This window comes from Lemur catta, chromosome 16 (assembly GCF_020740605.2).
Source record: "Lemur catta isolate mLemCat1 chromosome 16, mLemCat1.pri, whole genome shotgun sequence".
Classification (NCBI taxonomy): domain Eukaryota; kingdom Metazoa; phylum Chordata; class Mammalia; order Primates; family Lemuridae; genus Lemur; species Lemur catta.
The window spans coordinates 691248-835426 of record NC_059143.1 but is presented as its reverse complement, the minus strand read 5'-3'; the positions used below and the strand labels follow the sequence as shown (position 1 = coordinate 835426).

The 144179-nt window shown below is 44.8% G+C and overlaps 2 protein-coding genes, 3 long non-coding RNA genes and 1 pseudogene across 15 annotated transcripts; 1 reads left to right on the top strand and 5 right to left on the bottom strand.

The window, feature by feature from the left end:
• Nucleotides 1-40855: 40855 nt before the first annotated feature.
• On the bottom strand, nucleotides 40856-45899 carry LOC123621579 (neuroblastoma breakpoint family member 4-like). Of its 6 annotated transcripts, XR_006729186.1 has the most exons (8): nucleotides 45740-45899; nucleotides 45073-45224; nucleotides 44788-44839; nucleotides 43783-43952; nucleotides 43137-43365; nucleotides 42278-42446; nucleotides 41984-42170; nucleotides 40879-40893 (listed from the first exon to the last, which is right to left on the bottom strand). XR_006729186.1 is itself a non-coding variant. In XM_045527420.1 (7 exons), exons 4-7 carry the CDS (start codon nucleotides 43789-43791, stop codon nucleotides 42035-42037), a joined length of 543 nt encoding a protein of 180 aa, XP_045383376.1. In that variant the 5' UTR covers nucleotides 43792-43952; nucleotides 44788-44839; nucleotides 45073-45224; nucleotides 45740-45899; the 3' UTR covers nucleotides 41281-42034. The 6 variants fall into 6 exon arrangements, 4 of the variants coding, with proteins under 4 accessions (XP_045383379.1, XP_045383376.1, XP_045383378.1 ...); XM_045527420.1 differs by lacking the exon at nucleotides 40879-40893 and having other exon boundaries at nucleotides 41281-42170; XR_006729187.1 differs by lacking the exon at nucleotides 40879-40893 and having other exon boundaries at nucleotides 41281-42446; nucleotides 43137-43376.
• A 787-nt stretch (nucleotides 45900-46686) lies between these two features.
• On the bottom strand, nucleotides 46687-50118 carry LOC123621634. Its single transcript, XR_006729210.1, has 3 exons — nucleotides 49582-50118; nucleotides 48623-48674; nucleotides 46687-47970 (listed from the first exon to the last, which is right to left on the bottom strand). It is a non-coding gene; the product is annotated as an uncharacterized LOC123621634 (long non-coding RNA).
• Nucleotides 50119-50408: 290 nt separating this feature from the next.
• Nucleotides 50409-53217, bottom strand: LOC123621924 (putative neuroblastoma breakpoint family member 5). The gene is made up of 3 exons (XM_045528004.1): nucleotides 52755-53217; nucleotides 50725-50827; nucleotides 50409-50412 (listed from the first exon to the last, which is right to left on the bottom strand). The coding sequence occupies exons 1-3, from the start codon at nucleotides 52930-52932 to the stop codon at nucleotides 50409-50411; spliced, it is 285 nt and encodes a 94-aa protein (XP_045383960.1). The 5' UTR covers nucleotides 52933-53217.
• Nucleotides 53218-55637: 2420 nt separating this feature from the next.
• Nucleotides 55638-64486, bottom strand: LOC123621632. 5 transcript variants are annotated; one of them, XR_006729207.1, is made up of 4 exons: nucleotides 64396-64486; nucleotides 62017-62186; nucleotides 56805-57851; nucleotides 55638-55918 (listed from the first exon to the last, which is right to left on the bottom strand). It is a non-coding gene; the product is annotated as an uncharacterized LOC123621632 (long non-coding RNA). The 5 variants fall into 5 exon arrangements; XR_006729203.1 differs by lacking the exon at nucleotides 55638-55918 and adding an exon at nucleotides 55929-56405; XR_006729206.1 differs by lacking the exon at nucleotides 55638-55918 and adding an exon at nucleotides 55929-56131.
• Nucleotides 64487-66084: 1598 nt separating this feature from the next.
• LOC123621633 lies at nucleotides 66085-99681 on the bottom strand. 2 transcript variants are annotated; one of them, XR_006729209.1, is made up of 5 exons: nucleotides 99451-99681; nucleotides 98329-98506; nucleotides 96957-97021; nucleotides 74790-74833; nucleotides 66085-66199 (listed from the first exon to the last, which is right to left on the bottom strand). It is a non-coding gene; the product is annotated as an uncharacterized LOC123621633 (long non-coding RNA). The 2 variants fall into 2 exon arrangements; XR_006729208.1 differs by lacking the exons at nucleotides 96957-97021; nucleotides 98329-98506; nucleotides 99451-99681 and adding an exon at nucleotides 94792-94833.
• A 24656-nt stretch (nucleotides 99682-124337) lies between these two features.
• On the top strand, nucleotides 124338-126054 carry LOC123621923 (annotated as a pseudogene).
• The last annotated feature ends 18125 nt before the right edge of the window (nucleotides 126055-144179 follow it).

The window sequence follows — 144179 nt, the reverse complement described above, 5'->3', positions numbered from 1 at the left end:
TCAAGGATGCTCAGGAGTCTGGGAATCTGTATCTCCGCCTCCTTTTCCTTTCTGGCACTGTTTTTGGAGTTCCATCCCACGCTACTGAACACAAGCAGGCTCGTCACTGCTTTTGACAACTAGCCCAGTATCCAGCGGATGATCGAAAAGAAGTGACATCCCACATCACTTTCAACCCATGTGGTTGGCCTTCTGTCCCCAGAACCCCACTGAGACATCAAGAACCACCCGGCCCATCTGACATTTTCCACTCAGATCTTACTCCCTCCCCTGCTCCAATGCTCCATACTGCAGGCCTCGGTCACCTCTTACCTGTACGTCTTCAGGGATCTCCAAAGTGACAATGTCTGACTCTAGTGTGGCTCTCCAATCCACTCTGCCCTCACCTCCCAGGCAGGTGTCCCTAAACCCCAAGGCAGCCAGTTTGCATTCCTGGCTCTAATCGCCTGAATAATCGCCCCCAGAGATTTCCAAGTCCTAAGCCCTGAAACCTGTGAATCTCACCGTATATGAAAACAGGGGCTTTGCAGATGCGATTAAGTGAGAATCTTGGGATAAGGAGATTATCTTGGATCATCCAGATGGGTCCTAAATACCGTCACAAGCGTCCTTAAGAGAGGGAGGCAGTGGGAGACCACGGTGATGGACAAGGGTAGGTGATGTGGCCGCAGAGGCAGAGACTGGAGTGACGCGGCCACAGCCAAGGCCACCGGAAGCCGAGAGAGGCAAGAAGCAGAGTCTTCCCTAGAGGGCCGGAGGGTGTGCAGCCCTGCTGACAGCTCAGACTTCTGGCCTCCGGAGTTGTGAGAGAATAAATTTCCCTCATTTTAAGTCACCCCATTTGTGATTTGGCACAGGAAACTCAGACACTGATCAAAACCCTGTCGCTCCAAATTGTAAAGCCCTAGTAGTCTGGAGCCTGAACACTCTTCAAACTCGTGTTTCTCGCTGCCTCTCGTTTCCGCCTGCCCCGCAGCCACGCACGCCGGCAGCGCTGCGGGAGCTCGGCCTCCTCTGCCCCAGCTCTGCTCGCCCGCCGGGCGGTCTGCGCACGGCTCCCGCCTGGCCGGGACGCCATCTCCGCCCTGAAGCCGGGACAGTCTGCACAGCAGTTCTGCAGACGCGGTGTGAGCCCCCCGTGCACCCTGCCCTTCAGTCCGCTTTTCTAGTCGGGCCTCGCTCTCCTACCTGACCCGACGGTCCTCGCGTGCAGGGACTGAGCTTCAATCACTTCTGGTCACCCCTGTTCTTGGCATAGTGTCTGCCACGTAGTGGAAGGCTGGTAAATGTTGTAATGTCTAATATTTAAGTAAAATTACTTCTGCACGACAATCTCATACTGATGCTCACTCTTCCTTCTTCAAATGTCCCTCTGCTGACTCTGCCACATCGCCCTCCCTTGGTCGACAGTGACCTCTGTGACTGCCTCTCCTCATTCTCGGCTCCCTAGCTTTTCACGCGCGAGCCACCTCATGCCAGCAGCCTTCAGTCTTCCTTCTCTTTTTTGCTCTCCTGCTTATGTCTTTCTGAGTGATTTTCACCATTATTCTGTGTTGTTGGCTTCTAAACATAGCTCCCCCCCACCTGCACTCTTTCCCACCCGCCCCCTGGAAACCTCCGCACGGCTGTCCCACAGACGCTCGGAGCCTAACACGTCAGAAAGAGTCCTCTTCTCTTCTTCCCTGCCTATTAATCTGGATGAGCAGAGCCCATGGGCTCAGGCTCTGGAAGCCAAAGTGCGACATAAGGAAGAGAAGGATGGGGCCAAGCAGGGGCTGGAGGCCTTGAAATCAAGGACATCCAGTGTCGATGTCCACGAGGACGTTGGAATGAAATTTCTCTTTGAAAGGCCCTGGCAGAGATGCCCAAACCAGGCACGAGGCCACAGCCAGGATGTCAAACCGGGCCAGCAGGGAGGGGCACCTGGGAAGAGGCCGTGCGCCGGCACGTTCTGCAGACACAGGAGCCCGGGACCCCTCAAGGGGCGCTCCGGGATGTCAGTCTGGGTAACACCCACCTCCACGTCTGCTTTCTCCTCTCACACAGCTGTCCACACTGGAATTCCCAAAGTCATTCTGGATCCTACCTCTCCTTTGACCCACCCCCGTCAGCAGGTGTTGTTGGAGGGGGCTCCTAGTGTCTGCCTTTGGACTCTTCCCACCCTCATTGCCTCTTGCCGTCTCCTGCCTGGGGCGCTTCAAAGACCTGCAAAGTCCCTGCCCCCTGCCTGTTCCTGCATCCGTCACTTCCAGCACTGCCAGGATTCAAGTGCAAGTTAAAATCGTTGGTGGCGTCCTGTTGCTTCTGGGATAAAATCCCAACTCCTAATTGAGGTCCCCAAACCCTTCACGCACACCACCCCTCTCCTCTCTTCGGCCTACTCTGCTGCCAGTCTCTGGCTGGCCCCGAACCCAGCCCTGTCCAGCAGCGCTCCGGCCCCAGTGTGCCCCGTTTCACACACCAGAGCACATGCCCCGCGCCTCTCCCACCGCACTTCCCCTCCAGCGCCGCTCGTCCTCACAGCCCTCCTGAGGGCCTCCTGGCGTGGCTCCATTTTCTGGGCTCCCGGGTCTGCAGTCACCCCCAGTCACTCACCGCACTCTTCAGGGACACTTCCTTCCACACCCACCTGCCCTATTAACCAGCGGGCTTCTGGAAAACAAGGATAGCTTCTTAGAAACTGTCAAATTCTTACTAATTAGCTTGGAACCTGGCACATGTGGATACATCAATAAATACTTGTTGAATGAATTAACAGGAGGTAAGAAACGACAACAACTAAGAACAGGAAAGAAAAAGGCACGCCATTATGAAGCAGGCCCCGGTGGCTCTGTGCCTTCCCGAGAGCTCCCATTCATGTCTGCACTCAGGTAGAAAAGTTTTCGTGCTAGCTCTCTGGGAGGCCGAGGCGGGAGAATCGTTTGAGCTCAGGAGTTCGAGACCAGCCTGAGCAAGAGTGAGACCCTGTCTCTATTAAAAATAGAAAGAAAATTAGCTGGCCAACTAAAAATATATATAGAAAAAATTAGCCGGGCATGGTGGCGCATGCCTGTAGTCCCAGCTACCGGGGAGGCTGAGGCAGGAGGATCGCTTGAGCCCAGGAGTGTGAGGTTGCTGTGAGCTAGGTTGACGCCACGGCACTCACTCTAGCCTGGGCAACAGAGTGAGACTCTGTCTCAAAATAAAAAACAAAAAAAACAAAACAAAAGAAGACTAAAATATTAAAAAAAAAAAACAAAAAACCGAAAAGTTTTCGTGACTTGTGAGGTCAGGGAGTGAATGACTCCCGCGATGTATCCAGAGCTGGACACCAGGGAGGGCGCCAGAGAGACTGGCCAAGGGTCAGCGGGGAACGTGCGTCTGGGTCTCAGCACATCACAGCCGGGAGAGTCTCAGCACTCACCCCGCCTAGCGTGCAGCAGAGGAGACAAGCTGCAGGGAGCCACGCAACTTGCCCTGCACGTGACAAGGCCAGTGGACAGAGCTAAGCAGGCAGCTGCTGGAGAGGGGAGTGGATGGAGGGATGGAGTCAAAAGGAAAACGAAGTGGATCTAAGCAAATCTGAAGCACCTGAGTCCTCTTTCCTCTCTTTGGTAGATACAGGTTCCTCATACACACATATATTAAATTGTGGGTCTGTGCTTCTTTACAGTTTTTCATACGTATATTCAGTAGACAAACGTTTATCTGTCTCTGACCAGATTAAGAGTTCCCGAGGAAGGTGGCTTCTCTGTTCCCTGGGTTCCCATCTCACTAATCTACCTGCCCCTGTGAGACGCATGTGGCCACACAGGCTCCCAATGTTGGGCCTGTTTTGGCAACTACAAACACAAGGTCGACTTAGGGATGACTGTCACTGCCAGCTTGGAGTAACTCGTCTAATCCTGCCTAGTCGCAGGAGTTTTATTCTGTTCCTCTTCTAACTCTGGCTCTGCTGTCCCGACTCGCCTAATCAGCTTGCTGCGGCCCCGCCCCCATTCCCTGGCTTCCGTTCTGAAGCAAGTTTCCTCTGACCCCACCCAGGTCTTCTGTCAAGTCTTCCAACGTTGCCTTAGAACAACGAAACTTTTCCAACTACTCTTCCAATAAAGGATGGCACCACCACTGCCTGGGCTTAGATAACCATTCTTGGGTTCCCAAATTTTCTTGTCCCCATTACTGGGGGGAACTGCTGCAGAACAGATAAGCTCTGCGGCCAACAGCTTGCACTGCACTGGCCTGGGGTGCATTTGTTTGCCTTTTGCTCTCAGATTCATTCCTCATCCTTCACCTGCCAGCTCCCCCTCTCAGGGAATTGAGCAGATAACTTAGAGGGTTTTTGTGTGTGTTTTGTTTTTTGTTTGTTTGTTTTGAGATAGAATCTTGCTGTCACCCAGGCTGGAATGCAGTAGTCTCGTCATAGGCCACTGCAACCTCAAATTCCTGGGCTCAAGCGATCCTCCTCCCTCAGCCTCCCAGAGTACTAAGATTACAGGCATGAGCCATTGCACCTGGCCTGTAGAAGTTTTTTTATGCCTACAGAGGACTTAGCACAACCTGGGCACTAAGCCTTCTTGGAAGATATTGAGAGCCATAAGCAGCTGTTTCATGGCTCATGGATGGGGTAAAACGTGTCTGAGGCCAATGTGCCCCCTAAGAAACCACCCAGCTTCTCCAGTCATGCAGCCTTCTGGGCCTCTGGACAGTCTGGAGACAGATGTCCTTTCTCTCCCCTACTCTAGACTGGAGAGACACAGATAGTGGCAACCTCCACAAACAGTGACCAGAGCCCCAGACCACACCCTGCCAGTGCAACTCTACGTGGATTCCAAGATCTTCATCACACAGGTGAGTTTCCTGGGGGATAACCACACCATCCGCATGGCTGGCACTAGTTACCTTCTGTGGACACCCAGCTGGAGCCACTCAGCGCCCCCTCATCAGACCTCTTCAGCACCCCTTTACAGGGGGAAAGCCAAAGGTCGCTCCCTGGACTGTGCCGGGACTCTAGATCAGCAATCAAGGTGAACAAGTACACACGCTGTGAGATTTATACCTGCCTAGCAGGTGTGAAGAGAGTCCCCTGCCCTTCCTTTGCCATTCTAGTCAACCTTTGCCCCAGCAGGAGGGGAAGCTCATGTCACCATGTTTTAAAAGAATTGGAAAATGGGGAAGGAGGATGTTGCCCCAGAGTATGGAAGCGGAGATTCCATCTTACATTTGTATAATACCGAATAGCTTACAGAGGGCTTGTGCACACATGATTTAACATAACCTTCCCAATAACCTGTGAATAAGCTAGGCCAGTCCTGTTACAACCACCGGATACGTAAGAATGCCAGAGCTCAGAGGAGTGTGCGGCTCGCTGAGGGCACTGCTCACTTCAGCAGCTCAGCAACCATGTGGCGAAGCCCCCTAAGTACAGCTGACCCTTGAACAACACAGGTTTGAACTGTGAGGGTCCACTTATATGCAGATTTTTCCCCATAAATATATTTTAAAAATTTGGGGGAGATTTTCAACAATTTGAAAAAAATTACAAGCAAACCGCATAGCCTAGAAATATTGAAAAAATTAAGAAAGTTAAGTATGTCATGAATGCATAAAAGATATGTGTTAATTGACTGTTTAAGCTATCTGCAAGGCTTCCAGTCAACAGTGGCTATTAGTAGTTAAGTGTTTGGGGAATCAAAAGTTATACTTAGGCTGGGCATGGTGGCTCACGCCTGTAATCCTAGCACTCTGGGAGGCCGAGGTGGGAGGATCGCTTGAGGTCAGGAATTTGACACCAGCCTGAGCAAGAGTGAGACCCCGTCTCTACTAAAAAAATAGAAAGAAATTAGCTGGACAACTAAAAATATATAGAAAAAATTAGCCGGGCATGGTGGCGCATGCCTGTGGTCCCAGCTACTCGGGAGGCTGAGGCAGAAGGATTACCTAAGCACAGGAATTTGAGGTTGGTGTGAGCTAGGCTGACGCCATGGCACTCTAGCCCTGGCAACAGAGCAAGACTCTGTCTCAAAAAAAAAAAAAAAAAAAAGTTATACTTAGATTTTCAACTGTGCAGAGGGTCGGCCTCCTAACCCCCACTTTTTTCAAGGGTTGACTGCACTCGAAGTACTGGGAGGCAAGGATGAATAAAACAAGGTCCCCTTGCCCCACTGGTATTTATAGTCCAGTCTGGAAGACACACAAGTAAATAGAGCATTTGGCTATTAGGCTGCAGGTGCTGGGGGAGAGGCCAAGTGGGTAGGGGGCCAAGGATCCTGCCTGGACAAGAGGACTCCAGGACCCAACCTAAAGGACCCAACCCAAAAACACCACGTGCAGGAGGCACAAAATCCAGACCGAGGGGATTGGAGAGGGCACTGCTGTGCCCTGTGGAATTGGGACCCTAAGCAGTTGTCTGTCCCCAGCACAGCGGAGTGCAGGGAGCAGCTGGAGAAGGCAAGTCAGCACAAGGCAGGGGACCTTAGAGGTCACGGTAAAATGTTTGCTGAGGAACAAATTTAAGGCTTTCAGCCAGGGAGTAACTTGGTAAATTTTATTTAGGATACAGCCACCATCACTCAGATAACTGTTTGGAAAATGGATTTTGAAAGAGAGCAAATCAAGAGATAGACTAGTTAGGAGGCAAGAAGGAGAGAGGGAGAGAGGGAGGCGGATAGTCAGAAGGTGAAGAGTGACCCTGAGGAGCAGGAACAGCGCATGGTCCAAGATGACCGCGTTTGTGATCTGGAGCTGCCTTTGACGGAAGGAGCGCGTCCTGGGAAAATGGTGGCTTGGCTTTTAAACACACTGCCTTCGCTGGGTCTGGGGGACGTGTAAGGGGTTCCGGACGACGCAGCAGAGGAAAGCACGAAACTCAGAGAAGAAACAGCACAGAAACCCAGAGGCGGGCAGTGAAACGGCACATGCGCACCGGCGCCCCGGGCGACGCGCCGAGAGCAGCGCACGGGCCACACCGGCGCCCGGGGAGAAGGGGCCGGGCGCAGCCGCAGGGCGGAGGGGCGGCGAGGCCGGGGGAGGAGGCAGGGCCGCCGGAGCGGAGGCCTGAGAGGCGGCCCGCGACTGGCCAGCAGGGAGGTCACTGGGGAGGTGGCACAAGCAGGGTCGGGGCGCTGGGCGAACTGCGCCTGGGGGCCGGGGGGCCCCGAGCTGAGGTGACGGAGAGGAGGGAGCAAGGGTGGCAGTTGTTCTCAAGGCCTGGTGGGAAAGGCGAGTCCACAGACGGAACAGGAGCAGCAGGGGCTCCTCTGTGCTGCCACTTGCAGGATAAGGGAAATCTGAGCGTGTCTGTACCGCGACAGGAGCTTTCGCAGCTAGAGCCAGGCATGAGGGGTAAGGTTAGGGCTGAAAACCCAAACCCGCGCTCCCCGACGTGTTTCCGGGACGGAGCAGCGCGCCGGGCGGGGGCGGGACGGGCACAGGCGGGCGGGCTCCCACCGGAAGGGGCGGGGGTGGGCTCCGACCGGAAGGGGCGGGGGCGGGCTCCCACCGGAAGGGGCGGGCGGGCTCTCACCGGAAGCAGGCTGCAGGGCCGTAGCCACATCCGGAGCAGAAGCGAGGCTGCGCGATGCTCTGGGAACGTTGACAGGGGTCTCGATCCGGGTTCTCAGAGTGGGTCGTGCCTAGCTCTGACAGAAGCCGAGTGCAGGCTGGTTTCTCGTGCCGGGATCGAGAACTCGCTGGCCTCGCCCCATGCCCACTCGCCGGTACAGAGCGCGACCTCCCGGCCACCCACCTGCCGGGGGGGTTGATCTGACTGTGTCAGAATGGGGGTAACTTTAAACAAGAGTTTTTTTCCCTGGTACTGATTGCCTTTCCTTCCACTGCCATCCCCTGTCCCTCACCCCCGGGGGCAATGCCTGCGTGTGGTGCCCTGAGAGGACAGGCAGTGCGGCGTGGTGTGAGCAGGGCGGGCGGGGGCGCAGGCAAAGCACTGAAGCCCCCTGTGCCCTCCCCGGGGACCGCTGGCACTGCCACATGGAGGGTACGTGGGACACTGTCCGTGTTAGGGCCCGTGGGAAGTGCCGTGTCCGTACTGGTCTGTCATCCTCTGGGTGTCATTCAGTCCCTGCCTGCCCCTCCAACCTACACGTGGTTAAAGGAGAAATCCGATGGCAATTTTCAACTCTGCTTTGATTTCCTAGTTACGGACATTGTTCTAGAACTGAGATGCTGGTGGGTGAAATATAACCAGACTCCTCCACAATTAGGCTCAATTATTATACCATTTTTCTGGGTAATGAAATTATTTTTTGTCCTTCTGGTTTTTACTGACAGCAGTTAAAAATTATCTTCGGACTTATTGGGAAAATTCTTGGAGTTTCATCATAGGAATAAAATTAATTCCCAAGACTAACGCAAATTAATTCATTATCTCAATACTTTACATGTTTTTATGCTGGGGGATATGAAATTATTGTTATTTGACCATTTCTGGCCTACAAAATGAATATTTCATGTGGTTCAAACTAGGATTTTGAAGCACTGATGGAACTCCTATTTATGCGGGCAGGGTAGAGGAAGCGAGTTATTTACTGTCTAAGGTAACAATAGAATTACTCTTGGGGAGGGAACTATTTTTTTCTTTAGGGAAACATCTTAGTGGGCATTTGGGTTTTGCAGAAGATTAAGATGAAACCAAGCTTATGTTCCCGAGACAGAAGCCAGCTTCCAGAGACGAGGAAGCTATATAATTACTCCCAGAATTCTTTCAGGTGGGGATATGTGTGTGGTGGGGGGAGAGAGAGGTTTTGGAAGGTCACCTCCATAGGAATAACGCTGTGTTGTGATTCATTTCGGGGCTTAGTGATGAATCAGCACTATGTTTTCCTCTTAGGAGAGACACTGTGTCATTAGGCAATTGTCTGATGACCCGCACCTACCTCCGAAACAGATACCCGCCACCACCATCAGCAGCACATAAACATTTAGATGTAGCGGGATTTCCCATGAGCAGGGAGATTAAGCAGGGTTGTTGGGGGATGGGCCACACCCTGTCAGAAGAAAAGGTGGACATAAAAAGTGTCTAATTCTCCTTTCTTCCCCTTCCGTGCTGCAGGAATCACAGCACAGAAGCACATGTAGAACTCGGCAGGGGCTGTCCCCAGGGTCCTCACTGTCACCCCATCAGGCTGCGCAGCTTCTCACCATGTGGCTGTGGTGGCGGTAGGAGGGCTCCATCTTACACAGCCTGCCCCTGCCCTGGTGGGGACATCCTGGGTGAGTGGACATTCTTAAAGAGTAGAGAAGCTCATTTGATCAGATTAGTTTATGCAGAAGAAAAGGGAGACTTTGGAGACCAGTAGGATTTCATTGAGACAAAGAGCCTTTTTCTTCTTTGTAATTTGACTCTATAGTTTGGTTATTATTTTTGTTTAATTCTACAAGCAGCTGGTGACAGAACTGACTCTACACAGGGCCATCTTGTCAATGTTAGCAACTCCCTTATTTATTGGCCTTGGAGAATCTTCCTCTCGTTTTGATATACACCATCAGAATCATGGCTTATGTTTGCCTGGCTGCTCCTTGAGACCTTACCGGTCAAAGAGGCACTTGTCCTGAGACCTCCTCAGGCAGGGTCTGCACCGTGAGTTGGGGACATCAGGGCACAGGACCAGGTTCCACATTAAGCAGGCACAGCTGTACTGGCATCGACCTGCCCTTCCCACCTTGCACTTTCTTCCCAGGACATCCTGAGTCCTGGACACCGGACGCTCACAGTCCCACCTGCTGTGTCATTTTTTAGCTGTTTCCTCCATCTGATCCCTCTGTGCGCACTTGAAACGCCCATGCAGCTGTATAAACAGACCTGCTTCCTCTCTGCTCGTTTTCTACTCTTCCTTATTCAGCTTGTCTGCTTCACTGTGCTTTTGGCTCCCATTTTGGTCTTGCTCCTTTGAGTGGGCCACCCGACCTGGACCTCAGTTCCCTGAGGACCCCAAACTTCCTTGGACACCTGTCAGTCCCTAACTTGACTCCATCCTGATCCTCTACCCATGGGCAGTGGGAGGGGATTTTTGAAACATGTAATTTAATCTAGTAATAGATTTTTCAGGCATTCAGGAAGAGGAAAATGTTCCATACTGAAGACATAGAACGAAGCACCAGGTTTTCCTTGAATGTGTATGAAAATGCAGATTCCTGGGCCACACGCCACCCTCCCTGAATCAGGGTCCCTTGGGAGTGAAGCCAGGGGGTCTGCATTTTATGACCTTCCCAAGTGTGTCTTATGCCTTCTCATGTTTGAGAACCACAACGTCTAGATTTTAGAGAAAGTGATTTCTCAATTTTATGTCACATAGGATTTATGTCATATACTTAAGAACCCCAGCAAAGCCTTGATCAAGCTTAGGACTGTCCTCACAACATTATTGCGGGGCCTGTCTCAAGTTATTTCTTTAAATAATGATGGATAATTTTTGAGCAGTTAACATGTCAGGTTAAATGCCAAATCTAATCTTCCCAACAACACTATGACATCAGTACAAGAAACTAAAGCTGCAAGGGGTTGAACGGCTTGCCCAAGCTCGCACAGCTAGTTAATCATTCAGTTAATATCAAAACTAGATGCTGCCACACACAAATACAGGAAGGGCGGATCAGGTGGGTAGCCTGGCTTAGGCTTACGCGACACAGACTTAGCACAGAATTCAAAGCCAGGGAGTGACAGAGAGGCAAAGGACAGCCTCAAAAGGATGCTCATTTGGACTCAAAGCCACTAAGCAGGCAGACACAGTGTGAGTTCTCAGATGAACAAAAAGGACTCAAGTCCATCTACACGTGGGCTAGATTCCGGCTGGGCTAGGGGCTAACTCCATGACCAACCTCTTAAATTGGACTAAAAGGCAGGGAGAAGTAGATGTCTGGCGATGTCTAGCAAATTTGATTAGGGTAGATACCAAAATCAGAAAATTCAATTCAAATAACTGCCCTTGCCATTAAAATATTACATATTTTGTACCCGAATGATTCAGTTATTCAAGTAGTCAGTCCACGGTATTTAATGACCTCAGTGTATATCACTTGGGCTCTCAATACACATCTAAGCCACTCTTTTCCAGTAACCCAGTGAAAAACAAAGTACACGGGAGAAGAAAAAGGTAGCTTCAAAGAAGTGCCCCAGGAAGCTGGAAGGAAAGTGTGAGCCAGCTTCTGTTTGGCCGTACACTTGACCGTCCCTGGGAGACCCATAGGTCTACTTTGTAATGTCACCAGCAGGTCTCCATTATGCATGTCCGATCTACATTTGGGACTGAGACATAGCTGCTATATGCACAGGGGAAAAAACTTTAATGTTATTTTAAGTTTTTTAATTTGTATTTTTATCAAAGCAATACACCTATAAAGGTTTTTACATTCAAATGTACCACAGATTCCTGGAAAGAAAAAAAGAAGTCTCTTGCCACCTTTTCTTCGATTCTGAGTCCCAACTCCCAGAGGCAACTCTTTTAGCTTTCCTTCTGGAAATTTCCTTTGTATTTTTGAATAATACACTTATATGGCTTTTTTTTATTTTACAATTTTAAACATCATCTACCGATTTCCTGTGACATGATATTAGAAGCTAGCTCTCTTATGCCAAAATAGCCCTCTCCCACCCCTAGACAGACTTTCTCTCCCCCATTCTTTTAATATAGCTATCTCATCATTTTTGGCCCAATCAGTATGTAATGTTTACATTATTAACAGCAATGTAAACAGCTCAAGGCTGAGCAGTATAATACACTGTGATTATATTTTGTTTCTAGTACAATGATGGTTTTCTGGAAATAATAAGTACATTCTCTTTATTTACATAGTTTTCTGTGTACCTATTACTTAGTCTAATTCTCCAAACAAAGCTACAAAACTCCTCTCAGTATAGACAAAGACATCAGGTATTGGACCAATATTTTTTCCTTGGAAATGCTCCTCCTGCAGGGGCAGTTCCCAGGCCTGTCCCACACGCCTGGCTCCTTCCGCCACAACCCAGGAGCCCCCTGTGACTCTCATCTGTGTGGGACCTGAATCCCAAATCATTTTTCTCAATCGACTACTTCTTTCAACTAAGTTTACTAAGAAAGGGCGCGTGGCAAATGCATGTTTTTGAGAGAATGCCCGTCTGCAACCGTCTTCATGATGCCATCTGACTGCACCCAGGTGCCTGCACATGGAGTCCTAGGATAGAAATCATTTTCTCTCAGGATTCTGAGAACTTGCTACTGAGTTTTCTAGCTTCCAACAGGACTGTCGAAAAGTTCAATAGCATTTGAATTTTCATTCTCTGTATGTGAGCTATTTCTCTCCTATAGAGTCTTTTTATCCCAGCCTCTGAAAACACATGCCCACAAACCCTGGGGAGGGGGGTTCTCATTTGTCACGTGTTGGCGCGAGGGAGGCCCCAGGGCCTCCTATCTTCTGGTTTTGAGATTTTCAGTTAAATGACACCTTTGACAAATTCCTCCCTCCATTGCTTTCATTCTCCCCTGGAATTCCTGTTAGTGAGATGTGGGGCCTTGTGGATGGATCATTTCATTTTCTTGTCCTTTTCTCATATTTTTAAAATTTCTTTGTATTTTTGTTCCAGTTCCTGGGAGGCTTTCTCATTTTTATCCTACAGTATTTCTTTCTCTCTCTCTCTCTTTCTTTCTTTCTTTCTTTTTTTTTTTTTTTTTTTTTTGAGACAGAGTCTCGCTCTGTTTCCCAGGCTAGAGTGAGTGCCGTGGCGTCAGCCTAGCTCACAGCAACCTCAAACTCCTGGGCTCAAGCGATTCTACTGCCTCAGCCTCCCGTGTAGCTGGGACTACAAGCATGCGCCACCATGCCCGGCTAATTTTTTCTATATATATTTTAGTTGGCCAGCTAATTTGTTTCTATTTTTAGTAGAGACAGGGTCTCACTCTTGCTCAGGCTGGTCTCGAACTCCTGACCTCGAGTGATCCTCCCGCCTTGGCCTCCCAGAGTGCTAGGATTACAGGCGTGAGCCACCGCGCCCGGCCTCTTTTTTCCCACATTAAATTTTGTTTTAATGGTCTTAAAATTCTGAGACCAATCTTTGGTCAAGTTGTTTCCATTTTAAAATATTAATTTTAAAATCTAAAAACTTAAAATTGCCAAAAAACTACTATTCCACTGAGCATTCTTTTCCTTTTGAAGCTTTTTTTAAAATTTCAGAATATTACGGGGGTACAAACATTTTGTTTACATAAGTTGCTTTTGTGCCCTTTGAGTCAAAGTTACAAGCGCGCCCATCCCCCAGACAGTGAGCGTTACACCCGCTGGATGTGAGTTTCCCGTCCGCGCCTCCCCCATCCTGCTCCGCCCGAGGAGCAGCGTTATTTCCGAGCGCGCACGAGCGCTGCTGGGCTAGTTCCGATGGAACAGGGCGGGGCGTTATTTCCGAGCGCACGAGCGCTGCTCGGCTAGTTCCGATGGAACAGTGCGCACGCGCGGTGTGCGCGGGCCTGCACCATGCATTGCTGTCAATAGCCAGTCTTCTCCTCTCGGGCACGGAGAACTCAGATGCTCTATCCGGCCGAACAGCGCCAAGTCAGTTCCACCGCAGACTGAAATTGGGGGGGGCGGGTGTGGGACAGAATATTCTTTTAGCCTCTGAGATTTCTGGACAGACATTTTGCCTTGCTGCCCTCGTTCGCCTTCTTGTGAACTGTCTTGCTGACTCTCACCTAGGGGACAGCAGAACCATCCCAGGTCTGAGAAGCTCTTGACCCCTGTGACCCCGCTAGGAACCACAGCAACTGCAGCATCAGAGCCAGATTCCCAGACTCAGCGCCTCTCCCCGCTTCTTGCCGGATCCGACTTCCCGCACGGGCGGGCGCGGCCTGGAGGGACCGGGCTTAGCGCCGGCGACAAACCGCAAGGCGTGTGGCGGGCGGTAGGGGGGGAGCCTTTCCTGCTGCGACGGCACCGCTGATGGGCAGGTTTCTGACGCTGAAGCTCTGTCGTAGGGCAGAACTGTTTTTAAGAGAAGCATTTCAACAGACGCTGCCTCGGTTGCTGTTTGGATTGGACAGAGGTGACCGCCAGGTCTGCTCTTAGAATCCCGGTCACCGCCTGACGCACAGGGACAGACCGGCAGCCCCGGAGGAGCCCGCACAGGCTCCGCCAGTCGTGCAGCCAGCAGCGCGGTCCCGCTCCGACCGCCGTCCCCACGAGCACGCGGCTCTTGCCCGCTGTCACCTGAAAGTGACGCAGATGCTAGTGTGTGGGTTTTGGCAACTTTTAAAAAATGTACGTGTGACTGCTTTAGTGACTTCCTCGTACCTCCCCTGACTCAGCAGAATCTGTGTTTTAACACTGACAATCAGTGTTGCGCAGCGCAGGGCGGAGGCGAGGAGCGCGCGAGCAGCCCGGCTGCGAATCCCGCAACGCGGCGGCCACTCGCGGGGAGCCCGCCTGACGCGTGGGAGCCATCACACTTGGGGTGAAGGCGAAGTCGCCTTTGGTATTTGGTTCTGAGGTGCGGTCGGCCAAATAGCCCCCAAAGATGTCCACACCCTGGCCCCTGGGACCTGTGAATATGTCACATTACACAGCAAAGGGACTTTGCAGATGCCATTAAGGTTATGAATCTTAAATTGGGGAGATTATCCTGAATTATCCAGGAGGGCACGATCTAAACAGTAGAGAACCCTGGCTGATGTCAGAGACATGAGATGGGAGAAGAGGCAGGAGAGATTCAAAGCAGAAAGGGACTCAATTCCTTTTTGCAGGCTTTGAAGATGGGGGAAGTAGCCAAAGTCAGGGATGGCCTCTAGAAGCTGGGAATGGTCCCCAACCAACAGCCAGCAAGGAAATAGCAACCTTGGTCCTACAATCACAAAGAACTGAATTCTGGCAACAACCTGAATGCTAAAAAACAAGCAAACACGAACAACAAAGGGATTCTACCCTCCACCTCTAGAAAGGAACGCAGTCCTGCTGACACCTTGATTTCAGCCCAGTGAGACCTGTGTAGAACACATTTAAGCTAACATACATTTGCAGCCGGGCACGTGGGCTCACACTTATAATCCCAGCTCCTCAGGCAACTGTGGGGGAGGATCACTGGAGCCCAGGAGTTCGAGTCCATCCTGGGCAACATAGCAAGACCCTGTCTATAAAAAAGGAAAAACTGTAAAAGATAATATGTCAGTGTTGGTCTGAGCCATGAAGTGTGGTAATTTCTTACACTAGTGATAGGAAACTGATACACGAGGCATCGGGGGCCGTCACGTAATGCTGACTGGTTTCAGACTCCCACAGGGAGCCATCTCTAGGGACCTACCTTCCTGCTTAGCCTTTAGTTTATCTGCAGCCCGACTTGCGTTTGAGAAGCTCTTTGCACATGAGCAGCCTTGCCGGGTCTTACTGGCTTGGAAACTGCACCGCAGGCCTGGCTTTTCCTCAGCAATGGGAGCGTGGGGGGCGCTGCGTGCCCCTTGCTTCTCGGCTGCGTCACACCAGTGCCAGGACTCTGGCTTCATCCAGCTCCCCTGGCTTCGCTGGCACGTCACGATGGGTGACCCCACTGGCTGGTGCTGGGGTGCAGGGGAGGGGCACACAGAAGGCAGGTGGGCCAGAGGCTCTTAGTTCTCCAAGACCCCCGGCGCCTCAGGGGGCAGGGTCCTCCCATCCCACATGCCTCCGTCACAGGTTGTTGTGAGGAAATGAAATGAAATAAGTTATGTGAACAGTGTCCCCCCCCCTCTCGCTCTCTCGTGTGTGGGGGGGGGGTTATTCCATTTTTATTCATTTGTTTAACTTTTTTATTGAAGTATGAATTATTTACAAAAAAATACACAACTTGTAATGACCTAATTCAAAGTGAGCAGACCCAGGGTCAGAAATAGAACAGTGCCAGCACCTCAAGTGTTCCCTTCGTGCCCCCCTATCGTGCCCCCAAATATAACCACTCTCTGGTCTTCTAACAGTGTAGATTAAATTTGCCTATTTTTAATTTAAGTAATTATTATATAAATAGAAAAATATAGTATATAATCTGTTGGGTCTAGATTCTTTTGCTCAACTTTGCATTTGTGAGATTCATCCATGTTGTCTATAGCTGTCATTCTGAATGTTTTAAAACTATAAAACAGTATATAAAATTGTTTTAGCCATACAGTTCAAATGCCATTTACAGCTATCATTTCTTCTACTTGTCTTAAAAGCTACCAGCAGGAGCAAGGAATTATTTGTATGTTAAACATATTCATGTAATGGGTCTAAAATCTCTCCTTTATGGAAAAGAAATGGCAAGGGAACCATGATTTGTCTATATCATCCCAGCCTGTCAAATGCTCCAGGTGCCTAATGGGTTTTGTTGGAATGTCTCTTGCCTGCTGCAGCCCCTCAAATCCTGGGGGCCCTCGCTAGAGGCAGCCCCTCCCCACAAAGAAACATCCTCTAACTGCCCTAAGAACAGACAAGAGACAGGACAAGATCCAATCTTAGATGCTGTTTTTTACCTATATTTACGTGTCTGTGTGAATTAGCAGGGCCAAGCTGTCCATCTCCAGGGGAAACAAAGATTAAACTGAATGAGATCAGTGGTAACTACCCGCTCACAGCAGAGTCTACCACCCAGTATAATTATGAGGTCACTAAAATTAATGAAACTTTTATTTAGCTAATGAAATAGCCTGTGGCAGATCAAATACCAACAAAATTCATTAACTTCTAATCTTGGGAGCAGGAGAAACAGATTGAATTTTATGTGCTAATGTTTTTGGAAACAAAACAAAATCAAACCACAGCAAAAGAAACGAGAGATATTTGGAAATTCATCAGCAGGTGGCCGATATTTCCTTTGTCTTTACCCTCGCGCCGTGTGCTGTTTCTGGCTCTGTACACAGTCATGTTCTCTGTTGGCAAAGGGCCCCCACAGACGTGACAGAAATCTCTGTAAAGGAGTGAGTGCCTGGAGCAGTGATACGGTTATTACCTAGACAGCAATTCATGGAAACGGCAGACAGTTTTCAGCAGAGCAGATCGATGACAGCTTGGATGAGCACAGTGCACGGGTTCTGTGTTGGGGTACCCAGGAGGGGAACAGAGGCAGCCACCACTGCCCCTAAGCACTGGTTACTTTATTACCCAATTTCTACTTGCCCTTAAACACATTTGCTCTAGAAGTCAATGTGCTCTTATGGCAATGAAGCCAACTCAATGGCTTTCTTTCATAAAACAAAACTTCCCATCAGGGGCAGTATGTGAGGAAATGAGAATGTGATGACACGGATTGCAGACCCGGCGCAGAGAGCACAGGACTCCCTCCCGGGGGCAGAGCGAGTGCCCGCTGGGGCGCTGGCCCCACAACCGGTAATTCAGCCCGGCAGAGGCAACAAGGCCATTGTCAACACCAAATTGCATGATCTTGGCTCCCAGCCCAGTCACTGATTTGTCAAAGGCAGAAGTAACCCCGTGAGCCATTCAAAGGTGCAGGTTACTTTGAGAGGAGAGGAAGTGGAAATAAAACCTATAAAGTGCTCCAGAAAAAAATCAGATGAGAAAGAAAGAAAATCAATATCCTGTAGTGGTTTATTTATAAACAAAACATCTCCCCCAATGCCTCTGGGGACTCACTTTCTCACGTGTCTCCACAGCAGACAGTGGACAGCAGATGAGTGCAGTTTGGAGTTGAAACTGACAACTTCCATCTTACACCTTTGAACTTCTTTTTATTGTTTTCCATTACAGAATGTTCAAGGTAATTTGAGTGAATGTGAGTTACATTGTTCAGATTACAATTTCTAACCCGTCCGCCATGATCCTTCCTGAGCTCTGTTATCAGATTCCTCTACCAAGAACGAGGAGCCCTGTGCCCAACACTTCCTCGTGGACTCGCTCCACACAGCAAAGTGCAAGCTCCTCTGCTGAGCACACGGGGCCCTTCGTGATCCGACACCCCATCTCCCACTCCTGTACCGGCCCAGTGCTTTCCAAAGTGAGCCCTCTGGTCCAGCCAGCCAGGCCCTTCCATGTCCCCTACAGGCCATGCTTGGTCCCAGGTTTATTCAGCTCTGCTCCCCCTACCTGCCTCAATTCTGTTGAATTCTGCTGATCTTCCTGTTGCATCTCAGAAGTTATTATCTCCTTCCAGTGCACTCTTCGAGCCAGGAAGATGTGGCAGAAACACAACACATGACTTTGTGTTCTGGGGCGTTCCAGGAACCAGACTGGATGAAGGGAAATGTTCGCCCAGGGGCAGAAAAGGAAATCCAAATGCAGCCAACGAGGAGCACAAGATCGTAGGAGCCTGAGGAGTGTCTCTAAGCTTCTGGTCCAGAGGGTGGATGAGGGCACTGTGACAAATAGCCTGGACGCATGTTGGAACATGCTGGTTAGGTGTGGCCACAAGCCAGTGAGACGAGAGTGGAAGTGATCATCCTGAATAAGTATTATTTCTCTCTACTGTTTTGCTTTGTTTGACAGAACATTGGCATAAACCATTTCACTTGATTTCCTTTCTCTCTCTAATTGCAATTGGTCAATTTATTTTGTATTTGGTCACCATGGCCACAAGCTATCACCAGTGAAATGCAGACTTTATTTTTGTAATCTCGTAATGAGATTGAGTGACAGTACATGGGAGGCAGAGTCTGGCGGGAGCCAGCAGCTCTGAGTTCTTGGGTCACTCATTTGGTGAGTGAAGTGGCATGCACCTCTTTTTTTTTTTTTTTTTTTTGAGGCAGTCTCGCTCTGTTGCCCGGGCTAGAGTGAGTGCCGTGGCGTCAGCCTAGCTCACAGCAACCTCAAACTCCTGGGCTCAAGCGATCCTTCTGCCTCAGCCTCCCGAGTAGCTGGGACTACAGGCATGTGCCACCATTCCTGGCTAATTTTTTTCCATATATATTTTTAGCTGTCCAGATAATTTCTTTCTATTTTTAGTAGAGATGGGGTCTCACTCTTGCTCAGGCTGCTCTCAAACTCCTGACCTTGAGCAATCCTCCCACCTCGGCCTCCCAGAGTGCTAGGATTACAGGCGTGAGCCACCGTGCCTGGCCATCTCTTTTTTATTTCTTAAGAATACTTTTGACTTACGGAGAAGTTTCAAGAACAGTACTTAGAGTTCCCACACACCCCTTTCCCAGTCCCTCTGCGGTCACATCTTACATTACCAGGCTACCTTTGTCATACTTAAGGGACCGATCTTACTTAGCATCACTATTAACTAAATTCCACACGTTATCTGAATGATTTCACTAGTTTTCACCTTATGTCCATTTTCTGTCCAGGATTCCACAGAGTCCCTTGCATATCACATTTGGCTCTTCTTAGCCTCTCTGTTCTGTGACAGTTTCTCAGGCTTTCCTTGTTTTTGGTGACCTAGGCAGCTTTGAGGCATCCCGGGTGAGCACGTTGTAGAACGTGCTCAGTCTGATGTCCCTGTGAGTAGACGAAGGCTGCGGGTCTGTGGGGGAGACCACAGAGGTCAGATGCCTTCTTGTCACGGCCTCTCGGGTCACACCCCCGACATAGCTGATCACTGACGCCTTCGCCTTGATCACTGGGTCAGTGTAGCATGTGCCCAGGTTCTCTGCTGCGGAGGGCTTCCATGCTCCTGGGAAGGAACATGGGAAGGGCATAGCAACTGTGAGGGCTGGGAGGTCAAGGCCGCCTCCTCACACGCACCGTCTGGACTGCGTCCACACAGGCAGGTGCCTCTTTCCCCTTGGGCCTCCCTGGGATGGAAGTTTCAAGTGCCCTGGAGGCTTTGCCAAGCTTTCTCTTCCCTGTGCCATGATGACTGTGAACAGTGGCTCCATGGCCAGGACCCAGAGGAAGGACAATGATGACATGGACATGTCATGTGAACAAGAAATGAAGCATCGTTGTTTTGAGCCATTGAGATTTGGGGGTGTTTGTTACTGCACATTACAGAGCCTATTCTTTCTCAGGGAAAGGATCGTTGTAAGAAGAGATGACAGCCAAATGTGATATGTGGGAACTCAAGGGCAGAAGTCAGCAGGGTTGGGGCCACAGAAGGCCCAGTGTGTCCATTAGTGGTTTACAACTCAGCCTGGGACACAGCCAGACATGGGAGGTCTGCTCTGATGTGATGTGGCCTCCGTGGCTTGATGGGGGGCCAGATATCATTAAATCCCCCTGTCACAGGGTGAAGCTCTCCCTTCTAGATCTCTCCTAATCACTGCAACACACATTGATTTTGTCATACATCTCATCTCAAATCAAATCATCACCTCCCCTCAACCATACCCAAGAACTACTCCCAACTTTGTATTTCTGACCCTGGTATAGTCCTCTTCTCTTTACCAACTCAGAATCTTAGTATTATTTTTGGACACAGCTTCTGCTGTGGTCAATCACTTGTAGAGGTTCTACCCACAATGTTACACTGACTTTCAACTTTTCAATTCTATGGCTCCCTGTCCACTTCAGAACCTCCTACCCTTCTGTCTGCACCATTATGACAGATGCTATTTAACTTCCTGCTCTCTCTTCACCCTTCCCTTCCTCCCTTCCTGGTGTCTGTCTCTAATCTAAAGACCTGATCAATTCTTTCTACTATGCGAACTCCCTTCGTGGTCGACCATTGGTCTTCCACAGTCCGGTTTCAATCTACCTGCCCAACTCATCTCCCGTTAGCCCTGCACCTCAAACTCACAGCCCAGACAGCCTGCTGGGCCCATTTTCCAAGTGCGTGTGGTTCTTTGTGAAAAGGTCACTCTTCCTCTTATGCTTTAACCTCTTTTCTCCTTCTCCAAGTGACAGATTCTGGCAACCCCTCAATGCTTGGCTCAAATGTCATCTCTTCTGTGAAATCTTGATTCTTTTCCTATTCTGGACAGAATTAATCATTCCTTTTTCCTTTTCCAGTTTGGAAAAATCACATTTGCTCTTTGGTGTTTGACTCAAGAATCACCTCTTATTTTCCTTCTTTCTGTATTAGTTTACTAGAGCTGCCATAATCAATATCATGGACCAAATGGATTAAACAACAAGAATTTATTGTATCACAGTACTGGAGGCCAGAAGTTTGAGATCAAGATGTTAGCAGGCTTGGTTTCTTCTGAGGTCTGTCTGTCTCCTTGGCCTGTAAATGTCCATCTTCCCTGTGTCTTCACATGGTCATCCCTCTGTGTGTGTCTGTGTCCGTCTGTGTTCTGATTGCCTTTTCCTATTAGGACATCAGTCATATTGGATTAGGGCCCACCTTTGTGACCTCTTTCATATTAATTACCTCTTTAAGGATTCTATTCCCAAATAGAGTCACATTCTGAGATACCTGGGGTTAGGAGATACCTGGGATTAGGACTTCAACATATGAATTTTGGGAATACACAATTTAGCAAATAACATCCTTCCTTCCTTCCTTTCTACTTCTCTCTCTCTTTCTCTGTCTCTTTCTTTCTTTTCTATGAAAAAGATAAGTTGAGCCCTGTACTTTCAGTAGGAATAAAGAGCAATGAATACATGGTCCTTGTCCTCAAGCAGAGTCTAGTCTCTTAAAGGGGACAAGCATGTAACCAAATAAGACCAAGCTCCCTTCAGAAGGTATCATCAGGCTCCTTTGGGGCTCTGTCAGAACTCTGTATACCAGGCTTCAGCTAAAGAACTCCCCACATTGTTCTAGAATGCCTTGTCTAGCTTCCCATTTCAGGAAGAAATAGTGAACTTCTTAAGGACAGGGCCACTTCAGTCATCTCTGAATTTACAGAGCCCAGAATTGTGCCTAATACATAATAAATGATCAACAAGTACTGGTTCAATTGAACCTAAATAAAGTGATGTTGTATTTTTATTCTTGAAGGGTTTCTTGCTATGGATGAACTTTTTCAAGACTTAAAAAAAGGACAAGCTTCCTGGTTAAAGTCATGTCAAAGGTGGGCAATTACATCATATTTTGCTTTCAAACTGATAAAAATATGGATTCATATCTAAAAGAAGCAATGTTTCTACAACATGGGAGGGATGACCTCAGAGTTTTCTTCTATTTAGAAATCTCAGCTGGGCACGGTGGCTCACGCCTGTAATCCTAGCACTCTGGGAGGCTGAGGCAGGTGGATTGCTCAAGGTCAGGAGTTCAAGACCAGCTGAGCAAGAGCGAGACCCAGTCTCTACTAAAAAAAATAGAAAGAAATTATCTGGCCTACTAAAAATATATATATAGAAAAAAATTAGCTGGGCATGGTGGCGCATGTCTGTAGTCCCAGCTACTCGGGAGGCTGAGGCAGGAGGATCGCTCGACCCCAGGAGTTTGAGGTTGCTGTGAGCTAGGCTCACGCCATGGCACTCTAGCCCAGGCAACAGAGTGAAACTCTGTCTCAAAAAAAAAAAAAAAAAAAGAAATCTCTCAGGTCTCTTCCATTGCAATGAGTTATGTATCTAAAAATGATAAGTGCAATGACAAATTAATATTAGTTACCTTTTGACATGAACCAAAAATAAAAATAAGCCTCATGCTCTGTGAAAATGACCAAGAAGTTAATCAGAATCTTACAACGACTTGAAAACATTTTGAGGAAATAAAAAAGTACAAAATTAGAAATGTCTGACTTAATTATTAAATAACTAAGCTTAAACAACTAATTTATAGCTTGAACAGTTGGGTCTAGTTTAAAGTTACTGGTGACAGTGTTTGTAACCGGCGGTTGCGTGGGATCGAGGGCACACTGTGATTGCCCGACACAGAGTCGCACTCTGTTTTTATTTAGAGACTGATGGTGATTTCCCCTCAGTCTCATCTCCGTCATCTGCCCAGGAGGCAGCTTCTGTGGGAGAATCCCGTGTGGCCGTCTGGGGCTACTTGCACCCCGTCGCGGCCCAGGTGGCGGAGCTGCAGCTGGCCCCACTGCACCGGCAGCCGGGCCTGGCAGATGGGCAGAAACTCGAGAGCCGGGCAGGCCACGCTCTGAAGCTCCTGCTTGGTCACCGCCTTTTCAGCAGTGTCCTGCCCTTCCTTTTCCATCTTTTCAGGGTCTTTGTAGAAGTAGAGACCAGATGTGACTTCCCACAGGGATGGGGTAGTGACAGCCAATACATACCACCCCTGGGAAGGGAAAGGCTGGGGGTGGCCGTGCTGTTGGCAAGTGCAGCGCAGCCACTGCTGGAGGAGTGACGCTTGACCTGCTGGAACTAGAACTGTGATGTGACAAGATGTCATCGAAGTAGAACAACGACAACAACAATAATACCAGCAGGCACTTACATAGCACTTGCTATAAGCCAGGCAGTGTTCCGCCACTTTTATATATGTGAACACACTGTACGTTATTTTTTGTTTAATATCACAAACACGTAATATGCAAAAGACTATTAACTCCTATGCATTTCTAGTGAGATGCCATTTCCCATTAAGTCTCTTAACAGATGACCAAAAAAAAAAAAAAAAAAAAAAAAAAAGCAAGCCTTACGTTATGAGAGGCTATCAGGGACCACCCAGCAAACCTTTTTAAAAAGCTACTTATGCCATGTAATTGAGCTCATAGAATTTCCTTTTAAGTATCGAATATATTATGTGACGAAAATCCAAAGTGATTCTTATGAACAAACAACACATAGCTAAACTGGAAAATTATTCTGGGACCTCACACTGTTACAAAGTTTTCCCTTCCACAGAAGCAGAATCTTCTTCCCCAGAACATCCTTCTTTATTCCTTATGAGATCTCTTAGTGCAGCTCAAAGCATGCTTGGTCCTCTGAGAAATGTCTGAGTAAACACAGCAGTCATTTGTCTTGGGTAGCGGCTTTCTTCCTTGCTAAACCTAATCAGTTCTTTTAGCTCTTCTTTATGTGAGATGTGGATAATGCATACGTGCGTATAAAAGATACATTTACAAAAATGTGTGCACCGTGTGGTTTAGCAGGGGATGCTCTCTGCATGGCTACGCGAGTACGTGATGCGTTGATAAATCATGCACACGAGTCCTTGTGGGGCGGGCCCTGGTCAGTGCAATGGGAACACACTGCGTAGCTGACCAGTGCAACACAAGCAGCCTGAACAGTGCAAGCCTGAACCGCGTGGCTCCGCTTCTACACAGATTCTTCTTGATAAAACTTACCCTGACTGCACCTGCCTCTCCTGCCTCTTCTTCCACCTCCACCTCTTCCACAGTGAATATATTTTCTCTTCCTTATCATTTTCTTAGTAACATTTTTTTTTAGAAATGAGTTATTGCTCTGTTGCCCAGGCTGGAGTGCAGTGGCACAGTCGTAGCTCACTGTAACCTCCGAACCCTGCGCTCAAGCGATCCTCCCGCCTCAGTCTCCTGAGTAGCTGGGACCACAGGTGCACAACACTGCACCAGGCTCTGACTCTCTTAATAATATTTTCTTTTCTCTAGCTTACTTTACTGTAAGAATACAGTATATAATGCATATAGCATACAAAATATGTGCTAATTGACTGTTTATGTCATTGGTTAGGCTTCCAGGCAACAGTAGGCTATTAGTAGTTAAATTCTGGGAGAGTCAAAAGTTATACGTGGACTTTCAACTGCATGGGGTCAGTACCCCCAACCCCCATGTTGTTCATGGGTCCACTGTACTGACACTGCCGGCCTCTCTTTTCCTTGGTGCGCAGTCAGCATGCATGTCAATTGCAGTTTTACTTTCTTTCTTCCTTTCTTTCTTTCTTTCTTTTTTTTTTTTTGGAGACAGAGTCTCACTCTATCACCCTGGGTAAACTGCAGTGGCATCATCACAGCTCACTGCAACCTCAAAATCCTGGGCTCAAGCGATCCTCCTCTCTGAGCCTCTCAAGTAGCTGGGGACTACAGGCATGTGCCACCATGCCTGGATAATTTTTTCTATTTTGGGTAAAGATGGGGTTTTGAACTCCTGACCTCAAGTGATCCTCCCATCTGGGTCTCCCAGAGTGCTAGGATTACAGGCATGAGCTACTACTCCTGGCCTGTAGTTTTACTTTCTCCTAAGCGTATTTCGTTGCTTCAGTGTTTTTGTCTTTGGATCAAATTTATTTATTGTTTTGGTCAGAATTTATGGACAATCTGCAAAGCAGTAGCCATAGGAGGGATTGCCATGTTCGCATTAGTCAGGGTCCCAGGGAAAGAGATGATGCACTCAAAGGGGTCACTGAAAAGACTTATCTAGAAAAGCCAGAACAGGATTAAGGAGACCAACAAGCTGTAGCAAAACCCCGGAGATCAGCGACAAGCAGAGGCCCTTATCACCTCTAAGCCTGTTGGGGACCGGGAGACGGGGACACTTACCGGAACTCAGGGCTCTGGCTGTGGAGAGGGGCTGCCGACAGAACCAGAGGCTCCAGAGGGGGAGCGAATGTCTCTGAGAGAGTGCACAGGCAGGAAAGCCCAGCCTCTCTCCACCCTGCTACGGACCAAGCCCAGTGAAAAGCAGAGACCCCAGAAGATGACAGGGGAAGAGGCTGGTCTTCTGGGCCACATAACAGGGTTGGTGGGCTCTGGAGGGACAAAGGAAAAATCCAGCCCTACACAAAAGGCAGGAAGAGAACGACAGGTTCCCAGAAGTCGGGGACTATGCACACGGCACCTTTCCATGACCACGTCCAGTGTCTCGTGCAGGGCTTGACACACACGTGCTCAACCAGGGTCTTAATGAACCCGTGAATAGATTAGAAGTCAGGTGCTCCTGAAATACAAGACATTGTAACTAATAGGAGAGTACTCATGAATTCTGGCTTTTTTAGACAACCAACATGCCACATATTACTATTATTTAAAATGTCCTCTTCTAAAACAATATCTTTCTTTTATTAATCAACAAATATTAAAGGAGAATCTGATAAGTCTGGCTTTTCAGATCATCCCTAACCTGTGCATGGAGGAATTGTCTTCAGAAGGGAGTTTCTGATGTCCTTAAGCACCTAAAATTTTTATAAGTAAATAAAAGTGCAAAGCTGTCCTGAAGAGAGAGCCAAGGCTGCAAGGCGCAGCAGCAGGAGGCGGACTACGGTTCAAACCCTCACTCCACAGCCGGTGTTTCCAGGGGTGGGTCACCCGCTCTCCGAATGCCTCAGTTTCTTCACCCATTCAATAGAATATTGACTGGCTTAAAAAATATACAAAATAAAATAAAAATAGGAGTAATAACAGTACTACCTCTTAGACACTCCTTGCTAGCAACTGTCCTACCTTCATCAAATGCCATCATATTGCACAGTGCATGTTCCGATCAGTCAATAACTTCTATTGCTTCCGACAACTCAAAATCTCTTCCTTTAATCTGTCATTGTTTGTTCTCTCCAGCTGACCCCATGGCTTGGTTACTGGACTCTGCCTTACTGTCTAGCTCATACATTAATAAATGGGCACCTTAGCTCTGCTCTGCAGCTCTGGAGACTGTGCTTAGAGTAGGGCTGCCAGAGAAGATGCAGACTTTCAAAATGTAAGTAAATACAGATGATGTTTAGATAAAATGCAAAGTAAAAAATTTGAATTTCAGACAGACAACCAATATTTTTTTAGTATAAGTATGTCACAAATATTGCACGACAACCCCAGATCGGAAGCCATCTTTCAAATCAACCTTGAGTTCTGAGGCGCTGAGAAGCACTGCTCAGCTCGTCCATTGTCACGTTGTCCCTCTTTCCCTGGGGCCTGAGCACTGTCAGGGGCGACCGTATCTCACTCTGGGGAGGAGCGTGCGGTGCGGCGGGACGAGCTCAGGGAGTGGACAGCTGCCGGGCAGCCACGCGAGCCCAGGCAGCCCCAGCCAGTCCAGCAACCCAGCTCTTCTGGGAAGGAGGTTTAAACAAATACCCTCCACTGGGAAGAAAGAGATCACGGTGTCTGTGGGTTCTCAGTATTGGGTGTGTATGTAAAGCTGTATGAAATCGTGTGAAGAGATTAAAATTTTAATGACCACCCTTTGCACTCTAAGGATCTATCAAAATTCCGCCTTGAGCTTCCTGAGAGAGAAACTTCCTTTCCCGTCTCGTTGATAAACCGACACGGGTTCTGTTTGCTCTGTAAATGTATGAAAAAAGGGCTGGCCTTTCAGTTCCTGGTTTGGTAAGGACTGTTGAGAATCTGGAAGTCCTTGGACAGGCTAATGAAATGGAATTCTGAAGACACTACCCGGAATCTTATCAAATTCAAAGTGAACTATAAATTTTTATCACTTTTTGAAACCCAAGTGCAAGCCCAACTAACCTGGAGGTAGAATTGGGCCTGTCCACCTGGATCGGGAATGGAGGCAGAGGCTGCAACGTGTCCCACGAGTCCGGTGGGGCAGATCCTGGCTGACGTACGAAGACTCATTGTTTTCATCTTCATTATCCGTAGAAATACACCCCAAGTGACTGCAGAAAGGTAATCGAACTGATCAGCAAATTCATATTAAATAAGGCATCTGGAGAAGATATTTTTGACACTCAAAGTTGTGTTTAAAGTTTTGGGTTCTAATTCTTGTCATTTTATTTATTACTGTTAACTCTGCAGATAATAATTTTACCAGTTTTATTTCAAAATGTAGTCCATCTTTTTTCTTTTAGAGCAATTGCTCTCACTCCCTCTCAACCATATACTTTTCCTCTGTGCTTACTTTCTGAATGTTAATATGAGTGGACTGTTCAGGTCAACATTCTGGAGGCAGCGGTTATGAACTGTCCTTCTACAGCCAGACGTTGTCCTGACCTCTGTCACATATTCACGTGATTAGTCCAAAAGCCTGTCTCCCCCTTCTCCTCCTACCTGCTCCCCCCCACTGTGACCAGGGCAAAATCCCTACATTCTCTAGGTAAGCTGAATGCGTGCCCTCTATTTTTGTAAGAATATAAGACAAGTTTCTACTCTACATGGACGATTGTGTCATTGCATACCTTCAAATCCCCTGGCTCTGCTATTTCTAGCCTTCGGTTGAACTTGGAAAAAGTAACTTAACCTCTTATGTTTTCTCACCTTTCAAATGTAGAAAATAAAAATTATCTCTGAAGTTGTCTTGAGGCTTAAAGAGAATCATTTTAAACACTGCTGAGCACGTGCTAGAGGCTGTGACAGAGTCATGGTCTTCACTACGGAGCTGTGAGCACGTGGAGCTCTCAGGTCTAAGACTCACCCAGTCAGGGGCGCCCTGTCTCCCTCTGGGGAGGAGCGTGCGGGGCGGCGGGACGGGCTCAGGGAGCGGACAGCTGCCGGGCAGCCACGCGAGCCGAGGCCACGCTCGTCCAGGCAGCCCCAGCCAGTCACCGAGCAGGGCAGGGTACTCAGGCCTGGCTACTCCTGCCCACCGTAGGGCTGCCTTGAAGGGCAGCTGGCTCTGGAGCTTCCCCTTGGATTGATAGAGTGTCCCATATGTGTCACCACCTGCGGTCACCCTATCCAGACTACTGTCTCCCCTTTATCTTCCCCACACGTTACTCCCACCATAAACCTTCCATTCTCTTTACCCCATCTCGCTGTGCACTTCCTGGAGAACTGACACAGCGAGGACAAGTCCCCCATACACACCACGCTCAAATACAAGTTCACACAGTGATGGCGCCTGGTACACCTGGAAGGGAATAAAGATGGTAGGATTGGATCGGATTATAGTTGACCCATGAACAACACAGGTCTGAACTGCAAGGAACCACTCACATGCAGATTTCCTTCCACCTCTGCCACCGCTGAGACAGCAAGATTCACCCTTGTCTTCCTCCTCCTCAGCCTGCTCAGTGTGAAGCCATGAGGATGCAGACCTTAGGATGATCCACTCCCACTGAATGAATACTAAATATATTTTCTCCTCCTTATGATTTTATTAATAACATTTTCTTTTCTCTAGCTTACTTAATTGTAAGAATACAGTATATAATACATATAACATACAAAATAGTTAATCACCTGTTATCAGTAAGGCTTCTAGTTAACAGTAGGCTATCAGTTGTTTGGGGGGCGTCAAAAGTTACACATGAATTTCTGACTGTGTGTGGGGAGTGCTGGTGCCCCTACCCCTAGCATTGTTCAAGGGTCAACTGTACTGTTAACAAGCAAAGACCTATATGTATGTGGGGAGAGAGAGAGAGGGAAGGAGACAAAGAGAAAGAGAGAGAGAGACCCGAGAAGGAAGCAATGTGGAGAAAAGGAGGTACCCCTGCTCCAGAATTCACCCCTTGAGCTCCTTACTGAAGAGCTCAGAGTCTCAGCCGAAGCAGTAGAACTTCACCTGTTGACTGTATCCCATGCCCGGCTAGAACTCTAAAACTGTGTTGAGCTGAACTCATGATCCCATACCTTAGCCAGCCCTGGGCCTCTGAATTCCCAGTATCTGGCGGGTTTTCAGAAGTCCTGGTAACCATAGCAACTATTAGCATGAGAGATTTTCTTATCTAGAACTCCTGCCTGGTTCCTTACTTTGTCTTATTCTCACAGTTGTCCTTTAAGGAAGGATTTTTTTTTTTTTCATTGAGGAAACTATAGCCTAGAGGAGTTGAGTAACCTGTCCTAGTTCTACCGCAATTAAGTAGCAGAGCCATGAGTTTGAGATTTTTCTGTCTGACCTCTGACCACTCTTACACTGTGTCCCTTTAGGGAGACTGTACTAGCAAAGGTATTTAGACCCGAACTAAATCTCTGATGCACAAAAAAGCAGGAACAAGGTTTATCCTTTACAGTTAAACCCAAACCAGTCTGAAAGTGAGCAATTTCAATGCAAAACTGTTTTATAGTGTCAATCTTGTTGACAAAGTCACAGGCTGTAGGTGGCCTATCATTCGGTGACTCTGCACCTGCTCCCCCCTTTGTCAGCTCTGCCCATCATCGGCTGCGTCCTGCGTGCCCCGTCTATGGATCACACAGGCAGAGAGTCTTCTGCTCTTGTAAACTTTTGGAGTCACAGATCTCCCACCTCCCACATCCCTCTCGAAAGTATCTGCAGATGCAAGTCCAGCCAGAATCATCTCATGATTAACAGGCCAGTGGAGACTGTCTTTGCTGTTGCTCATGTAGCCTGTTCAGCAGATTGTGCTAAAGGGTCAAGACCCACCTCCTGCGAGCTGCCCACTCTGCTGCCAGCCCCCAACCGTCACAAAATGTTCTGCTTCTGACAGTCCATTTCTCCACGACCACAGGAAGCTCGAACTGAGCTGCGCCGCAGTTGCATAATTAGTTCAGCTCTTGGAAAACTGTGCTTCCTGAATGTTTTGCCAGCTCTATATGGAACTGAAGCTGTGTTTTATTCTCAGCACAACCACAGCCTAATAGGTTACAAACCTTCAGGGTTTGCAAACGTATGGTCCCTCCATCCCAGTAAATGCATTCTCCCCTGCTCAGGGCCTCTGTGAAGCAGGGTCCAGAGAAAGCTTAGCCTCGTGAGATGGAGCCTGACAAAATCCACCTGCCTAAAGTTCATCCTGTCTATGCAGAAACTAGCCTTGACTTCAATTTTCTTATACTACTGGAAATAAGGAAATGGGGTCTGATAAAATGTCCTATGTTTGTCAATTGTTTGTACAATACGATTGACACTTACCAGGGATAGACAGGCCATGGGGGACCTTGGTCTTGTGAGCCCTGGGGGCATTGGAGATGGGGAGGAGGGCTGGCAAGAGTTGCTTGTGACAAAGTCACTTCATGGAACATGGAAAGGAAGTCATTTCTCCTCCAGGGATCCTGGCAAAATGTGGAGTGAAGAGGAGAGGCCAGAAAGCTGTGTAAAGGTCTTCCAGGAACAACCTCCAAGACCCAAGTGCAGATGCTGGAGCCTCCCCTTGGCCTGATGGCGTCTCCCGTGGCCACGGCCCACCTGCGCTAGGGCTCAGCGGGGTCCGGCTGTCTAGGGCCTCACCAACCCTGACTCTTCCCGGCTCCCCAAAACCTTGCACCAGACTGCAAGCCCAGGACATAGCCTTTTTGCTATAAAGGAAGGATCTTAATTTCCAAAGAAAGCACTTGAGGAACAGAAGAGCAGGTTTCTCCCCTATATAAGCAGAATAACTTTAAAACGGCACAAAAAGGAAGAATTTGAGAGAAATCATGGCAGACAGTCAGCAGGTTTTGCCTCTGGAATAAATACAAATGCCCTCATCTGTTTACCCGAGTACCTGGGACCGGCCGGTGGTGGGTGGGGCTGACTGGCTGGCTACATCCTTCTGGAGGGTCTTCCCATACAGGAGAGTCTGGAAGACTAAAAACTGCACTGCCTGGAGTCCCCTGCAGCTAGCACTCTCTAAGTTCCTGGGATTTTAGAGGCAGTTGAAGCGGAAGCAGCTTTAAGACTGTGTGTTCCAGTGTTAATTCTCCCACTTTGAGGAGTTGAGAGGCAGTTTGGGAGGTGGCAGCAAACTCCTGATTTGGGGATTAAAGTTCTGGCTCCAATGGCTGCCTAAAAGTGAGTCCATTCTGTGAAGTGCTGAGAGTCATTCCTGGAACCCTGGGCTGATGCTCACCCCTCCAAACCTCCTAACGATTGTGTGAGCGTGTAATTCCCTGTATTCAATCCCTTTCCGAGTAACAGACATAAAGGTGGCTTCTGTTCCCTACTGATACAAATCCTTAGTCAGAGACCCATCTGGTCCAAGCTTCATCTTTCCTTACTTATTCTATTCTTACTTCTCAAATTGTTTTTGAGGTTCTCTTCTTATCCAGCTTCACATTTTATTTACCCCTGGAAAAGGCATACATTTGAGAGTTCAGTAGATCTTGTTTTAGAATCTCACTCTCCCACTGATAATCCGCATCACCGTGGGTAAAGTTTTTAGTCTCCAGCCTCTGTTTTCTGGTCTCTAAAACATGCCCAGGAGCAGCAGTCGGGGTGCAGCTCAGGAGAGAAGTCCTGGAGGCCCCTAGCAGGACAGAGGGTAGCACTAAACCGGTCCTTCCCACAGTGAGCTCCACGGTCATCAGTTATCATTTCCAGTGTTGGAGACGGTCACTCCCCCACCAGGGATACGCAGCCCAAGCCCCTCTTCAGTAGTTGGGGTGAAAGAGAAGCTCGGTGTGGGCTCTTTCCTATCCCCATGTCCATGGGCTGGATGGCACACATCTCAGCGCCCACGTGATGTCCCCAGAGCTTCATGGTGACACAGCGTCTGCTCAGTGCCCTGCAAAGATGTGGACTCCTCACCCCTGGGGATCTGGTCTCTCAGGCCTCGTCTGAGTCTTGCTGGAGTCCACGTGTACGTTGTCCAGTTCGTTTCTGTTTCTTTTTCTCTCCTTATATGTCTCTCTCTCCTTCGCTCCCTCTTTCTCCATTTCTGCGTTTTCCCACTCCCCGCGTCTGCTCATCGTTCTCTTTCTCCTACGGGGTGTCCGGCCCCCGCTCTGTTGCAGTGTCTGTCCCACTTCCTGTCATTCCTTCTTCCCAAGTTTGAATTGTCCGCTAACTCCGTGTGTTTCTGCCTCTCTCTTCCCTGTCTCTGTCCCCCTGCGCTTTCCCTGTCCCGGTCCCTCTTCCCCTGCTCTGCCGTCCCCTGAACTCGGCCTCCCTCAGCCTGCTGAGCTCCTTGCCTGCTCTGGGTCCCCCTCTGCTCCTGTCACTCCTTCACCCCCACTCTCAGTCTGCAGCATCTCCCCGCGCGGACGACTTCTGCTTCTGGCGGCCGCAGCCCTCCCCGTCCCCGCCCTTCCTCTCTGCTCAGCTCCCTCTTCTCCCTTTGCTTTTCTCCTGCTTCTGGCACCGGGTCTGTCCTTCACTCCATTGTTTCTCCAAGTCCTCAGGCTCTGTCCCCTGCTGTGTGTCGCATTCTTCTCCCTCACAGGCGTTCTAGTTATCCCTCCCTTACTCTCTGTTTCTGTCCCCCACCCAGCCCAGCGCACATTCACGGGTGAGGATAAAAAAGATATTCGTTGCCTGGAAGAGCAGCTCAAGCACGCAAACACGCCACAGCGAGCACAGCCGGTGGGATGTGATTTGTGCAGAAGAAACACAGAGGGTCGCCAGACAGGCGCAGGTCACTTCCGCCAGCACGAGAGCCGAGGGCCTGCCGCGGTGGCGAGTGCCCTGGGGACAGCCAGGGGGCGCAGGGTTGGCCCGAGGGGTCACAGGAGGGGGAAGCGGAGAGAGGGGTGGGGTCTGCAGAATTCCAGGGTCAGAGAGGAGCCCCACAAAACACTTGAACCCACCGACCTACCCACATGGTTGTGTGGGGTGAGGGGGAGGAAGGGCGTCACCGAAGGGCGTTAAGCAGGAAAGTGACAACACAGCGGATGTCTACCTGGACCTACTGCAGACAAGCAGGGGCGGGGCGTCGGGGGTGGCCCTGACTCATCACGGAATGATTTTAACCCGGGATAAACGTGGATCTTAACCAGAGCAAACAGGACTCAGAAAAATCCTACGTGACACCAGGGCCGAAGGGGTTTTAACACACGGGGCAGCTGCTGACCCCTGGTTGTGACTGACCGGGGTCCTGGGTGACCCGGAGATCACACAGCTGACGGCTCAGCTCCGCCCTTGCTCTGCCAGGTGCCTGCTGCTCACCTCAGCCATGAACCTCTCCAGAGCAGGGGCGATAGGAAATCTGCAATCTTTGTCCCCAAGCTTCCCGTGGTATCTGGAATATAGTAAGGCTGCAACATGAAATAAAGCCATCTCCCCCAGCTCCTTTCCCTGTGGACAGACAGCCACTCGGAGCTTGTGGCCCCTGGGGACTCCGAGCCACACGCGCCTACAGGCTCACCGCTCCCTCCACGTCTTGTCTCCAGGACTGTGGCCCGACAGGGCTTTTCCACATGCAGCTTCTCCATGTCCGGATCCTGCCCCGCAACACCCCCGGCATCTCCTCTCCACACCGTCGTCAGCGGGCGCTTTGAAGCAAAAAGCGCTTGAAATCATCAACTGACTTCCATCTTAGGAAATAACCAAAAATGTGGACAGAAATGACTACAGAACAGTGTTAGATCCAATATTCAATGTCAAATTTTGTGCTTTATGGTTCTGAGATATAAACCCCCAGCTCGAGAAAATTTCTAGTACCTAGCTAACTTGTGTGAATATTGTTGGGTGTAGGGACAGAAAAGGAAAGATTACATAAGAGTTAATATGCTTTGGCAGCAAGTAACAGAAAGTTTGTCTCAAAAGGGCTTAAGCGATAAAGGACTTTGTTGGCTCACGGAAGTGAAGATGCAGAAGTTTGGGCTTTGCGATTCTCGCACTCTGTCCTCCTCCTTTGGAGACCTTTATTCTTACAGATGCAGGGAGCTGCCAACTGAGACAATAGTCACGACAAGTGGGAGAGAAAGTCTCTTATCTAACTGTGAAATTAAACTCCCCTCTTCATTCTGATTGGAATCATTTAGTATATGCACTTGTCCCTGAACTAGGAACTGTCACCAGGGAAATGCCACACACTGATTGGCTTAAACCTGGGTTCCTAAAATAATTCCTAGCAGAGGAATGGAATTATCTGACTGGCTTAGGCTGGATCTGGAGTCAATTCCCAAAACCACATTGTTCCTGCTCTAAAGAGGAATGAGGAGACAGATGTTCACACACAAAGAGAACTGCAGAGACACGTCTAGTCCCTCACTTGGATCAAAGTAGTGTGAAAGATTAAAAAACATTCACAAGACAAAAAGTTGAAACTGACATTTCAGTAGAAGTGAGAAGTCCAAGCCAGAAATCCTGAGGAGGTCCCTGAACTTCCCATAGGATGTAGGAAGAGAAGTTTTGAGTTGGTTTTATCAAAGTCACAAAGAGCAGGACAGAACGACCCAGCTTTATCTGAGTAACACACATAGAATAAGTAACAATGCCTAACAATAAGTAGGCGGGGGGGACAGTGAGGAGGAGGTATAATTGCACAAAAGCAAATGCTGGGGTGAAAATGCTGAAATATAATAGTCTCTGCCATTGGATAAGGGAACTGTGATTATTTTTCTCCTTTCTAGTTTTCCCAATATTCTTCTAATGAGAATATATTAATTTTACGATTAGAAAGTATAAAAATAAATGGCTGTTAATGGTGGTTTCCAGATGTAACTTACTCTGAGACGTGCCATTCCCATGACCCATTCTTTACTCGCCAGCCACAAAAGCCAAATGCACAGTAATAAATTTTCTGATACTTGTTATGCACTGAATTGTTAAGCTCTTGGGAGGCCTGGCAAGATAAAAGTCCCTAGTTAACAAGCACTCAAGGGCTGACACATCACCTGTTGAAACTGTGGTATATTTGTGGTTGAAGGCTATGCTTATGTTAAAAAGTTAATTGTTACTGAGTCAATAAGAGATAACTCTGGCTCCAGCAGAGAAACTGATTAAACTGGGAAGCCTCGGCAGAGGTCCCACTGCAAGGAGAAGCACATTCTTGTCTCTAGGTGACTTTCCAGGAGCAGCAGGGTGAGTCCCTGGGAGGCAAGAATTCTGTGCAGTGACCATCACATGCACACACAGCGGCATAATAAAATCTTTTCTTGATACAGATAAAAACCAACAAACTCTCGTGGCACAAACTCACTTTAATCAGCTTCATTATTTTCTCTGTTTTGTACTATTTGATCATCTTCATTTCTCTTCTCTCCTTTCTTTTTTAATTTCTTTTCCACATTAACAGGGTTTGGATTAGCAAGGATTTCACTCACTGAACTGCCCGTGTGTCAGGAAGTGAGAGGTTTTCTACCCTCCTGGAAACCCTTTATTTGCGATGGACTTGGCCTGCCACGCTCTTAGGCACCAGAGCTGCCTCTTCTTTCCTCGTCTCTGCGCGGACGCTGCTGACGGGCCGCTGGCCAGGAGGACATGGGCTCGCCCAGGTCGGGCCTCCAGACTCACGCCCAGCCCAGTGGTCTCAAGACATAACTTTCTTTATTGGAGTTTGGTGAGAACTATGAATTTCTTAACCTCGTATTGAATTTGGTTAAAATAAAAAATCCTAAGCCGGTAAAGGTCAACCAACAGTGAAGAGAATTTTGATTATCTTAAAATTATAGAGAAGAGACAGTAGAGATTTGTTGGTTTCAGCTCCTGGTGAGGATGAAAAAATTCAAAGCCAGAGAAATTAAACTCATCCTCTAAATGTACACAGCGGGTCCTGGCAAAGGCAGGGTGAGGATTCAGGGTTCCTGGGACCCTGGTGATGCCGGGCGGTCCTCTCTGCTCTGTGCCATGCAGCCCCTCCTGGTGACATTGCCAACACACGCTGCCCTAGAGCAACCACCCTTGCTGAAACCCCAGATGTGGGCATATCACAAATTGTATGCAAGAGAAAAGGAAATGTCTCAAAAGTATGGACAGACAGTGCATGTCAGAAGAACAATGGAAGTCAAAATCAGAGAGTGTCTTATGGGATCCTGGGGCACAACTACCCAGGAAAATGCCTTTGGGGAGGGAGAGGGACAGAGTGGGGAAAGAAATCACATTCTGGGAACCCATTCTGGTGCTTTGGGAAGTGGCTCAGAGGAGCTGCGGTTCTGCTGGAACACCGCTGCTGAGGGCCACGCTGATAATCGTGATAAATTTAACACAAGGTTTTAAAAATGGCCTCCTGTACCCTGTGCTCTACATTGTTCCCATTGTCCAAATGCAGCCTGAATTCTGTTAATTTTGCTAGAAAAGCGAACAGGGGGAAACAACATAAGTCTGCCATCAAAGGGACATCCAGCCTCTAGCTCAGCCGGCTGCCTCTGTGCATGAGCAGGCACCATTCCCCTCAGTGTAAGCGCCCTCTCTCCCCAGCGCAGCAAGACCCAGCGGAGAGTCTAGGCAACATCTTGCCTCACTCTGTGCATAGTCAGACACTGGCAAAAATAGTGTAGGTTACTGCCACTACTGTACGTTTTACCACCAGCATCCCTGGCTGCTAAACCGGTTGTGTTCTCCACCTACACAATAGTGTACGTGCTCCACCTCTCTTTACCCAAAATAGACACAAGCAATGGACTGTGTCAGCCCTAACAGCCCCCACCTCCCGGTCTCACATTAATCTAGTCGGCAGGCCCCAAGCAAACCACCTCCCCGTGCTCATGCACCTGTGCAACGCCTTCCCCACCCGCAAACATTGTCTCTGGGCTTGCTTTGCCCCACGGACATTGCCAAGTGGGATGCAAACAGAGGCTTGGGAAGCCCTCGCACACCGGAGCTGTCTCTCTTGGCACACTCCCCGGTGAGGTCTGGCTAGTCTCCACGCTGCAAGGAAAGTCAGCCTAGACTGCTGAAGATGGGGGTGCACAGGCACGGAGCCCCAGACAGGGAGATCTAAAGGTGGAAGCCTACAAAGGGTCCCCCAGAGTCAGACTCCCCGCTGCACATCCCTCAACCACACACATACACATGGGGCAAAAGAACTGCCTGGCAGAGCCTGGTCTACCCACAGGAGCACAAGAAGGAATAAATAGCTGCTGCTCGAAGCCACTACACGTTGGGGTGGCTTGTTATTCAGAAATAGGCAACTGAACCAGCACTAACCCCCTACTGGGGGTTGTAAGGGGCTCTTCTGTATCCTCTCCGTACAGGAGCAGAAAGGGAGAGGGGAAATTAAGGCTGAAAAAATATCCTCAAGGAGTAATGGTTCTGCCACCTCCTCAGGCAAAGTCCCTTAGCAAATTAGTCTCTTTGTTTCTCTCTCCACTATATAAGGATAATAGCAACCGATCCTATACATGCCCAGCATGTGTCCTGTGGGGTTAGAAGGGATGATGCATTCATTCATTCATTTATATCACAGCTTGGTTGAAAGAAGATTTAGGCAAGTTAGGGCAATAGATGAAATGTTTTTCATGCCCCATAAGCAAAGGTGGTTCATAAATTTCAGATAGTACAGTGTTTACCAAAATATTTTCTCCACCTATCAACTCGCTCTTTTCCCTAGTCTTCTCTACCAACATTTTCATAAGGAACATTTGTATTGTTTTACCTAAATAATTATTAGCCTAATTAATGATTGATCACCTTCAACTTTTTCCACTTTGAAATAGAAACACTTGGCTTTCAGCAGGACCTGATCAGTTTTGGGGGTGAAGGTCAGGAGATTTAGACAAGGGGCAAGGGTAAAGAAAGGGGGGCTGAATCGGAGATATGGGCCAATTAACCATGTGGCCAGGCCGCAGTGGACTGTCTAACTTTGGGTGGGCACTTGGGCACATGGGGCCCACCATAAAAATTATTCAGGGTTGTCACAAAAGTAAGAACTACTCACATAATGACCCTGCTCTCATTCCCACCCCTTAGACTGAAATAAAGTGACAAAGAAGGTAGGTTTTTTATTTGTTCAAAGTTATGGGGTACATGAGAAATTTTGTGACATGTACATAACATGTAATAGTCCAGTCAGGGTACTCAGGGTGTGTGTCATCCAAGGACAGTACACTTTTGTTGAGTACAGTCACCCTAATCTGCCATCAAACACTGAATTTATGCCTTCTATCTTACTGTACGTTAGTACCCTTTAACTCACTTCTCTTCATCCTTCCCCATCCCCCTCCAACGCTTGGAGTCTGTTATCTATTTTTCTACTCACTACCTCCAGGTATTCAAAATTTTTATCTCCCGCCTATAAGTGAGAACACATAATATTTGTCTTTTTGTGCCTGGCTTATTTCACTTAACATAATGACTTCCAGTTCCATCCATGTTGCTGCAAATGACATGATTTCCTTCTCTTTATGACAGAATAGTATTGTGTTGTGTACACACACACCACATTTTCTCCATCCACTCATTCACTGACGGACACTTAGGTTGGTTCCATGTCCTTGCTGCTGTGAACAGTGCTGCAATAAGCGTGCGCGAGCAGGCGTCCCTATGACACATTGATTCCTTTTCCTGTGGGGAGGTACCCAGTAGTGACATTGCTGGATCAAATGATAATTCCATTTTTAGTTTTTTGAGAAATCTCCATTGTGCTTTCCATAGTGGCTGTACTACTTTACATTCCCTCCACCAGTGTATACGGGTTTCCTTTACAAGGAGGTAAATTGTGTAGGTAAATTAAGCGCATTGAAAATCCACTTATCAGTGACTGTGTGTGGGTGTGTCTGGTTTTAGATCATTAATGTGCAATAATAACCCGTGTGCAGGCCTCCTGACTTTGTGCTCTGGCCTGACATTTCATTTCCGAATGACCATTGGGAGCCCAAGAGGATCCAAGAGAGGGGAGCGCACAGGGGAGGAGGATCAGAGTGGGAGGAAGAAGTTTGGAGACTCTGGATGACTTTGGGGGGAGGCGGTTCTGTTTGGTTTTTGGGTTTTTTTTTACCAATAACTTTTGATGAATAAATGAGTCAAGCCAATCTAACTATTGCAGTTGTTATTGCTGTGGTTGATGACATCACAGACATCACAGACTTCTAAGCTCCTACCGAGCACCTCTCCAGACACGTGAGCAGATGCAAAATGGAGCCCTGGACTGGCCAGCCGGGTTTTGTATAGTCTAAGTCCATGACAAATTGGAGAGCAAATGACAGTCAGCCTTTCTGATCTTCATGGTAAGATGTCAGTTTTTCTATTTGCTCCTGAAGCACGTGACTCTTTTCCACCAGCTACATAACAATTTGGTTCTTGTCTTGAAGCACAAACTATTATCCCGCATCTGTCAGAGAGATTGATGCACGTGATATCTCCAAAAGTTTGTGTACTAAGGGATATACTAGAATGTCCAAGTTCTATTTGTGCTTTAAGTTGGGACTATAAGAATACACATCCTCAGGGGAATACTTTTCATAGTGACAACCAGTGTATGCCGAATGGCTATTACACCTCTAGCTAATTGACAGGAAATGATTTTTTAAAAAAAGCCATATGGAAAATGTTTCTCCATCTTGTGCAAAGGCAGGCATTTTTGGTACCCAAATTCAAGGCAAGAAAACAGAATCCCCCTGCAGAGATTCCAGAAAGCAACACAGCACTGCTGACACTTTGATTTTAGTGCAGTGAGACCCATGTCAGATTTCTCATCTCCAGAATATAAACCAATACATCTGCGGCTGGAGTCAGGCTCAGCAGTGGGATGGCGTGACCTCAAGGGCTCCAGGCTGCATGTCCCTTTCATGAGGGACATTCTTGTGCTTTGGACTCTCCAGAACCACAAGGTAAGGGTGTGGCCAGTGGGGGTCTGGGGAGGTGGGTGGTGCAAAGGGACAGTTCTGTGCATCATGTAGAATGTGCCCTAAGCCTGGGGAGTCCCCATGGAAGAGTCCCCAGAATCAGGGAAAGGAGGCGGGGTGAGATGCTGCACTTGTGGGAAGACAGAGGCTGCAGGGGGAGGGACCAGGGTGAGCTGTGAGCAGAGAGTGGGATCCAGGGGTGACCTAGAGAGACGGGCTGCCATGCTGGGGCCAGGGAAGAGAATCACCTGTTGTTCAGCTCACATTCCCCTTCCTCCTCCTCCTCCCCCCTCCTAGGCCCAAACCCTCCCTGCCCATCCCCCTCTGGCTCCCCCTCCATCTCAGGATGCCACACGGGGGTGCTATGGTCAGAAGGCCCAGGTCCCCCCATTTCTTACATTGAAATCCTAACCTGCAGTGTCATGGTAATATCAATAGAAGATGGGACCTTTAGGGAATGATTCGTTCCTAAGGGCAGAGCCCTCTTGAATGGGATGAGGGCCCACATAGAAGACCCCAGAGAGCTGCCTTCTAGCACGTGGGGACACAAAGAGAAAGGGCCATGGACGAATCAGGAAAGGGGTCCTCGTCAGACAGCGAGCCTGCTGGTGCCCCTTGGACCTGTCAGCCTCCGACCTGGGAGAGAATGAATTTCATTTGCTCATAAGCCCCCGGTTCATGGGTTTTGTCGCAGCAGCTGGAATAAGCTAGGACGGGGGTGACAGGGACTAGCACAATAGGCTCACGAGCACATTTTAATTTATTTTAAATAACTTTATTTGAGGTCAAAGAAGATATTTTAACATAAAATATTATGCTTTCTCTTTATGATAAATACAGGGTAAAATATGGGAAAGGGTACTGTACAGAAATAAATAGGGAAATTAAAATATTTATTCTGAATATTATCCATGTCAACTGTTATAGTTTTTTTTTTTTTCAGGTAGAAATGGTACTTTTTCTGAAACACTTTTAGTTTTTTCATAGTTCCAGCAGTACTTGGTATCTGCAAAAAGAAAAAAAAATCCAGTGAGAGTCTGTGAGGCCTGCTGGTGGCTGAGTCGGGAGGGGTGGCTGAGGGGGACGGACCCAGGGCCACACTGGGCTCCTGCAAGAGGCTGGGCTGAAGTGGACAGTGACAGCCACAGGGGAGAAGGAAACCTCCCTGAACTTAAGGTCACCCTGAGGGGCAGGATATAGGGACCCTGTCCCTGCCCAACCAGGACCTGGTTCTATCAGCCACTTTCTTCCCTTGTTTGCAGAAAAGTGATGGCTTTTCACGCCTCCTGGTGGGGGACACGCTCAGTGTCCCCCACCAGACTCAGAGACAGACACTGCAGGGGGAGGGGCCCTGGCAGAGTAACAGGCCCTCTTATAACCCCAGGTCCCAGACTTTCAGGGAGGGGGGGGCGGCTGTGGGAAGAGCCCGGCTGTGAGAGCCAGCAGGGACCTCGGACTCCTCCACGTCCCGTCCCCCTTGGACTGACGAGGAGAGCGTGGTGCCGAAGGGCTGAGACTCCACTAAAGCCACGTGACCTGTTGCTGACAACCCCGGAACTAGAACCCCGGCCTGAGGCCCTTTCCACACTGTTTGGAAGGAGGAGAGAAAGGGTCCAATGGAGAAATGAACAAGCCACTGCAGGCTGTGGGTCACGCTGGGTGGGACAGGGATCAGGATTTAGAAACAGCAAAAGTATTTTCCTAGAGAGGGTCGGCAAAGAAAGGAAGAAGGAGAGATTCCAAATGGAATTGCACAGAGAGAGCAGGGACGCTTGCCTGGACTTGTGGAGGTAGAAACGGGAAGGAAATGGACAGAGAGCAGATGTCTAAGGACCCCATGGTCTATGAGGATTGATGTCCCGCCCTGTGCAACTACTTCTGCACTGACGTCACTTTAGGGTCCCTTCAGTGTCCTTCAGCTAATGTCAGCTCAAATGAGTCCACAGTGCCTGGACACTGAGTCCCTGCAAACGCCACCCTCGTCACACAGCCCTGCACCTCTGGGGCTGAACACAAAGCTGACAAGGCCACTGCAGGTCTCCTGCCTGGGACCAGGTTCTAAGTTACTTTTTGCCATGAGCAATAAATGTGCTCACTTTTAACTGTTCTCATTCAGAGGTTGGAGGGAGTCACAGCAGAGGCTGCTCCTAGGGAGCTACAGGTCGCCAAGGATGGAAAAGAAGGAAAACTCTTGAGTCCTGGCAGGCGCATTCCAGGGACCTGGCTGGCCTTGCAAAGTCAATGATCAACTTGACCATCGAGACCAGACGGAGGTTACAGCGGCTGTTGGAGGGAACACACGTGGCAGAGAAAGAGCAGCGGGAGAGGAGCTGTCCGCTTGCACAGAGAGCAGCAGGAGTGTGTGTGTGTGAGACCGCAGGTGGGGTTACCTCTGCACCCACAGCTGCAGGCCTGAGAAACTGCACGTGACTCTCCACTTGCTGAACAGCAACTTTCTCTCGCTCATCCTCGGTTTCAGGGCACTCGGGCCAGCGAGCAGGGGAGAGACCGTCTGGGCCAGTGCGGGGAGTCTTGGCTGGGCTCCTGGGAATCCAAGAACTAGAAGACAGACCAGAGGGAAGGGCAGAGGCTCAGATGATACAAGTTACCAGGACAGGGGTCTGGGATTCGCATCCTGTGAGCACTGGGCACTTCCCAGGAGCCCTCCCCATGGGGCCAGCCTGGGGCTCCTGACCTCTCGTGACTCTCGTCTCATCCTGGGTACCTGGGGCTTGTCACCTCTCAGATGACGGCATGGCCTGACAGAGGAGGCCCAGGCCACAGGCTCCAGGAGGAGATAGAGGGCACAGAGAGCAAGGAGGGGCAGGACAGGATGTGGGGCCTGGGAGGGCTGTGTTAAGATAGTCTGAGCAAAGTGGGTCCTTCTGAGAAGGAAACTGAGGACATGGCCCTGCCATGCCTGCAGGTGATGAACTAGAGGGGCAGTCACAGGGGAGACTGATTTGGACAGTTTCTAAAAAAAGGTTGTGCTTTGCTTCAAAAAGAAGATTAAAGAAACGGAATAAAACCTGGATATGTGAGGAAATTGACCTGTGGGCCCAGGATCAACACTGTTAAAAAAAATCCATGTGAAATCACTATGTAAGTGATAAATCACCGAAAGATATAAGGACTAGACATGACATGGTCACAGCTTTCATTGAACAATTGGGCCCCAAAGTCCTCTCCACCCCTGCACGGTGACAGCAACCCCAACATCAGAGCCTCCTGCTCCCCTGTCCTGCCCACCTGGGAGGAGCAGCCACTGGTGCCCAGAGTCAGCGCTGGCTGCGAGGATCCAGGGGTCGCAGGGGAGGCTCCATGTGGCAAAGCCACAGCCACGACCCCACTGCTGGTCCAGCTGGAGCTGCAGACAGTCAGTCACCAGGGCGCTTGGCTGCAGCTGTGTGTTTGCAGCTTGCACCTGTGACACGCAGGGGCTCAAGTCTCCACTCCAAGGCCCTTGGGGACAGGCCTCCTGCGTGGGGGCTGAAAGGAGAAGAGGCTTCAGTGGGAACAATCCTAGTGCTCTCTCTGCTACATCCTCCCAGAACACCCATTTCTGATGTCCCTGTGGGTCAGTGAGACCACCCAGTGACTCTGGCAACACATTGAGTATATGAAGGAGATGTCACCAGTCAGGTGTGAGCCTGGGGAAGCAAAGATCCCAGGTGCCCAGGCTGGTGGAGACACGGCCAGGCACTGGGCAGATGGCAAAGCTCCCAGACCCACCTCCCCTCTGTTCAGAAAATTCTGCCCAAGCACCCGACAGGAACCAACGATGTCTCCAGGGTCAGCCTGCAGGGACATCACTCAGCCCAGGCAGAGGACTGAGCAGAGCGAGGCCACCTGGGACGCCAGTGAGACTGACCAGCTTTCTCACGGGAGGACTCACCCGCTCCATCCAGAACAGACTCGGCCTCAGGCTCGGCAGACAGGGAGGTGGCGCTTCTGATCAGCTCTCAGCAGTCAGACAGGTCAGCACCACCAGGAGGGAAACCCTACTCCGTCAGTGCCTGTGACAGCCCTGCAGTCCCTGCATCCTCCTGCAGCTCACTGGGCCCACTGGGGAGAGGAAGAACCAAAGATGAAGGCAGGAGGGGTGAGACCCCTGAGCACCCCGCGGGGCCTGATGGGAAGCACAAGGGGGCGTTCAATGGCGTGTGGCCTCCCTTCGCAAAGGAGGCAGGACACCCCCTCCTCGGCCTTGGGCACAGCTCGGCTGCCTTGGCCATGGGGGCGAGAAACAGAGACAGAGAGACAGAGAGAAAGAGAGAAAGAGACAGAGACCACATGGCAGTGCAAAGTGCACTGACAAGATGAGGAGCTAAGGAGGAAGAGACCCCAGATGCCCTGTCAGGTGCAGGCAGGACCCACAGCACACAGGCACCCATAACCTTGGGTCAACCCTGGGGACAGATGACGGTGAATTTCACATGCAGCAGTGCAGGGAACACGGGGCCTGAGGCCCTATAGACTCTCTGAGATCTTGTGTGTTCTAGGTCTGCTGTTCCAAACTTGTGCCATGGGGAGACTGTTTGCGAGGACATTCCTGTCAATGACCCAAGGCCACAGTGTGGACAGCAGACAGGCACACCCTGCTGGTCTCAGCCTCACGCAGTAGACCACGTGATCTATCCAAGACACCCTGAGACTGGTCAGTTCCCTTGGTCAGACTCACGCTACTAGGGCCACGAAGGAGACGGACCATGGGGGAGGTGACACCCTTGCTGCAAGGCTCTGCCACCTCCGGGGCAGTGAAGGCATCAGTACAACCAGTGGGCTGGGTTTGCCTCGAGCGTGAAATCTTGGTGACTTTGGCCTCACATTCTGTCCTTAGACACCACCCTGCCCTGGCATGTCGTACTCTTGCTTCTAGCCCCTGATAATTCATTGTCACCTGGAGGCCAGTGATTCTAGATCTTCTTCGTCTTCCTCCTCTTCATAGTTCTCTGCAAACAAATTGAGAAATGTCCAGACATTAAATAGTGCCATTCCTACCGTGACACACGCTGGGCCCATCTGTGCCTGGAGACAGATGACCCGTGTGACCTCGGACACCCTTAGAGAGCTGTGCCCATCTCGTCTGCAGACGTTGATGAAGTAGGGAGGGACCACGTGTTGATCCATCTTGTAAAATGCCCCCAACATGGCGGATCGTTGTCATGGTGAGCTCTGAACTTACTGGGAAAAGTTATATTTCGGTCTCAAGGTCACAGGACACTTGCACGGGTTTTTTCTGGATTTCTCCAGCTATGTGTCCCGTCTCTCTTGATATCAAGGACAACTCCACATGTGGCCATGACAGGTGTATTTCCTCTGGTATTCCGACACACCCTGGGCAAGGAGCAGTTGAATTAGAGTGGACAGAGAGATTGTGCCTGGAATCCAGGAAGTACGGTACCATTTGCACAGACACAGGCAAGACACCAACCTACTGGGACAGTCACTGGTGCTTTTGTAACAATTATCAGACCCTGCAGGACAGGTCCCAAGTCCCAACATGAAAGAACGGGCTCGTGCAGACCCCTGCCGTGCATGGCCATCAGCGGTGGCTGAGAGTCGGTGACAGTTTCTGCAGTCTCCCCACTCTGCCTAGCTCTGTGGTGCCCACTGTGACCTTGTCGTTGTGTCTCCTGGGTAAGTGTTTGGCCTGGGATTTGGGAGTCACCTGGCTGCCTGACACCCCTGACGTCTGTGCCTAACGCTCAGGCGGCCACCCTCATCCACATCAGTGTGTTTCCAGAGTCTGCTGGCATCTCTCTACCTGGTGACAGGTGCGGGGCACAGAGAACGTGGAGGCTCCCTGGGAGGACACTGGGACTCATCTACTTTATACCAGACACACTCACCAGCTGGACCCGGGCAGGCGCAGTCATCTCCTGCATCGGGCAGCAGGGCAGCGGGAAGGGCAGCGGGACTCAGAGAGGTCCTGGCCACTGGAGAGGGTGACACGCTGCTCATGCAGTGAGGTCTGCTGGGTGGGATTCACCTCCTCCTCCTCCCCACTGAGCCTGGGGGTGCACAGGAGAGTAGGTTAAGCTGAGAGAGATCGGGCACCGCGGCATCCCCGGCTGGTCCTGATCAGGGGACACAGGCAGAGGTCCCAGAGGCGGCGAGGCCACCCCTGAAACAGGAAGACAGCCCTCCTCGGACTGCGGCTCAGGGCGGCTGCCGTGGGGTCTGAGGTAGTGGCAGGCGCTCAGTGCACCGGCCACAGGGCACAGTGATGAGAACAGACACCGCCCTCCCCTGCACGGGGCAATCAGGACACGCAGCGCAGCGACCCGCAGCACTTGCCGCAGCTGCTGTGCGTTTGAGTCCCGCTCTCCCTGCCCAGCTGCAGGGAATAGACGCACCTGAGGCAGCGTGGCCTTTAGGAGATCTCGGGCCTTCTAGGCCTTGTTCTCTCAGTACTGGGAAATGATGTGACATTTTTCTTTTTCTTTCTTGTCTCCGTATACTACCTGCTGTGGAATCCCTGCCAACAACCTAAGGCCACCCTTGCAGAGAGAAGCTGCGCCTGTCCTCCTGGTCACCTCCCATGGGAGAGGGAGGTGGTCACCCTGAGTGCAGGGACACCTGAGACTGCTTAGCTCACCTCGGGTCACAGGACTCCAGCTTATTAAACTGGAGAAATTGGTGGGAAGTAGAAACCAGTGTAAGAACCACCAGGTCGACAGACGCATCTTGCCAGGCAGGCCGGGTGAGGGGATCTAGGCTGCACCCTCTGCTGCTCCCTGGAGCGAGATCTCCAGGGGGTGCTGTGGCGCTCATGGCTCATGACTGTCACACTCACCCAGTCTCCATGGGCTCTTGTCCTTCCTGTGTGTTGCTGTCACCTCGAGTTGCTGCAAATACAGTCAGACAGGACCAGTCACCACAGGTACTTGCCTCATGGTCAACACAAACCCAGGGGCCTGTGTAATGCATGGAGGAAAGTACTGCTGGTGTGAGATCAGTTTTCCCTGGAGAATATTCCAGAAGGCCTCAGGCTATGTCTTCTGAGAAGCGGCTAGGCTTCCTGTTCTGAGTCCCTGGGCAGACTGTCCCTGAATTGGTCCATTAGTGTCACACTGTCCTCTGTCCTGTGTCTGGGCAAACAATGAAACATATTTTCCCAGTGAACAGGAAGAGCTTGCCTAGTGGCTCTAGACATGTGGCTACAAGATGCCGTCTTTAGTCCATCAGCTGCTGTGGTTGCTATGGGTACAGATGGGATGATCCACTGAGATCAGATGGTGGGTGCAATCTCCATACCCTCAAATAGGAAAGATCTTTGCTGCTACTTAGAGAACAGGATACTTTTCATTCAAGGATACGGAGGGTGTCAAGGGCCCTGCCCTGTTTTCAGGGATAATTCCAGACTCATTCAAGAGGTGTTTGTATTCTGGTGGATAGACGGCCATTTATCAAGGACAGGTCAACATAGAGAAGAGAGAGACCGTGGTCTAGAGTTGAGGAGTCAACACTATCTCCAAAGACATAGGCAAGAATATCCACCCAGTCAGACAGTCACTAATGCTCAGAGTACGCTGTTCGGATCAGCATTTAGAAAGGACATTGCAGGAGACAACAGACATCCCATCTGCAAAGAATGGACTCCTGCAGACACCTGTGTGCACATGCGTCAGTGGTGGCTGTGGTTTGTCACAATTTCTTCAGTCTCCCTACTCTGTGAGCCCTGTGTTCACCACCCTGAACCTGCCATGGAGCCCAGCAGGCACGGAGCCTACCCACAGGACAATGTGGAGTCGTTCCCTTATAACAGAGCACTCACTAGCTGCATCCAGTGCCCTGGAGACTCCCTGCTCATCAAACAGGATGGCACCGGTGCAGGGAGGCTGGTCGGTGTCACACAGGTCACGGTGACTGGCAGAAGTCAGGTGGCCTTCACCCAACTGGCTCTGCAGGACTCCATTCACCTTCTCCTCCTGCTCCACACTGCTCAACCTCGTGGGATAAAGAATAGGACCAAACCAAGAGGGACTGGACACCAGATCCAAGGCGGTGCTGATGACAGGCATGAAGGACTGGCCACAGAGTGCAAGGGGCTTTCATTTTGAAGAGAAAGAAAGCTATCCTGTTATGATAAAGGAAGAATGTGGGAGCCTCGAGGGCAGGAGTGAGAGAGGAGCAAGTGCTCTGTGCACTGGCCACTTAAGGAGATGGTGAGGAAAGGGACACTGTCCCCTTGGTACCGTGTTGGCAGGCAGCACACACAGAGAACCACGCAGTGGCTCAGCCTCCTGCGTGGACCATGTTGACTGTTCCCGCAGCAGCACAGTGGGCACAGGCTCCTGACAGTGTAGGTCAGGAGCTCTTGTGCCTTCTAGGACCCTGTCTAGCAATATGGTGACATGGTGCAAATATTTCAGTCTGCTCATATCCCCTGCTACGGAGTCACTTCCAACATTTGAAGGCCAACCACACAGAAAGCAGATGGGCATCTCATACTGAGTTCAGCCATGGGAGGGAGAACAGGTAGAATCTGTGATTGTAGAAATCCTTAAGACTGACTTTTTCTCCTAGTTAATGGGAAATGCCTTGAAGACAGTGAACAACCTTGTTAATGGAAGGAATTTTTCACTGGTTGTGAGAATGTCATCAAAGAACAAACAGTTTTCACACACCTTTGCTGTGAAATTTGTGGCTACTTTGACACCTTGACCAGTGCAACTGGGCCCTCCCATATTTTACCCACCCTCCTCCAGGCCGTGCTTGCTCATTGCTACCTGGGGGCTGGTGGTTCTTCTTCCTTCTCCTCCTCCTGATCTTCGTGGTTTTCTGCATAGAAATTCAGAAATGTCCAGTCAGACATTGAGTAGCTCCACACTACCCCTACAAACACCAGCAGATATCTCTACATGTGGACCGTTTCTATGGTAAGAAAACCTAAGGCATAATTGACCAATTGCTGGAGTATGAGTCTGCAGAAATTTGAGAAATAAAACAATAGGCAGTTGCAGTCACAGAAGTGCCCAAACCCTCAGAAGTGTACTCCTACTGAGCATCACACTGGAAGGTCTAATTGTTTCAATAAGACAAAGAAAGGAAATAAAAGCTAATGTCTATATTAAAAAATCCCAAAGAATTAGCAATGAGGGCACCAACAAAATGCTTCTGGAATGAATAAGCCATTGGTAGCAAGGTTGCAGGATACAGAGCTAATATATGCAATCAATTGATGAGTTAAATATCAGCAATGAAGAGCTGGAATTTCAAATTAATACACAATGCGATTTAAGGTAGCTCAAAAAAGACATTCTTAAGTATGAAGCTAATTACATATGTATAAGGTCCACTGAGGAGTGGGGAACCTTGGGGCCACATGTGTCTTTCCAGATCCTTGAGTGTGGCCTTTTGACTGAATGCAATTTTACAGAACAAATCCTTGGGATTGGTCACCTAGATTTGGGTCCTTGGACACAACACACAAAAGCAAAACCCATGAAAAAAGAATTGATAAGTTCAAGGCCATGGTGCATCAGGAGGAAGGACAGAGTGGGGACATTGGGACCTCCACCCTGAGTATTCTGTCCTCTGCTCCCGCTGGCCAGCCCTGATCCTGTCGTGGCCATAAATGTGACGTGCAAACCAGGACAGCTGGGTGAAGAGCCACATTGTGAGTGGAGTGTCTTGCGAGCTGGCACCTGGGAGCAGCTCAGAGTCCTGAGGGCCTGTGGCCACTCACCTGGGCTGAGCGTGCGGGCAAGGTGCTCTGCCAGCCTGCGCCCCTCTGCCAGGTGCTCACGGAGGTCTTGGCCCTGGCAGCTGTCAGGATTGTCCTGGAGGAGGATGGCCTGCAGGTGCTGCTTGAGGAGAAATGAGCCATCTCTCCCCTCTCACAACACCTGCCTCAATCGGGTCAGCTCTCGGGCCTGCTGGTCAATGAGCCTGTTGGCTTCCCTATGGTGGGAACAAAAGCAAATATGAAAAGGCACAGTTGACAATAGAGTATATGCACAGTAGCAGACAGTTCTGTGAAGGTGTCCCCAGGAAGCCTTCCAAGTGCAATTCTAGCACGTATTTGGTGACCTGCTTGTGGCAAAGAGAGAGAAGAATGTGCAGGGAAAGCCTCCCGTGCATCACAGAGTGTCCCTGTGAGATCCTTGATGCTCCCTTCCTGTTTCCTTCTGTAGAGGAGCCAGGTGTCTTCCTGAATCGGCTTCACAACGGTGTCCCTCAGTCCCTCACTGTGGCCAAGGCCTTTTCCATGTGAAGACACACCCAGCACGTTCTGCTGTGACTGGACACGCAGCCACAGGAAGCAATGTGCCAGCTCCAGCTGGGGCCAGTTGAAAGCATGAAAGACAGAGGATAACCAGGCCAAGGGGACAATGTTCTTTGGGTAACAGTCTCAGAAGCCACATTCAGTCAGGGTGAGTGTGATTCAGAGTGAATGGGACGATGACTGCACAACACTGTAAAGTTTTAATTGTATGTCTGTGACGGGCCCAAGTGCAGTGTTGTCACAGGGATATATCGCACAGTGTGGAGTCGGGGCTTTTAGTGTTTCCATCACCTGAATGCGCAGTGTGACTACACTCAATGCTGCTGAGTTGTCACTGTCCTTTGGTTACCTTTATGTTACGTGACTTTCACCCTAACAACTTCTTGTTTGGAAGGAGAAAACCTGGCTCTGAGTCACAGTTGTGGGCCAGAATACATCCTTAATTTTGTTTTCATCTTGTTTTATTAATATCTGTGAAAAACATGCCGGCCTCGTGCATTCCTGCCATTGCCCTGGCAAGGTGGGCTCTTAGATGTCCCAGCTGAGCTGCCCACATCAGAGACTCACACGTCCCCCTGTCTGCCCCACACACAGCAGCCTTACCTGAGCTTGTCCTCCAGGGTCGGCATCTCTGCCCACTCCTCCTCCCAGAAGTCCAGCCTCACCCCCAGCACGGACTCCAGGACATCCCTGAACTTGCCACACTCTGAGAAAGATACACACGCTGGCCTCAGTGGGAAGCTGTGGCCACTGCCCACAGGGGAGGTGGCAGGGTCCCTCCAAGGGACCAAAGTGTCCGCAGTCCCAGGTCTTATGTGGGGATTTCTACACCTTTAATTCTCACCCTCCCGTCTCCATGGCATTGAGAATTCCTATTGCAAGATGAGGAAGGAGAAGCTGAAAGGCACATAAAGGTACTTGGCAAAAATCGAATTGGGATTTAGGACAGTCAGAGTTCTCTCCCCCAAGGTCTGACTCTGATCACGGGCCTCGTGACCAAGCTGCAGCCTGTGACGGAAATCACTGAACTGGGCACGATGCAGTGACACCTGCACAGCTAGGAAGGCCCCGAGGACCCCACGATTTGTGGGTCCCTCGTGCTGGGAATGCAAAGAGTGCACCAGCCTCTCACAGGTGGAAATCGCATCCGGATGCGCCTGTGGGAAACATCAGGCGTTAGACCACGAGGACCCGAGAGAAAATTCCCACACGCTAGTGAGGCTCGGGTCACACTGGAAGTGAGAGACCTGCGAGCTCACAGTGGCTCCTCTTGTCAGGCTCTGCTGTAAAAGCGACACAGGAATTAATGAATGTATCATTGCAACTCCAATTAATAGGTGATACAATAGCACCATGTAAACAGAGGAGGAAACTGAGGCACACCATAGACAAACAACTTGCATTGGTGCCCGGAGACATTCCCAGGGTCCCTGCTGTACACGTGGTCTTCAGCCTTCTTCCATGTTCTTCCTCTTCACAGTATTTCACATGCTTATGTTATGATTAGATGGAAAGGTGTTAATAAAACACAGTTTGTCCTTTCCCAGAACTCATCTCTTCACCTCCATAACAGGCTTCAATTTTTAATCTTCTCTTTAATTCCTTTTGATTAAAAATAATCCTCTGATTTATTGGAAAATAATTTGGAGGAAAAGGATGCAAGCTCAGCCTCAGAGTTGCGAGGTTCCTTCCAATCCTGCTGCTGTGCGCGTGCCCTGCTCCCAGGACCCCTCAGTCGCTCAGGCTTCTCTTTCTGGGCAGGACAAGGGCTGGCAGTGGCCAGGCGCACTGGGGTGGGGGAGGGGGCCCATCCCACACACTGCTTTGCTTGTCACAGGGGCTGCTGCTGTCCTCCTCGTCCCTTGTTCACACGTGGGCCAACATCTGCTAGATCAGGCCATCATGGTCCACCTGCACCTGCTGGCTGTCCTGTGTCCCTGAAGGTTCCCCAGCTCAGGGGACACACAGGGGTGGGAAAGTGTCCCTGACATAACCAGAAGCACCATCTACCTTCCAGCTAAGTTTCAAATGACTGTCTTAGACTCAAAGTAGAACTGGTGTCCCAGGATGCAGAGCTTCTCTCCCACCAGGGTCAGCCCCCTGGACAGGGTCACTAAGGATTGTCACAACTGCCATTAGGAGCACACTCCTCTGGAAGCTCCTCTGAAGCAGGGGCTGTGTCCATCCCAACCTTCCCCAGGGGGCAGCTCAGTGCTTTCCTGTTGGGCCTCACCACAATTGAACGGAAGCTCATCAGTCCCAGAAATTACAACCACAGTGACGTTATGTGACTGCAGGATTTTGTGCAGTACACAGGCTCCTAAGAAAAACAGGTGTAGCTTGTGCCCAAATCACAGGCACTTCCTTGGAAGCTGCAGAAATAAATAACTGACATTTTACCTCATGCCCCACCCTACTCCTCACCTGGAATCATGGCCAAACTCTGTGTGCCTCAGTTTCTCCATCCTCAGAAAAACAGGGTTAAAATACCCCCTTTTCCCTTCTTGGGAATATAGCAGGATGAAATTTATTTTGATAAAGGGAAGAGAAGCACCAAGTCTAGAAACTTTATTTCCTCAGAGAGAATACACACAACCATCTGTCACTGAACATGGTGAACCTACAGAACTTACTGTATTTCTGCAGCTGGTTGGCCAGGGAGAAAGCAGTTGATTCGGAAATGTTCAGTTTCTCCCTGAGGTCCAGAACCTGCTGTTTAGCCTCCACCAGCTGGGAGCGCAGTTCCCTGTTTTGTTCCCAGATGTCCATCTGTGCCCTCTGCCTGGACAGAGAGCAGAGGGACCCTGCCATGCTGGCCGCTGTGGCAGGAGAGGCACAGCCTGGGACTGGGGAGAAGAAACCCAAACACACGGTGGGTGAACAACAAATCAAATCCAATAGGTTTCATCAGGACTGAGGGAGGACCAACACTGGACTTCTTCACTTACTATTGGAAAAACGTGATCCACACCCCACAGCACTCAACAGTCCTTCACTTTGTAGTCAATCAGGCTCAGGACACCGGAGCTCAGAGCTGAAGTCACTGACTATAGCTCAGAGCCCAAGAAAAGTGAGCCAGTGGAGCTCAGCAAGCCACGTAACGGTCTTCGGTCGCCATAACAGAATTCTGTGCGGGTGCACGGAATGTTAGGAGCCCTGCCCCCCAGGTGCCTGGGCCATGTCGATGCATAAGCCAGGTGGTCTGGCCTAAAGGGGACACCACTGATGGGGACACCCCCTGAGCAGCCATGCTCCAGAGTGGTGTAGACACGTGCTCATGCCACAGACCCCTTCATTTCTCAGTAAATCTCAGCACGTTTCCTCTTGTCCATTCCCATGTCTGTATGGAAATATCTAGGTAGGAACAGTTTCCCCCCCAGTTTTATTTCCTTCATGGTTGTGTAGTCACCCAACCATTTCTTTACCATGAAAACAGATCTTATGACTTTTCCTAAATTAAATAACGTCAAACTTTTGCGATGTAAAAATGTAAATCTCTCGTGACTTTCTTCTCTGCATCTTCTCCCATCCCTCCAAATCCATTAGAAAGTATAGAACAAAATTCTGTCCTGTCTGAGTGTCCCTGCTGCATTCCAGGGTTACGTTGGCTTCAGTCGTCTCACAGGGGGCTGTGTCTCTCCTTGTACCTGCGTCACGTGTGACCTCCCACCACCTATGTCCTCCCGTGTGGGGGGTGCTTTGGGTTGTTACTTCCTCTCACTGAACATTAAACTTCATATTTGCTGCTAATGGATTTCTTTCTACTCCCTTGTGTTCCCTTTCCCAGCCATCAGTGATTAAACTAGTTCATGTGCAGGTGCTTGAATACATGACGTGACCATCTCTATTGAAAAGACTTGTCAACCTCATGGCAGGTTTTACATTTTTGGTCATTTCATTCACATGCTGCACAGGACAAGGATCCAGAGCACCTTTATGAAACCTTGTTCTGTAGCTCTGTGTGTTGACCTGAAACGGTTGAGCTGTGGTTGTGTTCCACTAACTGAACATGGGAAGGTCAAGGTCATGACTCTGGCTGGGGTGATGAGCCTCCATGGTGCCCACATGCAATGTGGTTTAGGGACACAGCAGGTGAGGCTGAGCTGAGAGGGACAGGCAGGCAGGGGAGAGGGACCCCTGCGCCACCTCCTCACATTCTTGGCTTCCAGTCCCACCCAGGTCTGGTGAGCCTGACACCTGGGAGACGCCCTGTGGCCCAGGTCTCTGCAGTTCACCTGCTGGACCTGCCTGAGTTGAGGGAGGAACTCATGTCATCGTGGGCCCCGAGCGTTCATGTCAGAGTGAAGGAAGGAGGACTGCTCGGCCACGTTTGACAGTGTCTCCCTCCACCCTAAAACACCCCCACACTACACTGTGGATGATGTCAGTTATGAGATGTATGTTAAGCCCCAGTGGCCACTGGGTCCCCATTTCAACCAAACACAGTTTTTGAAAAGATAATATTTCTGTTTCTCTAAGCAGCTCACTCACAGCTCCACAGCAGGCAGCCAGTTCATGTGCTGTATTGTGGCCACTGTGCTAAGTTCCATCTGCTTCCTGCTGTGTCATCCCCAGGGGACCCATGTCATTCCTTGGCCGTAGAAGCAGAGCCATTTTCCCAGCTTATTTGCTGCATTAAAGACCTTCTGATCTGGTGTACAGGGCCACCATTTGGGGCAAGTGGAGAGTGTTTTTGCTCCTGAAGTCACCAGGTGCTGCGAGATGCAGTCAGGTGTCTCCCACCACAGGACACTGGACCCGGCTCATCCGTGTGTTCCCCAAAGCGTCACTTTCTGAGCAGGTTCTTGACCTTTGTAGAGACCCGTTGCCCAAGCAGACATCGTGCAAGGATTTCCAGTCCGTCACTGCGCTGCTTCTCTTCTTGCTGCTGCAATCTAGACATGATCTGTGACGTACACACATGGAGAGGACCCATGCTGAGGATGTGTGACACTACTGTGACACAGGAACCTGGGACACTCTCTGCAGGATGTTCTCCACATGGTGTGGGCATGAATCAGGAGGAGGGGCATAAAGCCCGGGGCTGTCCCTGCTCCGCATGATCCTCTTCCTCATCAGCAGGGGGGCAAGGGGGTGAGCTGTTGATTCCCCACCTACACACACCCCTGGCTGAATTCAGAGCAGACAACTCTCAGCTCCTTTCAGTGGGGACCGGAGCTCCTGTCCTCTGCCCCCCAGTGTGACGAGCACAGGACACTACCCACAGGGATCAGGAACTGCCCTCGCTGAGCTCAACTGACTTAGCTCAGCGTCCCTAGGTGAGCACAGATGTCGGATTTTTCAGACAGGGACAGGGTGGACAGACAGTGAAACAAGGGTGTGGGACATTTCTGTGTCTCTGAGCACAAGAGTCACGATGTTCCCCGAGCCTGTGAATGCAGAAAGCCAGTCCAGCCCCAGTCCCTGTGTGTTCCCTGCAAACACGGAAACAGCTTTATTCCCTCCACACTCGTTCTTTACTGCGAGATCTGAGAGTAAATTACGAGCTACTGAAATTCTAAAAATAGAGTCATCGTTTAATTAATTTTGATGTGATGGGAGATTAGGAAGGTGTGGAAACATGTAATTATCCACAAGAACAGGGACCAGCGTCACCTTTCTGGCAGACATGGACTTGAGGGTCCCACTAAACTGGCCTCATGGTGTCTCCAGGTGGCCATGACGGAGTCAGCAGCTCCCCCTGGAGACCTTGGCTCTGTTGACCTTGACACGACCTGGAGGCAGATGCTGGTGGTGTCCTGGGAGGTCAGGAGTGTTGTCACCCAGGGCCCACCAGCTGCTGGAAACAAACAGAAGGGGGACCAGGACAGCCACTGAGGTCACCCCCACACCCCATGGGACCCTCCCTCACCGTGACCACACTTGCCACGATGCACGGCCTGGCGGCCTGAGAGCTCCGTGGATGCTGGGACACGGTTTCACCAACTCCGTGTTCACGGTTCCCACTCAGGCCCGGCACCAGGGGGCTCCCCGCAGTGGTCGTCAGTGACTGAATAAAAGTGGTTTCTGACTCCAGCACCCCGTCTACACTCCTTCCCTGAGTGTTCTGTGAGAGACACCCTCCTTCCTGCCAGGGAGCTGCACGTCTCCTTCTGTAGAGAGACCCCTGCCCTACAGTATCAGAACTCAGGGACAGTCCCCTGTGGGGGTCTGGTGACACCGGGACTGCTCTCAGGAATTCCCTTCCTGTTCACTGCGTCATGGGGATGACGTGTCTGTGACCTCTCCGCCCGTTCCCTGGGCTGCCACCAGACCTTTCTCAACTGAAAGGCACAGAGAATAGCCAAGTGTCACTACTTCATGTGCAAGGGTCCCCTGTCCCTGGGTCACTGGCCTAGAGCAGCATGTCCACCCTTCTCCTGCTCAGCCCACCCTGACCTGGAGGGCGTCCACTGCCAGGGCAGCCCCAAGGACGAGGCTGCTGGAGCTGGGCAGGGTCTCACGGTCACTTCTTCCTCCTCTTGAGGTTGGTGCTTCCCTCAGTGTGAACCAGCTCTGAGTCCAGCCTGTGGGTGTCCTTGGCCAGGTGCCTAGGACCCCAGTGCCCTGAGCTCCTCTCCCATCCCCACTGCTCTGTCCAGGCTGGCCCTGGAGGGTTTGGGTGATGACAGGCATCTCTCAGTGACTCCTGATCTCTAAACCCAATTTGTCCTCATTCTCACCCCGTGTGTGTCCACCTGCACCACCGTTCCCATGTCCTTGTTTCGGTCATTCTCATCCCCCAACCTGCCCGCTCCCCTTCCTCCATCTGCTCCCTCAGTTCTGAGTTCTCAGGGTGTGGCCTCAGCTCAGGGCCCTGCAGGAGATAGTCACAGTAGGGACCAAGGTCAGGTCTCCACTGCGGGTCGCAGGGCACCTTTACCACAGCTCTGCCCACAGAGACTCAGAGCAAACCCTGCAGGAAGGTCCCTGGGAGAGGTGCAGTTGGAACCTTCACTTCCTGATGGGGAAACTGAGGCCCAGAAGGACTAAGAGATTCTCCCCAGCTCCCTCACCCCTTGCTGGCAGCAGGGCCACCTCACAAGCCTGGGCCTCAGCTTCCCTGTCCAAAGCACCGAGCTCTACCACCAGGAACTCACATCTCTGTTTCTGGGATTTGGGATCCAACATGGCTATTTCCACTGTTAAAACATCTCAGATGTCTCCATCCTGGGACATATCTTTTATCACAGTTCTATAGTTCTTAGCCCTATATTTTGTTCTTTAAGAAGAGGGTCTTGCTGTGTCGTCCAGGCTGGCGTGCAGGGCCATGAACACAGCTCACGGCAGCCCCAGACTCCTGGGCTCAAGGGATCCTCCTGCATCAGCTTCCTGAGTAGCTATGACAACGGGTGCCCACCAGTACCCAGAGCTCATTTATTATTATTATTGTTAATATTATTTGTAGAAATGCTGTGGTATTATGTTGCCCAGGCTGGTCTTGAACTCTTGGCCTCAAGTGATCTATCTCCTAGACCTCCCAAAGTGCTGAAATTACAGGCTGGATCCACTATGCCTGATCCAGTTCTATTATTTATACTCAGTTTTCAATCAATGACTGGTCTCAGGTGACAAAGAAACACAAAGGATAAATTATATGTAACAGAATCACAAAAGAAGTATATTAGGTGATTATCTATAATCTCTTCAGTAGGAAGATGATCTTCAGCAGACCAGGGACTCTGTCCGCCCTGGTGATGACAGGTCTCCAGTGTCCCCACAAGCACCTGCTACGGTAAACAGTCAGTACTAATCAAGTGAATCATTCCCCGTCACTAAGAGTCATTCACTTTTACCAAAGACCTCTCATCCCAACCACCGTCCCAGCCAAATTCCATCCTGGGTCAGTGCGGAAGCAACAGCAGCACAGCCTCGGCTCAGCAGATCTGAGATTCAAATGCAGCTTCTCGCAGGCCAGGGATGCTTCAAAGGAGAATTTCTCTACCCTCTTTGAGGCTATAATCCTCATGTGGAAAATAGGGCAGCAGTCACCACTAGGGTTTGGGATGGTTAAATAGAATAACATGAATCTGAAAGGCATCCCGGACTTTACTAGACACAGAGCTAAAGAACATGCATGTGAGTCACTGGGACACTTGTTAAAACATCTCTGGAGATAAGGCCCAGGAATCTATTTCAGAGAAATATCCCTAGAGATTCTCACGTAAGAAAAAAGGCCACCATTAAATGCACATCCTGGGAAAAGGTCCCCAGAACTCTGATAGCCACAGGAACAACTCAGCTAGAGCAGACCACGTCCCATGTCCATGGTGGCCTTCCTTTGGGAACTGTCCCCTTTTCCACATAAGGTGTCCCACCTGGTAGGGGACACAAGTGGGAACCCCACTTCCCCAGCCTGGCTTTTAGCTCCTCCATTCTCCTTTAGGTTTCTCCCTCTGATTTAATTGCTGGGGAACCTCAGCTCTCATGTGGGTCATTGTTTTAGAAACATCCCTCTGATTTTCTCCCCCTTGGAGATAGCCCGGGCAGAGATTGGTTCTGGTTCTCTGCAGTCCTGGACTTTCCCTTAAACCATCCAGGTGAGGTGAAAGCAGTCGGGACTGGCAGAAGTCAGCTCAGCACAGAGGACCCCGAGGATCCTGAGACCACGAGGGCAGCCCCCACGGGAGACAGTGGGAACCATGCCATGGTCAGTGTGAGACCAATTTGGGTGGGAAGCATGTCCCAAGCCATTAAGGGAAGGTGCTGTCGTGAGGATGAAGAGGAAGAAGCAATGAGTGTGAGAAGAAAGAGAAAAGTAATGATTCCAATGAAGATGAAATATGTGCAGAGCCAAGAGCCCAGAGGCAAAGCCCCACGTCACAGAGGATTCATCCAGGCTTTGACCTCAATCAAGCACTCACGCAACTATTGATGCTGTTTAATTATAGCCGTCCTAGTGGTGTGGACTGGGGTCTCATTGTTGGGTTCTTCCACGTTTCCCTTATATCTAACGCTGTTGACCGTCTACCATGTGCTTCTTTGCAATTCATGTATCTTGTTTGGAGAAATGTCTATATAATTCCTTTGCCCATTTTAGTTGGATGTTTGTGTTTCTGTACTTGAATTATAAGAGTTCATTATATTTTCTGGGTATAAAATCCTTAATAGGTTTATCATTTGCCAGTATTTTCTGCTATCCCATGAGCTGTCTTTACAATCTCTTGTGAGTGTCTTTTGAGACAGGAAAGTTTTTAATTTTGTTGGCGCCCCATTTATCTGTTTTTTTCTTTCTTCTTTTACTGCTAAAGCTTTTGGTGACATGTTTACAAAACTGTCAAATCCAAGGTCATAAAGATTTCCCCCTACATTTTCTTCTAAGACCTTTAGTTTTAGTTCTTAAATTTAATTATTTTATCCATATTCAGTTAATTTTTAATATTTTGTTTGGTTAAGATCCACCTTGACTCATTGATTGATAATTTTACATGTCTACATGTGTAAAGAGATCTTCCAGTCAGTGGGATAAACTTATATTTGTTTCTTCTACGAAGTTTTCATTATTTCCAAATGATTTAAAGCATAATAGCAAGTAAACATTTTTAAAAAAATTCTCTAAGACAGTAGAAGTCATTCTGAATGCTAACCTGTAAAAAAAGTATTGAAGTGGAACAATGGCACTGTCATAAGCAGTCCCACACTGCCCTCTGGTGGCTGCATGTGAAAATGGCAAGAAGCCGAGGGGCTCCCTGGTTCTGCTGGCAAAAGGGGAAGACACTCAAACTTAGATACCCCCATGTGTTCTGTGTCACCTTCCTGAGAGCTCACACTGTGTCAGACTCTCGTCATCGCCGCCTGGATTCCCCAGTGTCCTCCCGACTGGGACCCAGATGCTGCCACCTCCACACTGTCAGTCCCTCACTGGGCTCAGCCCCCACAGTCCTCTCACCACGTCCTGCTCTGCCTCCAAGACCTTCCTCTCCACGGCCCACGACACGATGCACGTCACGCCCCCCACCTTGTGGTCCTGCTCACTGTGGCCCAACATTCTCACCCAACCTCACTTCCCCCCAAATTGTCCTTGTGCAGATCGCCCCCTGGGGTCAGGCTGTCCCCCCCAGCCCTGCACCAGGGACCTTCCAGCATCCAGGTCTTTGTGCACAGGCTCCTCCCTCGGCCTGGTGGCCCCCATAGTGACTGAAGGCACAGTTTGCCACCGCGAACCGTCACTCCAGTGGGACACTCACTAAGAGCTGGTGAGAGTTCCTGCTGGGCTCCTGGGGAAACATCTCCCCCCGACACGCCTGTCTGCGGAAGGAACTGTGAAGCCCAGGGACGAGCGTCGCACACTCGGCAGGACTGAAGGGCACTGAGGCAGGAATCTCCCCCAGGACCCAGCACGTCACCTGGTCCCTTCTCTACTGTCCCTGGAGGTGAACTCACTCCCTCCCCACCTGCCTTTCCCTCCCTGCACGGTCGTGGTGGTCTGGAACCTTCCTGGGAATGTGGCCAACTCCTGACGCCCTGAAGGCTCCTTCACGTTTTTACTTATTTAGCCTCATGATTGTCACAAAGCTCATCTCCCCTCGGCTCCCTTAGGTCATTCAAATATTTGAGCTGGGCGTCACCACACTATGGTGTCGAATGTCAAGGGTGATCATTGTCAGGTTTCTCCTGTGTCCAGCCATGTGGCCCTCACGGATTCCGGACCCTCCTCCATAGACTGTTAGACAGGTGTCCCTAACCCACCCTTGCCCCGGGGAGTCTTGTCCTCCCGCGGGGACGTTCCATTTGCACCACTGCAAACGCAGACCGAGGGGCTGTCCACGCAGCCTGGTCTTGCTGGTGGCCCTGAGCTGCGTGGACCCCCTTCCCGCCCTCCCCTGAATGGCTGCAGAGCCAGGTCTCCCCAGCCTGGTCCCACAGGGGACGGTTACAGCACGGCTGGGCATGTGGCACGTTCCTGCTGCTGCCCGGAGCCTCCTCCCTCCGGGTGGAGCCTGCGCAACCCACGCTGCGGAGACGGAGACGCTGTCCCAGCACAGGGCGAGGGACAGCGTCCGTCACACTCCCGACTTCCGTGCCTGGTGTTGCACGGCTACGTGGAGAAAATCCTTGCTAAAACATCCACGTGTCATTTAGGTGACATTCGTGCTGTGTCTGCCGGGGCTCTCCCTGCAGGGGGAGGGTGGGCGGGGCAGACCGCCTGTGCCACCGCTGCCAGGCCCGGCTGGGCACTGCACACACACACACGGTTCACACTATCGCAGGGAGGCCACGCAGGAGGTGGCCTTCTGTGATTGTGACCCCACTGCAGAGGAGAACTGGCCTCTCCTGGCCCGTGATTAGTGATGCCTGGCAGGGCCGTCCCCTCCCACACTCAGCTCCCTTCTGAGACCTGTGTCTGAGCATCTCCCGTCCTCCTCACGGGAGCCCAGGCCTGGCGGGGTGGTTGTGCCACTGAGCCTGGAGCTTTCCAAGGGCCCCAGGACAGCCAAGGTGAGAGCAGAGACCCTGGGGACAGGGCGGGAGAGACAAGGACCTTGGAGCCCCTGGTTGATTGCCAATGGGTCTCATGGAGCTGCAGCTCCACCTGCAGAGTGGAGGCCCCGCCCAGGACATGCAGGGGACATGAGATGCCACTCACAGGGGAGACTCGGGCAGACCCTGCTGTGCACATGCTGCAGGGGCTGGGACCTGCCTGTGCATCTGCAGCCTGCACAGGGCAGTGGGGGCTGGGCTGGCAGAGACACGGCCAGGTGCTGGGAAGACGGCAAAGCTCTCAGACCCACTTCCCCTCTGTGCAGGAAATTCTGCCCAAGCACCTGACGGGAACCAACAGGGTCTCCTGAGTCAGCCTGCAGGGACATTGTTCAGCCCAGGCAGAGGACTGAGCACAGTGAGGCCACCTGGGATGCCAGTGAGACTGACCAGCTTCATCACGGGAGGACTCACCTGCTCCATCCAGAACAGACTGGACCTCAGGCTCGGCAGACAGGGAGGTGGCGCTTCTGATCGGCTCTCGGCAGTCAGACAGGTCAGCACCACCAGGAGGGAAACCCTGCTCCGTCAGTGCCTGTGACAGCCCTGCAGTCCCTGCATCCTCCTGCAGCTCACTGGGCCCACTGGGGAGAGGAAGAACCAAAGATGAAGGCAGGAGGGGTGAGACCCCTGAGCACCCCGTGGGGCCTGATGGGAAGCACAAGGGGGGGTCCAATGGCATGTGGCCTCCCTTCGCAAAGGAGGCAGGACACCCCCTCCTCTGCTTTGGGCACAGCTCGGCTGCCTTGGCCATGGGGGTGACAGACAGAGACAAAGACAGAGAGAGAGACAGAGGTCACAGGGCAGTGCAAAGTGCACTGACAAGTGAGGAGCTGAGGAGGAAGAGACCCCCCCAGACGCCCTGTCAGGTGCAGGCAGGACACACAGCACACAGGGACCCATAACCCTGGGTGACCCCACGGCCCCAGGCAGCTCTTCAATGGATCCTGCAACATGTTTGCTGAATGTGCAGCAGTTTTTCTGAAATGTCTGCAAAGGTAGGTTTATATCTGGGGCATCGTGTGCCTAGTTGCTGTGCCTTCTTGACATGAACTTTCTTTTGTCGAGTTACGTTCCTTCCTGTGGAGAACCTGCCAGCAGGCTGGGCCGCAATGAAGACGGCAGGGACGCCTCCTCCCTGATATTTTTTTTTTTTTTTTTTTGAGGCAGAGTCTCGCTCTGTTGCCCGGGCTAGAGTACCGTGACGTCAGCCTAGCTCACAGCGACCTCAAACTCCTGGGACTACAGGTATGCGCCATCATGCCCTGCTAATCTTTTTTTCTCTATATTTTTAGTTGTTCAGCTAATTTCTATTTTTTTTTTTTTAGTAGAGACGGGGTCTCGCTCTTCCTCAGGCCGGTCTCGAACTCCTGAGCTCAAATGATCCTCCCGCCTTGGCCTCCCAGAGTGCTGGGATTACAGGCATGAGCCACCACGCCTGGCCCCTGTTGAGCTTTAATCAGTCATTTTTTACTCGCATTACTCAAAAATGCCTTAACTGATATCCTGGCCCCTAGCCTTATCCTCCCTTCAATCTGTCCTCAACATAACCACCTGCTACATGACTGATGTCAAGTCACAACCTGACCACGTCACTCGCCAGCTGACCCCACCCCGCCACTGAAGTGATTCTCAGTCTTGGCCGAGCATTAGAATCACACAAGAGAACATGTAAAAAGCCTGATGCTTAAACCATACTTCAGCCCAGTGAAGTTGGCGTCCCTAGAGGTGGGGCCTGGGATTACAGTTTCCCATGCATCCCAGCGACTCTAGCACCCAGCCAGCACTGAGAATCCGTAACCTACAGGAAAAAGTTCCAGATCCTCGATTAGGGCCACTGGCTGGCTCCTGCCTTTCTTCAACCTTCTCTCCTGCCACTCCCTCCCCCTCACTCCCTTGCTGGCTCACTCTTACTTATACTTTGAAAGTTTGAGCTCAGCCATCACCTCCTCCTGGAGGCCCCCCGAGACACTGGGTGGGGCAGGCCCCGCTTCTCTGTTATGCCAGGGACCTGTGCATCTCTCAATCGCTGCATCAGCCTCACAGGATTATCATTATCTTTTGATTGTCTCCCTTGAAAGATGGTTTCTTGAGGGCAAGAATTGTGATTAATTTTTGTATCCTAGCACTTGGCAAAGAATAGGCACTCAGATATTTGAATGATTAAAAAGTGAATACCCAAATATGTTCGGTAATATTTAAATAAAAACTCTAGTAAGGGACAACTACATAGTATTTCATCAGTTATTAGAGTTATTTCAAGTTATTTTTACCAAAGCAACAAATATAACAACGAGGCATGTTACAATCGAGGCATGCTCAGTTAGCTTCAGAAATAAAATGACTCCTGACTGCACAGCTCCATGACGCCCCATCTGCAACTGCCAACATTCCAGGATGCGCTCATCATGCCGTTACATGTGGCCCAGGCCCAACAGAACCGGCATGTTGCTGACAGAGAGTGGACAAAGGCCTGTTCCTCCTCCTTTAAGCGAAGGAGCCCAGGGAGACTGTGGCTCTAAGAGCAAACACTGGCTGAAACCTTGACTGCCCCCCCCAGTCGAGCTGGTCTCCCGTCCCTTTCATCGCTGTGGAAACCATCCTGGCCAGAGGGCGGCTTTCACCGCAGCCACGGGATGTGACCTGCAAACCCGTAAGTGGCGGTTTTAGGTTGGCAGGTGCAGAGAGAATATTCTTTGACCAAATTGCTCCTGAAAATATTAAAAGGTGATATTACTGAGCTAGAGAGTAAAAACACGCAGATGAAAAGTTTATTAATGGAAAGGCTTTTACCTTATTCAATTTTGTTAAGTATTTTTCTTGCACACTGTACAAAAGCCTCTTCCACATTCTCTCATCAGCGTACTTGTCTCCAAAAACATCAGCTCTGAAATTGATATCAAACAAAATACAACACCACATTTAGAAGATGAATCATAATTTTCACTTACTAGGAGCCCATTTAGCATTCTTAGAACAGCAGACAAAATATGACATAAAACTATGTAATTCTGTAAATACAAAATCAACATGTGTCAGTTATGTTTTTTAAAATGTTAGAAGCATTCTAACTTTTTCTGAAAAGCAGCTGCCATCTTGTGTTAGCACTTAATCCACTGGAGAGACGGAAGGAGCAACGAGGCTTCTGCAGCCGGCACGACTGCCCAGCGGGAGAAGGCACCGGCCGCACGGCTCTGCCAAAAGCAGCAATTTCCTTCTTAAAACAATCTGTATGTTACCACAAGTACAATCTACACATCTTTGTACTTTCTAGGGGACTGTATCACAATTTGTCACTCTGCCCGTGGAGAGGCCTATAGGAATGAGCGCTCCTTTTACCCAGCAGAGGGACTGCCGGTCCTCAGACAGGCCTGTTCCGCTGCTCTCCAGGCAAACCACGACCTCTCCATCCTCTTGTGTCCTCACTTGTAAAGATGTGGACATTTCAGTCACATGAAAATTCCTTTTGTGCTTTTAACATTCTTAGCTTCTGTATTTCTAAACAGATCTTTGAAAACTGTCATGATTCTGGCTTATGTGTTTCTCTCATGTTTATTTTCTTAGCAAGAAACTAGTCAGTTTCCAAGAATGTAATACGGTAGTCCTAGAATCCCATCAAACACCGATATTAGGATATTGTAGTTCTTGATTGGTTCTAAAACTTAAAGTTATTTAAAATGTCTGAATTTTGGCCAGGCACAGTGGCTCACACCTGTAATCCTAGCACTCTGGGAGGCCGAGGTGGGAGGATTGCTTGAGCTCAGGAGTTCAAAACCAGCCTGAGCAAGAGTGAGACCCCGTCTCTACTAAAAATAGAAAGAAATTAAGCTGAACAACTAAAAATAGAAACAAAAAACTAGCCAGGTGTGGTGGCGCATGCCTGTAGTCCCAGCTACTCAGGAGGCTGAGGCAGAAAGATTGCTTGAGCCCAGGAGTTTGAGGTTGTAGTGAGCTATGATTACGCCACTGCACTCCAGCCTGGGCAACAGAGAGAGACGTGTGTGTGTGTGTGTGTGTGTGTGTGTGTGTGTGTGTGTGTGTGTGTGTGTGTGTGTGTGTGTGTGTGTGTGTGTGTGTGTGTGTGTGTGTGTGTGTGTGTGTGTGTGTGTGTGTGTGTGTGTGTGTGTGTGTGTGTGTGTGTGTGTGTGTGTGTGTGTGTGTGTCCATTGCCCCCCCCCCGCATATATATAAATAAATAAATTTCACTTTAACCCAAGATCTCTAATATTCAAAGATCTAATACTAAAAAGTCATATGAATGTTAATAGATTTGCTTTTATCATCATAGTAACTTTTGTAGGCAGAATGCAATATACTGAAAATACACTAAATAAGTCTAAATTTATAGTAAAAACAATCTCAAATTCTACATTTCCTAAATATAACCTTGAAACTCCAATAGATGTTTTAAACTCAAAGAAATGTTGTTACCCCCCAAATTTGCCATTTGAAAAACAGTAAGAGATAAAAGGTCACTTGCCATTTTCTTGAGCAAATCTGGAGGCTTCTATGAACGTAACTTCGCGATCTGCATCCAGGTCCTTCTTGTTTCCACAGAGGATGATCACAATGTTCTGACTCGCTAGCGTTCTGGCATCTGTTAACCAATTAGTAAGCGCATTGTAGGTTTCTCGGCTGCGTAATATAAGATTGTGAAAATAATACATGCATTTTATAAAGCTAGCAACTCTTTCTAGTCATTCTCACTACTCACACTGCTTTTCAACGTTTTGAGGTAATGGCAACAACACCTTTAAGGTAACTCAGATTACCTGAATGCACCAAGTACATGACACACTCCCAGGGTCTCTTTCATTTTGTTTCCAGAAAAATGAGACAATAAGCCAGAGAGTTTGTTGTTTTTTGTTTGCTCAAGCAAAAGGAAACAGAATTTCCTTCCTTTTTTTTATGAATATCTGTTGAGCTCTTAGTATGTGCCAGGCACAGTCCAGACATTGACTGGTGAGCAAGATGACAGCTGATGGCTGCCACCGAGTCAACCCTGCAACGTGCTGGCAGGGTTGTTTTGTAGGAATTTATCACACTGACGCTTTATAAGGACTCTGTGATGGACTGCTATTTCCCCCCCTTTTCCATGAGAAACCTGAGGCCCAGAGAGATTAATTAAGTTGCCTAAAGTCACACAGCAGCCAGTGGTAAAGCCAGGACCTTGCTGACTCCAGGACCCACTCTCAAACCTGCTGTTTCCAGCTCTCATGTGTCTAAGGACAAATTTCCGACCATGACACTTTGATACCCTGATTGATGACTTCACATCTGAGCCTCTCACCGGGCAAGCGCAGCGCGGGCTGGGCCGGGAGCTGCCTGCCTTCCCGCAGAGCACCCAGCTCCGAGGACACGGCCTGGAGCAGGGAAGCAGCCGGGTGATGTCTCCTCACTGAACTGGTTCCCACCTGGAAGGAACCCCTGCTGATACCGTTTAGACGACACCTTTCTAGGTCTGTGCTGGCAAACACTGAGGTCAGGGTTATCTGACGGAATTTCTTCAGGGCAGGAATGTTCTCTAACCTGCCCTGTCCAACACAGAAGGCACCAGCCACACGTGGACCCTGAGCACTTGAAACGTGGCCAGTGCAACTGAGGAACTAAATTTTTTACTTTATTTAATTTCATTTAAATTGCCATAGGTAGCTAATAGCTACAATATAAATGTTTCATGTTAACTTAATTTAAACCTCCAATAACCTCACGAGGATGACATGATTATTATCACCTTCATCTACGGACCAGGGAACCAAGGTCCAGGCGGCTGAAGCACCTGTTACCAGCTGGTAATGGGACCAGGACTGGAACCCAGGCAATCTCCACCCAGAGTAACTCACTTCTAAGAACTCACCACACAGAAAGCTTCGTGAACCTTGAGGAAAGTGTCCAGGCATCATGTTAAGAAATGTAATGAAACATGAAAAATTGCTTTATCTACCTAAAACCTTGTAAACATGTTTCTCTACGTGGTAAAGTAGTGGCGGGGGCTCGTTCCAAGACCTCTCAGATCCAGATGGAAGTAAGGGGCTTCCTGGGTGACGGCCGCACCGCCTTCCCCGGGCACCTGGGTGACAGCCACACCGCCTGCCCCGGGCACCTGGGTGACGGCCGCACCGCCTGCCCCGGGCACCTGGGTGACAGCCTCACTGCCTGCCCAACACCTGGGTGACAGCCTCACTGCCTGCCCGGGCACCCACAGCACACGGCACACACGGCACACAGGGCACCTTGCCAGGGCCGGGCTGCAGACGCGGTGCTGGGCGGCCTCCTCTACCCTGGGAGCTGGCATCACCTGGTGATGTCGCAGACAAGGAGCGCCCCGGCTGCGCCTCTGTAGTAATTTCTTGTCACGGACCTGGAAGAGTGACACTGGCTTTACTTCCAACCAGCTGAGACCCTCACTACTAAATACCATCTTCCCACAAAAACACCCACGTTTGCTTTGTGAACCACAACACAGGGCAGACGTTGTTCTAAAGTAGAAACGTTTGAAAGACACTGAACACACGTGTGGGGAGCTGTGCTGTCTGAAACCAGGTCACAGGAACGACAGGAGGTGGGGAGGCCGGCCTGGGACAGGAGGACGCTCTCTCAGGGCCGAAGCAGCCACGAGTGGACGTCGCCCTGAGACTCCTGAGGAGGGCGAGGCGTCTGCAGGCAGAAGAGCCACCGCCAAGCCCAGGCGGGCTCCCCAGAGTCCCCTCCGCCTCTTCTAGGGAACAGGGATGTCCTCAGATGGGAACCGCCTCGTCTCCCGGCCAGGATCCACGGTCACCGCTGCCCATCACCAGACAGGAGACCGATCCCCGGCCCCGTGCCCTGCGCACACTCGCGGGACTGTTCTCTCTCAGTAACACGCTTTCTCCCCGCATTACCCATCTCTCCCCCTTTGCTGTATCTTTTTCCTATCAGCAAAATAGAGGTGGCCCTGGCACCTACCATCCTAAAACACCAACCAAAAACATGCTGGCGGTCCTGTCGGCGACTCTCCCTCCGGCCGCCCGCAGTCCTCAGCCCTGCCTCCGCCGCCTTCTCTGCTGCGCCCGCCCTGGGTCTGTCTCTGACACTCTCCGCAGCAGCCTGCCGAGGTCCCCCAGCTCCGTGTGCCCAAAACTAGTGGCCACTCCTGTCCTCGTCCACCCCGCCTTTGCGGCTCGTCGTCTCCGGGTCTCGCACCTGCCGGCCACCGCCACCCCAGCGCCGGACCCTCTCAATCTGCCCTGTGGGGACTGCAGCTCCACTGCGTGGGTCCTGGCCTCTCTTTCCTGGTGACATTCGACTCCAATTTTGTCTCCAGCTCAGACTGCTTCACTAAGACCCCACTGATGCCCCCACACGGCCATGAGACTGCCTGATAAACACGGCAGACTTCACATTTACAAGACAGAATTCCTTTTGGTCCCTCCCTCCAGGCCCATGCTGGCCTAGGAAGGGGCATCACTCCCCGCCCCAGCTCCACAGCAAATCACCCCCACGTTTATCCTCGACTCCTTTTTGTCCACCTCCACGTTCAATCTCCGGCCAAGTCCCATCCCTCACACCCCACACATCCTGCTCCAGGCACGCCTTCCCCTGTCACCTGCACCCTCCGCACCCAACCACCGCCAGGCCTCTGCCCCCACGCTGCGGTCACCTGGCAGCTACCCCGCTGCCTCGCGGGCCTTAGTCCTTCTCCAGGGCAGCCCAAGTCCTCAAAGCCAGCCCTGTGCTCAGGCTGTCCCCCTGCCCACTGTGCCAGGCCACCGGAGACTTAACCTTCCTTGGTGAGTCACTTCACTTTTTCTGGTTAGCAAAGAACTTGCGTTCTGCTTAGCACAGTAACCGAAGTGTTTAGGAGAACACCAACTCCCTCTCCCTTTCACTCCACTGCCGAGCCCAGCCCTCACCCACGATCCTGACTCACCACCACCAAGCCCCACTGCTGCCCAGCTCGTTGTGTGGCCTGGAACATCCTGCTCCGTAGTCCTGGCTCCCTTGTTCGCTCCTCCTTTTCCAGATCAAACACTCCCTAACCTTGGCTACCTTCCCTCCCCACATTAAGCTCCAATAGTCTGTTTCTTTCCTGACATTTGGCCCAGCCCTGTCACTCTGGGACAGTGTCTGGCTCTGCTGCCCAGGCTAGAATGCAGTGGGTTCACTGCAACCTCAAATTCCTGGGTTCAAGTGATCCTTCTGCCTCAGCCTCCTAAGAAGCTGGGATTACAGGTGCATGCCATCACACCTGGCTAATATTTTTTTTATTTTTTGTAGGGGATGGGGGTGGGCTCTTGCTATGATGTTCAGGCTGTTCTTGAACTCATGACCTCAAGCAATCCTCCTGCCTTGGCCTCCCAAAGTGCTGAGATTTCAGGCATAAGCCACTGAGCCCTGCCTGTTTCTTAAGAACTATATTCATCATCACTCAGAGGTGAACCCTATTCAACTTCTCATGATATTCAGATGGTTACAGGCAATTGAACTCAAAGAATAGTGCTGTTAGGATTATGTCAGCAGGATGAATGGATAAACAAAATGTGGTATATCCACACAACAGAGTATTATTCAGCCCTAAAAAGGAAAGAAATTCTGACACATGCTACAACATGGATGAACCCTGAAGACACTGTGCTAAGTGAAATAAGCCAGTCACAAAAGGACAAATACTTAAATGAGAGTCAAACTCACAGAGACACAAAGAAGAACTGTGGTTGCCAGGAGCAGGAGGAGGGAGAGTGGAAAACTGCTGCCTAATGGGGATGAGCAGCAGTTTGGAAGATGAAAAAGCTCTAGAGGTGGATGGTGGTGACATCTGTACAACAATGTGACTGTACTTAATGCCAATGAACTGTACACATAAAATGTATATTTTATGTTACCTATATTTTGCCATAATAAAAATAAACAAACAAATAAATAATGCATGCCAGGCTTAATCATTTTCATTGAGTACTTTTACAACCCAAGAAATTGAAGGGAAAATGGTCAAGCTCGTCAGACTAACAAGAATATTGGAATTTCTTTTTTTTTTTTTTTTTGAGACAGAGTCTCGCTCTGTTGCCCAGCTAGAGTGAGTGCCGTGGTGTCAGCCTAGGTCACAGCAACCTCAAACTCCTGGGCTTAAGCGATCCTCCTGCCTCAGCCTCCTGAGTAGCTGGGACTACAGGCATGTGCCACCATGCCTGGCTAATTTTTTTCTATATATATATTTTTAGCTGTCCAGATAATTTCTTTCTATTTTTAGTATAGATGGGGTTCTAGCTCTTGCTCAGGCTGGTCTCGAACTCCTGACCTCAAGCGATCCTCCCGCCTCAGCCTCCCAGAGTGTTAGGATTACAGGCGTGAGGCACTGTGCCCAGCCCAAATATTGGAATTTCTGAGTTTTGTTCAATACCCTCTTCTATTTAAGAAATAAAGCCCAATACATTGTATAAGTTGTAAAGAGAAGAAGAAAACCAGGTCAAGAAGCTGGCAACATGTAGGCAATAGCATGTCTTAAGAGAGAAAAAGAACAATGTATAACACAGTTTAAAGATTCAAATGTTTCTGTACATAGGTACACAGAAAAATGAATTTCACAAATCCGTGTAATCCTGGAACTTAAACTATTCATATAGCTAAGCATGGACTTTAAGAAATATTTGTTCCAGGCCAGGTGTGGTGGCTCATGCCTGTAATCCTAGCACTCTGGGAGGCTGAGGTGGGAGGATCACTTGAGCTCAAGAGTTGGAGACCAGCCTGAGCAAGAGTGAGACCCCATCTCTACTAAAAATAGAAAAAATAAGCCAAGTGTCCTGGTGTAAGCCTGTAGTCCCAGCTTCCTGGGAGGCTGAGGCAGGAGATTTCTTAAGCCCAGGAGTTTGAGGTTGCTGTGAGCTAGGCTGATGCTACAGCACTCTAGCCTGGGTGACAGAGCAAGACTCTGTCTCATAAAAAAAAAAATCATCATTTTCTGCTATGGTAATTTTGCTTAAATATACTCTATTATTATTACTATGCAACTTGCATCATAGTCTCAACTAGCCAAAGGGTAATATATCTATTGAACTGTACCTTGCTGGACAAAAGATATATAATTACCATATTTACAAATATGTCATGGAGCTCAGGCGGTGATGCGGGCACTGGGCAGTGATGGTTGGCTGCTGCAAATACAGATGGAGCTTTGCTGGCTCTTCCTCCAGCCAATCACCTCCTGCTGTGTAGCCTGGTTAGTGACAGGCCACATTCCAGTACCAGTCCATGGCCCAGGGGATGGAGACTGCAGTTGTAGCTCAAATGTTACACATTATATGTTTGTATCAAAATATCACATGTATCCCATAAATATGTGCAACTGCTTATTATATATCCATAATAATTAAAAATAAAAACTAATAAGCAAACAAAAAGATAATTATTTAGAGTAAATATAAAATCTTTTGGTTTGAAAACCTTTTGGGATCAAATATTAATACATAAAAATGCTAGATAAAGTATATCATACTTTAAAAATGCATAGCTGAGCTTTTAGGAAATCTTCAGATGCTTAGAACAGAGAAGAAACTGAAAAAAGCAATGAGGGCCTTGGGTGGGGGGCTGCTAGACTGAGATTGGCTTTAGTGTCTGTTTGGGATGGGACAAGAGCTGGTGTCCACGTGACAGAGAGAGTACGGAACTGAATCTGAGTTTTCTTCAGGGTTAGGCCCGAAGTGAAAGGGTGAGATGAAAAACAAAAGCACACTCACTAGCTCAGGCAGGCAAGGAATCTTCCCTGACTCTGCCTGCTCTCTCAGCAGAATGGGATAAACATTCCCCTTTGAAAATTAATTATGGGCCTGTACCACAAGTAGGCTTGGGATTCAAATTTAAATAACCATGTGGACAATGAACCCCCAAGTTAGGAAATTAGCAAAAATAAAGGTGGCTCTAGAAAGGAGTATCACTGAGATGCCCAGAAGAAGCAAACGCAGATCACTCTGGAAGGACATATCCTCACCCAACACACACAATCCCCACACGCACCGCTGCTTCAAAAATAAACGTAAGACCACAAAACACTCAAGGAAACAAGCCAGGAGTGAATCAGCCAGACTGTACTTTAGTCCTTCAAGATTTCAATAAAAGAACAACTCGATAGGCTGGGTGTGCTGGTTCACACCTGTAATGCCAGCAATTTCAGAGGCTGAGGCAGGAGGGTCGCTTGAGGCCGGGAGTTTGAGACCAGCCTGGGCAACACAGCAAGACCTTGTTCTACAAAAAATAAAAAAAATTAGCTAGGCACAGTGGTGCACACTTGTAGACTCGCACCTGTAGACCCAGCTACTGGGGAGCCTGAGGCAGGAGGACTGCTCGAGACCAGAAGTTTGGGGATGCAGTGAGCTACGATAGTGGCACCACACTTCAGCTTGGGAGACAAAGACCTTGTCTCAAAACAAAGCAAAACACACAAAAAAGAACAACCTGATAAAGTATCTTCAATATGATCAATACCATAAAAAAGGAAGTGAATCCTAAAAAAAAAAGAATAGGATGTCTTGAAAGAATTAATAGATTTCTATTAATAGAATCTAGAATATCTACAAATAAAAATTACAGTAATTAAAATTACTCAATGGATATGTTAGAAAGCAAAGTGGGCAAGACTGAAGAGAGAAGTAGTGAATTAGAATAGAAACTGGAGGAAATTACCAGGCACCAGTATAGAGAGTTCAAGATAGAACATATGATAGAGAACTTAAGAGATGGGGAGGATTGAAGGAAAGGGTCTAAAAGGCATTTTGGAATTAAAAAAAGAAATAGGAGAATGGGGGTAGAGAGACAACATTAAAAGAATTAATGGGTGAAAATTTTATAGAATGAAAATTAAAGGATTGTTAGAATAAAAAATAACATTGAATCATGTGAATAAATAAGAATCCATACATAAATACGTAATTGTGAAACTGCAGACCAAAGACAAAGGCTGTAAAAGCAATTAAAAAAAAAAAGGAAAAATTCCCCACAAAGAAACTCGGTGTCTAGACTCCAAAGGTCAGAAGCAATGGGGTCCTATATGCACAGGCTGGGGGATGGGGGGCATGAAAACAACCTAATGTACCATTTGATGTACAAAAACTACCCTTAAAGCCAAGGTGGACTTCTGCTTCCAGGACGATGGATAAGTAGTTTTCCCTGTTTCACTCATTAAGTACAACTAAAAACCCTAGATACTATATATGTGTGTGTGTTTATATATTATAGAGAGTTGAAGACAGAACATGTGAAAGAGAGCGTAAGAGATGTGGCGGATTGCACATATACATAAAAAGATGATGCTGCATGGGAGAGAGAAAAAGGCAGACGGGCCAGGGACTTCACAGCCTGAGGGATGCTATGGTGGTGAGTTCCCTGGGTTTTCCTTTTGCCTCATATATCTCAGACTTGAAGGAGAACAAGCTGGTAACCGAGAAATGCCAATGGGTACAGATGAAAAAAGTCCCAACAAAAGCCTGCTCTCTCTAGAAGCTACAGGACCAGGAAAGGGGCAGCTGAACAAGAGAGAAAACTCTTACACAATAACCACTCTCCTCTACCCAAGCATCACAGCAAAAACTATGGCCCACACCAGTAAAGGCCAAATGGGGAGCCTAAACTTCCACCCTGGCAAGGCTAACAAGGCACACCAACACCCCCACAGAGGGGGTGTCAGAGAAGACCAAGTAGGGTGCTGGGGCTTTCTGCTGACTGGGTAGTGAGCTCTTCTGCCCCTGCTACTGTGTCAGGGGAGACCACGGGGAAGGGCACTAGAACATGTTCATCCCCACCCAGCAGTAACAAGAATCCCTCTCACCTGTCAGTGGAGGCCGAGTGAGGAATCTGGACTTCTACCCCCACCTGCTGGTGATGAAGTAGTACCCAAGAAAGGAAGCCAATTAAAAGAGCTAAAAAAGATCCAAGTCTTGTAATGTAATACAAAAATGTCCACGTTTCAGTTGAAAATCCCTTATTATACCAAGAACTAGGAAGATCTCAAAATGAAAGAAAAAAGATAATCAATAGATTCCAACATCAAGTTGACAGAAATGTTAGAATTACCTGACAAAGATTTTTCCTCACAGTTGATCAAGAGAAAATAATTATAGCTACTTATGTGTACTGTAGTAGCAGCTGCAGCAGCAGCAAGAGTAGGAGTAATTGTAATATTTCAATTTTAAATTTTTTACAAAAAATTATGTGGTTCCAACCTGGTCTCCAAAGTCCTCTGGGAATTTCCACAAAACCACAGGATCTGTAAATAATTGACACACATCCTTAAACAGAGGCAAAAGAACACATTTAAAGCAACAGTCCTGGTTAAATACTCTTAAAATTGTCAAAGCTACTTTAATTATAATTTTTAAATTTCTCTTGAGACATTTACAGTTGATGAGGTTCACTTCTTTTCCTTGATTGAGTTAAATATGTTGAACTTTTAAGGGTTTTAATGACCTTTGGAATACAACAAATGAAATTAGTAACTTAGGCCATCAAAAACCATTACTGTATTTCTTTTAGCAACTCACTTTTTTATTTACATGTCATAAAGATTCTGAACTTTGAATTTTCAATTTTAACTATGCTTACAAAAATATTGGTTTTAATTTGAAAAGAAAATTTTAAATGTGGTAAACATGTAATCACATACATTATAGCCCTCAGGGACTAGTCTAAAATATACAGCTTAAATTTCCATTTAAAATCCCCAATAAAAATTTACAAAAATTGTAATAATGTTTGCTTCATATTGGCTTTAAGAGTCCTAGACTTTGCAGTAATAGGTGAGTTGGCAGGCAGGTATAAGGCAGCTTATTTAAAATACAGTTGGTATTTGCAGGACAGTTCAGAGAAATTTTTCTAATATAGCTAGTAATTTGGTAATTTATATAAATCAATATTGCTTTATAAATATTCACATCAGCTTTTTGTTTTCTTTATTTCTCACAATACTTCTCTTCTGTTTAGCATAAGAAAGTGAAGTTTTAGTTGTAATAATCACTAATAAATATGTTGGTCATACACTTATTTTTTAATTTTGTCAAAAACTTCTGAATACTTTAAATGTCTCTTAAAAGGATAGTGTTTAATAATAGATTATTACTTCTGACAAAAACCTTTGAAAGCCCAAGATAAAATATGAACAACAAGTACAACCTATATGACAGGGTTCGAACTCCACTCCAAGGAAAAGGCCCTGGTGGACCAAAGATCCACACTCCAGGTACTCAACCAATGGAAATCTACAGTTTATTTCTACTACTCCATATTGCTTTTTAAGAAATATTATTTAAGGATGTATAATTTCAAAAGTTTTAATTCCAAACTTTAATAAATGTCTAGCAACATTTTTAGCATGAGCTACTTCCTCCTGTGTTTTTATTTAACAGAATATTTTTCAAATATTTTAACTTAAAAAAAAGCATGCTTTCTAGAATTAAACTTTTTACTTATTAAGGAGTAAAAAGTTCCCATATAACTTAACATAAATAAATCATTTAAAACATCTTATATGAAAATAATGTATTACAAACTTATAAAGGTAATATTAAATGATTATGTCCTCATGTAAAACAAAATGTTTCCATTTCTAAAATAAATTTGAAATGCATTATTCATCACCATAAAATACTCAAACATTAATGTCCTGTGGATAACTATGTTCCCAGTTGGAAAAAATATACATATGTGGCAATTTTAGCAAAATGGTAGATGCTAAGATCTAAATCTCATAAGACAAAAGTATATGATGGAATCTCCATCAAATAGGAAACAAAAGTTACTACCTTGATAAATTACTACAATAACTAATAGCCATGTAAACAAATCATAATGCAGAAATGTTACATAATGTTCTCATAAACAATGGAATTAAGAGGTTTCACTGTGAATATTTCAAACAACCCTTCTAAACAACTCAACTTTGTAGTTCTCATTTGAGAAAATGTTTGTGACAAGTTTCTTACACGTTGCTGTGCAGCCCTTACCGTCTGCCTGTACTGTTTGCAGCATTTACCTAAGTGTGTTTTCCTGTCTCGCTTTTCCTCATCTCTTACTCCACCAGTTTTTTCTGTACACTCTGCTTTTCCACACAGGGAAAACAAGTAAATACATGAAAATAGCATCTACTGGTTTCATCACGAAGTGGAAAATATCCTTTTCTTCTCATTAAATGAATTTTATCCTTCAGCACTCAAAACTTTATTATAATCATGTGCATCCATATTTTGAGATGGATTAACTTGGTTCCTGCCTATGTGATTAGATTTAGAGCACATCTGATGCATCTTTGTGGCAACTTTTCAGAAGTACTGCAAAGGAAGAAACAAAAGAGCTCTGAAAAAAATAATCCGATTCTACAACTTTATGCACAAAGACCGAATTTTCTGTTCCCTGAGGATTACTTTCCAGATACTCAATCTGATCTGGCAATATTAGGTCAATTTTATGCTGATTTTATGAGTGAAAGGATGAGAACCGCTGGTGGGAATAATCGCTGCCAGTGATGACTGATACACACTGCGTTTCCTTCTTGCTAACGTCTACTAGTAATTCAAAAGAGACTCCATATCTTAATTTAAAAAAAAACTTTGCCGCCAACAATCTAGAAACCAAGTAACGATAAAAATATATAACTTCATTTTGACATAAATATTTCTTATTTTAATAAGAAATGTTACAGTGTAGTAAAAAAAATACAAATTTTTATTAAATTAATAAATTTGGAAGGTGAATATTTAAAGTATGATTTGTGTGCCACCATCACAAAGATTCCAAATCCATTAAGGGTTTTTTAAAATGTAAAGTAAGATAAATTCAGCAGTATATTCTTTTCTTTCCCAATCAGATATTTCACATTTTCTGGCCCTTAATTAAAAACAAAAGTTAAAATTACTTAGAATACTAATGTGATTCTACTTCACTATAAAATTATGCAGGAAGAAGTTTGTAATTTTCATAAGTGAATAATATTTATTTAATTCTGTAGAATTCAATGATGAAATATACAATATCTTTAAAATCACACATTTGTAAAATTGCAAATCAGAGACTACTTTTGAAAAGGTAGAATGTATCCTATTAGTGTTTTGCATGATTATAGCTTTCTGTACTTGATTTACCTACATTGTAGAATCAGAACTTTAGTGTGAGGAAATTAAAGTCAAAACAATGAGGAGTTTGTCTTAGCCATACAGCTAGCTAATGTCAGAGCCTGGAGCTTTCTTAATTGAGATGTAAAGAATACTTACTTTAAATAATTTCCAATAATTCATACATTTTTGTGGCACATTTAACTTAAGTTCAATTTATTTCATTGAAAAAGCTATGCGGTACTAAAGAAACGGGAAAAGTCCCTGCCGGGCACTGACCTACGACACCCATGGAGGAAACCTAGTTGTTCAAAGCTTTGTCTCAGGCACGGTTATCAGGCAGAAACACTTCAACTCAACTTGAAGAGTCACCGGCTTAATAACGTCAAAAAACACGACTAATGAAGGAATGAGGTCTCCTAAACATAAATGAGCAGAAATCATTAAAGAAAATGTGTGATTTTTGTTCTTTCACCTGTAGGGATACAATGGTGAACAAAGCAGAGTCCTTACCACTCATAGAAAAGAGGAGCATCAAAACATATAATACAGTAAAATTTTATGGTACTAGCTGCATAGGATGCTGCAGGAGCACATAAAAAGGAAATCTAACCTAATTTAGAGAGCCACTACAGGACTTCAGAAGGAAAGGACAGGAAAATTGACACTCAGGTTAGATAAGAAAATGATGATTTGTGCCATACAGTGGGCAAGGGAAAATGCTACTGAGTGGAGAACCAATATGCATGAAGTCTTGGAGGTTACAAGAAAACAGAACACATTTTAGAAACTGAAAAAAAATCTAATATATCTAGAATGTAGATTGGGAGGGAGACAACGTCAAGAGATGAAGCCGGATTGGCAAGGAAAGCCACTGAAGCAGACATGGCACAAACCAGGTGAGGAAGAACCACCAGAAAGGTATGGTGAATGCAGCTGGAGTGTGTGTTGTCACGAAGTCAAGGGAACAGAGTGCATCTAAAAGAAATCCTCAAAAATGCTGCAAACATTGAAAAGTGACAACTGAAGAACTGCAACTGTATTTAAAGACATACAGCCACAGTCAGATGGGCTTCAATTAAAAGGCAGGAAGAAGGATGCAGATTTAAGATTATGGAAAGAGTGTGAGGAAAGAGAGACTGTATGGAGGCAATTTATTTAAGAAAGGCTATAAAAGGCAGAAGAAAGTAAAGGTGGGTAGAAAGGTTAAGTGTGACAGATTTGTTGTGTTTTAATTTCAGACGGGCACAGACTTGCACATGTTTAAAGGCTGACAGGAAGTGATGAGCTAGCAGAGCACCAGAGAAAGAAAGAGCCTAAGATCCCTGAGAACACAGCCAGGGCTGGAATCCTGGTCAGGACGGTGAGACGAGCCTTAGACAGAAGCTGGAGGACGTGTGCCATTGTTACAGGAAAAACAGAAGAGAAAGCCATAAATCTAAGTAAATCTGTTGTGGTACAAAAATAAGAGTTTTGTGTAAAAGTTGCTCATTTTTTTTGTTTAGTAGGAAGCTCTCTGCCACCAAAACATGCAAATACATTTTAAAACAGCTATTTTCAGTTGAAGGTATACTACATATATATGAAGACTGTAGGATTGAGAAATAAGATGAAATAAATAAATGGAAGCATAAGTAGAATTATGAAATTAGGCAGCTTAACTTCTAGTCTTCTACCTATGAGTAACACAATGCTTTCCGTCTGTGATCAGACGCAGGTATTGAAAAATAGCGAATCAACTTCCTTCTCCACTTCTCTAAGTTGATTTTAAAAGAACAGTGTCTCATCTGCTTATCCAAGTATCCTATGTAACTATCATTTTCTACATGTGCTAGTATATGAAAAAGCCTGAAAAGCACGAAGTTTAATAACTACAGTTAAAATTATAATTTTTATTACATCTGCAAAGTAGTTTTCAAACCCACTAATCATTGTAATTTTATATTCAGCCTGATTGCAAAAAAGGATTTCAGGAAGTATCTCAATCATTTAGGGCCACAAATGACCTTGGCGAAACCAGAAAGCCAGAGAACCAACACCATGCCATTTTTCCTTGCATGTACCCCAGCAAAACACAGATTTACAGCATTGATGGAAAAATATCACTCATTCTGACAAAGCAGTAATAAAAAAAACACAATATTACAGACTGCACAACATTACAAACGTTAAGACTACAAGCAATAGTGAAAACAAAAACAAATTCATTGCTGAAAAATCTTAAATTCAGACTAAAAATAATCTTGATAAAACATAATCAGATGTGTGTACAAATTATTTTAAAGCTAACATGCAGATGAGAATATAGAATTTTAGTATCCTTTTAAAGGTCTAGTTCAGCAGTTCTCAAACTTTAGCGTGCAACAGAAATGTCTACACATCCACACTGTTGAGTCCTACTCACAGAACTTCTGAGGCTGGTCTGAGAAAACGCATTTCTAACATGTTCCCAGGTGATACTGACACTACTCGTCTAAGCACCAGACTTTGAGAGCTAATAGCACAGATCATGTATCTCTCACAACGATTACCATTATGTGTCACATGTTAAGGAATTTAATACTTCCTGATTGTAAATATTCTTTCTAATATGGCAATAAATAATTAAAAATTCTCTTTATTACATATTTTTTTATTTGACAATAGGTAGATCTTCACAGGGCCAAGAAGAAACACCACCCAGAGCAATTACAGCAGGAAATATTTTTAGAAAGAAAAACACTACCAAAATGTTTTTAAAACCCTTTCTGTGCTAGTAAGTCTACTAATAGGATAATTCTACTTCCATATCCCAAAGAAAAGAATTTTATTTCAAAATTGAGTGTTTTATGACACTGGACCTATATAATTGATGGAGAACTTTAGTTATGTGAACATAAAGATATACTGGCTATTCATTTCCTCTATGTACGCCACATACAGACACATTGACAGTCCATATCTAAACAAGACAGACATCTGTCTGTACCTTTCCATGTCAGATACGTGAGGAAATATTTTTTGCTGTGGTTTCTTAGAATGCTTTGCTTTGTAGAATTTAAGCAATTAAGTTCCAATTTGAACAACAGAAGGGTAAATGCACAGTAGGTGTATCTGTGAATGTAAAAAAATTTAAGGCTTTTGTTTATTTTGTATTTTCACAAAAAGTTTCATTATTTTTTTTTTAATTCTCTTTTAATTTATTTCCATTTACATATGTGTGTATATATGTGTATACATATATAGGCTTGAACTCTATAAGTAAATGGATACATAGGTATAGATATATAGACATCCATATATATAGGTATATAGATATCCATTAACTTATAAAGTTTGACTAATTTTTCTGTTTACAATTCTGATGGCAAGATAAATATTTATTTATTTATTTTTTTTTTTTTAATTTCAGCTCATCATGGGGGTACATAAGTTTAGGTTATATACATTTTCCATGTCCCACCCATCCCCCCGAGTCAGAGTCCCAAGCGCGTCCGTTCTCATTCTCCAGACAGTGCACCTGGCACTCATCATGTAGTCATACCTCCATCCCCTCCCCCCCCACCTCCCCGGGTCTGCACCTTCAAGCATGACCATTCCCCAGAGGGTGTGCAACGCATTCATCATGTAGGCATACACCCATCCCCTCCCCCCACCCCCATCCCAGTCTGATATCCAATTGGTATCCTTCCCTGATGTACATTTAGGTGAAAAGTTTCATTATATATGGATAGAATCTTAGAATTTTCTGAATGAGAAAGGACCTTAAAGGTACTTTTTACCACTCGGACTTAGGAAAGTTATATTTCATCCTGCGGTTCTGGAGCTAGTAACTATCGAAGCCAAGACTGGAATCCAGGTATCCCGGCTTCTAGCAGGACATCCTCTCTGAAACACGCTGCTGCACGTACAGCACCACACAAGTAAACCCAGTTTGCTCTGGTTGGTTACCTTTGACTTTAATGGTCATTCACTGGACACTAGTTTAAAGTACATTCACACTTAATTATCTACAAGAAGATATTTTCAGCAAAACAAGTATTTAAATTTTTTTTTGTAAAACAATGGCCTAAATCTTACAGACTTCCTCTGAACAATACTTGGAAATCTGTATGTGAAGAAACCTTGTAAAGAATATTAATAGTATTAAAATTAATATCCTCTCAATCTGGAATTAAAATAATTCTTCATATAATCATGTTAAGTTTGACTTACATGCACAAAAACCTTATAGAAATGAAAACATTATTTCAAGATCTTTTACTTTATAACCAGTTGCAAAAATAGAGATCACACTTCTATTTGTTGCTTTATATGATGTACACATTTAAAAGCAAGCAAATTTGGAAATTTGTCCATTTGTTCACCATCCTAAAAATGTACATAAGCAGTGATAGAAATAAAATCTAATGTAATGATCCCATTGTGATTATCTTCATTCTAAAGAGTCATCTGGAAAATCAAACTGCTTCTACTACTGTAAAATAATTTTGGTGCTTTTGAAATGCAAACCATAGAAACAACTTAATGGATAATTCTAGTCGTTCTAAATATTTCTCCCCAGAATAACCTAAAATTAGCATCACAACTCAAAATAAGGAAGCTCTTTTTGCTCATAGATTAGCAAATTCTAACTAAGGTAATGAAAATGAAACTTCTAAGAATCTCATATAATCCATACCGTGTTAGATATATCATTTTACTACTTCCACTCCTTTTAAATAAGACCTATTATAATAAAATGAAAACTCTCATCAATCACCTGATAGAGTAATTCCAAACTTAACCAAACAGGGCTAATGGGTGAGAATTGAATTGAAAACACCTTGACAAAGAAAGCAATTTCTTTTCTTGGCACTCCTCTGAAGCTGTGGGTGATCATGGTAATCAAACCAACAGTAAGGGGCCATCTGTCCCAAGGGCCCTTCATGAGAGTTAAAAAAAAAAATCAACAACAAAAAAGGGAAAGAAATGCTGTTCCACAGATGTTCAATTTTGATTAATCTATGACAAGGAACTTCCAACTGAGAATCAATGTTTTGACGTTTTTCAGATATCAATCATAAAAAGCCAACACTAAGTTTTTATAAGAACACAGGGGAAAAAGAAGTTAATAGGTTGCCTGCAGAAAGACGATCTGTCATACAAAACCTGATACACCTTTTAGTCAGCTAATATGTGCATCCTATCCTAAAGCAATAGCTTTTATTATGATTCCCTTAAAGAGGAAGGAAGACAAGAGGCCATGTTTTAATTTAGCATGAGACAGTGTTTTTTAATAATTCTTCCTACAAGTATGTGATTAAACAAAAAGACAACATGTATTTTTATTCACAATATCCCTTATATTTAACTCTTTGAACTAAAACATTTTAAAGAAACACAGCCTTAGCGTGAAACTTCAGAAATGTAAAATTAACTGACCCTCTCATAAAACAGTTTCATTTTATTCATAACATTTAATTTTCATATTACACCAAAAAATAATTCTGTGTAGAAATGCAAACTTAGTGAAGGCTTTTCCCATATGACATAAAGATAGTTTGAAGTGCAACAGACTCCTGGCACTCCTAGATATAACACACAGTTTCAATAATTTGGAAATAAGCTAAAATTTATGAGTAGAATCATACCTACTATTAAAATGACTCAAAGTTTACTAAGATGAAAATATTTGTAAGCTACATTAAGAATTACTAAAAATATTTTAAAATGAAAATACAATAAAACAAAATATTAAAGAACCAAATTAAGCCATGTGTCACATTTCTTTCAGAATACATCCAAGTTAGGATCAAATTAAATGTAGAATATACTTAAGACTCAACAAATAAATTCACTAAGAAATTTACTGTAAATGCAATAACTACTTATCTTTTTATCTACAAAGCCTAGGAATTAATTTTGTAATCCCAGAGAGATCTCATATCAGGCACAGGACAGAGGCAAATATAAATATCCTCTGGAAGAAGAAATACTCAACTCAGGTCTTGCCAAACATAAATTTGCAATTCAAAATTACTATAGAAAATCTAAACACCTGTGATTATAACCCATCAGAAACAGAATTAAAATATTTTGTTTTGCTCCTGCCTCAAAGGCTTTTGATATTAAAGTTATCTGAAACAACATATATAATAAAAATATCTAAAATGTTTAAAAAAGAAAATAAGGATTCCAAGTATGAGCAAACAATAAGAGATTTTTAAAGACAGATTTTGAAAACTAGAACTTCAAAAATATAATTTTTGAAATTAAAAGCTCAATGGATAGAATAAATAGCAAATCTTATAAAATTGAGAAGAGAAATAGTGAAATAAATCAGACACAAAAGATAGTAAACAGAATGAGGCACAAGGATAAAAACAGTGAGAAACCTAAAGGAGGTTAAGAAAAATGGGGACCAAAATAACAACACAGATCTATTTAGAGTTCTAAAAAATCAGACCAAAGAGAATGGAGTGTGTGTAATGGGGGAGGGAAGAAAATAATATTAGAAGAAATAAAGACTGATTTTTCCAAAACTGGCAAACAACATAAGCTTCAGATTCAGAAAGCACAACAAGCCCAAGCTAGAGCTCAAGAAAGACATTTGAGGCCTGATAACGAAGTTGCAAAGCACAAAATGATGTCGATAACTTTAAAAGTATCCTACAGAGAAAAGAGATAACTAGAAAAATAGACACGTTATTACACTGACAGCAGACTTCTCAATAGCAGCAATGGAAGCCAGAAGACAGTGGAATAATATATTCAAAACCTTTAAGAAAGTATCCTTGTCATTTAAAACCGTGTAAACAGAAATGTAGGCAAAATAAAGATATTTTCAGAAAGACAAAAACTGAAACATGCACCAAGAACAGATTCTCACTAAAGGAGTGTCTAAAGATTGTAACAGCAGGAAAAAAGAATAATTCTCCCTAAGGAAAGTGTAAAATGCAAGAAATCATATATTTCATGTATGCAGACCAATATATACAACAATGTTTATTGAAGCACTGTTTGCAATTGACAAAGTTTTAGAAATAACCTTAAATGTCCATCAATATGAAAATGGTTATATTATTATTATTCTATGACATACTGTACAGCCCTGAAAAAGATTACAGTCTTGAAAAAATTACATTTGCTCATATGAAAAAAAATGTACAAAATACAGTATTAAATGAAAAAAGGAGACTAGATGAAGCCAGAAAGATAAGAGGAAACAAGGAGAACATAAAGAACCTTAAGAGTCATAAAGAAGAACTTGCCTTGAACTCTGGGAAAGGAAGCCACAGAACAGTTTGAGCAGAGAGGTAACATGGTCTCACATATTTCAACAGGATCACTCTGGCTTCTGTGTTGAGCATAAACTGAAAAGTGACAAAATAATGAGCCCAGGTATGAGGCTACTGAATAATTCAAATAATATTTTAAATGAACATCCTGGGAAAAGAACTTTCACCTTATAGATACTAGGACTAGAATTCAGACATATATTGACAATCTGTGGTGAAATAGCAGGGAAGACAGCAAATAATATAAGATTTATAAGATGATCCACCCTCCTGAGACAGAATTCATCCCAAGAGCAATAGAGGCCTACGAGTCAGAGGGAAACTCTCCCAGTGGATTACAGCGGGTGTTTATGAACCTGATCTAACTCAGGGACCTTGTCAGCAAGCGGGCACTGTGGAAAGTGTTTCATAGAATGACTAATGAGCTCTAGGTCTGCAGAACTTCAACACAGACCATAAGAAGCTGCCTCCCTACTCCGCAGGGACTGGACTCACAGTGCGGGCTATGAAGGATCAAGTGGCGCTGAAAGTACAAAGGACCGGCAACACCATCACGAATGGCAGCCCAGGTGACAAGAGCAGTAGCAGTGACACAGGGTGCACTTCAAACAGTGCTCGAAGGTGATGGCATGCGTCCCTGCCAGCACCAGCCAGCGTCACCAGCATCATCCTGGTGGAGCACCAAGCAAGGTCTGGAGAGACGACTGCGTCAGTCATACGGAGACGACTGCAGGGACAGGCATGAGGCACAGCAGCTGAGGGAGACAAGCGATTCCTCCACCTGTGAGACGCCCCTGGGGGACCATGGACACAGGAACCAAAGTGAACACCTCAAACTGGACTAAGACCCAGAAGGCGCTCAGATAAAGGTCATCAAGCTGCAACAACTGAGTCTGAATTTCAATGTGTCATCTCCACCCTCAAGTTAGTGATGCCTATGGACTTGTGGGCAACACTTTTAAAATATCTATGATAAAATTAAGAAACTTGTTAATGACAAAGTATAATGATAAGCAAAACAAGCATAACCCAGGTATTATATTTCAGGTCTCTCTTGCTATACTATGAAAGAAGTAGAGATGTGAACAAATATTTCACTCTGTTACTAATTAAGCATTTTTTTAATTCTAAAATCTTCCCTGATAGCATCTTCCTTAACTAATAATGAGTTTATACCATTAACCTTTGAGGTCAATATTATGATTGGTAAATATAACACTGATATTGGCAAAAAGAATCATTTCCTTGTAGGGACAGAAAGCTGTTAGTCTGAACATGCTTACCAATTATTAACTCCTAGAGTAATTTTCACTCATTTTTCCTAAAACACATAATATCAAGTTATTGGGAATTATATTAGAAAGACCTTGCTAGGTATTGAGAATAGAAAACAGTGATCTGGTTTTGAGGCCAACTAGACTGAATTCTACTTCTATAATACACAGACTGCAAGAGCAAACACAATTTCACACGGATTATTTGTCACGTGAGTTTACCTATGAAAATAACCACGTACTGGAGATTACAGGCTAGAGGGGTCACAAGAGGCCTTGTTCCCTCTCCCTGCGTGTCCGGCTCCTTCACATTACACCAAACTGGGTGTATCCATTTACACTCCGCACACACACTACCACGAACCTCCCAAGTTTCCCTCCTGCAGTGTCCAATAAATCTAATGGTTCAAAGTTCTTCCCAGTAGGATGGTCTGAGTGCAGTGGTATTTACAACTAATTGATCACAACCAGTTACAGATTCCTTTGTCCCTTCTCCACTCCCATGGCCTCACTTGACCAGTCTTAAAAAGTTCTTCCCAGTAGAACAGACACTGGAGACTCGGAAGGGCAGGGGGGTGGAAGGTGGGAGGTGGGAGAGGGGTGGGAGATGAGAAATTACCTAATGGGTACTAAGTACACTCACTAGGTGAAGGTGACATAAAAAGCCCAGACTTCACCACTATGCAATATGTCCATGTAACAAATCTGCACACGTACCCCACAAATCAATAAAAATTTTTAAAAAATAAATAAAAATTCTTCCCCATGTCCAACTAAATCTCTCACAAGAGAACTTAACTCTTTTCTCTCTTGTTGAAAAGCTGGAACATCACCACATGTAATTTAAAACAAACCCAAAAGCTGTTACTGAAACTCTATTTCCCGTATCTCACAAATTATTTCCTCTACATAAATGTGGCGGTTCTCAACCCTTTCTGTTCATTAAATTGCCTAAGGAACATCATTTAAAAAAGAAAAAGGTGGCCTCTTTACCCTATCCCATACCATACTAAATGTCTGCAATTAATTTTTGTTTAAAACTCCCCAGGTGATTCTAATGTGTAGCGTTGGCTGGGAACAACTACCTCAATCTTTCTGGGAAAAAAAAAAAAAAATTTCAGCCTTTTTTCAAGCTTCAGGTGTTTCAAACTAGACTCAAAACTACAACATAATACATAATTCCACATGTAAAACATTAGTGTTTTTTATAGATGTTCATAAGCATAAAGCAAAATTTCATATCTTAAGCCAAATTTTTCCAATGACTTCATTACACCATTCCCTTAGTGTCTAAACTGATCATACCCTTCTCACTCTACTAATGAAACCCAGGCACCAAAGCTGAAAATCTCAGAATCAGCCTTAACACACCTTCTTCATCCTCTACATCTAATCGGCTGCTAATCATGTTAGTTCTTCCTTTGAAACGTAGTTCTCATCCATTCCTCTTCTGTCATATTCTAACCCTACTCTAAATTCTTACTAACTAGTCTGGCTGACACTTAGCTCTTCTCATCCCACTGCCACTAAATTAATTCCTTAAAATAGTGTTGTCCTTTGTCTTGCTTTTTAGAAACAGGGTCTCGCTCTGTTGCCCAGGCTGAAGTGCACTGGCACAATCATAGCTAACTAGAGCCTTGAACTCCTGGGCTCAAGCCATCCTCCTGCCTTGGCCTCCCAGGGTGCTGAGATTATAGGTATGAGCCACCCCACACCCAGCCTAAAATAATGTTATTATGCCCCTGTTCAAAGAAAAATATTCAGTGGCTTCTCACTGCTTACACTGAGAAAACCCAATTCCTCAATCTATGTTGGTATTTAATACCTCAAGTAGAATATTCAAATTTTAACACAATAAATAACTCTACATATTAAGACCAGTCAATGTAGCAAACTTGGCACTTCTGACCCAATTCCATCCTACCTAAAATTTATTTCCCTCTACATTCCAATATAAATTTTCTATTCAATCCAGGCATCCAGTCTTTCACGTACATAAAATGACAAATTCCAAGGATTTACTCATACTTCAATACATGCTGTACCCCCTTCCTCAAATACTATGTTCACTTTTATCTGTATCTCCAAATTCTTTGCACTATTCTGGACCACTGCTGTGAGGCCTTCCCAAAACACTGCAACCTCACGGACGGTCTCGCTTCCAGGCAATACATATCATCTAAGCCAGTTATTTTGAAATATGTTATACTGCCTTACACTTCTACTTAACTATTTTATATTTCCTCACTTAAATAAAGATCCTGAAGGCAGAAATCATGTTTTTTATTTTTTCTGTATACTTCATAAAAGCAGTCTTTTCAATTTTTTTCATGGAATTTATTTTTCATTCCTTCCAGCCAATGGAAATATATAATGCATATAAAATTCTTCCCTATCATATCACTTTTTTCAGAGTAAATCTCATGACATTAATATACTTATATCAACGTGCTTAGTTTAAGTAGCTAGCCTACTTTAATATAAGTCTGATCAATTCTGATTTAAAGGCAATATAATGAATCAAATACTTGTTGATATCAAAGAGAGTCAAGTGTTCCACCCTTATATGTTTTCACTAAAGATAACAAGCAAATGAACAGGGTAAAGCCATCACTAATTAAGAAAGCACCACGCTTCAAGAAATAAATGGTCAATTAAACAGTAATTACATAGAATAAATAGTAATTATGCAGAATTGTCCTTGGACATTGGCTGCTGATGTGTTTTAGTTAGCCTCCATAATGTTGAACACAAGTTCTCAAACTTTTTGGTGTCAGGAATTATTTTTACTCTTAAATATCACTGAGGTCATCAAAGAACTACTGTTTAGGTGAGTTACTGCAAATGATGTTTACTGTCCCAAGTACACACTTCATCGGTCATTGGAGCAATAACTTCATCCCAAAGCCTATAGAAAAGTCCACCACCTACTTGTGAAAGTGGGAGTAAAAAAGGCTAATAACATATCAGGATTATCATGAAAATAGTTCTGACCTCACAGAACCCCCGAAGGACTCCAGAGGATCCCCACAGCCCCCCAGACTCCATGTGGAGAAGCACAGGCATAACACAAAGAATTTAGAAAACAGCATAAAATCATGTTTAAATGTCGCATAAGCTTTTAAAAAATTAAGATCTTCTTTAAAACCTATGAAAAAGTCAAGGTATAATTATTTATTTGTTACATAAATATATTCCCTCTTTATAGGTAGAAGGGAGAAAAAGATTTCAAGGTGAAATGCCTTTAGAGCACACAGGTGTACCCACACATATAGATGCAGGTGGTGTAAATCAGTGCAGTGAGCCTGCAGGAAACAACACAAGGATGCAGTAAAAAAGAGACCCCAGACCCCTTCTCAAGAAGGCAGCATCATCCAGCTCCAGCCACGTGGAAAGTGGGCCCAGTGTTGACAGACACTGTGATTTTTCAAGAAAAGCTAGAATTTTTATGAAAAAAAAATCACCTAATTTTATGTTGGGAAAAATAATTAAACATTTCATGAATACCATGTGAGCCTACATACACACATTGCCTAGAACAGCGCCTGACACTTCGGAAGCCTTACGTCATTAACTATCATCATATTCAGTACTGTCAGGCAAAAGGGGGAAAATGCTAAGACAAAGATGCAGACAGTTGGCCATGGTGAATGGAGATAATGCATGAGGCAAAATGACTGGCTGTTATTTTTTCTTTATCTTCACATAAATCTACCTCATTCCACCCCCAGGACCTTCCTAAGTCTGGTCACTTGTTTTACACCATCCTTGCGTACTTCTGTCTTAAGGAATGATTCCTTATCAAATTTTCATCAACTATTTATTAGCTGAAAACTTAGAGCGCTGCACAGTAGCTCACCGCCCACTCCGACCTAACGTGTACATTTCACGTGTTTCACCTCTTGTCTCTTTCCTTCAGCTCACTGCCACCTTCTACTTTCTACCCTTTTTCTTCGCCCTTACCTCTTTATCACTGGATAGCCAGCACAATCTCTAGCCTCTGTTTCTCCCCCTCTTTCTCCTTTTCTGTTTTTCAGAGTAAAAGTGAAACGAGGCAACCACGGGAACAAGCGCCTCATACTACCAAAGGGAGTCAGAGCAAGAGGAGAGTCATTACACGATGACACCACAGCATCCTGCACCTTAGAACAGCCGCAAACAATACAACACAAGCAGCTGCTCATCCACATCTACACGTGGTTACTCTCAGGAATAAGTTACATACACTAACACAGCCAAGCAAAGAGCCCAAGTGCAGAAAACCTTAATTATTGTTCAAGACTGATATCTGATTGACAGGAGAAAGAGAAGCAATTGGTCCAGATCGATAGGTCCAAGCCAGCAGGTGACACAGGGATTAGCACCTTAACTTCCATCAGTTCTAAATGGATTATAACTAAATTCTCAGTATTGATAACATTAATATCAATATAAGATCAGACAGAAATCTCCAAATTCTTTTTACACTAGAACTACAACCATCTCCTACCTGGACTTGTATACTATTTCATAACAACACTGACCACCTGAAGACCTGTATGTACTAACAGAATAGGCACCAAAATGCCACAGACCAAATAGGAGTCTTAATATGTACCAGAGACGTGCTCTACCCAACTTTTCTATTTCTGCAGAGATACACGATCATATTAAATAAGGAAACTGGGGAAAAATGAATAAAAAGGATCCAGATTTTATTCTCGTATAATGAAATAAATATTCATACCTTGACAAAAGTCCGTAATGCAGCTTTTTAATTAGGGAAAAAGAGCAAAAGACAAACATTACATATCTATTGTTTCCTGCATTTATAGTGTGGTCTGCAACATATACTTTCCAAATTAAGAAGTTTAAATATATGTTTAAGTACTGTAAGTCAAAAGACACAGTTGGAAATACATGTGTATTATCAGAACTCAAGTATCCATCGCTGACAGTCATCTGCTTGACCTGTTTTCACAAACACAACACACAGACCTCGATGAGTGTTTCTCCTCCTGCTCTTCTACCTTACCCAACACTTTTCCCCTCTTACTGGCTTATTTTGCGGTCAGAGGTTAAACTGTTAACCCTTCACCTTCCAGGAAAGTTTTTTTTCCTCTCTTTATAAAAGGTTTTTCACAGTGTGCAGCAGTGGGATTAGCTCCTCTCTTGGAGAACAAAAGCTGTGTCTTTGTCTTCCTTGTTTGTGCCTGGAGCCCTACATCAGAGGAAGCTGCTCCTACTCAACACGCACAATGATGAGACTGTGAGGAAATGAAAGCCTGGCCTCTCGGTGTCTAGACTCTCACCCAACCAGCTAGCCAGAGAAAATCCTGTCAAGCACTCAGCTGAAAATTAACTAAGGTATCCTGTTGAGAACCTGATGAAGATGTTATGTGACCACACGGTAAAACTTTCCATTGTTGCACATAAAGATAAGAGAAAAACCTTTAGAACTCAATGCTTTAACAATCTTGGTCACCAATTCACACATGGGTCAGTAAATGTATTTTACTAACATACAACCCCTTCCTCTATACACTCTCTTAAAATAATACACAGGCTTATTTATGACATTCTAATCTCCTGCACTTAAAAATCTAACTAAAGGATACATTCAAAAATATTACAATAGACCATTTTTTATTTGCAGTTTTTATATTAGATATTTCTCGTTAGAAAGTTTACTATTGTGTTTATCGCTGAAGGAACTGGTCAAAATGCAGAAGTCAAAAGAAAACTGTCATATCTTTTCACATCCCTTAATATTTATATATTTTACAAGTTTTTAATATTGAACAAAAGACAAATAGTAAACCAAAAGCAGATATTCAATTAAAGCTTTAAAACAGAAGTAAAGTCATACATAAAACAAATCATACTTATAAAAACTATTTGTAAATTTTTTTAACCTGTAAAATGTTAAACACATTAAACAAATTTAAATTTGGTCATATGATGTCAGTAGAAAAACAATTCCCTTAAGTATGTTAAGTTATGGGTGAGTTCATGAATATTTACAATGATTGTGGGGAGGACTACAGTTTTTAAAATATAACCTTATAATTCACATCCATGGAAACAACTAATGCTGAAAATTATTAAGTGAAAACTTATTATATATGATTATAATCATATTAAATAAGCTCATAGTGAAATCTGAAACGAAATGCACAAAAATAGATATTTTTATGTTATTGGTATAAAAAGAATCTTTTTCCTTTTTTCAAAATTGTCCATAATATTTAACAAGAATAATGTAAAAAATAAACTGTGCAGAATAATCAGAATAGTTCAAAAGGCTACAATGGATAGGAATTCATGAGAGGTAAGAGTGCAACCACTGACTATAGTATTCAGAATTCAAGAATAAATCATGGGTTACATAGTTCATACAGTAATATAAATTGATTCCCCAAATTTTAGGAGAAATATAAACATGCCCTTTTTTAACCTATAATGATGATTAGCCTGACAACTTCAATAGGTCATGACCAACAAACTTCACAAAAGAAATAAATTTATTCTTATGAGGAAAAAAAAAATCAATGCTTATACATAGCAGATGTCTGATTTGGAGAAGTATGTGCTATTCTTTTAAGAGTCACATGAAAATTGGCCGGGCGCAGTGGCTCACACTTGTAATCCTAGCCCTCTGGGAGGCCGAGGCAGGTGGATTGCTCGAGGTCAGGAGTTCGAGACCAGTCTGAGCAAGACCCCGTCTCTACTAGAAATAGAAATAAATTATCTGGACAACTAAAAAAAAAGTATATATAGAAAAAATTAGCTGGGCATGTTGGCACACGCCTGTAGTCCCAGCTACTCGGGAGGCTGAGGCAGTAGGATCGCTTAAGCCCAGGAGTTTGAGGTTGCTGTGAGCTAGGCTGATGCCACGGCACTCACTCTAGCCCGGGCAACAAAGTGAGACTCTGTCTCAAAAAAAAAAAAAAAAGAGTCACATGAAAATCTAAGCCTGGCAAAGAACACCATTTAAATTGAGGACTTTGGAACAAAATGCATAAGCAATGACTGGCAGGAAATGTTAAATATTTCATTCCTACTTCTGTAGAAAAAAAATGTATACAAAATTAAAAGGAACATTTGATAAAACAGAAAAATATAAGAAAATAAATTTAGTTAAATCTATATATGTATAATAGTTAACAGAATGGTACAAAACCTAAGATTAAATAGATCTATCATGCCTATCATTAAATATCTTTTCTGTCCATGAATTATGCCTAAGTAAAATGATGGAAAAGAGACAACCAATTAACCATGACTCTTAAAAATCAATATTGTATGTATGTTCAAGACATGAAGGAAACATTTACCAATGGTAATTTCTAGAATATGGGATTAGGCATGATTTATATTTTCTTGTATATGCATGTCTTTATTTTCCAAATTTCCATCAGTAAGTATGCATATATACTCATAAATATACTATATATTAATACATCCATCAGCATTAGACTACTATCATAGTTAATAGAAAAATTAATTATTTTATAGAGTAACTTAACTTTGGAAACAAGAATGCTTTATAACAAAACATTCTTATTTGAAAGTACTTCTGTATAGTCACTTCCTCCAACAAACCAAAAATCAAGAATTTCAATGCTTCCTTTAAAAATTTAAATTTGATCTGGCTTATGATAAAATATATTAACTTTCCAACTTCTAAAAATTTAAGAAAGCTTAATGTTAGAAATAAATCATTCTGAGAATAAATGAAGCACAAGGGAAGAAAAGGAAGAAGAAAATATGGGAGAAACATAACGGAAGGCTACAAAAGAGAATGCTATGGCATGATGGAGGCCAGTCAAGGTTTTTCCTGTAAGAACTAATTTTTAGCTAATATGTGACACTTTTATGAAGCTTGTTCACAGTTTTAAGTGCTTTTCTACTACAAATGTAACTGGCCATTTTTGGCCAGCTGAGCTAGAATTAGCACAAAGAGTAACTCCATTCCCACCATTCTTCCCTGCTGTCTCTTTTTAAATCCATTGATACGTACAGCAGCTTAAGTTTAGAAATTAGATAAGTAAGGGTTTGCATCAGAGGTGAAGGATGAAAAACAAAAGGAAGAACAAAAAACAAGTTTGGGCCAATAACGTGTCCAAGCTGCTTGGACTGGGGTGAGCTCCTAAAATCATACAAGATGCCGATTCAGTACAGGCATGAGTGGCCAAATGACCGTTGATCTACTTAAATGTTTTTTCCCTTTTCCCTCAGCACGTGGTCATAAAGTTAAAGATGACATTTTCCAATCTCCCTTATACCTAAGTAGTATCACTGTGTGACTAAGTTCTTAGCAAGGAAAGTAACGTATCAAATTTTCCCCTACCTTGCCTAAGAAATTTCTTCCCTTAAGTATTTCTCTTGCCTGTCCTGTGGCTTAAACTTGGACACAGTTAGTGACCCAGCTTTGAATGCAGATGAAAATAACAGTCTAAGGGCTGGGTATAGTGGCTCACATCTAGCACTTTGGGAGGCCAAGACAGGAAGAGTGGTTGAGGCCAGGAGTTCGAGATGAGCCTGAGCATGCATGAGACCTCATCTCTACAAAAAACAGAAAAATTACCCGGGCGTGGTAGCACGCACCTGTAGTCCCAGCTACTCAGGAGGCTGAGGCACGAGGATCACTTGAGCCCAGGAGTTTGAGGTTGCAGTGAGCTATGATGATGCCACTGCACTTTAGCCTGGGCAACAGAGCAAGACCCTGTCTCAAAAAAAAAAAAAAAAAAAATAAGTACTGACAGTTAAATAGGAATATTCCAATAACTTTTTAAATAATTTCTGCACTTTATCCATTTAAGATTTAGCGATAAAACAGAAAATTGAGAAAACATTACATAAACACTCAATTCAACGTAAAATTTTACTTTTACTCTTACTTACAGATAGCATTACTTTTAGGGCACAAAAAGTTGTAACTTGTTAGACACTAAAATATTAGTTATCATACTACTTAAGTCCTTCTTCAAAAGAAGAAAGTTTACTGGTTTTTGCATGGGTGAGTTTAGCTTTTAAAAAAAATCTTTAGAATTTTGTGCCAATTAGCCATATAGAATGTATTAATCGCAACCTAGAGAAACCAAAATTGCTTACTTTAATCATTTATTATATTTCAAATTTTACTAAGCTGGATAAACTTAAAATACACATGAAGATGTTTCTAAAACCTAGTGATTTAAACAGTAACAGCAGAAAGACAGTAATAAAAGCATGGCAGGAATAGAAGATACAAACTGGAATGACTAGTTCATGAACAGTAGGAACCGGTGAAGGGAGGAAGGAGGGAGTAAACCACTCACAAGTCTTTATGAAAAGGTAACAACCTCTCTTACTCGTGCATAGATTGAATGTTATATAAGGCAGACTGATCTATCTTTCAAGATCACTTTAGCATGAATTTAAAGTTATGGAAAATCCACATTTTCCAAATGAATTTAGCCTATTTTACCAACAACATCAGGTGAGCATTATTCCACACACCTTAGGTAATGCTATGATTATTTTCAAGATTAATTCATAACAAATACACTACAGAATAGATTTAAACTGGAACTGAAAAAATAATATATCCATTTGAGTACCCATTCTGCAAAGAGGACTTCATTGGGCCTGGAAAGAATGCAAATGGACAAACTTTACTCCATGTAGGACAACACAAAATAACTTCTTTAATCAGAGAATGTTCCCTGCAACTTAGGATCACTCTCTGCCCGTGGACATACCTGACAACAGCAGCAGTTCAAATAGGCCAGAGGTGCAGCAGGCAGGGCTGGTGGAGCCAGAAATGTGGGTGACTTCCTACCTAAAATTAGCTGTGCCCATTTCACCACAGCTGGGTGGGGCTCCTCTATTTTAAGGTGTACAGCTCTAAACTGCTTAAGAGAAGATAATTGCTGGCTGGTTTCTGGAGATAAGAGTGTCAGTAAACTTTCCACCAAGGCTTTAGGATAGCCCACTAGTCTCCACAAAACCCCACACTTAACCATCATGCTATCCAGGATCTGAGTGCACTACAAGGAAGGTCCTACACTGGAGATATCCATGAAGATGCACCATGCAAAGAAATATTAGAAGAATAAGCAAGGAGACATTCTTCATTCTTGTCTGCTACCCATGCCCACACACACACATGCACATATACAATATAGCAAATGTGGGGGGAAATTATAACAATCATGATATTAAAGTACTATACTCTCATATTTTCAGGAAATCATACAGAACTGACAACTGAAACCCTTCCAAGTAATGTGACGCCATTGTTTCTCTCTCTCTGAAAGTGCTATGCCACTGAAGTAAATCCAGCCCAAGGGGCTACTCAGTCTACATTCTGCATTCCAGAAACATTAGAAGGGAATTGGTGTAGCTTCCGTTGATACTGGCAGAGAATCTGCCTTAATGTTTTTAAAAAGATGCTAAATTTTCAAACACAAATGAAAGAAAATGAAAAGACAAACCCTTTCCCAAAACTAACAGTAACTTTATCAATGAATCATGGTAAAGTTGAGTTGTAAGTTATATGGGCTTAACACACACCTGAAATTCAAGCTGCACAGATAACATTCATGATTTCTATATCCCCAAGGCAAAGACCTAGCATCTGTTACTACCAGAAACCTGAGACACTCAATGCAGAATACACATTTAGTACTATTATTTTCTGATACTATCATGTTCCAGTACTCCACAATGTTAACACTTGCTTTGACAGACTCAATCAGTTATTTGAAGAATTTACAGAACACACATACCTTCATTTTCAGAGCCATGACATTTCACTTTCAATACCAAGTCAAAGGTTCTTTCTGGATTGGCCCTAAAAAAAAAAAAAAAAAAAAACTTTGTTATATTTATTTCCTATAACAAATAAGCATCTCCATAAAGCTTGTATTTTCTTAATTCTAAGACTAATCTTGTTCTTACCTCTACATATTAAATGTAACTATATGACTACAGTATAGCAGAAATAACAATGAAAATGTTTCTCAGATTAGAAATTTAAGATTACTGATATTTAGGAGCTGAGATCTGAGACTTGGGGCAAAGCATTTAACCTCTGAGACTATTTTCTTACCTTAAAAAAAAAAATAAAGTGCCTTGTCCACTTCACAGAATAATTGTATTACAAGTCAAATAATATATGGGCAATTACATTATAAATCAAGTGCTGTATAAATGCAAATCATCGCTTTTATCTTATTGCATCCAAAATTGGAAGGCCAGTGTGTCCCTAAGTGTTTTTAGATCCTGCCAATGGAGCTTAACACAAGCTCTCAGCCTTTCTTCCAAGGACTTGCAATCTGAGTGTAAATGACGAATACCTGGCTCCACCTGCCACGTTCTATTGATAGATCACCATAGGACATTTGTAAAGGTCCACGAATGGGATACTTTGCATATACTTTCCTTGAGATGTATTTACGGTACTTAGGCATGTTTAAAGTAGCAAACTATTCAGAGACTCGAAAGATAACAAAAAAAGACTTCTTTCATACCAATTATCATTGGGGAAACTGGACATCAGCCCCCAGATTAAATTTTCCCGCTACAAACTGTAAGGCTGATTTGCATCAGTCAGAACTTACTGTTTTTACTAACTTGCCACACGTTTAACCTATTCATTGGTTAAATTTCAAATTGTAAATTGAAATCTATTAAGACACTTTTTTTTCAAAACAGAGTTCTGTTTTATCTCTCTTTCCATCAGAGGGTAAAAAAATAGGCCTAGTCTGATACCACAAGTCCAAAGTGTTACCATCTTTCAGTTATTCCTGCTGACGAGACTTTAGTGTCTCTGTATTACACATTGGCTGTTTTTAACACGTACCTCCTTCAAGAAAATAAAGCCAGCTCTGACTTCTAAATAAATACTGATTTTTAGAAAATTTTTGTTACAAGACATGATCTAGAAACATAGAAAGTGACAAGCCATATAAATTAATTCACAGATACACATTTCCTCAGCCCTCCCACCATTAACCGGTTTCAGTGGGAAAAAAATCTCAACTCTGATTCCTTCTGCAGCCTCCCGGGTGGACTTACTCCCCCTTTCCACCAGCTGTCAAACAATGAAAACAGTTCCAAATGACACAATTTTCCTATTTGCTTAATGCCCTTTAGTACCTCTCTTAGGGGTAAAAGTTAAACATTGATTCAGTCATGCTTCTGTGAGATCCGAAAGGCCTTTCCCAGTGACGGGAACACACGACGCTGACAGGGCGCGGGCGGCGGGAGGCGGCGGGGAGGGGGATTCTCCCCGGAGTTTCAGGAGGGAAATGCGCAGCTCACGCCTCCGAGACACCTAGAAACAAAGTCACCATCGTTATTAAACCGCTTTTTACCCAATCTCCTGAAGTAACATAGCCACTGACGGATACTGTAGCTTACACACAAAGTGCCGTCTAGTCGCGTGGCATTTGCGGGCACCGTGCAGACCCGGCGCCTCGTCCACAAACGTCAGAGGCCAAGTTAACGAGAAGAAACTGCAGAAGGAACAGCCGAGACACACTGGTCAATGCAAGTCAGAAAGACACGGTGACCTGGATGCTCAGAAAGCGCTTCAAATAGCGACCGCTCCACCTCAACGCTCCTCCCTCCCGGAGCCTCACAGGGCAGCGACCGTCCCGCCGGACACACCCGGGACGGGCCGGTCCCCTCAGCGGGCGGCGCCGCGGCCGCCCCTCCCCCCCGACGCGGCGACACCGGCGCTCCCACCGCCGCGCCCGGGCAGCGCCGACCAGCCGGCCTGGAAGCCGCTGCCCCGGGCGCCGGAGTCGCGCCGCCGGGCAGGGGGCTCCTCACGGCCGCGGCGGTGGCGGTGGCGGCGGGCCCACGCCCGCCCCCCACCCCCCAAAGCCTCCGCGACAGCAGCCGCGTGGCCGGCCCCTCTCCGCCGCCCCCGCAGCCGGCCTCGCAGTTCCTGCGCCGGCGCCGCGGCACCTTCCGCAAACCAGGAAGTCGCGGGCGGGCGAGGGGCGCGCGGGGACGCCCGGCGGCTGCACCTGGGCGGCGGCTGCGGCCCGAGCCGCGGGGAGGCGGGGCGGGGTCCCAGCGCCTGGGCGGCCGAGGGCCACGTGCCCCCTGCGACCGAGCCGCACCGCCAGGGCGCCCCGCGTCCTCAGCACGGGACCAGCCCTGCTGTCCCAGGACAGCCCGAGCTCCAGGGCCTCGCGGCTCCAACCGCCCCACACCAAGTCCCCGGAAAAGTCCCGGGACTCGCAGCGTCCCCACCACGCGCTCACGGACCGGGTCCTCCCGTGTCAGATGCGAAGTCCCAGCTCGCGCCGCTGCTCGGCTCCTCCTCGCTCCCGCGGGCCGCGGCTCTGCGGCCCCAGAGACGCGGCGCCTGCTCGGCAGGGACAGGGCTGCGCCGGCCTGCGCCTGTGGGCGACGGACGTCACACCCCGCACACCGCGCTCGCCACGCAGTCAGACGCCACGCACCACACACCGCACACATGACACTCATACACCACACAGTCACACACCCCGCACACATGACACTCACCACACACCACACAGTCAGTCACACGCCACACACCGCACTCACCACACAGTCACACGCCACACACCACACACATGACACTCATACACCACACATCACACACACCACACACCACACTCATACACCACACACTACACACCCCGCACACTGCACTCGCCACACAGTCACACGCCACGCACCACACACGACACTCATACACCACACACTACACACCGCACACATGACACTCACCACACACCACACAGTCACACACCCCGCACACCGCACTCACCACACAGTCACACGCCACACACCACACACATGACACTCATACACCACACACTACACACCCCGCACACTGCACTCGCCACACAGTCACACATCACACACCACACACACTACACACCGCACTCGTCACACAGACACCACACACCACACACACCACACACATGACACTCATACACCACACACCACACACATGACACTCATACACCACACATCACACACCACACACACCACACACATGACACTCATACACCACACATCACACACACCACACACCACACTCATACACCATGTTTTTTATGAACTCGTTATCCTGTTCCATAAGCAAATCAAATCAAAATACAATGAACTGGATAAAAAAATATAGTAATGCACGTAATAGACACAGAGCATAATAGTTAAATGGCTTCTAAAAATCAGTCTAAAGGAGTAAAAGATACAAATAGACATTTCATAAAAAGATATATAAGATCTTAAACAAATGAAAAGTTACTTAACCTCTTAATGTGGGAATGAAAATTAAAAAAAAACACTGAGCTACCAATTTTTACCTATGAGATTGGCAAAAATCCAAATGTTAACATCACACTCTGTTGGCAAGAATATATTGTTGCTGAGAAAGTAAATTTGTATGTTCTTTAAAGAAAACTGTTTGGAAATACCTGTCAAAATTACAAACACACAGCCTTTCACCTAGCAGTTTTTCTTCCAGGAGTTTATAATAAAGTTAAAATTTTACATATTTATATTTAAAAGACCTATGTATAAAATTTTTTGTTGCAACCCTGCATGGAACTGCAAATAATGCAAACATATATAAAGAATCATCAATAAGTTACCAGCTAAATACATTTTCAGAACTCACTTAATGAATGACTGTGCAGTTCCCCCAAACAGTGAGAATACTCTTTATGTACCCTTACAGAGTTTTCTTTAGATACATTGTTAAATGTCTCCCTGAAGGACATTTGCGAATGTGTGGGGAACATTTTTGGTGTGGTATCTGGGGAGAGAGGGAGGGACTGATACTAGTATCTAATGGGTAGAAGCCAGGATGCTACTGAACATTCTATTAATATGATATGCAGGACAGCTCCCTGCAGCATAGAATTGTCCAGCCCAAAATGTTCACAGTGCTAAGGTTGAGAAACTCTGCTTTAGAACGATGATCACAAACTGATTGTATCATATACCCATTGGGCTAAGGGTTAGGGAGGGCTAGAAACTCCTCACTGTATTCCATTTCCTAATTGTTGAATTATGTTCCTATATGTACATACACTATTCATGCAAAAATAAATAAGTAGCATTATCATCTACTATTTTTTTAAAGTCATTGTTGAATCTCTTTACAAAGAAGTCTTTTAGGAGGTGTAAAGAATAATCTTTGATTTGACTTGTTTGTTTTGTTTCTTCCCTATGGCTCCTTGTTCTTTTGAAAAGCTCAAGACATCTATTTATACACGAGTTGTTTCAACATGGAAGAAGTGTTCTTTCCTGGAAAGGTCCTCCAAACAATAGAGTAAAATAGGGGTGTGGAATTTTGATGTATTGTATCTGACCAAACAGGCTTTGGTCCCAGCAAACACTGGAGAGAATTGTAACCTAAATTACTAGAAGTTATACACGTGTAAGCCAATGTTTTCTCAGGGCCAAGGACAAACATTCTTATAAAAGGAACTGATAGCATAGAGGTGCCTTTTACTGCTGACACTGGTGACTTTCTCTAAGGACCTCTAAAGATTTCCCTGGAATCATTTCATAAATTTACTGTACATTTTCATTATTAGTGGTTCCTGTTCTGTTTCCCCACTGGATGTTAATATTAACAGAAAGGCTGTAGAATGTATTTACCATTAAATCTCTACTATCCTTCTTAGTTACTACTGCGCCAAAACTGCTTTGCCAAGATAGAGCATTCACTGGGTCCTTGAATGTGCCACAAGCCAAAGTCATTGTGATCAAGGTGGGGCTTTGCCCAGAGTGTTCCTCATGGCTTTGCCTGGCAGAGTCATTTCAGGAGTCTGTGCTCTATACTTCCTCTTTCATTTTAGTATGGGCTCTTTCTCTAATAATCTTTTCCTCTTCATTTCAGGGTTTTCTTTGAAATTTCAGTTATTGTCCCTCCCTGTCTCCAAACAGTGACATCAGCAAGGAGCTACCTGTATTATCATGGACAGGGTGAGAATAAATACCAATTACCCCCAATCTACGACCATTCACTGTGCAAGCAAGTAGCCCCATACGTTATCATTAATCTTTGTTTTTCCTTAAACTAGTATGTGAATTGTACAGTTAGAAAATTTAGGGAGTGAATCTTCACCTTCCAAAAATATCAGCTTTTTAAAAGAACCATTGTAAGATTCCTTCACATAGTTATGAGCTTTCAGCCTAACACATATAAAAATGAATCAATTCCTAATATTTGGCTTCCACCAAGACGATGTATCTTGAAGCTGACAATCAGCTTTGTTCCTTCCCTAAATTCAGGAAACCTGGAAAAAGCAGCACACTCTCAATAAGAACAAAAATTTAATGCACCCTGAAAACCCATAAGAACACTGGTCTTTAGAATTAACTGACCTTCTGTCAAGAAATAAATTCATCAAGAAATATAAGCAAGCTGTCATTTGTAAAGACCATACGTACTTTGAGAGTTTTTGTTTTCCAATTTGCAATGTTTAGCAGTGCCAAACCATGCATGCAAATTTTTATCCAAATTTGTGATTTTGTGATTTTTGCTTCTACACCGGCATCTCTTTATTCCCTTGCCCTTCCAAGAATATACGTGCCTTCCCAGAGCACAAGTAGGTCAATGATACCCCAGTTTAGTTGGGAGAAATTGATATCTTTAGATACGTGAAAACCAACTCTTTGGCTGCTGTGAAACGAGTTTAATGGGCATGATTTGCAGGCATTACAAAATTTTGTCCTTACTGTGAAACTGAATAGAGGTAACATTGCTGGTGAAAGTTGGTGCTTTGTAAAGTAGCGTCTTCACTTTCTCAGCATCTCCAAAATGCATTTTATTGATGCCACATAGGATTTGGGCTTTTGCAAGCTGAGGGTATGTTGTGAGTCTATATAGTAGGATTCCTATTTTTGGCTGGCACTATGGGTGTTCCTAGCTATAATGTCACATTTCAGAATTTTTGTTATTTTCAACACATTCATAATTGTTTTGAAAATCATGGAATGTCTCTTGAATTTATTGAAGGGTTTGCTAATCCACATGCCAGACATTATAAATGTGCCTCAGAAATCAGGGATGGCCAGGAGAGGCCTGGAGCCAAGCCCCAGAATTCTTGGCCTTGAGGTTTGAACGTGCTCATGTATGGACCCCCAGGAGCCCTTTGATTTGCGTGTTCCCATCTCTGTGCTTGTGCACGTGTGCCATGACGTGCCCAATTAATTTGGGAACCACTTCTTTGAGCATATAGTAAACTCTTAGATAAGTATGGTCTGATGAATGGATTTAAGAGAATTTTAGTGCTCATTTTCTTTTTATTTATATAAATTTATGGGGCACAAGTGCAATTTTGTTACATGTGTAGATTGCTTTAGGGTATTGTATTTTCTCATCATCCACCCTCCTCCTCCCCCACCTTCCGAGTCTCCATTGTCTGTCATTCATTGTTCATTGTTTATACTATTCATTTCCTTAAAATATTAGCCTATGTAGTCTCTTAGCCCAAAAAGAAGTAAGAATCTATGCTATGGCTTATCCTAGCATCACTAATATAATTCCAATCTAGAGGGCCAGGAAGTCTGTGAGATAAACCTTCCAAATAAATAAGATTACATGAAGGATCATCTCTATAATTTGTAGGACTCAGTGACAACCAAAAGTGTGGGTCTCTTTGCACAAAATTTACTAAGAATTTCAAGATGACCCAACAATGGATTGTGTCAATTTTTAAATATTATTTAGTTTACAGTTTTCCTTAGATACTTAAAATGATGCAATAGGAAAGGAAATTGTTAAACTATAAAAAGGTAAAGGGAAGTGATTGTGATATATTAGGAAAAAAGCAAGAAACTTCTAGTCAGAAAGTTATAAGTTTGAATCCTGGCTCTTAATAGTGGTGGAAGCTCAGTTTTCTTATCTGAGAAATGGGACTTCATTTTTTTGACAAATATTTATTGACAAACCTACTTATTCTGGAAGATTTATATCATTTAATCCTCAGCATAACATCATGAGCAGGTGGTATTCTTTTCCCCAATTAATATATCAGAAAATCCTGGCACAAAGAGGTTTAAAAACTTGCTAACGTGTTCATTAGTATAATAGTAAGTATCTGAAACGGGGCTAGAGCCCAGGTGATCTAGCTCCAGGGCTCACACTCAAAATCACCCTGCCTGACTACCATCTTCTAATATATGTTATTAATGCATCATTGGATTGTAGAATAATAATAATAACAAAAATTAAAACCCACAATTCAGGCTCAGAATCAAGGCTCTGTGACTATACGATGACTCTTTTGGCACTTAGAGTTTTCTAGGTCTCTGACATTACAACCCCGGAACTTTCTCATAATTGGGCAATAATACAAACCAGGAGATAGGTAATTATTTCTGTTGTTGTTTAAATCTAGACAACTGATTACAAGAAGCAACAAATCAAATAATACTCTTTTGGAGAGACACCATATATGGCATTATACTTACTGGAATTCCTTATGAAAGGAGTTTTCTTCCCAGATGGCCCCAAATGTGGTTTTACGGTTTCCTCATAAATGCTCTTCTGATTATCACCAATCAAAAAAAGAAAAAGAGACCAATGAAATCACCAAGGAAGCTATGGAAGGTACGTAAGGTTAGAGAATAACAGATTACAAATAAAATCGCCAACATCCATTTAATGCTTCATTTTGATAAAGAGAAATCAGACTGGATTTTCATTATCAAATCTATTAATGAATTATATAGTTACTCATAACTGTGAATTTGCAGATTTGATCTAAGACTATTTTGCAGTTCCTACAGAATTGTTATTAGAAGTCAGGGTTAAGCCAGGCACAGTGGCACATGCCTATAGTCCCAGCTACTCAAGGAGGTCTGGGGGGAGGACCACTTAAGTCCAAGAGTTCAAGGCCAACCTGGGCAACATAGCAAGACCCCATCTCTTAGGGGAAAAATAGGGGTGGAGAGAGCTCAATGACCTTGATTGCAAACCAAACTTCTCAGAAGTCCATGGAGCATACGGGGGGTGGGGGGTGGCATGGGGTGGCGGACTGCATGGGAGATCTACCATAAAGGCTTAGATCTTTCACATTAGAAAAATCCATGAGTTCAATGACTGAGATCTAGAAACCTTTAGGAGCCAGAGGAGTCATCATCTAGTAATTTAGCATCAACTCTGTGGTTTAGTGGTGGTCTTTTCATGTTCAAGAAGGGGAATTGTTCAAACAATATATTTGTTTTGAAATGTTTCCAGGACCAATGCAAACAGCAAGTGGGCTGCCCAGAAACCACACATTGTTTCCTTCAGACAAAAGATAATGATGCACTAACGAGTTTTACCCTTTATTGCCCTCTCTGGAACACAGCCTCAGGAAGAAAGCCCACAAAACCAAATTGTTAGTCCCAAAATTTACAATATTTTCCAATGATCCCTACCCCTTTTTCCTTAAGTGCTAGTACTGTGTTAAGTATTTGTGTTGTTTAACTCATAAATTCCAACCTCATGTAATCTCAAAAGTGCCCTCCCAGAGAGAGAAAGGAAATGAGTGAATGAGGAAAAAATAATAAAAGCCTCACTGATACAGGGTACTTCCAGGAGACTTACAGCACTTCTGAGATGTTATCTAATTCTGATGTATTTCGGCCTCATTAACAGGGAGGACAGTAACAGATTAATATTTTAAACCATGGAGAGGGATAGTGAGGCAAAAAGGTGCTGGACTAACACGGCCATTTAATAACAATCATTTAGTAAAATACTCAAGACTGTGAGTGGAGGAAGTTATGATCCAATTGATTAGACTGGGGAGAATATGATATGTTTGAGGACTTATAGGATTCGTTGGAATCATCTGTTGTTGTTTCATTGAAAAACAAGATTAACAGCACAACTGCAGGACTTGCGCTGAAATAATCCACACCCCTTCCCTAACCTCACCATCTGCTCCCCTCCCCCTTCCTGCTACCCTTTCAGTCTGCAGCAAAATTTCCAAAAAAGTGTCGCTTATAGTTACTGAGTTACTGTTCCTACTTCCATGCCTCTTGTTCTCTCCTCATCCTCATTGAGAATGGCTTCCTTGTTGAACATCACTGAAGTCACTCTTGATAAGTCCACCGTGACCTCCATGTTGCTAGATCCCTCAGCCATTTTGTCTCTCCGCCTACTTGATCTCAATCACATTCCAAACAGCTCTAACACCTTCTTCTCTTGGCTTATGTGACACCACTCCCTCCCCGTTTAACCTATTCATTTCTGGCTGTTTCTTCTCATTCTTCTCTTCTGGTTCCTCCTTCTCTGTGTGACTCTTTAAGGTTGGAGGGCCCCAGAGCTGTGTCCTTAGCTCTCGTTCTTCTCCAGTTCTGTCTAAATATGTTCATCTGCATCCCTAACTTTAAACATTGTTGCTCACCCGATGTTTACATCTCGCTCTCACCTCAACTTTAGACTTATATTCAACAACTTACCTGAGTTTTCCACTTGGATATCTGATAGACATCTCAAACTTAATGTGGCCAAAATTAAATCCTTGATTTCTACCCCAAACTCCCTGTTCCTCTAGTCTTTCTTACTTCAAAAACTTTGCTTCACTCTCACATCTAATGGAATATTCATCCTGTTCTTTTATCCCTGAAAAGTGTCCTAAAGGCATTTTCCTCTCTTCTTCCCCACTGTTCTCACCCTAGCCCAATCCACCATGACTTTTCATTTATAGATTATTCCAATAGCCTCCTAAATGGTCTTCCACTTCCATTCTCACCAGTATACCTTCCTTTCTCTGTAAAGCAGTAACTGTTCTAAGTTTTCGAGACATAAAATTAGATCATGTCAATTTGCTACTTTAAACCCTGTAATGGCTTCTCACTAAACATACAATAGAATTCAATAGAATTCAAACACTTTATCATAGCTCAGTGGGCCATTCATGAACTGGTCTCCATCTGCCTCATTCTCATCTCTTGGTACTGTCCTGCTAGTCCACTAGGCTCTAGCCACATTGGCCTTTGTCTTCTAAGGGCTGGACAAGTTTGTCCCCATCCCGGTTCATCCCTATGCTACCTGTTCCCTCTTCCAAGAAATCATCCCTTCTTGCTATTGGGGTCTCAGGTTGTATCCTCCTCCTTAGAAAGGTGCCCCCAACCTCTCAATCTAATGACTTCCTAGCCCAAATCATTGTCTCTCCCATTATCTTGTTTTATGTTCTTCATAGTACTTCCTGCTACCTGAAAATATCTTACTTTTATGTCATTTACGATTTTATTATCTGTATACCATTATTAGAATGTAACTTCTAGGAAAGGTGGGGCCATCTCTGCTGTATTCCTAGTGCCTGCAACATACCTGGCACATGGTAGGTTCACAATAAGTATTTGTTGAGAACGAATTAATTTATGTCTAGTTGGAAGTGCTGAAGTGGAGTACTTTAAAATGGAGAGCTCAGGAACAGTGATTGGGATTATAGAGAATATTAAATGTCTACTAATATGAGGGCATTAACTTTTCAAATTTTAAGGGAAATTTTTAACAAATTCCTACCAATAAACTGAACTATGAATGTGTGTTACATGAAAATTTTATATGGAATGATTTTTAAGACTTTTTTATATATAGTGCTTAAAACATGTAGGATCTCAGATGTTATATTGCTTTTATCATTTTTCTTTAAAATCAATGTCTCAGGGAAGTAAAAATGTATTTCATTTAATGGAGAGCAAATTGTATTGAATTATTAAAGTCTTATCATTAAAGTTCTCTGCCTATGTGTCATGTAACAGAAAGCTCATGTACAAAAACCCAGAATTATTGTGAGGGCTTGTTAAAAACCAGATTGCTGGGCTCCAAAGCACCCTATCTCCTTCTCAGAGTTTCTAATTCAGTAGGTCTGGGTAGTGGAGTAGGAGGGAAGGTGCAAACATTTGCATTTCCTCCCAGGTGATGTTGATGCTATTAGTCAGGGAACCTCCCTTTGGGAAACTCTGATCAAGATTAATAGCAGCTGTGAAAGGAGGAAAAGGGCCTTAGTAGTAGGAAAACAGGTGTAGTTATTACCTCCAGAATTATTCTACTACCTTGTTCCTAAGTTATCCAAACAAATCATTTCTTTACATTTTATAATTTTGTATTAATATTGAAGGATATTATCCTATTTGATGCTAAGACGTTTCCCTAACTAGTAGGTATCTATTTCACACACCGTCAGAGGTTTTCATCCTAATGCTCTATTCACATGTGTTCTTCATTCTGCACCAGCAAATTCTTCTCTGTATTTATGTTGAGAAGAACCAACCTCACATAACCTTCCTTTGCCTCTCACTGTTCCCTTGCATTGAAACAGCAACTGGGTCTTCAGCAAAAATCTATTATGCTTAAAAACCATTTGCCTGAGCAAAGATCACCATGAAATGGTTGGATAGGTGTCCTGAGAAGATGGAAAGCTGATCAATGCTCTTTTCTCTGCCGCTGCTCAACTTCCGTCTGGTTTGCTGGCTCCTCCGCCGGGTCAGGAGTTTTGAAGTGTCGGTTTCCACACTCATTCTTATTAGGGGCTGCAGCGGCTTCCTCATCCGTCTTTCCCTGGACCACGGACACTTGATTTCCCAAACAGATACAGTCGCCCCTAAGGATCCAAGGGCAATTGGTTCCAGGACCCCCTGCAGATACCAAAATCCACAGATGCTCAAGTCTCTAATATAAAATGGCGTACATTTGCATAAAACCTGTGTACATCCTTCTGTATACTCTGTCATCTCTATATCACTTATAATACCTAATACAAGGTAAAGACCATGTAAATAGTTGTTATATTGTATTTTTTGCATTATTTTTATTGTTGTATTATTTTTTATTGTTTAGCATTTTTCCCCAAATATTTTTGATAAGCCGTTGGTTGAATCCACTGACATAGAACCCATGGATATAAAGGGCCAACTATACTCAAACTGACTAAATATTAGAGTTCAAAGGTCTCTTGGTGACAAACTAATTCTACTTCTAGTTACCTATCTTATTGCAATAATGTAAAATGAACATGTACACAAGTTTCATAGCAGTATTCCTTATAAAATTGAAGATTAGAAGCAACCTAAGGAAAAGAATAGTTAAGTACTCTGAACACACATATGTGTTACATTGTATAGTCATTGAAAGTTGTTTATATTTCTCATTAATGTTTTCTGATTTCTCTCCAAATGTTCTACAAATAGCAACAGAAATTTTGTAACAAAATTGAAATTATTTTAAGGAAAACAGATTAAGTTTTTTTAAAAGAAAAGCAAATTCACTTGGATCATACTATAGTGCCACTTTCCACCCAATGCAGATGTCTCTTTTTTCTCTCCTTGAAGAATAATCACAAAACCTTCATTGACATATTTTCTCAGAGATAATGAGCCTAATAGGCTATGAATCAATCCATGCACTTTTTTGTTTATGAGAATAATGTTTGATTTTTGTTGATTTAGACTTAACCACGAACTGAATTCACTCATCAAATAGTTTTAAATCAAGTAGAATTTTTTTAAATCTCCATTTCAAATAATTCCTCTGCTAATTCATTTCTTTTAATTGAGGTGAAATTCACACAACATAAAATTAACCATTTTAAGGGCACAATTCAGTGGCCTTCAGTACCTTCACAAAGTTTTGCAACTACCAGTTCTATCTAGTTCCAAAACATTTTTATTGCCCCCTAAAAGCAACCGTGTACTCATTAAAATGAGTCATTGCCCCTTCCTCCCTCCACCCCCAGCCCCCGCCAACTACCAATCTGCAATGTCTCTGTGGAGTTATGCATTCTGGATACTGTTCATCTTCTGTGTGTGTGTGTGTATATGTGTATGTGTGTGTGTGTGTGTGTGTGTGTGTGTGTGTGTGTGTGTGTGTTTTAAATTTATTTGATTTTATGTTTAAATTTTTAAAATTTCTTTTAAGTTTCAGAATATTATGGGGGTACACACACTTTGGTTATGTATATTGCCTTTGCATTGCCCAAGTCAGAGCTACAAGCATGCCCATCCCCCAGAAAGCATGCACTGCACCCATTAAGCGTGATTTACCCATCCCCTCCTCACCCCTCCCACCTGCCTGACACCTGATGAATGTTACTTCCGTATGTGCCCATAAATGTTGATCAATTGGTGCCAATTTAATGGTGAGTACATGTGGGGCTTGTTTTTCCATTTTTGTGATACTTCACTTAGAAGAATCTCCTCCAGCTCCATCCATGATAATAGAGTAGGTAGTTCATCATTTTTTATGGCTGAGTAGTACTCCATGGTATACATAGACCACATTTTATTAATCCACTCATGTATTGGTGGGCACTTGGATTGTTTCCACATCTTTGCAATTGTGAATTGTGCAGCTATAAACATTTAGGTGTAGATGTCTTTATTATAGAATGTCTTTTCTTCCTTTGAGTAAATACCAGTAGTGGGATTGTTGGATTAAATAGTATTAATAGTTCTACTTTTGTTTTTTTGAGGTGTCTCCATATTGCTTTCCACAGAGGTTGCACTAGTTTGCTGTCCCACCAGCAGTGTATGAGTGTTCCTATCTCCCTGTATCCAGGCCAACATTTGTTGTTTTGGGACTTTTTGATAAAAGTCATTCTCATTGGAGTTAAGTGATATCTCATTGTGGTTTTGATTTGCATTTCCCTGATGATTAGAGATGTTAAGCAATTTTTCATATGTTTGTTGGCCATTAGTCTGTCTTCTTTTGAATAGTTTCTGTTTATGTCCTTTGCCCACTTTTTAATCCCAAGATATGAAATCATCCTCATATAGCAGTCTGACCTTTGACAAAGCAGACAAAAACATACATTGGGGAAAAGAATCCCTATTCAATAAATGGTGCTGGGAAAACTGGATAGCCACATGTAGAAGACTGAAACAGGATCTTACCTCTCACAAAAATCAACTCATGATCGATAACAAGCTTAAACCTAAGACATGAAACCACAAAGAATTTTAGAAGAAAATATTGGAAACACTCTTTTATATATCGGCCTACACAAAGAATGTATGAACAAGACCCCAAAGACAATCACAGCAACAACAAAAATAACTAAGTGCGACCTGATCAAATTAAAAAGCTTCTGCACAGCCAAGGAAAGAAACAATCATTAAAGCAAATAGACAACCTACATAATGGGAGAAAATATTTCCATGCTACACATCCAATAAAGGGCTGATAACTAGAATCTGTATAAAAGTCAGGAAAATTAACCATTCGCCTTTTAAAGGGCTATAGTTGTTATTTTTAAAAATTCACATATTGAGTAAGAATACTTCTCCCTGCCTGTCTGTTCGTTGGCCCTAGCTTGGCTCTGGAGTAGCCCAGGGGGGCTTAACTGTGGCTTCCACATGACAGCCCTTCAAATATTTGGCTGCAACTCTGAGGAATCGTGGTCCCTTGACACTGCATCCTTCCCATCCCCGGGACTTCCACCAAATACATATAATTTTCTTTATGTCGAACACGCAGAATTCCTTCTATGACCCCTTCCGCCATAATAGATACTGCCTGTAGATTCTCTTCAACTTTTCAACCTCCTGCTCAATGCACATTGACTGAAAGAGATCCAAACTTCGTGGAAAATTGGAAAGGAGAGGGTGCAAAGAGGTCATGAGAATCAAATGATCAGGTTCCTGGGCAGACTTATCACTGCACAGAAGTGAATGTCAACCTTCGCTATGGCTGAGTCGCAGTGAGCTGGGGCCCTCTCCCTGCAATGCCGTCCACAGAGCTCGGAAGCCACAGCGCGCAGGCTTGGGAAGAAAGGCATCCTAAGTGGAAACACACGTCACAATTACTTGCAAATCATCTCCCTCACATCTTCCTGTCACAAATCATTAATGAAGTCCTCTACGCTAAACATGGGAAAACTGCTCAAAGAAAGGAGAGACATCAGATCTAAATTTCAATTAACGTTAACGCTGATTGCTACATATGACTGCATTAGTCTCTGGTCCTTATTAATGAGGATATAATTAATGAAGTGTGCCCTGGGCAATGGACCAGAGCCTAGATAATTATATTCTAGACAAATAATTTAGGCTTTGTTTTTTAGAGTATGGGGTGCTTGATAAACATGTCATTTCTCATGTTCCAGCTCAGATCTTGAGTATCTGAATTTCCACGGTGTGTGGACCTGGGTTCTGCATTTTTAACAAGTTCCCAGGTGTGTCTTGTCTATAAGGAAGGTTGAGGTCCGCTTATATTAATAAAAGAAAAAGAAAGCCTTTATTGAATTTGTGTTGCATACAAATAATAGATATTATTACTAGAACTCGCTCTATGGGAAAATGTGCCAATCCTTGTGCAGTTAGGCTGATCCAAGGAAAGACCTAAACGGAGTTATAAAAGGCAGAATGGACACCCAACATTACGAGCACATGTGCACTCAGTAAATATTTGCTGGATGAATGGTACACTTAAATTTGCTTTATTTCCCAAATAAAAGGCAAAGGAATGATTCCTCTAATCTCCCAGGCTTTCCCCTTCTCAAATATAGCTTCTGTCATTTCTCTGAAACATTAGATATTCTTTCATTTATTCAATAACTATTTATTGGTCATCTACTATGTGCTGGGGTCTGTGCTGAGTTCCAGGGAAATGGTGATGAACAAAACAGACTTGGTCTCTACCCTGATGGAATTTTCCATCACAGAGGAGTAGTAAGTTAGGTATTTTGGGAAAAGATTAATTATCTGACAAACAAGGGAAATCTTGGAAAAAGTAGAGGGAGCCTCAAACCCAGGCAACAGCTTGGTACGTGCCTCATTACGTTTAGCTTTTCAGGGTATTTTGGGCTCCTGATGTTGAAGTTCAGAAAATACATTTTATCCTCTCCTCATGATTCCATTTACTTCACTCAGCAGATCCTTAAATATTTGGAAGGCTAGATGAATTACAGTTTATCAGCAATGGTTTAAAGCATAACAAACAGGATTTAGTACACAGTATCTTCACTTCTCCCTCACTGTCTTCTTGTTCCCACTCACCCCCACCCAGGGGAGATTCTTCCCCCAAGGTGACTCCTATCCATGCAGTAAAGACTTTTCTGTCTTTACCCCACCTGCCTTCTTCCAGCCTTTGCTGTTCCTGCTTTTCCTTGTCTGCCTTTGTCAGTTTCCTTTCCTTTCTCCCTTGAGAAGCTGGTGGTCCTCAGAGTTTCACTCACACACTTTTCTTACCCAAACGCTGAGTGATCTTATTACCCCACACAGCTGTCTCCGAGACGTCTTTCTTTCCTTGTGCCATAGAAACTGCCTGTCCCCAACAACCAGCTCTTCCTCTGATCTTCCCTAAGCTGGTGAAAACCAGCCCCAGACCCGTCACCCAGTTGCCTGAAGCAGGTACCTAGATTTCTCCCCATTCCACATCCTGTGTCCATTCAATTATTTCAACACATTAAAGCCCAAATATCTAAAATGTTGCATCCATTTCTATTCCCACCACCCCTTAGCTCAGACCCACACCATTTCTTTCATGGGTTACTCAAAGAGCAATTAACTATTTTCCTATAATCAGGGTTATTGTCCCTTTCTGTTTATTTATGAATGAAATCAACGTCTTATTCCTCTTTGTATCTCAACCCCCAGGAAAATGCATGGAACATGTAGAATGAATGAATGAATGGGTCGATTCATGCACACAACTTTAATAAAACTGCTGCCTGTTACAGGCCCATAAATGGAGAATGGTTTTGGTATTGGTTTTCATTTTTAATATGTTTTCAACACTTTTTCTTCACTTTTTCCATAACTCCATATCCACTGGCATGTTTTAAGTCTCCTGGTTTTCTCTGATTATGTTTGTTTTCCTTGGTCGAGAGCCTTGAATTTGCCCTCTAATTTGTCTGAATTCTACATCAGTTGTCAATAGGAGTTAACTTGAAAAAAGTAGGGTGCATAAGACTTAACAGCGACCAAAGCAGACTTCTTGTTTCAATTAAATTACTTAATATGGGTCTTTCCAGTCCTCTATGGACCCATTAGCCAACAGAGTGTTTTGAAAAACTGTTAGGAAAGAGAGGTTGCAGAATTCAAGAAGTGAGTGGTGATTAAGAGAGGAATGAAGCCTGAGGTCTTTCTTCATAACATTTACACGTGGACATAAAATTTTTATGTATCAGAGAACTCAAGAGTGACTTATTCTTCTTGTACAGCATCATTAATGCAATCCTCATGCTTGCAAATAATAATATAATATAATAATGTACTCTAATATACTTCAGTGGACTGTTCTGCAAACATTTTTAATTCTAAATCTATGACCTCTCACAAACTTTTCAATTGACATCTAAAATTTGCAGTGGATATATTATTTAAAAAATATTGCAAACTGGATGTTTTAAAATAAAATGGTGACAACATTTTTTAATGTTTCCAGAGGAATCTAAATACCATGGCTATTTTATGCCCACTGCTGTACATTTAAAAAAAATGTAGAAATACTCCTTTAAAGGAAATTTTACATTGTATCTTTTTCTCCTTAAATTCATATTTCACACTAGTTCCAACCACAGAAGTTTTTCCTAGTAGGTTTTGTACTGGAAAGTCTTTTATTTCTCCTCATTCTTTACTATGACAAAAAGTGTGCATGTAAATTTTAATTTGAATTCTGTGGCCAGCTTTATGTGTTTCCTGGGATTGATTACTCATTAGAGTGAACAACAGTATTTGATCAAAATAGCATAAGTGGATGTCACAAAGCTGATAAATAATTATTAAACACAAAAAAGGTAAATTTCAATTATTTTCCTCTCTTAAAAAGATGCCTCGGCTGGGCGCGGTGGCTCACGCCTGTAATCCTAGCACTCTGGGAGGCCAAGGTGGGTGGATCACTCAAGGTCAGGAGTTCGAGACCAGCCTGAGCAAGAGTGAGACCCCGTCTCTACTAAAAATAGAAAGAAATTATCTGGCCAACTAAAACATATATAGAAAAAAAAAATTAGCCGGGCATGATGGCGCATGCCTGTAGTCCCAGCTACCCGGGAGGCTGAGGCAGTAGGATTGCTTAAGCCCAGGAGTTTGAGGTTGCTGTGAGCTAGGCTGATGCCACGGCACTCACTCTAGCCCGGGCAACAGAGCGAGACTCTGTCTCAAAAAAAAAAAAAAAAAAAAAGATGCCTCATGAATGGAGATATTTTATTGTTATTTATGCTTTCATAGAGGAATACTACTTATTCCTAGAAAGAGGCAGGGTTCAGCAGAAATTCTTTACTCTCTGTGTGTATATGATTATATAATATACATAGTGTATTTTATTAATATATTATATTTTATATACATTAATATATAATTACATATGTAATATATACTAAGGAGATGTATTCACATAAGTAAATTGTAATGAAATGTGCTGTCTTTTTTCTTTCTTTCTTTCTTTGATTTTTTAGGACAGGGTCTCACTCTGTCTTCCACACTGGATGCACTGGTGCGATAATGCTCACTGCAACCTCAAACACCTGGGCTGAAACAAGCCTTCTGCCTCAGCCTCCCCAATACTTAGGACTACAGGTGTGTGTCATCACACCTGACCTTTTTTTTTTTTTTTTTTTTTTTTTCAGTTTTTTGTAGAGACAGGGGTCTCACTATGTTGCCAGGCTGGTCTTGAACTCCTGGCCTCAAGCGATCCTCCCACCTTGGCTTTCCAAAGCACTGGGATTATAGCCATAGAAATGTCTTTTCCTAAGAGCAATGTCTTGATTTCTTAAAATCCTTCAAACTTACATGTGAAAAATCACATATAGATCATTGATGAGATATCACCTGTGAATGTAATTAGATTCTTTTTCAATTTTGATTTAAAGCAAATTATTAGAAATGACTAGCAAAAAGATTTATTTGTCATTTACTTTTTAGTGAGGGTAACAATGCTTAGAATTGTCCCTTTGCTTTGCACCCTAAAGCCTTTGTCGTATCTCAGGCTGTACACCCCCATAAGAGTGGGTGGGATGGCAGCTGCCCCTCTCTTTTGTAAAGCAAAAGAAGAGAACATGAATGAGGCAGGAAAGGAGAACCTGTTTGTCCCATGGTGGGCACCTTCCCTAGCTGATCTCTTGGAAGCGAAGGAACACACAGAGGTTGAGGGTTTATACACTGATTCCTCTAATACTACACTTGAACACACACTCCTTGGAAAGCCTGTCTGTAACCCCCAGGGTTAGACGTATGCTAGTTTGAAGACCATTTACCACAGAGAATTGCTGGCCTAGTTAAGATGAGAGATAGGAAAGAGTATTGAGTTGGTGGTTGAAGAAATAAAGAGGAGCAGACAACCTGGGGAAGAGAAGGAAGATAAGGACCTGCAAAAATTATTGTTGCTGAATCATACGCAATGGTTCATTTGATTTTTTCAAATATTCCATTTTTAATCCTTATGTTTACTTCGGATTTTGAGCCTAGATGTGTATTAAATCATTATGATGAAAGGCTCACACCTACTGAAAGTATCACACCTACTGAAAAGTTAACCCAGTTTTAAGCTCTTATTGATAGTTTTTAAAAATAAAAAAAAAAAATCACATCTCTGCCAGTGTAGGTAAAACATATTCAATCATCCAGTCTTTCATTCATTCATACCTTAATAAACATTAAAAACTAGGCCAGGCACGGTGGCTCACGCCTGTAATCCTAGCACTCTGGGAGGCCGAGGCAGGAGGCTCGCTCAAGGTCAGGAGTTCGAGACCAGCCTGAGCAAGAGCGAGACCCCGTCTCTACTAAAAATAGAAAGAAATTAACCAGACAACTAAAAAATATATAGAAAATATTAGCCGGGCATGGTGGCACATGCCTGTAGTCCCAGCTACTTGGGAGGCTGAGGCAGGAGGATCGCTTGAGCCCAGGAGTTTGAGGTTGCCGTGAGCTAGGCTGATGCCACGGCACTCTAGCCCCGGCAACAGAGCAAGACTGTGTCTCAAAAAAATAAAAATAAAAAAAATAAACGTTCAAAACTATTCTCTAGACCCACCATAAATCACTTTAAACAAAGATTGAATACCGGTGTCTTCCAATTTCTGACACCACAGTAGGGAGCAAACACGGCTCCCTATGTGGAGCTACATGGAGCTACATGGCTCCCAGTGGCTACACGGCGTCCACTGGCTACAGCAAGGCAGTCAGATATGTCGATGGCAAAAGTGAGGGGCAGAGGAAACATGCAGGTTTCACAAAGGAAACAGCATTGGAATGAAACCTAAATGACTAACAGTGGTCAGAGAAACATTTCAGGCAGGGGTCAGATGTGGTGGCTCATGCCTGTAATCCTAGCACTCTGAGAGGCTTAGGCAAGAGGATCACTGGGGGTCAGGAGTTCGAGACCAGCCTGAGCAAGAGTGAGACCCTGTCTATACTACAAAAAAAAAAAAAAATAGAAAAAAATTAGCCAGGTATGGTGGTGTGTGCCTGTAGTTCCAGCTACTCTGGAGGCTGAGGCAGGAGGATCACTTCAGCCCAGTATTTTGAGGTTGCTGTGAGCTATGACGACACCACCACTCTAGCCCAGGTGACAGAGGGAGACTCTGTCTCCAAAAAAAAAAAAAAAAAATGAGGCAGGGAAGACAATGAGGTCTTGTTGATGGATTTAATATGTTAGAAGATAAGCTAGGATACTCTCCAGTAACTCAACAAAAGTGCTTTAAATACTAATGAGTTTAACTCACAAACATGAAGTCCAAGGGTAAGCAGTTCCAGGAATGCTTAGTTCAATGGCTTAAAAACATACTCAAGAACCCAGTTGCTTTCCATTTGGGGTCTACCCTGCAAAGATTTGACTTTCATCCCATGTGCCCACCCTTATGGAGGCTGCCATAGCCTCAGTCATCCAATCCTTGCATAAACACAATCCTTGCATAAACACAATCAAAACCAGAACAGCCATTTCTCCTGGTGTGTCTCTTCTTGTCGGGGAATAAAACCCTTTCCCAGGAGACTGGATCTTACATCACAGTTGCATTATTGCCCATGCCTGAATCAATCACTTACAAGAAGAGTAGGATGATCAATTGGGTTGGACCAACCAACTTTCAACTGCATTGTGTGTAGAAAAGTCTATGAAGAACTTGAAACTCAATACCTGGACAAAATTGTGGTTCTGTTGGAAAGGAAAAATGGGATATTGACTCTCAGGTAGTAAATTAACAGAGTCTGCCTGAACTCTCAGCTCTCTGGCTTAGGTGAAAGGATAAATGTTGTACTCTTCATTGAGACAGGATCCATCAGAGGAGGAGCAGATGTGTGGGAAATTATGGCGAGATTTGGAACATACAGAATTTTGGGTGCCTGCGGGACATTTGGGGAATGTTTGCTAGGCAGTTGAGTATAGGGTCTGGGAGTCATGAGCAGAGTGCTGGTAGGTGAAGTCATAGGCATGAATAGAATTCTTGGTAGAAATACCAGCAATGAGAAGACAGGGTTATGAGAAATCCTTGAGGAAGATTCATCTTTAAGAGGAGAACAGAGAAAGAAAAATCAAGAAAAGAGGTTGAAAGACTGAGATTGAAAGAGGAAAAAGATATTTTCTCTTGAATTCTAGAGGAAGAACAAAGGGATGACAGTGCATAGTTTTGTCAGACTTTATTATGGGCTTTGCCACCATGCCTATGAACTGTCACACAATGAGAATAATGAAGTAGCCGGAAGTAAGAGTGAACAGGAAAAATTGATGGAGTACATGGGCAGAATGTTTTTGATTTTGCACAAATCATTCAGACAGGCCTCACTAATTTATTTTGTCTATTATATATACATAGACAGAAAATCTATTCTCTGCTCCCAGGAAAGGGGAAGCCTGCTATCATAGCTTTCCTTGAACACACAGTGCTGTTCTAGAAAGGTGGAGGAAGGGGACTGGAGAGTGCAGAATCCCTGCAGTATCATTGGTGACTTGGGCAACAGTCTAAAATCTTTATTTGAAAAAAAGTTAGGTGCTGCCTAATGGCTGCAGAGAACAATGTCAGTGGCTATAAAATCTTTAATGGGTGGCTCATAATTTCTTCCTTCCCTTCAAATAAAACTCATGGTTCTTTTTGCTCAGAGAGTTCTTGGATTATGACTTGATTTCAGTGCCACATTCCTCATGACAGCAACACAAGACAGCGGGTGGCAAGTGCCATTAACACCATTTTACATGGGGGAACCCGGAGAAGCCTGGGAGTGAGTCACATAGGGTCACGGCATGGCCAGCTCAGGGCCCAGAAACCATGTTCTCCCTCCAATTCCCCAGTGGATGTGACCTAGAGAGAAACAACCTATATGTGGGTAAACCCACAGCTTTCAAAGACCTTTCCCATCCATTTCCTTATTTAATTTAAGGCTTTGCCACAATCTTGCCACAGTGTTATATTTCCTATCTTGAACTTATCCCAACCATTCCTTCAAAGACTTAGAACTTCGATTATAAATTCCCTAATGATACACTGGCTATCCAGAGTCAAAGTAAATAATGATAATATCATTTCTTCTTTGGAAATGGAAAACGTTCTTTAAAAAAATAATAATAATATAATTTTTCCAGATGAAATGAAGCTTCTCCTGGAACAAAATGATAGTCAATGTTCCATTCAGAAAATGCCACTTGGAAAAGTCAATGAATCCATTTGGATTTCAAACTTCTGAGTCATTTGGGATCCCCTGATCTCTCTGCTTTGAAATTGTGAGCCACTTCCTATTCTTTTTATGACAGTTCAGAAGATTTACTGTTAGAACTTCTTATTTTTCCTTTCCTAATATTTTAATTTCTCTCATTCAGAATAAGTTGCAATCATTCTTTTTCAGTCACAAGATGGCTGCATTTGAGCTTAATATACAACCCCATGTAATCAGAGAGATGCGAATTAAAATAATCATAAGATGCCATTTCAAATGTTTCAGGTAGGCAAAGAGTAATAAATCTGGTAACACCGAGTGTTAGAGGTATGTGCTGTAGCAGGGACTCACGTGTTACCCAGGGCAGAGGAGGCTGGTACAAGCACTCGGAAAGCAACTTGACAAAACTTAGTCAAGCTCAAGTGATACAGATCCTATGACCCGGCATTTCCACTTCTTGGTGTTTCCTCTAGAATAACTCTTAACAGATGGACATAAATAAACACATACAGAAATATTCAGTGCAGGCCTATTAGCAATAGTGAAAAAGTAGAAGGAACCCAACTGTTCCTCAGGAAGATGAATGGATTGACTGTGTTTCATATTCAGCAGTGGACAGTAGAGACTCCTACAAATATCCATGTGCAGATGATCTCAAACACATTCTTTTTGGATAGAAAAGTTGCAAAAGGGCCGGGCACGGTGGCTCAAGCCTGTAATCCTAGCACTTGGGAGGCTGAGGCGGGCGGATTGTGTGAGCTCAGGAGTTCGAGACCAGCCTGAGCAAGAGCGAGACCCCGTCTCTACTAAAAAAATAGAAAGAAACTATATGGACAGCTAAAAATATATATATAGAAAAAAATTAGCCGGGCATGATGGCACATGCCTGTAGTCCCAGCAACTCGGGAGGCTGAGGCAGTAGGATCGCTTAAGCCCAGGAGTTTGAGGTTGCTGTGAGCGAGGCTGACGCCACGGCACTCACTCTAGCCTGGGCAACAGAGTGACACTCTGTCTCAAAAAAAAAAAAAAAAAAAAAAAGAAAAGTTGCAAAAGAAGAGTGTGGTACTGTTTAGGAAAAAATGAATTACACACATACAAACAGACTCTCATACACAAAACGTACACACTGAAAACATCAACAGGGATGATGTAGACTGACTTTAGGATGCTGGTCATGTCACGGAGGGTATGAGAAGCGATGAGGACAGAATGATATTTTAACAGTCTCTATTATTTTTTTGCAAAATTGAAAGATTGCAAAATAAAAATGAGAACTATCAACACTGTTTTCATCTTGCTGTTGAGTACATAGGGTGTGTTATATTCTCTGTCTTGCTCTACATTTGAAATATTTCATAGTTATACATGTTAAAATTGAAAGCTCCTGTTCTGGCAAAAGAGCCCAGCAGTAAAGGGAAGGTGATGACTAAATCAGATAGAAAAAGTCTGGAGCAGGACTTGGCACTGGTTTTCTGTAAATGGACAGAAAGTCCATATTTTAGACTGCAGGTGTTAGGTCACTGTCTCCACTACTCACCCACTCTGCTTTTGAGACAAGGCAGCCTTGGACAAAACATAAATGAAGGGGTGTGGCTATGTTCCAATACAGCTTTATTTACAAAAACAGACCTCAGGTTGGGTTTGATCTGTGGGCCATGGTTTGCCTCAGTTTACGGTTTCTAGAGGTAACTGGTTTCAGCAGACAAGCCATCTTAGGCTACAAGGGTGATGCTGGGGCCAGGGAACATCCGGATCTTTTTCTAGAGAGTTATTTGGGCAGATAGACCATTACCGTCCCAGTCTAAGAACCCAAATCATCAATGCAGTATCTTTAGTAGCGGAGGCTGTGGCAGTATTAGAACTCGTAAAAATAATCTCTGAAGTTTAACATTGTTGGGGATTTTGCTTTGGAGGTTTCTGTTTGAGTCTTTCTTCACTTTGGTGGTGACAGCAAGTTTATGCCAGGTGTGCCTATCAATATTCAGCCCTGGGAGCCTCCCTTCAACCTTCCAAGGATGCCCGGGAATTCTTAGGTCACAGAAAATGTCTCAGCCCCATCCCGATCCCCATTCCTGCATAGCCCCGTACTGCCTTGACCTGACTTCTACAACTCAGTAAGGTCACCCTGGGAGGGAGCTCATCAGCTTAGCTGTACCCTTGGCCTTTGGTCACTTGCGTTCACCTGTCAGGAAGGATGACTCAGCACTGCTGTAGCCTTTCCTAGAAATCAGGAAACTGTATTGCTCAAGCTCCTGTTGGCAGAACCCTCTTCAGGTCTTGACACTTCTAAGAAGGGCTGATAGAAGGGCCCTGGGATGCTTTAGCTGCCTAGATACTCAACTGCTTTGGCCTCTGCAGCCCCTGTTCTGGTATCTACCACGGCCAGGCCCAAGGGCGTTCACTTAAGAGAAAAACACTTCCACCGCCTCTCTCTCTGCACTACCAGCTTTGGCCAACCCAGTCTGCTCAGGCCATCAGCATTCACAGTCCTGACACCCCTTGCCAAGTGACAACATCGCCAGGCCAGAAGGATGGTTCATAAAACCAACAGCATTTATTTATGAGTTTCTTCTGCTAGAAGCCAACTACAAGATGTGAGAGTAAAATGAAGTATCCTCATGCTGTCGTTCCTGGCAGTTGTCACAACATTCTTGAGAAGTTAATTGTACGCCAACCATTTTTCTGAGTAGCAAAGTGATTCAGGACAGAGCAGGATGCTAAAGTACTAAATTCAGGTCCTGGAGGGGCCCGGTGACGTATGCACACAGGGACAGTTGGTGAACTGGAGACAGAGGCATGCACGTTTGTTCTCTCCCCCAGGAACCCTACGCCACCAAGGGCCGGCAGAGGAGGAGCTTGGCTTCATTGCTTTAACGCCCTGAAGAAAAGAGGCTGCAGCCTCATAGACACCAGGGCAGAATGCCTCTGGCCTGTTTGCCTGTTTGGACACTGAGATGCCACGTTACTGCTGCTGGGTGTGAAGGAGGAAAGAAAGGAGACACAGGAAAGGATAGAAGAGCCTGAGGTGGTCCCAGTCATCTAGATTTCAGCAGCCTCTCTTCCCTTTCCTGAAAATTGGAGGTTTGCTTTTCTTCTTAGGTTCCTGGGAGACACAACTTTTAAAGGTGATGCTTTGAAAAGTTTGAAAGCGTTCAAAGGACGCATGTTGTTAAACCGCCGCATCTACTACTGTTGACTATAGGAGCTTTGGTCCCAAATGAGTCTGAGCACGTTCTCTCCGACGACGAGGCGGACCTGCTGAGTGGCCGCACGCATTTCTGAGCCCGTCCACCCCGCGTGGGAAGCTGTTCCTGGAACCAGGATTTGAGGACCCGGCTGACTCTGTCAATCTTTCCTGGCTGGGACTCGCAAACTCTTGGTTGTGTTTACCCAGGATGTTAATAATTTTGGAAATCATTAAAATGGAACCAAAATACTTTCTTTTTAAGAGGCTACTGAGATCACAAGTCATTCCGCAAATATAATAAGCTGTGTAAGCTGAGCATGTCCAATACTCAACACTTGCCACGAGCCAGCTGGAAGCGTGGCCATTTTCATATGACACCTCGTGTGTGGAACTAAGGAGGAATGAGAAGAGCCTTCTAAAAACTAGGCCTTAAAAGTGCAATAATTGTGTTGGACAAACTGTTTTAAAAAAAAAAGAGAGAGAGAGAGAAAAAAAACTTTCTTTTTGTCCCCGCTCTCTGCTCTCAACTGCCCGTTGTCATCTCTGTGACCTAACTCCCGTGCTTTCGCCAGTGTCATCATCCTAAGGAATCCCATTAGGATTTTAAGGGACCCGCTTAGTTGTCACTTTCTATGCTCTTCCTGTTCCCTCTCCAGGCAGACCCAATGCTTTTGCTTTGCACCCTCACTGTCATTTGGGGTCACTGGTGTTCATCAAAGTTACCTGAGACAATTCTTAAAAATACGGATCTCAGATCTCACCCAACCTACTGATTCAGAATGCTTTGGGGTGGACCCTGGAGTCTGCATTCTAAAGCACCGCAGGCGATTCAGATGTTGTTGCTGGCAGGACCACGACTGTACGAACCTAGGCCATTGCTGCTGTTTTTAGCCAAGAGGCAGCGGTGCTCACCCGCAGCTCAGATTTCACAGCCAGGATGCCTGGATTTAAGTATTTTACATACTACTGGTTATATGATCTTGGCAATCTCTCATTGCCAAGATTGCATAACCAGTCCTCATCCATAAAATGCAGAAAACAGTAGTACCTACTTCATAGAACTCTGATAATTAAATAGGTTCATACAAGAAGGGAAGCTATCAGTGTCTGATGTGCTTTGAGAACTAATAAATATGTGCTACTAACATTAGCATGGATAAATTTATGACATTTATTAACAATTTGAGGAATTCAACATGCTTAATATTAAATTTTAGTCATTCTCTATACTTTGGGCTGATTAATATAATATTATAACTAATATTCGCTATTATAACTATATAGTGACATATAGGGAGATTATTGTTGCATGTCCACTTTAGGGGGTGCATGTAAAAGGAATGGGAGTTTATTCAGCTCTGTAAGTGGTAAATACGCAGAGAGGGAGTGAATAAACATGAAGACGATGCTGATGACAACAGCTGTGTCGGGAGCTACAGCTGTGAGACGAGACGGTTGTCATCTCTGTTGCTGGGTAACTGCTAGTGTGCCTTGAGGCCACTCAAGAAACTACAAACATTGAAAGTGGGAATTAAACTTTGAAGTCCATCTTTCCCTTTAGTCAGACTTCGGTTTGCCTCCTACAAGACACATTTCAGACAGAGTAAGACTCATTGCTCTGCGATTCCCATCCCCGTTGAACTTGTGTGATAGTGTCCTAACACAAAGACTGAAAATATAATACATTCCTGTAAGCAAGCTTTGCATTGGCATCAGACAGTTTTAATGCAACCTGGAAAATGTCTCTGTTCACTACCAGGAATTGGTTTTCACTATGAGAATCTAATTTATGACTCATTTGAATGATTTGAATATCTGTGTGCAGATGTCCCGTGCTAAATGTTATATATTATTTATAAGTCATGCTAAGCAGAGACGCAACAATTTTCCTAGTCTGTGTCCATTTCTAGCCTGAATACTGGTCTTTAAGAAACTTGCGAACCACACCCACCTTCCTTCTACTTTTTACTTATTAATTTTTCTAATCATATCCATGTCTAGTGGTTAATTTTGATGGCTCTGGAGGTAGATGCCTGGCTTTAAATCCTGGGCCATTGCTCAGTGGTCGTGTGACCTTGGGCAAATAACTCAACCTCTGTGGGCCTCAGTTTCCTTCATTATAGAGTAAGGATAATAATACCACCTCCCACTTCAGGCTGTTTTTAGGATCAAATGAAATATCTATCACCTAGAACATACTAAAACACAGTAAATGTTGGTTATTAACTATTATTGGTACTTCTGCAAACTGGCTCGAGCTATCTCTTGACAGCATTTGCTTTGCAATTCTGTGATTGTTCAACATGTGTGTGTTTCCTAACTGTATTATAAATTACTTGCTGACCATTTTGTCCCTCTCCTTGTCTTGGGGCATTATCTGGGTGCCATCAACAGCAGTACACAAATGTACTATTTAGTCACTTCTCGCCTCCACCTGCCGCTGGGCAACCAGTAGTCAGCCCCGCCCCGCCTGTCACCTCTCGAAATAAAACAACTCTACAGCACTAAAAGGAAAACCGCGGATCGCGCACTCCATCGTCCATCCCAACCAACCCCTCTGACTATTCTTCTCGTTGCAGGATGTTCGGAGGCTTCTCCTGTCCTTGTTCCTGGTGGCCGTGCTGGCGAGGGTGGCAGGAGCCCGGGAGAACCGGCCGGCGGGCGCCATCCCCTCGCCTTCCAAGGACGGCAGCAGTGACAACTCGGAGCGATGGCAGCACCAGATCAGGAGGTGCTGGCCTCCAGCCAGGAGGCCCTGGTGGTCACCGAGAGCAAGTACCTCAAGAGTGACTGGTGCAGGACGCAGCCACTGCGGCAGGTGGTGGCGAGCAGGGCTGGGGCAGCCGCCGTCCTCCCCCCCTCTGCCGGGCCAGGGCGACTCCTAACATCCCGCGGCACGTGGAGGAGGAGGAGGAGGAGGAGGAGGAGGAGGAGGAGGAGGAGGAGGAGGAGTCCTTCCCGTCCTGCGCCTTCTGCCGGCCCCAGCGCGTCACCTCCGTCCTCGCGGAGCTGAGTGCCCCGGCCTGGACCCGCCCTTCCGACTCAGAAAACTCCAGAAGGTGAAGCAGCGCAGGTGCGTGTCCGTGAACCCGAGCGACTCGGCCAAGCAGTGAGCGTCCCCGAGGGCGCAGGCCGCTCTGCACGCGCCCCCGCCGCGGGTCGCGCCGCCCCCGTCCCCGTCCCCGTCCCTGTCCTCCGAGCCCACTCACGCGCTGCCTGGTGTCCCCACCCCCGCAGCGGCAAGCACTTCTCTTGGGGCTGACGGTGTCCTTGTCCAGCACGTGGACCCACCGCAAGTGGAGCTTTGCCGATGTGTCCCTGACCGACCCCGGCCCCACCAGAGCCTCCGGAACCGGGTTGTGGATCAGGCCCGAAGGAAAAGGCTGGAAAACCACCGCCACCTGCCACCTAGCCGTCGGAGTGACCTTGCAGGTGATGCGCTGCCAGTCCGGCAGTGATGTTTCCACCGTGTGGAAAAGCGAGTAGTTCCCTGGCCTCCCCCGACACTCCGGCCCGCCCCCTCCCGCGGGCAGCGGAGGGCGAAGGATGCGTCACTCTGCTGAGCTGTCCCCAGACCTCTCCTGCGGGTCCCTGGACCTCTGGCTGGGCTGGGCGCGCTCCCTCTGTGATCCGGAGGCTGCCCTGGGCCTCCACTGTCACGCGGCTGTGGACAAGTCACATGAAGATGTCCATGGACAGGGGGTCTCTTCGCAAACCTGATACCAAGAAGACAACTTGAGCCACTTGGATCCCGAAGTGGCCTTCCCTGGGGACCTTGCTCACAGCAGGCCACACCCTCCCCCACCCTGAGCCACCATCACCCCTTCTTCCTCACTGTCCCCCCCAACCCCTTTGTGGACTGAAGACGAACTCTGGTGTGCATGCTATTACCGCTGCAGTTAGAATATTATCACGCACAAAAGTCTATGTATTAACGCTGGTTTTATAATTGACCTATATTGTAAAGAGTTGTTTTAAAAAAAAAGTATTATAGACCTATCCATATATTGTTTCACATGTTTTGCCTCTGGCTTTGCAGCACAATTCTGAGTAAGGAGAACAGCAGGTGATGATCTACCCAGAGATGTTTTTAACTCAGAAATAATGCCTGGTCAGCAGTTCACTGCCATGCACCTAGTTTAGATTGGGCAGGGAGATGGGAGGAATCGGATTTGACTTTGAATATTACGTCACGGAAGCTACTAAAGCATTGCAGCACAATGTAGAAATCGGGTTGGGACAGATGGGTGTCGGGAGGGGAGTCGTTTTAACCCAAAACTCAAAAGCCTGCCCATGCGGGGTGAGAAAGCCTGCTATTTTCACTGCCATGACACTAAGCAAAAAAAAAAAAATCCTGTTAAAAGAAAGAGATATTTAACAATATAAGGAGTCAGGTCACTTTGTGGTATAGGAGGAAGGGTGGACTATAATATGTAGAATAGCAATCTAGTTGAACTGTCCTGCAGAAAACAACTCTCTTCCTTTTCAAAGTATAGACTGTACCAAGGTCCCTTTCACTTTAATAAGGGATTGTTGAAGTTTCCGTGTTGTGGACTCTTGATATAAAAAAGTAGAGATAGTTTATTTTCCAGCAAAATGATACTTTCTTTGGGTCCCTTTGCTAAAATGTCCTAGGAAGGCTTCCCTGTGAGTAGTGTGTATGGAATCTGACTAATGTGACCGAGATGCCCCTGCTGGGAGTCAGCATGCTTTGCAAACTTTTCCCTGGTGTCTCCCTAGCCAAGGAAGCTCCTGCCAAGGGAACGGTTCCCTAGTATGTGAGAGAGACCCTCTCCCAGCGTCTCTGGGGACTGAAGCTTCCTGACACTAGGCAGTGGCAGTAGATCTAGAGACACTCACCCAGAGAGCACGATTGGGCATGGGTGTGTTGGTGGATCTATTTCAGGTCTCTGCACTGCAAGGCTCTTTCCTGTCCCTTCTGTAACACCATGAGACCCGAGCAGCCTGTGCTGTTGGAAAGCGCTTGGCCTCGTAAATGGGTAAACACAGCCTGAAACAAGGAGGCAGAAATAAGAAATCTTGAAGGGCTGGAACCTGGGAATGGAGAGAAAAAGTAGAGAGGGTGTCCAAGGGCAGAATTGATTTTTGCATTTAGCGGAAAACCCCAAGTCAGACTCCGTGGCAGAATGCGCAGCAGGAGCACTGCGAGGGAGGCAGTGTGATCACGTGACACGTGATCAGACTGGAGGCTAAGGGGGTGCAGTAGGAGGGGAGTGGAGGGGAGTGTCTGCCCCAACTGCAAAGCCAGCCCCTATCATGTTACTAACACAGAACCCACCCAGATAGGGGGAAGACGAAGCTGAGAATTTGCAGAATGCAAACATGAGCACACTCTCTGTTAAACCCAGCCGTGGGTGTAGCAATGAGAGCAATATGGTATGCTGCAGTGTGAGGCTCCCTCTGGAGGCTGTTGTGTGGACAAAGTTTACCTTCTGATGGCTCAAATTGTATTTAATTGGTTTTTTTGTTCTCTTTATAAATGAAGAAAAGCTGTAAGTATAATGTAATTATTTTATAGGTATACTATTAAATTATAGAACAAATAAAGGTACTTTAGGGTTTTATGTGATCCCGGTGTTACGTGCCATGAAAGTGGAATTCTGAACTTGTTGCAATGAACAGTGAAGGAGCCCCGTGCGTTCAGAGCGCTTTTGTCTGACACAGTGAGTTCAAGCCCTAGCCAGCTGTCACCCCGTCTCCTTTGGGTGCCGGCATCTGCAACGAGAGTCAGAATCAGGCATCCAAGGAGCAGAGGTGGTGGGTGGGGCTCTCAAGCCTGGTCCTTGGGAGCCTCCAGGGCTCTTCCAGATCTCCCGCCGCCTGAAGACAGAATATTCTCGCTGTGCTCTCTGAATAAGGAACACTGAACAAGGAAGCCTTGGGAAATTCCTGCAAATAGACGTCTGCACTGTTACGCTCCTCTTCCGTTTAGCAGCCGGTGCACACCGCACCCGTCTCTTCAACAAGCCAGAATGTGTCCTCAGTTTTGTTCCTTTCCTCATTGACTTCTCACGGGTTTCAACATTTCTTAATTTAAGTACTTGTTAGTTTCACAATGTCTCCATTTTTCTACTAATTGACTTATCTGCCATTCAAGTAACTCAATTATCAATAAAAGATAAAAACCTTAAGAACATTGCATATGGTTGATTCACTGTGTGGACTTCAAACGAATTAAATTCAACTTACTAATAAATAATTCATCTCAATTAGTAAATGGGACAGAATAGTCCACTTTGGGATTCTAATTCGCTTATTTTTGAAGTTGGCTGACTAACTTTTAATTTATAAAGTTGAGGAAAGTGAATTTTTGCTATTGCTCAAACAACATAGAATGTATGTATTCCTAGAAAGCTTACCTAATGATTAATCTAGCACCACTGATTATTAATGTCTGCATAGGAGATAGCAGTAAGACCAAATCATAAATAATGCAATTAAAACTTATTGATTATCATGTTATCTTCTGAATCCTACTTAATCTCCAACCTTGCTTCCCTCTCTGCCCAGTTCCACAGCCACTAGGCCTCATGCACAGCAGGCAGCCTATCCACTTGACCAAAAGCCAAATACAGGAAACCATGCAGTTTTTATTGTTGTCCTTTGTATTCATTTGTGTTTCTGGCTTCTCCAGTATTCAGTCTAGAATATGAGGCAAAACAAACAAAACCAGGGAACTTACTGCCGTATTGTTCCTTGAATCCTGAGTTTCCTACCTGGTCTGCATCCTTTTCTCCACCTTTTAGGATCTTCTTATGTTTGTTTTATATATGTATATATACAATGCCTAGAGATTTTAGTGGGAGGAATAGAGAAAATGTGTCTACTCCATCTTGCCCAGAATCAGAATACCCCTGAATCTTTATAAGTTTTATCAGCCACTTGCTAAGGTGTATAGAGTGTGCAATTGCCAAGACCTCCAACATACCCCATATCTCTCATCTGGTCTCATCTGATAATCATATGGTGAATCAGGGTAGTGTTTTACAGAATGTCCATAAAATCCAGGTCCCTCAGGTGTAAGAACTTACCTAGGCTGGGGCAAGACCGTAAACATAAACTTGTTCATCCCATGGGAATGCAGAGTGCATCTAGTTCTCCTTCCTATAGGTACGGCAAAAACCCTCACATTTTCCAGATCAAGTTCTGGAGGTTGTTTTAATCTGCTCTAACAAAAAGAACACATTGAATACTGTAGCTACAGTATCTTCTGCCATGTTCCATTTGATTTTTGTCAGAGCCAGCAAAATATGACAGGGGCTACAACAATATTAAAGTCTTTGAGAGTTTTGTTAATTTCCTCCATTCCTTCTGTAGTTCAGCATTGTTTTTCTGATTTACTCATTTTGCTGTGGTGAGGAGCAGCTTTGGAAGCTTCCACATGTTCCTCACTACTGCAGTATTTCTTACTTAACAACTCCAAGAGTCAATATGAGGGTTCTTCAAACTGCCAAGACTGTCCCTTCCAATCATGTATTTGGAAATCAGAAATCGGGGGAAGAATCACCAGGATGGTCCATGGACCGGTGAGCCCACTGAGAGCCAGACCTTAGCTAGGACTCTAGCAGCCCTGTGGGTCCCCAAATTAGCAGGGAGCCATGGTGGTTCACTGGGGCACCAGGTTATTAGTGTCAGTTCAGACCTGGTGTTCAGTAATTCTCAAAAGTCTTGAGTATTCTTTTCTCCAAAGCATATTGATCTGAATAAGTGGTCCTAAGTTCCCTGATTAAGGAGTGGGAAAATAATAAATTAATAGATTTGCCCTGTTATTGCAAGGTTGTAGGAATCACCCACTCCTTCAGCCAGTGGAATCCAAGTCTGATCTGGAAACTAGGCAAGAGATTGTGCTTTTTATTGACCTGCTGCCCTCTGCTTCTGATTATCCGTTATTGGTTTCTTTTGACTGTGTAAATTAAGCAATACCCTTGTTGACCCCGTGTCTATCTTGTCTCCAGGAACACCATGTTCTGTTCACATCTCCAACAGTCCTTTCACTGGAAGCCATTACAGTCCTATCACGTTTTGCAACACCTGTGCTCACATTACTTCTGAAAGCTGAGCATCGCTACCTGGCTTATATTATTTTGAGATCTTGCTACTCTCATGTCCATCAGGGAGCCTAGTTTTATAACAGCATCTCTTCCTACAGTTGTCCCTGGCCGACAGATGGCAGCACTACTGAGCTGCTCACTAATGCTGCTGCCCTTCTCAGGAGCACAGGCGCCACTGCTTTGGGAAACAGAGACTTTACTAGAACATAGTTGGCTAGTGGGGTTTTTTTGTTTTTGTTTTGTTTAGCTTTACATAGCAAATGCACTTTAGCATGCCCACTTCTCTGAGCCTTTGGATCCTTTTATCTACCATGCGTCACGAAAGTTTTGCATTTCTGTTTCATTGAGTGTAGATCATAGCATTTGTGGCCCTCCAAGAATCATCCTAGCAGCTTATTACCACCATCCCTGGGGGATGTGCCGCAGTGATAATCACAGGAGAGTGCTCCCACGGTGATAAGTATCCCTTATCCAACTGAATGTCCTGCTCCCCTTCCTTGATCCTGCAGACCCAGGACACATTCTCCTGCTGCTTCTCCTGGCTCCTGCTGCAACTTCACTGTACACCCCCTCTCCTTCCTTAGCCCACCCCACACAGCCGCAGTAGAGGGAGAGCTTAACAACAGGCCTAAGTGGGTTCAAGGAAATTTGGGATTTTGGAGTCTCAAGTGCAACTACTTGGGTACTTCCCTCCCAATTTCAGGGCTTCTACTCCTTCCCTATTAGGGTTCTAACCTTGGCACAGGAGACTTGCTGGAGATGAGAATCCAACTTTCTCTGAAACAGCACCCCTTTTATAACTGAGTCCTTCTCTGACTGCAGGAGACTAGGGCCTGATTAAATGCTGCCAAAGAGACCCTATCTGTGGCTTTCACGCTCCACCTGAATTGATGATTGATTAATTACCCTGAGTCTTTTATTATCTCTTCAACAAACCAGTGCCACTTGGAAATAGGTATCCAATCCCAAAGTCCTTATGGTCACTCTGTCCCTCATAATTTTAAAACACCAAAGATATTGCACCAGTCAGTGAGTCCTCCCCACCATCATCCCATCCTAGTTTAGCCCCGGGTGAAGTTTTAACATATACTGTGACAGCCTGCCAGGGGCTGGCCAGCGAGTGAGCCATCTCCACATCTGGTTGGAGTGTCCTTCCTCGGGCTGCTCCTGGACCTGCCTGTCTTAGACTGGTTTCCCAAACTCTGAGAAAGGGTTGTCAGCAGGTTTATGGGGGAATATTGCAGAACAGAGACCCGTAAGGGTGTGAGGAAAACAGAATTGTGCAGCAGGAAAAACAATCTGGTCACAACTGAGGTCTTGTCTGATCTTATGGGGAGTTCTGGACCTGGATGGCATTTTAGAGTTGTCCCACATTGAAGCAACGGGGTCAGTCTTTGTAACCCACATCAGTCAGTCACCGCCCACAGGCCATCTCAGGAGGGGGCATGGATTTCCCTTCACTAAGGACAACTCCCGGTGAGGGATCCAGCCCTTATGTTCAGCGGGGCTCAGGGTGCAATGCAATGGGTGCATCAGGCCTAAAGAAGACGTCTGGGCACAGCACCATAATAGCCACCTTTCTGTGTGTGTTAGGGGTCAGGGGCCGGGGTGGAAATGGGAGGAAGGAGGAGACAGAGAGAGTAACGAATATGGAGGGCCTTAAAAGAGAAGCTGAGAAGTTCCACTTGATTGTGTAGGAAATAGAAAACCATTGACAGATCCGATCAAGGGTTACCCTAGCCCCAAAATGGAAGGTGATTGGACGGAGCAGAATCAGATCCAGATAGGCCAGCCCAGGGGCTCTCTTGCAAGGATGTAAGCTGAATATTAGGGCCAGACTAGGTAATAGCATTGGATCTGAAAGGAGGAGACAAATATGTGAAATATTTGCAGAATATGGTGACGAAAAAGACATGTTAGTGCAAGACATGGGGAACCCAATGTGAGTGAGGATCTGGTATCAGAAGATATTGTACTAATGTGGGTCTTCATAGATGTTGGGTCTGCAGTGATAGTGAAACAATATGAAAATCTTTTCCCTCATTTGAAGACATGGAACTGGAATTTGAGTGAGAAGCTAGTTCTAGAGAAACTGGTATAGGAGCAAAAAGATAGCAACTAAATCCATGAACATATATGACAATTCTAACAGAGAGGGAGAATAGAGGAATAGAGGGCAAAGTAACCTTAGAAAACACTCCTTTAAAAGAATAGGAAATTAACAATAATATATTATATAGTTTCAAATAGCTAGAAGGAGGCCACTGAATTCCCAACACAAGGAAATGCTAAATGTTTGAGATGATGGATATGTTAATTATCCTATCCTAATCCTGATCACTATACATCAGATGTGCTGTGACATCTGTGTACTCCATGAATATATACAATTATTATGTGTCAAATTTAAAACAAAATTAAATAATGGAAAGAAGAGGGAACATCAGAAGACATGAATAGCAGTCCTCAGGCCATGTCTGCCCACTGCATGACATAAAAGTGGGACCTTCCAATGCTTCATGTCACGGTCTTTCTCTTGCTGTACACAGTGCTTCTGAGCCTCCCCTCCTCCCCCCCGGGCGTCTCTGCTGCCACAGAGAATTTCAGCTCCTCCTCACCTCCCTAGTGGTGACCCGCCTTGCTCTGCTCTTTGGGCAATGCTACTTCTTTCTGATGAAGTACTGGTGGCCTCAATCCCACCCCTGACTCATTCCTGAAGGGAAAGAGCATGTTTAATCAACTAGGCACACATAAAGTCCCGAGCTACCACCTTCATCTGTCACATTCTGCTGCCAGGACCTTCTTCCTCTAACAAGACCATAGCTATTTAACAAGATGGAATTGCTCATTTATGGGAAGGAGGTCCTGGATACCAAATTATGAATGGGGTGTCTAATCAAAGCTGGAAACTTTACATTTTATGTTTGAAACTTTAGCAAAAATGGTTTGAGAGTTATCCAAATATTTACATCTGGAGTTTCTTGCTTTCTGTTTTTGTTTTTGCCATGATGTGTGCGTGTTTGTGTGAGTGTGTGTATATATAGATATATTTTAATTTTTGTTTTATTTGAAGAACCAAAGAATATACAATTTGTGTTACCATAGGCACCACACGTCTGATTTTCCATGTGCTGGAAGGCACTCTGTGGATGGAGTCTATTTCTAGCTCTATCCTGGAATTCTGTAAGCTAAATATTCAAATTTTTGATTCTCACTCCTTACTTGGAAAATATGAGCTTGCTAATTTATGAATATGCTGACAAATTACAGACATCACTTATAAAGCAAAATATGTGGACATAAAATAATTGCTGTGGGGCCATATTTAGATTGAGCCCATAACCATATCACTTGCTGGGACATGGTGTAAGTATATTGATGGGTTCTGACTCCACAAGCCTAAAACAAACAAATAATAATTCTTGCTGTTGATTAACCTGTAAAGTGTAAATTGGTCCTATGGTCCATTGCATGGATTAGAAAGTGATGTTAATCTCTAGAAAACCTTAGAATGTATGATAGGAGTATAGCTGTAAATCAGAAAGATTTATGTAGTCAATGAGGGTGATGTGGAGTGACTCCAAAATTGAGGTGAAAGGAAGTTTTGCATAAGTAGTACCATATGGGCCTATTGTGAAATACAAAGCCAAATGTTACTAAAATAATCAGACCACCATAGGAACAAATATGACCAGCGGCCTACAGACCACCCTGATTTTTTTTTTTCATTCTTAGATAAACATGGTTGGCTTGCCACCCTTCCTAAATAGCTCTGCACAGTGGTCTAGGGTGAGAATGTCCTGGTCTTCCTTGGGGAGGACGTCTGATAGGGTTGCTACAGTAATGTGCTTAAGCATATTGTCTCCTTGGTTCAACAGAATTGACCAGACAGATGTCATATTTGATATTTAAAATGAGATAAATTCCCAAAAGTCAACTGTAACATATTTCTATATTGACTTATGTTTCACATTGTACAAAATCCAAAAGAATCAAAGGAAGTAATCGTGAAAAATTCTCTCTTCCCATGTCAGATTTTCCCAGTTTTTCTTCTGCAGAAGCAACTGACACCAGGTACTGGTGAATGCCTCCAGAGATGGTCTAGTTTTGTTAATTTCTGGAAATTCAACACTCACATTGCCCCCATTTTTATCTATATGGGAGCTCACTCTACCTACTGTTTTGCTTCTTGATTTTTTTTTTCCATACAAAAATGACAAAGATACAAGCTTTTCCATGGATTCTATTCCCCTTAACAAAATGTTGTACATCTTCTATATCAGTAAAGTGCCCCTTACTCTTTCTCTTGTAAAGTCCAAATATTATTTCATTATTTAGACATTTCCAATATTTTGCTACTTGTTGTCACTTCCTAATATGTTTAATACATGGTTGGGCCAGTTCCTTTTTCAACTAGTCTTTTTCCCTCCAATTTTTCTGACTGTTCTTATTTATTTTTATGTAGGAACTTTGAAGTCAGCTTCTTTAGTTCTCACTCTCCTCAAAAAAAAAAAAAAAAAAAAAAAAAACAGAAAAGAAAAGAAAAAACGTTCCGTTGGTATTTTTATTTGGATTGCATTAAATGTATACATTTGTTTAGGGAGTACTGACATTGTCAGTTCCTTTCTATCTCAATTATTTTCATATAGATCTTTATATTTCTTATGAAATCTATTCTGTGTTATTTATCTTTTTTGGTTGCTGTGTTCAATGGGGGTACTTTTCTAGTCTTTCCACTGGATATTGTTTGTATACATGAAAGTTCTTGATTTCTGTATATTAATTTTTGGCCTAGTCAACTTACAACTTCTATTATTGTCTCCAACAGTTGTTTGGTTGATTATTTTCAATTTTCTGAGTAGATAGTCTAATAAATAGCAAATAAAAATTACTTCACCCTTTCCCTTTCAATTGTATACGTTTTTTTGTTTTCTCATCACCAGAACAGTGATAAATACCAATGGTGAAAGTAGACATCCTGGTCTTGGTCCTGATTTTTAATGGGATCACTTCTAATGCTTCCCCGTTATGCCCCAGGTCAACTTTATCTTGAGGTATTTGATCATTTAAGGACGTATCCATATTATACAGACCTTTTCTTCAAAAGATACTTAAATGATTTTTTAGCATTCACAGGAAGTCATATAATTTTTCCCAACACATGTATATTTTCAAATGCATGTATGTTATCATATTCAAGGCCAAACACAAATGATCATCCTAGTCTTCCTGGATAATGCCCTCTGCTTCATGATCTTTCTGATGTTTGCTAACATCATGTTTAGTATTTTCACATTGCTATTTTTCAGTAAGTTGGCCGATAGTATTCTTTCTTGAATAATCTTTGTTGGTTTGGTAGCAGCATTATGTTCACCAGCTATATGAAGTTGTGTGTGTTGGGGAGAGAGTAGGGCTGTGTTTGCAGCTATTAAATGTTTCATTATGAAGCAGGGTGGTGAGCACATCTGGCCTTGACTACTCTGATTCAGCCTCTCTTCCCTTACCCTAGTCTTATGGATAGACATCTTCCTGCAAATATGACTTGTCTGTCTGATTTCTCATGTAGGCAATCCTTTTGGCCTTAAAAATGTAATAAACCACATTCAGGGAAGTTTCTAATACCAATTGGTGTACCAGGTCCATTATTGCAAACATAGGAGTTTGAGATGTCACCTAAGGGTATGGCTTCACCTCGGAGAAGGAGACTCTGCCGGCTTTTTCTGAGACGTGTCTCCATGAGAATCCGAGTATCCTTTCTCTGCTTTCCCCCAACCCCCACATTTGGAAGATCTTCTATATATTTTGTGGTTTGGGTTTTCGATACCTCTCATTTTAATCAAAGATGAATCAAAGATGATGCATTTTTGTTCCTTGTTGCTTGGGAATGATTTCTGAGAGAAGAAGGGGTAAATGCGCCCTTTCTCACACTATTTTAAAACATTAAACCTCTTTCTATTGCTTTTGATTATATAACTAAGATGTGTTTTATGGGAACCAAAAATTTAAAAAAAAATGCAACCTCGAAAAGTCTGAGTTCTCTAATTGTCTGGGAAGTGGCAATGATAATGACAAGCTGGCATAACTCGAGGAATGATTGCACAGGATTTTCAGAGCTTGTGAGTAACAATTCCTTTCTTCCCCCCAAATTCTTCCGTCCACCACCCACAATCACTTCTCTTTTTACCATACTTTGTTTTGCTTTGCTTTTCCTTAACTTTCTGGCCTTTAATTGGATTGATAAGGTTATTTTTTTTTAATTCCTTCTGTTTTATTTTTGTTCTTTTAATGAATAGCCCTAAAATTTTAATTTATATTTACTTTCATATTCTTGTAACAAAGCCTAAACATATTCTTTTATTTTTTTAATTTCAGCTCTTCATGGGGGTACAAAAGCTCAGGTTATATACACTGTCCGTGTCCCGCCCATCCCCCTGAGTCAGAGCCTCAAGCATGTCCATTCTCCAGACTGTGCCTGGCACTCACCATGTAGTCATACCTCCATCCCCTCCCCCCACCCCCCACCTCCCCGAGTCAGCACCTTCAAGCATGACCATTCCCCAGACGGTGCGCAACGCACTCATCATGTAGGCATACACCCATCCCCTCCCCCCACCCCCCGTCTCAGTCTGATATGCAATTGGTACCCTTCCCCCATGTGCATTTAGGTGATGATCAGGGAAACCAATTTTCTGGTGAGTACATGTGATGCTTGTTTTTCCATTCTTTGGATACATCACTTAATATAGTGGGTTCCAACTCTCTCCAGGAGAACCAAAGAGATGTCATATCACTGTTATTTCTTATAGCTGAGTAATACTCCATTGTATACATATACCACAGTTTACTAATCCATTCGTGGATTGATGGGCACTTGGGTTGTTTCCACATCTTTGTGATTGTGAATTGTGCTGCTATAAACATTCGGGTACAGGTGTCTTTGTTGTAGAATGACTTTTGTTCTTCTGGGTATATGCCCAATAATGGAAATGCTGGATCGAATGGTAGGTCTACTTGTATCTGTTTAAGGTATCTCCATATTGCTTTCCACAGGGGTTGCACTAGTTTGCATTCCCACCAGCAGTGTATGAGTGTTCCTGTCTCTCCGCATCCACGCCAACATGTGTTGTTTTGGGATTTTTTGATAAAGGCCATTCTCACCAGAGTTAAGTGGTATCTCATTGTGCTAAACATATTCTTTATCACTATCTTTTGTCTTCTTTTCTTCTTAACACTTAAAAGCTCACCTACTATGTATATGGAGGGCAACCAGAGTTCATCTGGGTACTGTATCAATTTATGGAGGTTTTCCAGGCATGGTAGCACCCACTTCCACTCTTGATAGCATTCTGGTTTGACTCTACTTAAATATCGTATTTCCTGGCATTATTTTACATCATTGTTTGTTCACTTTTCATCTCTCCCATTAGAATGTAAATTCCACAAGGATGGGGTATTTTCTGTTTGTCCATCACTCCCAAAGCCTACAATAGTTCCTGGAGTGCATGAACCACTCTACAAACATTTGTTGAATTGAATGAATGAAGGGAATAGGGCAAGCCTCTTAGCATGTTTGAATTATTCCCTGAATTTCTCTCACCCATGTTGTTATCTAAAATTTTAGTTCCCTGTGTAAACACAAAAATTGTAGTTGCCATTGTTTACAATCTAGAGTTGATTTATTTCATGAACTTCTTTGCTGTCTGTGATTTCTTATATCACAATCCTTCACTTGGCATCTATTTTCCTTGCTGACATGTGCCCTTAGCAGACTGTTCAGTAAGGTTTTGGGGTAGTAAACTGGTGTAGTTTTCATACGTCTGAAATTCTCTCTCTCCCCTCCCATATGAATGATACTTCAACTTGGTAGAATGGTCGATTCACTTTTTCCCTTCCACAATTTGAAGACACTACTATTTTCTAACATATATTGATGCTGAAATAAAGCCTGCTTTGGGGTAACTAATTTTATTGTAGGTGATGTGTCCTTTCTTTCAGGACGTTTTGATATTTTGTGTTTTCCTAACTAGAGATTCACTTTGACCTTTGTAGGTGCAAATTTATTGATACTCATCTGGCCTGGCACTTGTCACACATGTTTAAACAGAGAGTATGTCTTTTTTCAATCCTAGAAAATTCTCAACATTGTTTCTTCAAGCTATTGTTATCTGGCTTCTCTACAATTTCCTTTAGTTTCTCCTTATGGGATGCCTCTTAAATTGGAGTCTCTCCATCTTTCCTGTATCTCTTTTAACTTCTCTAACACATTTAAAAATATTGTTTCTCTCTGCTGCACACTCTTCTTAAATTCCTTTAGTCCCATCTTCCAAATTGTTTTCTCTTAATTTGTATCCACCTAGAATTCATTTAGCTTATAATTTTTTCTATCTCAGTGAATTATATATTTCAAGTTTCTTTGTAGATACTAAATAGAATTATTAAATTATTTGAAGTTTGTGCTATTATTTGCATTTTTTGAAGGTGAATTCATTTTGCCATTTATTGGGTTGATTTCTTCTTTCTTCTTGATGTTTTTCTCCTGTGCTTTGGAGCTGTGTTTTGCAGAGTTGTCTTGAGAGGGTGCTCACACTCTTTTTCCTCTTCCCTCTCTATCTAGTAATTTTTCTATCATGTCCACCCATTCCTAGTCCAGAACCAGCCTTTTCTGGTGGCACTGAGCCCCTGCGTGGCAGTGACATTGGAGACATTGCAGATAGAGACTTGGGCCAAGAAGTCGGCTGGCCCAGGTTGGTCTGCTTTCTCCTGCCACCATACACGTGCTGGTCTGTGTTGGCCACATCATCTGGCATCCACTGCAGCTGTTTCCAGTTGACTCTCCCTGGTAGGTGAGAAGCCCCACATCTCTGGTAGGGAGCCTGGCTTGGCTTCCCTCTGCAGATGGGGCATGATTAGTTCTCCCTACCTTGCAGAGAGATCTCTGTTGCTTGTGCACTCTCACTCCCTTCCCCACCCCCTGCCCCATGCTGTATCTATACTTTTGAAAATATATTTTATTTTTCCATTTGGAACCAAAGGGAAAATTCCAATTTTAAACTCAAAGCATAAGGTTTCTCAAATGACAGAAACGTCTTCCTAGCTTGGAGCTACTAAAATGTCTTCATTAATTATAATTAATCTCAATGGAGTCTCTCCTTTCTACTTCCTTCCTTAACATTTCCCTTAGTCTTTACCACTACTCTTTATCAGTGAAGGGACATTTTTCAGTCCTCAACTTGCTTGTGTCCTGAAGCATTTGGCATAGTCAACACTCCCATTTTGCCTTAACCCATAAACATGTATGAGTGTCTGTTTTGTGCAAGGAGCTGGGGAGACCAGTGTCAAGAGATGTCTTGGATGCAAGTGACTTCTAAACTCAGATGCAAGTATTAGTTAACCAGATAAAAAGGTTGGGAATGCATCGAGCTGAGGGAAAACGTGAGGAAAGGTGCATAGTTGAGAGAAAATAAGCCCAAAAAGTACTCCAGACAGGCTGGAAGCCTGGAATTCAAGACAGATTGAGTCAAGAGATGACACTCAAGATGTAAACAGACATCAGATCACTCAGGACTCTGCCAGCCACACCGGAGATTTTGGATAGTATCTTGAAGCTGTGTGCCTTGGTGTATATGGTCAGTAAAATGTTTCAAGTAGGAAATTCAGATGTGGTGTGTATTTTAGAAAAAAATTTGTTGGACAATTTTACTGTACGTAACCTAACTAGTATTTCTCTTAATAGTATAGAAACATCCATCTCCAGAGTTTCAGGGAAAAGTGATTGCATTATTCACTTACTGGAATTAATTTATCAGTACCTATGACAACACTTTAAAACATTTCCTCTCTCAGAGATTAGGACGGCAGGATAAGAAAACTGATTTGGAAGTCTGCCTTTCTTCACTCAGGGTAATGCATTTAAGATTGCTACAGCACTTTAGTGCTTTAATGCTCATCTAGTCTTCTAGATGCTTCCTAGCCAAGGAAATATATTCTAGCCATTTCTTCCTCTGCACCACAAAAGCTCCTGAACTTCATCCGAGGAAGATATAAATACAAGATTTAAAAATGACAATAAAATAAAAAGAGTGGTTGAACATGTACTCACCATCAAATCAGTACTATTCGATCAAAACTTTTGTGCACATATGGAAGTAACATTCATAGTGTGTCAGGCAGGTGGGAGGGGGCGCAGGGGATGGGTAAACTCACACCTAACGGGTGCGGTGCATGCTGTTTGGGGGATGGGCACGCTTGGGCAATTTATGTCACTAAAGCGTTAGTACCTCCATAATACTCTGAAATAAAAAGGAAAAAGAAAACAAAAAGAGTGGTTGAACAGTGGGTTGTTTCTTTTACAGTTTAAAATGTTCCTTCTTTGGACCTTTTAGAGGTGTTGACTCTGGGGTCCTCAGGAGAAAGGCCCAGGATATGCTAACTTCTCTCCATACAGGCCATAGCTTTACAGGCCTCATGCAGTGATAGGTTAGAGAGCTTCCAACTCAGTTAGTCTCAGCTGCAGGGATGAAGTGGGCAGGGTACACCTCAATCCCTTTGTACCCAACAACCTGCTGGTCTGTAAGATGTGTTATCTTAACTTCCACAAAGTGGCGATTCCTTTCGGTATTTGAAGAACTTGAGAGGGGGCTTAGAAGGCACTGCTTAAAGCCTTACCTCTTTGTTTTACTGCTGATTTGGTTCATGATCCATTGAGATTATTTAAGTACTAAATACTACGCTAGCAAGTGGTTATATGGGTGATCAAAACACACTTGCTCCCTGTCCTCAGGGAACTTGGAGTACAACTGGCCAAGGCCAAGACAGACAATGAACAAGACAATAAATAAACACATCATTACAAATTGTGATCAAGGCTTTGGAGGGTAAGAATGGATGCTCTAAGAAAGGGAATAACCTACTTTAATGAGGGTGGTCAGAGGAAGCCTCTGTTAAGAAACAGAGGTGAGAAGGATTCATGCAAGCAAAACATGTGACAAATATTTGGGCAGAGAAAAAATTGGGGATCAAAGTTAGGAAGCCAAGTAGTTTATCGATAAGAGCAAATGGTAAGGTAGTTCTATGCCTCGGAATCTATTCCCCTATTTTCACAGCATCGAAGATCCTGGGTAGTCTCTTAATATGTTATATTTCCATTTATCACCTATTTTCAATATAACAGAATGGAATATTAATTATTTAATACCTTTTAAGGACTATCTGATCCTCGCAACTATTTATGTAGCTAGGGTGTAAGGCAAGCAATGGTATGGAGTATAGTAGTAACAGAGGCGCACGGAATCACCCTGGGAGCACCTTCAGACTGAACAGGTGGGCTCCTCTTCCCGTAATCTCTGTGAGGTTCCATTTCCCCATTTGAAAAATAAATATAATAGCAGCTACACTACAAGATCATTGCAAGGCCATAGACAATGTATGCAAATGGCCTGGCGCATATTAGCTGCTCAATGAATGTGAAGCAGAGGAAATAAGAGCCAGTTACATAACCCAAATATTTCCAGGCCTCTTATAACCAAGGCACCCTGGAAATGCAGAAAGGCAGAATTGTTAATTCACCAAACCCAAAGGAAGCCTGCCGGGCGTGAGGAGCTAGACATTCTCAAGCTTTGTTGCTGAGTGTAAGGAACTGTCGCCTTGTCAGCAGAGACCCTCTACTGATGCCATCCTCAGATGAATGCCAAGGGGTAAGCATTGTTCTGATTGCTCCGGGATTTTCCTGCCTTTAAATGATGATTTCACTACCACAGCCTCAGAGAGGTGAGCTACGAAAGATCGTCCTGAGTCAGTGTACCCAGGACCCCTAACTACAAGATTCAAGCTGAGCTCCGCCTTGAGTCCACTGCAGGGGAGGAATGCTTATCTGAGAATCCCCAAATATAACAAAGGGAAACATACATCCATACTGGATACCCCAAATCTGACTATCTCTGGCACGTTCCTCAAAATTCATTTTCTGGGCATGATCTAATAATAAAAATCCATAATTTTAGTGAATGGATAAACCAAATGTGGTATATCTGTGCAATGGGATACTATTTCTCAATAAAAAGGGAATACTGATACATGCTGCCACATGGATAAACCTCAAAGACATTATGTGAAGTAAAAAAGGAAAAAGACAAAAAGAAGACCCTATCTCCCTATCTTTTATGATTCCGTTTATATGAAATGCCCAGAAAAGGCAAATGTATAGAGACAGAGGGTGGACAAGGGGTGGCCCAGGGCGGGGGGTAGGAATGGAAAAGTGAGTGTAAATGGACATGAGTTTAGTTTGGGGGGTTGGGGTGGAAATAGTCTAAAATGAGATGGTGGTGATGGTTACGCAACTCTATAAATATACTAAAAATTACTAAATTAAAACAGGTGAATGTACGATTTGTACATTATATCTCCACAAAACCCTTTATTAAAAAATATCATTTAAAAAATCAATAGTTCTCACTTTAAGCCTCAGCTCAGAGGCAGTGATTTCCTGATGGGAAATGGCCTAAATCCTGTCACTCTGCAGCATCAGTCTGTGTGTCCAAATCCAACTCACCTCTCCGGTCCAAAAGCAAAACCAAAGTGGTTCCAGGGATGAATGTTCCGAGATCATGCAGGGCGCGGCAGCTCAGGAATGAGCTTGTCTCGCTGGGCAAGATGAGAAAGGAAAGGGCCTCTAGTCGGGATTTAATTGTCATGTTTTATTCACAGGAACTGGCCAGCTACTGTACACATCAGAAATTTCAAATATCCCTTGGCCCCAAAAACCTTAATTTTTCTTTTTCAAAAGAGATGAGCTAAAGAGAATAAAATGTTTTGTTTTTTGTTTTAAATTGCTAAGCTGCAAAAATGAACCAAAAATGTATTAACTGCCAGTGGGAGGGACAGGGACCATCAGACACCTCAGTCTTCAGCAAGGAAGCTCTTCTTCATGAGTCTTTTACCCCCTTATCACTGGTCTGAAAGATACATTGGAAAGAAAATTGCAGAGTGGGAAACTCAATTCGAACCCAAGTTTTAACTGTTTTCTATTTCCCAATTCCGTAATCAATGATTAATTCCTTTGCATATGTATAAATAGTCTGAGACAGGGAACATGTACTTAGGAGGAGCCAAAATCCACTCAGGGTCCAGGCAAAAGGGTTTTCATCCAAGGATATGGTACATATGTGCAT

What these genes read in the sequence shown, in the direction of transcription:
- LOC123621579 (XM_045527420.1), bottom strand. An exon ending in CCAGTGGCTGCTCCTCCCAG is followed by an intron (nt 42,447 to 43,136) that starts GTGGGCAGGACA and finishes TCTGTCTTCTAG; the next exon opens with TTCTTGGATTCCCAGGAGCC. An exon ending in CTGCAGCTGTGGGTGCAGAG is followed by an intron (nt 42,171 to 42,277) that starts GTAACCCCACCT and finishes TCCCTCCAACAG; the next exon opens with CCGCTGTAACCTCCGTCTGG.
- LOC123621924 (XM_045528004.1), bottom strand. Translation starts at nt 52,932, where the DNA reads ATGGCAGGGTCCCTCTGCTCTCTGTCCAGGCAGAGGGCACAGATGGAC. An exon ending in CAACCAGCTGCAGAAATACA is followed by an intron (nt 50,828 to 52,754) that starts GTAAGTTCTGTA and finishes TATCTTTCTCAG; the next exon opens with AGTGTGGCAAGTTCAGGGAT.